This window comes from Cannabis sativa, chromosome X (assembly GCF_029168945.1).
Source record: "Cannabis sativa cultivar Pink pepper isolate KNU-18-1 chromosome X, ASM2916894v1, whole genome shotgun sequence".
In the NCBI taxonomy this organism is placed as follows: Eukaryota; Viridiplantae; Streptophyta; class Magnoliopsida; order Rosales; family Cannabaceae; genus Cannabis; species Cannabis sativa.
Genome location: NC_083610.1, coordinates 10,503,885 through 10,615,295, shown reverse-complemented (window position 1 = coordinate 10,615,295; position 111,411 = coordinate 10,503,885). Strand labels below are relative to the sequence as shown.

Below are 111,411 nucleotides of genomic sequence, written 5' to 3'. Positions count from 1 at the left end.
AAATATGAGATCTTTCCAATCAAATAGAAATATGATCATGATCATTTTGCTCTATTTATTAGTTTGCCATCTTTCTCACTAATTGTTTTGTTTTAAAAACTTAATTTAGCTATTTTAAGGTTAATGAATAATATTCATTGTGAACCATATAAGGACAAAAATATATATAGATATATATGTATATTTATTGTGTTAAATTTCGTGCAATATAAATCAAAATTACTGAATGTGAAAAGGTCATAAAAGTGTTAAGATAATATGGGATTGAAACACGTTGGACGGTGAAGGAGAAAATGAAGTATTTTCAAGTGACAAAAGCCAATGGATTTTCACTCATAGTCCAATAAGTACTACTCTCATCATGTCGGTCACTCACCAACAGCAGTTTATTTTGTCTCTTCCTAATTCATGCATTTTTAATAATATTTTTAAAGAAATTTATAAAAATACTGATTTTTTTTCTCTATTTTTACAATAATACTGCTACATGGTAGAAATTTTTTTTTTTTATTGTCTAGGCCCGTTTTTTTTTTTTCTTTTATATTGTCCAGGCTCAATATGTTTACTTTTATACTGTGAACACCAACAAGACACAAACGACACCTCCTTCCTAGTTGGGGATGGACAAATCAACACCGAAATCGTAGAAACACCGGGAACAAACCATAAAATACGACGAAGAGAAAAAATTATTAAATCAACGACTAATCAAGAATGAACAACAACATTTATAGCAGATTCTTTCCCAACAACAGAGTTAAACACACCTAAACTCACAGTATTTTAATTTTTTAAAAACTAGAAAAAAAAAAAAAAAAAAACCACACCCAGATTTAGATCTGAACATTAAAAAAACTTAAAACAGCATAATCTGAGATTGTTTAATTATACATGGCATTTTAAAAAGAAAAATATTCATATAGACCATCCCTGAGAAACGATTAATAATGTACAATACAAAAATCAAGGTTGTTTTAAAGTTGTTTTTGCCTTATTAACACAAATTGATTATTAATTATAGGGATCAGCCCAATAATAAAAAAGAACACCAGAAAAACGATTTGTGTGCATTATTTTGTAGTGTTATTTACTGTTGTTTTAATATGAAAAAGGCCACGTAAATGAGATATTGTGAAAAATGACAGGTCATAAAATCTATATCAGTTCTCATAAAGAGCAATGGACAATGGGAAGAAGAACATAATCAAGTATGAGGCTAGTGGAGAACATAAGCCTATTTTTGGAGTGACAAGATGGTGACTCAAGACTACAGGGTTGAATTGACATGGCTAGAGATGTCGAAGAAGTGGCCAGATGACACTGCAAACTAGATGTTGATAAAGAATGAGACTCATCTCCAAGCATGTACAAGTCATTTTTACATTTCCCTTTCAGCGGTACCCTCCCAGATTTTTTGTCCTTCACAAAACAATAAGACTTATGAAACTCATGAAACACATCATTGACATCTGTTAACTTGGAAACACTAACAAGATTCTTAGTTATGGCAGGAACATTCAAAATAGAATTTAATTGTAAAGGAGGGTTAGAGGAAGCAGGATGAAGAACATGACCAATATGAGAAATTACTAATTACTTCCTACAGTAAGAGACTCAAAACCTGTATAGGGAGTGGAGTTATGAAGATGTTCCATAGTAAAGGCAACATGATTGGTCGCACCGGTGTCGGCATACCACATAAAGTCATCAGCAAAATATGGTATGGTTGAGGATGAATATACTTGGGATTCAGTAGCAGATTCAGTTTCAACAAGATATGCTCGAGGTTGATGAGAAGCTTTAGGGGTAATGAAAGCTTTATCAAATCGGTGATGACATATTGCAGCAGTGTGTCCCACTTTTAAGCAAACTTGACACAAGGACCTGGGTGATTGATTCTTGAAGACCCAATAGAATGATTGGCTGACATCTTAGAAGATAAATCAGAAACAATGTTATGACGTTCAAGATGACACTCATGAGCCATTAACAAAGCTCAAACTTCTTCCATAGATTTGGACTCAGTACTGGATGTTATACCCAAAACTACAGAGTCATATTTGGGCCCTAACCCATTAAGCAAATGAAGCTCAAGATCTACATCACTTACGACATAGCCAACTATGGCCAAACTATTACTCAATGATTTAACTTTGTCCATAAAATCTCAGATGGAAAGATTACCTTTTTGGATGTTACACAGCTGACCTTTGAGTTGTAAAAGACGAGCTTTTAACTGACTAGATAATCGTTGCTCGAGAGCTTTCCATAACGAATAAGAGGTGGTGTGGGAAGCCAGTGATGCCAAGACTGCTTTCGTCATTGAAGATCACAACCATGAAAGTAATATCTCATCTTTACGTTTCCATTGTTTGAAGATAGGGTTTGAGTCGCTGGTAATCAAGAATTGAGGAGGTTAATCATCGCGGAACAAATGATCATCAAGATCGTGGCCTTTAATGGTGGGAACTACTTGAGATTTCCATGATAGGAAATTCGATCGATCAAGCTTGATTGTTAATGACGAATTTAGGGAATTTAAGAAAGGGTTCCATGGTTGATTTAGAAAATCAGAGGTCACTGGAGTTGGGGCAGATTGTGTCATTGTAGGAGCATCGTTTACATTAATATCGAATTGAGGGTCATTTGAAGAATTGGCCATGGACCCGAGTCAGATGACTCTGATACCATGAAAGAGATTTTGCTACAAAGGAAAAAGAGAGAAGATTTTCAAAGAAGTGAAAATGGGAAAAACCTTAGCAATTGCTTAGGTGGTCATCTTATTTATATCTCAACAAAACAAAAGGGTTTATTACAACTTTACCTAAAGATGCCACCCTTTGAATCACGTAATGGAGGATGTGGTTTGGGAATGGTTGCCCGTGATTCCAACGGTGAAGTTTTGGCTTCTGTTGTTTGGCACATGTTGGGTAGTTTCTCTCCTAAAATGGTAGAAGCTTTAGCGCTTAAACATGCAACCATTCAATGCCACCTGTTGGGTTAATTTTCAAAAAGTGCAATTTGATTCTAATTGTTTGAATGTGGTTCTCAAGTTTAATAAAAAGGTTTCTTTAGTTTCTTCTTTGGGTTTAGTTTTATCAGCTTTGAGACGTAGTTTGTCTGTTTTTTATTATGCCAGTCTTTTTTTTTTTTTTTCTGCTCTAGATCTATCAATATTGTTGGCCATTCATTTAGCTAAATATGCCTTCTCAAAAGTTATTAGCAAGGTTTGGTGGTCTGATTGTCCTTCTTGTATTCACAATCTCATTGTTAGTTAGATAAATTAATTCAATTAGCTTCCCCTCCCCTTTCGTGATTGAAAGGTGGGTTTTGAAGTTTTTTTCTCAAAAAAATAAATAAATAAAAACCAATGAAATATTGAAAAAAATACAGATATTATGAGGTCGTTTGGTAACACATTTATTTTTTAATTTTATAATACAAAAATGAAAGTAAAATTTGTATTTTAATTTTTTTTTAAAATAAAAAATGTATTTTATAACCACTTTAATTTTTTTAATTTTAAAAATAGAAAATAAAAGTGTGTTCTATAGCTTTTATTTTTATTTTATATTTTAATGTTATTTAAGTCGGATCTAGGTTCGGATCTGGGGAGTCCAAGACTGGGATTAGGGGCGTAGTTCGAGTCCTAAGGTCCAAATTAAAATCGCAGTCCAAAATATGAATTAAGAAAAAAAACTGTTTAAAAAAATTTTAAAAGTGATTTTTTTTAAGTTTTAAAATTTTAATTCTTAGTTAAAAAATTAAAAAAGAAAAACAGTTTTATAAAATATATTATTTAAAAATATTTTTTATTTTTTTAATTAAAAAAATTAAATGCAGCTATATTTATCTAAAAACTATTTGTAAAACTAAATGAAAATTTGTTTCATTAATGCATTCATGATTCATCGCTTTTGTTTGATGAGTATCAAATCCAAAAGTAATTTAAATCTTTTTGCAGCCCATGAAGGAGGACATAAATTCATCTCTTTTTTATATCATCAATCTAATCCAAGTTAGATGTAGAGTAGAGTGCTTTGCCTTGCTTTCAATGCAAATCTTTTTGCAGCCCATAAAAACGACAACACAAATGTGTCGTTTCAGAGTGGGACAAAACAGCTGGAACAAGCTTTTTTTTTTTTTAAAAAAAAAAAGAAAGCCATGAAGAAAAATAGGCTTTTGAGTCAGAGTATCACCACCCCAAAAGTGATGTGACTGATTGTGGTGTTTAAAAGCACGTGGTCGTGACTCGTATATTACAGCTTGTGAGAGTTGACTACGTTCAGCCACTCAGAGACCACAACCGAGCCGCCTACTTTGACTAAGGCTTCTCCACCTGCCACATCATCATCAAAACACAAAATTGGGATTTGCTACGAAACTCTAGCTTATGTGAACACTCTGATTTCCTAAGTTTATTTATAATTATTGGCTCATTCTAGTGGTTTGATTTGTAGGAGATTTTTCTATGTTGATTATTTTGTAGTGGTAAATTACACTCAATACACTATTTTAAAAGTTAATTACATATGTTGCATAAAAAAAAAGTTAATTACATATTATATTTTTAAATTTGATTAATTTATATGACATTTTTTTATTTTTAAATAATTTTATATATTTAATGTTTTTATTTGTTTAGTATGAGAAACAGAGTATTGTAGAGATTTTGTATTTGTTTATCTTTATTGAATTGAAGTTGAAAATACAAGAGCAAGGTCTATTCATAGACTAGGTGAGTCGGTTAAGATTCTAACAGAAAAATAAACCAGCTAAATAGAAAAATATAACAACCTTCCTAACAGAAAATATCTAACTCTTAATAGCCCCCCTCAAGTTGGAGTGTAAATATTAAGGACACCCAACTTGGATACAATTTTATTGAATTGAGATGGAAGAAGAGCTTTGGTGAAGATGTCGGCTAGGTTGTTGTTGGAAGAAACATGTAGTAACTGGAGTAAACCTTGTTGGACCTTTTCTCGAATGAAGTGACAATCAATTTCCACATGTTTGGTGCGTTCATGGTAGACGGGATTCTCACTGATGTGGATAGCAGCAATGTTGTCACAATATAGCCTTGGAGGTGTAGAGTGATGAACACCAAAGTCTTTGAGAATGGCAAGGATCCAAGTGAGTTCGGATGTGGCATTTGCCATGGCACGATATTCAGATTCAACAGAAGAACGAGATAAGATTTGTTGTTTTTTTGATTTCCATGATATGAGAGACTTGCCAAGAAAGATGCAATATCCTGAAACGGATCTCCTTGTGTCTTGACAACTATCCCAATCAGCATCGGCAAAAAAGGAGAGTTGAACATTGCAGAAGAGAGGCTAGTTTCTGCAAATGCAGTGATGTTGGGGCATGAATTCGCAGGGAAAAAATGCCCTGTCCTGGTGTCTTTTTCAGATATTGTAAAATTCTATGAGCAGTTTGGAGGTGAGGAACTCAGGGACATGATAAGAACTGAATGAGGTAATTGACTGCATAAGTGATATCCGACCTAGTAATAGTTAGGTAGATTAATTTGCCAATGAGGCTTCTATAGGCAGTCAGGTCAGTGAGGATAGGTCCTTTGTCTTTGATGAGTTTTAAATTTGTCTCCATGGGTGTGGAAGCGGGTTTGGTTCCCATGTAACCTGTGTCATGGAGTAATTGAATGGTGAAGGGTCTTTGAGAAATTGAGATGCCTTCTTTGGTGGGACCAATTTCAAGGCCAAGGAAGAAACGAAGTTTACCAAGGTCTTTTATTTTGAATTTTTGGTCAAGGGAATTGGTAAAATGGATGATGTTAGTCGTGTTATTGCTGGCCACGATTATGTCATCCACATATATGAGAATGGCAACGAAATCTCACTGTGAGTGTTTGATGAACAAAGAGTTATCAGATTGGGATTGTTTGAAGCCATTTTTAGTGAGTATGGTGCTGAGTTTAGAGTACCATTGTCGAGAAGCTTGTTTTAGGCCATATATACTCTTGTTTAATTTACAAACAGAGTTTGGGGGGGGGGCTTGTATCCCGAGGGAATTTGCATGTAAACTTCTTCATGGAGATCCCCATGAAGGAAAGCATTATTATGTCTAATTGGTGGATATGCCAATTGTGCATTGCTGCAAGGGCCAAAAATATTTTGAGGGTATTAAATTTGGCAACTGGAGCATAAGTTTGAGAAAAATCAATGCCTTGCCTTTGGTTGAAACCTTTGGCGACAAAGCGAGCTTTAAATCTGTCAACATCACCATGTTGGTTATATTTGACTTTATAGACCCATTTGCACCCAATGGCTTTTTTGCCAGGGGGAGTTTGGTGATAATCCAAGTTTTATTCTTTTCGAGAGCTTGGGTTTCATTATCCATAGCCTGAAGCCAGTGGTGAAAAAGTGATGTCTCAGCATACGTTTTTGGTTCAACGTGTGAGTATGCTGTTAAGACCGCAACACGAAACTGAGGATGTAACTTGATGTAGGATAGAAAGGGTTCAATAGTTCAGGGAGAATTTTTAACGGCCAAAAAAGTTCAGGGGGCATAATTTAGTATATGTCAAAGTTCGGGGGAAGGGGGGAAAATTGCTAATTAGCCTAAATTTTATAGTAAAGATTTCAATTTTTAGAAAGATTTGAAAAGACACTGAAATACACTGAATTGCATACATGATAAGTCCCTGATTAAGTGCATGCTTGACGTAGAAGGTCTATTACAAAATACACATGCAATGCATCTAATCAGTTCAACAATTATTATATTATGGGTAAATATTATTTTGGACCTTATGTTTTACAAAAGTTATTAATTGGACCTTCTGTTTTGTTAAATGATAAAATATACTCTGTATTTTCTAAAACTGTACAAATAGGACCCTGAACTGATTTTTTATCAAAATAAAACTTAATAATAATTCAATCTAGAGATAACGTGACAAAACTGATTATATTTTCTGTATTTGTTCGTGTTATAAATTGTCTGAAAGTTGATTTATATTAAAAAGTAAAATCGTTGAAAATTGAACAGTGTCCTATTTTTACTATTTTAAAAAATATAAAGTTTATTTTATTATTTAATAAGACAAAAATTTTAATTGATAACTTTTACAAAAATATAATATTTAAAATGATATTTACCCATATATTATTATAAATAATTGGTTAAAGTTCATAGGAATAATAAGTCAAATAAGAACCTAACCACGTAGCCCCACAGCCAAACAACAGTGCCATATATAATCTATGAGATTTAATTGGATAGATATTGAGATCGATATTGTTGTTCTTCTTCTTAATTAAGCATTATATATGAGGAAGAATTCGAATAAAGATCTAGGACTAGATATCTTTTGTTTAATTACACTGACATATTCCTACCAGCATATATATTATTTTCGACTGCTTTCCACTTCTATTTTAATAATTCAGTCTAATTTTCTAGAATGAACATCCAAGTCAAGCAAATCATAATCAAGAAAACAATATTTAAATAATGGTATACTAATTTCTCCTAAGCCTACACATAATATATAAGCCCTTTTAATAAACAAAGGGAGTTGGGTTTAATGTATTATTACATATGTCATTATCATTGCAATTTCTGATATTTTCACCAAAGAATTGAAGTGATATAATTCTTCCTAACTTCAATTTCAATTTCACCATTTTTTATAGGGGTTAGAATTATTATTGTGTACTTGTATAATTTTATAACCATAATTATTAATTATGTGTTTTATAATGTCAATAATGTTATAAAATAATATAAAATAATATAAAGTAGATGAGAAGAAAGAAGAAGAAGATGAAGAGAGAAAGAGAAAGTGAATGAGAATTTCTGAGTTGTTTATTCCAATGGGTGAACCCCTATTTATACAAATACAAGAGTGAGATATTAAGAAACTAAGAAAAAGGGAAACTAAGGAAAAGAGGAATGTTGATTACAATTCATGGTAATAAATAAAAGATTTGGACATCCACATAATCATTAATATTTATAACACTCCCCCTTGGATGTTCATAATATAACTGCCTTATTAAAAATCTTGCTGAAAAATTTGGTCAAAGGAAAAAGAGTATAGTGTAAACTAACTCCCTCCCCCTCATTTAGGCATTTGTGGAGATCTTCTAATCGACGAATTTCGATCTTGTCTGCCGTCTTCTCAAATGTTGATGTTGGTAATAACTTTGTGAATAAGTTTGTAAGATTGACACTTGATTGAATATGTTGAACACCAATATGCATTTTCTTGAAGCGTATAAAGAAGAATTTCGTGAAATATGTTCTAACTCTATCTCCTTCAATGTACCTCCTTTTAGTTGAACGATGCAAGTAGTATTATCCATAGAGAATTGCTTGGGTTGATACTTCTTTATTGAGTGCAATCCATATGTTTCCCGAATATGCTATGCCAATGATCTCACTCACACACATTCTCTACTTGCTTCATAAAATGCAAGTATGTTAACATGATTTATAGTTGCCTCGTTAAAAACCTTGCCAGAAAAACCCAGTGGGACAAAATCTGAGCTAGGGAAAAGAGTACAATATGTATTTCATATTCATAATTATTTGCAAGTTGTCTCGTTAAAAACCTTGCCAGGAAAACCCATTGGGACAAAACCTGAACTAAGGGAAAAAGAGTGCAACATGAATATGTCTCCCCCTCATGCACATATGATCCATAATTCTTTTGGTGATAATATATCTCATAAGATTATTGTTATCACTTTTAAAATATCACCATATATAATCTTTGATCATATATTTTCTATAACTCTTCCAGAGTATGTATGGACTTCTAAATTATAGATGAGGGGTTCGTGGAACATTAGTCTTTATCCAACTAATTGTATCATTTATGTGTGTACACAACTTTGTTCATACGAAAATTTAAAATTTCAAGTAGATATGAACATAACACATTAATGGTACTATAAATTTTTATTTGTGACAATGATGGTACTCCAAGACCATATATTTATTCCATCTTGTTTTATGATCTTAATTTCCATATCAAATGATCATATATTTATAATTCTTGATACATATGAAGTACTTCAGGACTTCAATACTAATGAACAAACTTTATACATTAATATTTCTCGAAATACAAAAGAAATAAAAGTTTGTTCTTCAATTAATCAAAAACTCTTCAGGAGTCTATCACAACGTATAATTTACGTATTTATATTGCATAGACAACCATAGGTATTTTTCAAATAATAATTTACTTACATGTCTTTATTTCATACAAAGATCTTTGTCATATAGTGCGCGCGACTTTGAATTTATATCACTTAAGACATGTATTAAATTCTTCTAGAATTTTTAGATAAGGCTTTTTTCAAATTCTCACTATATTAGGAGCTCCAAATAAATAACTTTTTGTTGCAACATTTATGTGACGCTTATAAATCCTCATAAAATATATTCCAGGCTATAATCAAATCATGATTATATTTTCTCAATATTTAAGCCTTACTTCAATCAATCTCATGTCTATGCAAACTTTGTACAACAATTCATTATGTACAAATACATATATGCAAATTTCTCATTAGAAATATTTATTTGCACACCCTACATGTCTTACTTCACTTTATGTGAGTAAATTTGCCTGGATTGCGTCATAATATTTTGGCCAAAAATCAAAATGTATGTCGATGATTCTCGACAAATCTAATACCATGATCCTTGCTATCTCATGTTAATTTATTGCATATGCAAACATTCAATATTTATTGTCGACAAAAATTTCAATAAATAATAATTTCCTCCCATATTGACATAACTTATAGAGATCTCTTTAAATTACATATTTTTCAAATATGTTTATCATTTATAGGTACCTATATAGAATCACTTCAGGGATTCAATTATGATCAAATGTGTTATGTCTAACTTCTTTTGGGAGTCTCTTCAAGTACCGTTTTCATCACGGTTATCATTTTAATACTTTATAACATTAAGGTATCTCCATGAGTAACTCTAGATTTAACAACTTCAGGGCAAATCAAATGAACATTTATTAATAATTTCTACATTGTTCATTTACGCTTCAAAGTGCGTTTTCAACTCATTCTATCTCAACTTTGAGTAATATTGATTTGCAGTTGGTATATATCATTTTGAACTATATTGTTCTTATATACTTTGTGCAAGGATCATTTTTCAAAAATTATCATCGATCCCAACTGCTTCTCTCCCCCTGATCGAGAGAATTTTTAAAAATTGTGATATCTAATAATATTAATATACCTGTAGGGATTTCAGTATATCACAATGAATCAATATTTGTTTAAACTCATATATACTATATGACATTGAACTTCAGGTTCAATAAACTTCAGTTTCAAGTTCAATCCTTATGAACTTAATTCATTTCTAAGAATGAGTCATACGTGTATAATTAGAAATACATAAATTTACACATTTTGTAAATGCATGATTATATAATCTTATCACATCGATAAGAAACTATGCAATAAAAATCTAACAATGGCTCAAGATTGTTAAGAAAATATAATTTAAATATTTTCTATGTGCAAATATATGCACATTCTTCTTTTGAGCCTTATAAATAACAATGAGAAGAATCTTTTGGTTCTTCAACAAAATTTAGTCAAATTCTTTGACAATTTATTGCATATGATTGATCATGTCAAAATAATTCAATTCATGAACTTCAGGTTCACTATAATTTGTATTTCAATGAAACTTTCAAAATGTAATGTAAATTCATTACAACATAATCATTACAAGTTTCATTTTTATATACACGAATAATATAATTATATTATTCTCCAAAACATATACACTCTTCAGGAATCACTATCATCAATTCAATGATGTGTATAATTTAAAAGATACATGACAACTTCATCATGTTATTGTAATGGTCAAATATATATAACCATAACATATCATTTATTTTTCCTGATATCTTTTTAACAAGTCGTCTAATTTATTAATAGACTATTCATCAGTCTAATTATCATGACTTGATATATTATATATTTAAATGTACAACAAGTACATATAATAAGTTATTTATTATCACTTTCATAACTAGATAAAAGTTACACATCTAGGTACATACAAAGACATTTTACTACTCAAAGTAGCAATTGTATGTAAGGCTTCTTCAGGAAGCTTTTCAACTAATCATTTTGTGATTCTTTATCACTTTGATTATATTGGATCACTAACAAATATTAGTAAATTATATATCCACTTTTGGGAATTTGCAAACTGAATTATATGGTAACTATATATTTACATATCATGTACCAACAATAGTTTGAAACTATTGATTTCAAGAAATAATAAAATATGTATATATTAATTTGCTTCTGGCATTACCAATATATGTGAAATCTATATTCTTTGAAATAGAATTTCATGCCTATTCATTCTCTTTAGGTAATGATATTTAAATATTCTAAATGTACAATAAGTTTGTACAATTCACATTCTATTAAATAATCAAGTATACTTTTATCTTGATTATAAGTGTGTCCGTACTACAGGTACGCGACCACTATTATTCAATTCCACACATGATATATAGATTTCATGCACTTTGATTGTGTGTGGTATCTCATCTTTTGGTTGTTTCCACTTTTTTTTGGAAATATTTGAGTAGTAAATAATGTCATTGATTATTTAAAATCATTACATTCACTTCGGGGAATGACGTTGAACAAGTAGAACATTATTATAAATTTCTTAAAAATTTATTACTTGTTCATCCATAAAAATATAAGAAATTATTCAACAATTTCTTTTACGATATTTTCAAAGAATATATGAATGAAATTTCTGCATAGTCTCCAAGATGTATGCAAAATTTAATCTTTAATATATGTCAGATTCAATAATTTCCAACATTGCAAGTAATAACAATGTATAATAACATGACTAATACGAGGAATCTTTAAAAGTAATTGACTTCAATTCGTATCATTCTCTGCAGGGAATGATGAACAATAAATACATGCATCATGTATTTAAATAACATTAGTCATGCTCATTGTTATTCTTATACTTTGATGTTTCAATGCAATTTTCTTAACATTCTTTTTGGGTATTCAAAACCCACTATAAAATTACATCAATAATAATCATTTTCAATGATTCTTTAGTTGTATTCACATAAATACAATCATTTTTTTTCTTCGATAAATATAAAACATTTACTTCAGGAAATGTTTGTCAAAATCTATATCGATATTAGATTACTTTTCATTGTCCTCAAAGAATACAAGAACATATATATAAATATGTATTCATCTCTTTCATTATATATCCATCAACTATATAATGAATATTACGTTTGCATAATCTTCAGGATATATGCAAGATTTTATTGAGGACGCATAATCATCAGGATATATGCAATATTTTATCGAGGATGCATAATCTTCAGGATATATGCAATATTTTATCGATGATGCATAATCTTCAGGATATATGCAATATTTTATCGATGATGCATAATCTTTAGGATATATGCAATATTTTATCGATAATACATAATCTTTTGGATATATGTATAATTTATATAGATTTTCTCTATCATATCATAGGCACACATATATTGTAAATATTATGAATGATAAGAACATAATATATATATATATGAAATCAATAATAAATATATAAAAACATATACATACATATATAATATATAGATATATAGATAAAAAGAAAAAAGAAACCAAATGATTCTTGAAATTGTTTCAGTCAGATGAGTATATATATAAATATATATTTAGTGTATCGTGACTTTGAAACAATTCAAGAACTTTAACAAAATACTTACATTGGGTCTTAGGCAGAGATTCATGCTTGAAGCTTGGGCAGAGACTCGTGCTGATAACGTGTTATAAAATAATATAAAATAATATAAAGTAGATGAGAAGAAAGAAGAAGAAGATGAAGAGAGAAAGAGAAAGTGAATGAGAATTTCTGAGTTGTTTATTCCAATGGGTGAACCCCTATTTATACAAATACAAGAGTGAGATATTAAGAAACTAAGAAAAAGGGAAATTAAGGAAAAGAGGAATGTTGATTACAATTCATGATAATAAATAAAAGATTTGGACATCCACATAATCATTAATATTTATAACAAATAACTATTAGTTACTAATTGTGTTAGAAGTATATGAGACCATCTTTATAACTATTATTAGCTCATTATAGTCCACCATTAGTTAAATTTTATTAGCCTAATAATACAATTTAAATCTTTAGAGACTATTTTTATAAAAAGAAAAACTAAAAGGTGTAAAAATACCTGCTTAATTTAAAATTAACATCGAAACAATTTTTTCAATAAGAACTATAGCTATATAATTTAAAACATACCATTTAGAGACGGTTTTAGGATTAGAATATATATCGCAAGAAATACCCTCTATAGGGTTGACTTTTATCAAAAAGCTGACGCCATATGATATGTTGACACGTGTTAGGTTTTTTTTTATCAAATAACCGACGCCATAGAAAATATTTATCAAACCCTTTTAGCAAACGACCTCACTTCGTCTTCTTTAGCACGATACCAACCAACTCACCATCACCAGAACCCAAAGCCCATGACGAAACTCTTGCCAACCACCTCTAAAAAAACCCCTATCTCCACTATTTTTTTCACCATTTTACCCTATATATATTTTTTTAAAAAAAAATCTTCTATTTTCGGTACCTAAATCTATACAGTAAAAAAGTTTTATTTTTTTTTCTCATATTTCATTGTAAATTGAGCCTATTGAAAAAAGTTGGTAGTTATAACTCCGACCATCAATTTTAGTGGAAAAAACGTTAAATCTCAACGCCTATTAAGGTATAAATATGATTTTATTCATTTTAGTAATGTACATTACTTTATTTTTGTTTTTGTAATTTTTTTCATTTGATTAATATTATGTTGTAGTGTAAGTGCATAGTGGCCGAATTTTTATTGGAATTGATCGTTGAATAGCGTTTATAAGGTAAAAATTTAAACCTTAATATATAGTATATATGTATGTATTGTTTATTTTATTGAATAAATGTGTATATATATTTTGTATTGTGTATTTATATTGTGTAATATTTAGACAATATATATTTTGTGTATTGGATAGATATTGTGTATTGTGTCTATATATACTTTGTATTTTGTGTATATATATTATGTAATGTTTAGACAATACATATTGTGTATATACATTGTGTGCATATATTGTGTATTGTGTGTATATATAATTTGTATTGTGTGTATATATATTTTGTATTTGGAGTTTTAATTAGTTTTTAGAAACGAAGTTTTTAAAATTTTGTTACTATTACATATGTATGTATATGTAAATTTTTTAAAAATTTATATATATAATTTTCTAAATAGTACTAGTTATTTTTTTTTTCATTCATATTCATATATTTTTATTACTAACTAGTTACTCGTTAGTAACTAGTTACTTATAAATAATGTAACTAGTAAGTGGTTAAATAATTAAAATTTTAATTTTGTTGTATTTCATTATATTATAGGTTATTATGAGATAATTTTGAAGGTTCCAAATAATTTAGAGTTGATCGAATTTTAGCTTACTACAGGTATATAAATTTACTAACTTTTTGTTATTAATTATTTATCAATGTTTAGTAGGGGTGTTCACGGATTGGTTTGGTCCGGATTTTCATAGTTTTTGAATCAAACCAGTATAACAGTTTTTTCAATATTAGAAACCAAACCAGACCAAAAAATTTCTCAAACCAAACCAAACCATTAAGAACGGTTTGGTTTGGTTCGAAACCACGGTTTATGTGGAATTGATAATTATTCATATTTTTTTAGTAATTGTACTATTTTTACTAAGTTTTTAATTTTATTTTTCAAAATATATATTTAACATGATAATAATAGATCTATAAGATATAAATAATGATATAAAAACATTCTCAAAAGTCAAACATAACATCAAAATCTAAAATTCATGCAATAAAAAACTTGACACACATATAGTCACATATAACAAAATATATAAATTAATTATTTATTATAAACGGTCCGGTCCGGTTTAATCGTTAATTATTTATTACGAACCGCAACCGAACCATTACGACGTAAACGGTCCGGATTGACCAAACCACAAAAAACGGTTTCCCCAGTTACGGTTTATAATGGTTCGGATTGTAGTGGTCCGAATTTAAACCGCGGTTTCTCGGTTTATATGAACAGCCCTAATGTTTACTGAAGTGTGAATATCTTAAATATTCATTCATATAGTGAAGTAGGTTCTGCAATATATTTACTAAATATACACACATGTATATATTAAAGAAAAAGCCTTATGCATAACACAAATAATTAGTTAATTACTAGCTAGTTGTAAGAAATTAGTTAGTTAATTACAACTTATATAACTAGTAACTATTTAGAATTAGTTACTAGTTATCATGCCAATATTTAAAATGAGTAATTTAATAACAAGAACTAAACTAAAATCAGTATTATAGTAATATATAAATATAAAATAATTGTGGGAATTCTAGTTAGTTTCATTATGTAAGTAGTAACTAGTTATACTTAATTACTAAATACTGAAATTTTTTTGTTAGGATTTTTGTTATGGACAAATCATGGATGCGTGAGGAGAGAGACACACTGTGATTTCAAGCAGAATTCAATGCATTTATATAGTTTTCCCTAAAGAATTGTAGAAATCCTGAATGTATTTATTGTCCATGTGCAGATTGTTATAATAGATCAAAAGAAATATTACAATGATTAAAGATTATGTGTATTTGAGAGGTTTTAATAGAAATTATACTATTTGGTATTGACATTGCGAACATTTAGCTAATGATCCATATCCATTAAGGAAGCATGAGGTAAATGTTATTGAGGGTAATGATTTCGACGATCATCCATTGGACTTGTTTGACGAAGCACAGGTGAAATTTCTTATTGATCCTAAAAAATTCGATAATTTTTTAAGTGATGCAGATAAACCCATGTTTGATGGTTGTAAAAAACTAAGATTACCAACAATAGTAAAATTTTACAACATCAAAACAGAAAATAGAGTGAGCGATAAATATTTTACTCAATTTTCAGCTTCTTTTAAAGATTCTTTCCATTTGACAATTGCTTCTCAAAATTTACATATGAAGTGAAAAAGACTTTAAATTCCATTAGATTAAAGTGTAAAAGATCCATGCATGTCCGAACGATTGTATTTTATATCGTAAGGAATATATAGACATGGACAATTTCCCAACATGTTGTTTATTTCGCTATAAAATAAACAAGAGTAAGGAGAATAGGAAACTTATCCTCTCAAAATTGATGTGGTGCATGCCTTTGATTCTACAACTTAAACGATTATATCGTAGTGCTAAACATTCTGAAAAATTTGATTTGGCACAAGACTAAGAGAGTGAAAGATGAAAAAATCAAACATCCTGCAAATTCTCAAGCTTGGAAAAAACTAAACTACATAAATCATGAATTCAAATCTAAACCAAGACATATTCGTCCTGGCCTGTCTACGGATGGAGTAAATCCACATAGATCTCTAAGTAGTCGTCATAGTTCATAGTCTGTCTTCCTTGTTATGTACAATCTTCCTCCCTGGTTAGTCATGAAAAGAAAATTTAATATGCTTTCTTTAATGATATCAAGCCTGCAATAACTTGGACATAATATCGATGTATATTTGAACCATTGATTGATGATTTAATAGAATTGTATGAGAATAGTGTTCAGGCATATGATGGTTTTAAAAAATAATTATTTAATCTAAAAGCAGTTTTATTATGGACTATTAATGATTTTTTAGCTTACATTAATTTATCAGGCTTAAGCACAAAAGGTTACAAAGGTTGTTTAATTTTTTGCACTAACACATTGCTCGTCACTTGGAAAATAGACACAAGATGTGTTATATGGGTCATAAATGGTACTTGCCTACAAATCATCCTGATAGATGGAAGAAGAAAGATTCAATGGTACTGAAGAAGGAGATATGACTCCTTTGCCACTGCCAGGGAAATAAATTCTCCAAGAAGTAGAACTAGTTGATTTTAAGTATGAAAAGACACACAAAAAATAAGAAGATAAATGGTTGTTTTCAAAGAAAGCAAATCTTCTTTTGTCGTCCATATTGGAAAAATTTACTGGTGCGACATTTCTTAGATGTCATGAATATTGAAAAAAAAAAATGTGTGTGAGAGTATTATTAGTACCCTACTTGATATTCCCGACAAAACTAAGGATGGTTTAAATAGTCATTTAAATCTTGTTGAAATGGGTATCTGACAATCTTTGGCATTTGAAAAGAAAGTTGAACGATTATATTTGCCTCCTTCTTGTTTCACTTTGTCCAAAAGGAAAAAATAAATGGATAAATTAGATGCATTACATGAAGATGTAGTCAAAACATTGTGTAGCCTCAGAAAAATTTTCGCCATCTTTTTTCGACATCATGATACATTTAATGGTTCATCTAGTGAGAGAAGCAAGATTGTGTGGGCCAATACGGGCAAGATGGATGTATCCATTTGAAAGAAATATGAAGGTACTTAAAAATTATGTGTAACGTCCCCGCTTCAAGCCTCCATTGGGCCCTTACACCCACGGAATGAATGGCTCTTATACACGAGTACGTCACTCTGGCTGCTTCCTGGATCGATGACTGACCCTACAGACCAACACGAGTGTTTCCAGCGTGCTTTGTCCTCACTCGCACGCTTCCTGGGAAAACTTCCCAGGAGGTCACCCATCCTGAAATTGCTCCCAGGTCAAGCACGCTTAACTGTGGAGTTCTTTCGTGATGGGCTACCAAAAAACAAGATGCACCTTGTTGACATAGGTAGTACCAATCAATCCATTTAAGCTCTCTTCAACTGTGTAGTCCCATACCCACACAGCCTCAGAATCATCCCACTTGACCTTCCCCAGGCGGTGTGGGATTGCACAGCTTACCCGGTGTTTCCCCCTACGGATCACGGGACTACTGACTGTCACAATTTTATCGGATGTCCCCGAAATTGTGACAGTCAGTAGTCCCGTGATCCGTAAGGGGAAATACCGGGTAAGCTGTACAATCCCACATCGCCTGGGGAAGGTCAAGTGAGATTATTCTAAGGCTGTGTGGGTATGGGACTACACAGCTGAAGAGAGCTTAAATGGATTGATTGGTACTACTTATATCAACAAGGTGCATCTTGTTTTTCGGTAGCCCATCACGAAAGAACTCCACAGTTAAGCGTGCTTGGCCTGGAGCAATTTCAGGATGGGTGACCTCCCGGGAAGTTTTCCCAGATGCGTGCGAGTGAGGACAAAGCACGCCGAAAACACTCGTGTTGGTCCGTAGGGTCACCATCAATCCGGAAGCAACGCAGTGACGTACTCGTGTATAAGAGCCATTTATTCCGTGGGTGTAAGGACCCAATGGAGGCTTGAAGCGGGGACGTTACAAATGGTATTGCAGCCTCGACCCGGCCGGAAGTGTGGTCGACGAGGACGCTCGGACCCCGTGGCGGGGGTGATCGTGACGGCCGCAGTCCCGTGATCCGTAGGGGGAAACACCGGGTAAGCTGTGCAATCCCACACCGCCTGGGGAAGGTCAAGTGGGATGATTCTGAGGCTGTGTGGGTATGGGACTACACAGTTGAAGAGAGCTTAAATGGATTGATTGGTACTACCTATATCAACAAGGTGCATCTTGTTTTTCGGTAGCCCATCACGAAAGAACTCCACAGTTAAGCGTGCTTGGCTTGGGAGCAATTTCAATGATGGGTGACCTCCTGGGAAGTTTTCCCAGGATGCGTGCGAGTGAGGACAAAGCACGCTGAAAACACTCGTGTTGGTCTGTAGGGTCAGTCATCAATCCGGGAAGCAGCCAGAGTGACGTACTCGTGTATAAGAGCCATTTATTCCGTGGGTGTAAGGACCCAATGGAGGCTTGAAGCGGGGACGTTACATTATGTGTGTAACCACTATCGACCAGAAGCCTCTATGGTTGAGTGCTACATATCTGAATAGGCTGCGGAATTTTATTCAGAGTACATGGTTGGAGTTGAGGGAATTAGAATTAGCAAACCAAGAACTGACCCAAATGAGATTGATAGAGCATTAAGTGGGAAAGGAACAATGGTGACGATGTCCTAGTTTGAACTAGATCAAGCTCAATTAAATATAATTTTCTTATTTAATTAAATTTCTTGAAAAATTTCTAATATTTAAGTGTCTTGAACTTAAATATTAATTTTTCTATTTAATTAAATATATCAAAATTAAAAACAAATAATTAAGTATATTGAATAAAATTAACTTAATTATTAATTCTAATTTAATATCTAAGAAAAATATTCTTAAGTTGATATAAATTAATTAAGATTAATTTTTAACTTAAATATATTTTTATAATTAATTAAACATTAAAAAATATAAATTAGTTACTAGAAATAAGAATATATATTTTATTAAACTAAGTGTGTTTTTCTAAATTAATTTTAAAATAATCTAATAAAAAACTAATTTTATTTATTTTAAAATTAATTATGTTGCTAATCACTTTTAATTAGGTTAAATTAATATAATTAGCCTAATACAATTATTTAAATAAAGTAAATGGATCTTCACAAGTAGGATGGTTCATGTGACGGATGACTGGGTTCAGTGTGTCAATGTACCTACTACTATGTGCAAGCAGTATTATCTCAACTAGTGTGGGAACCATGGGCCTATATAATCAAGCTTCTAATAAGTAGATCTAGAATTTACTAAGTAAATTCTCTAACTTATAAATTTCTCCTTGCGCCACTATAGATTTAGAATTACACTCTTAATTGTATAAAGCACTCTATGTATTCTAAGAATTAGATATGCTATGAATTATTAATTGCTCTAATCTAAATAATCAAAGATCTTCTATAGATGATTTACACCGAGTAGGGACAAATTTATCGTTCTACCCCTCAATATATTTTATCCTTAGAACACTTAGTTTTCTATAAATGATATTTCAGTATAATTACTGAAATAAGAGCTCTTCCATTTATCTCTATTAAGCCAAGCTCGAAGAAAATTATTATTTCACTTTTGTATTTAGACAGAAGCTATAGATTTCATATCTATGATTAACGCTCTCACTCAATTGTACTATCATGTTCCCAAGTTGTATGTGTTGCCCGAACCAATTGGTAAGCTTTAACGAAGAACTCTGAGAACATAAATAACACTCTTGAGATCGAACCTAACCATATCAAGATTAAGATCTTTTGATCTAAGATCAACCAGTGTTATTGACTTAGAAAGATACAACGGTAAGTTTATAATACTTTTACCAAGTTCAATACCAGTCCAGTCCAATGTATACTTCATACATCTGATACTGGCATACTTTACCAATGCCTTGGAAAGAACATAACACTTATCCAAGGTGTAAGTAAACTTTATCGCTGACTATCACATCAGTGTAAATCCAGTGCACTGATGAATCATGGGACATAAACTTTTAAAATATATAATCACAATTACCTTTCACTGTGTTGACATTACTATAATTGTGAGTAATTATATGTTCTGAATTTAACAGAAATTGTATATCAAACCTTAAGCATGAAAAATACATGTAAAGATAAATAACTTCAATTCTTTTATTGATAACAAATAAAATTATATTGAAATGAGTTTTATTTATGGCGTAAAATCCCAACATAAACCCCTTCACTTTCTCACAAAGGGGGATCAAAAAAATGACATAGCTGAAGCTTTGCTAAAATACTCTCTAAGCTTTCTTCATCTTCAAGAGAAACCTAAAGAACTAGAGTTAGAGTTTTCTCATAAACACCATTCGTAATACATTTTACAATCCTTTAAAGTCAATATACTAACTCGTGGATTAGAAATATTTAACGCCTAAACCACATAAAATCTATTGTATTTTATTTACTATTTTTAGTATTTCTTAAGCTCTTACTTAATTAGTTTGTAAAAATTTTGGTAAATACCTATCAAAAATAACTTACCATATGAATGTATTATGTGTATACAAATATCATTACTCATCTTAATATGCTTTATCTTCACCTTGGAATCCTAACTTAAAAGGAAGCTGTGACACCAAAGGATATACTAGGCGAGATGGTGCTGCTATTACATCCCAAATTTTCTCATTTGAATATAATCCCATGAATCCAGGTTCACATTTGTGTCACCACGTGTCTCCTCATGCAACATTTTGTGTGGTCGATAACAGAGGATCCAATCCAATCCATGATAACTTAGCAACTTAATAAAATCTAAGGGAAAAATATAAAATTTTGCCAAATAGATTGAGAAATTAGTAAGAGCCACAGCTGAGAATGAGATAGGATAAGAGTTTAGAAGAATGTTTAGTTTCCACAAAAAAAAATATAATAAAATAAAATAAATTGTTGAGAAAATTATTCCAACGGTTATGTCAACTTCTTGCCATCCAATCCTTAAATATAATATATGTATTTTTCTTTTCATTTATCTATTTATTTCCCCTCCCTAAATCACTTATTTATACTCTACATATAATTTTCTGATATCCTTTACTCAATCATCAATCTTCTTCATTGCAAGTAAAAACACTAGAAAATGGAACAGAAGACTAACCAACGCATTGCAAAGATCTCAGGTCATCTTTACCCTTCAAATTCCCAGGTAAGCTTATTTCCATGTATGTTTTGAAATGATATTTGCTATGTTTGTTATGCTTAGCATGAGATTTTATGGTGTAACTATAGATTATGGAAGATAGTTCTGAGGTGATGATGAGAGCTAACTGCCGAGCCAAAGGTGGAGCTCCGGGCTTCAAAGTGGCTATATTGGGTGCTGCTGGAGGCATAGGCCAACCTCTGGCAATGCTAATGAAAATGAATCCACTTGTTTCAGTTCTTCATCTCTATGATGTTGTTAACTCCCCTGGTGTCACAGCTGATATCAGTCACATGGACACTGGTGCTGTGGTAATAATGCCTTATTATGTTAATTTTCTTCTTTTGGCCCTTTTTCTCTTTTTAGCTCATAGTGTTTGGAAGTAGGTGTAAAATACTTTATTGTTTCTTATGGAATTTTAGGTGAGGGGTTTTCTGGGGCAACCACAGCTTGAGAGTGCTCTTACAGGAATGGACCTTGTAATCATTCCTGCTGGTGTGCCAAGAAAGCCAGGAATGACTAGGGATGATCTTTTTAAGATCAATGCTGGAATTGTTAAGACACTTTGTGAAGGAATTGCCAAGAGCTGCCCCAGAGCAATTGTTAACTTGATCAGTAACCCTGTTAATTCAACGGTTCCAATTGCGGCAGAGGTTTTCAAAAAGGCTGGAATATATGATCCGAAGAGACTTCTCGGGGTCACAATGCTTGATGTTGTCAGAGCAAACACTTTTGTTGTAAGAATCACTCAAAAGGGTTCATTAATCAGCTTTCTTCATAGTCTACTATGCTACTTAGTAACCATGATACTTGATAATGTTACACTTGACCACTGCTCTTAAAACCACTATTTAGACATGTTCATCGACTGTGTTCATGTTCGTTTAAATGATTTTATTGCAGGCAGAAGTTCTGGGACTTGATCCTAGGGAAGTTGATGTGCCTGTCGTTGGAGGTCATGCAGGAGTGACAATCTTGCCACTTCTGTCACAGGTAATTTAGAACCTTTTCTTTTGTTTTCCATCATTGTTTTAAACAATAATAACAGATACAATACATATCTCTCTGGGACAGGTGAAGCCTCCCTCTTCCTTCACCCAACAAGAAATAGAATACCTGACCGATCGCATTCAAAATGGTGGAACAGAAGTTGTCGAGGTAATCCCTTGAAAAACGACCAAGAATGATACTTGATATTGCAAACCAAAACTGGGATTTTGTTTAACATTACATTGATTTTTAACAGTTTTTTTATTCATTTGTTGCAGGCAAAAGCTGGGACTGGCTCCGCAACTTTGTCAATGGTTAGCCATAATTTACTCAAAACATCCAACATCATTACATGTTGACTTACCAACTTATTGTTGTAAGTAAAAGCTTATGTTTCTCACAAGTGAAAAACAAAACATTTATAGGCATATGCAGCTGTTAAATTTGCTGATGCATGTCTTAGAGGACTGAGAGGAGATGCTAATGTTGTGGAATGCTCTTTTGTATCTTCTCAGGTAAAGTTTGGTGTCACGAGCTTGAGATACATATTTTTTCTGATAACAACTTCTAAACTTGTAAAATGTTTTCAAATGACAGGTGACAGAACTTCCTTTCTTCGCAACCAAGGTTCGGCTAGGCCGTAGTGGAGCTGAAGAAGTTTTCCAACTTGGGCCACTAAATGAGTACGAGAGGTATAAATAAAACAGCTATTTTCTATTGTTTTTACATAACTAAATGATATAATCACAGTACAACTGAGTTAATTTACTCATCTCTAATCAGGATTGGATTGGAGAAAGCAAAAAAGGAGTTGGCAGAAAGCATTCAGAAGGGGGTATCATTCATCAAGAAATAAAATGAAGGCAGTCAGTGAAATTGTTCTTATGTAATTATAATGTATTATAACAAGTAGTTTGTATCTGGAACCACCTGATGGAAACGAATCTACTTTGTTATATGATTATAGCAGATTTCGGAACCAGACAATTTACAACTATCAGCTTGAGGCCATGAGTTAAGATCATGTTAAATAAAACATAAAAAAGTTCTTCTTTCTTAAATTCAACTCAAGATGTATCACTATGTTCAAGTCTCAAGCCTCTCAACCACTCACTCATCCGGGTTATGTACAATACAAACTTATACTTGGTTTTTAATATTATAGTAACCAACCTCGGGGAAGTATAAGTGAAAATGGCGACCTACATAGTGAAGTCCATATCTTTAACGGTATAATTCTATTCTAATAAACTTAAAATGGGGCAAAACACACTTTATCTTTACACTTAAACCCTGTGACCAGGAAATCACACCTTATGATGTACACCAATTTACAGTGTGAAGGGGTCAGGAGGAGGGTAAATAATAGGAGTCCTTGACATTGTCACGTTCCCAGTAAGTACATTAAGTGCCACAGTGTCTTCCACAACAACTGGTTTAATAGGTACTATTCTCTCAGGCACAACCTTGTCACCATCTACCTTAGCAAGTACCTCAAAATGCATCTTTACTGTCTCAGGCTTTGTTCTCCATTCAGGTAAACCTTCCCAGTAAGCATCATCTCCTTCTTTCAACTTCTTCTCTGCCGCAAAGCCAATCTTCAAATAGGTTTGAGATGAAACATCAGCCTTCAGCAACTTAAAGGAGCCTTTGTTGTTAGCATTAGGACCCAGAACAGAAGCGAGTAGCGTCTCAAAACCAACTACTTTTGAGTTGGACCCATTGATGGAAACAAGAGGCCACAAGGTGGTGAACTGGCTAGGACTTAAGAGGGAAGTGACCTCATTTGAGAGATCAACAGATGAAAGGGTCTCAATAGCTTTAGTTTTAGAGGGCGAGGACAGCTCCACAAGACCTGGCGCAAGTCGCTTAAGCTTAAGCCTGTTACTGGAAGAGGATGATGATGACGATGGGGATGTGATAGAAGTGGGGCCAACAATGCGAAGTGAGAGCAGTGGAGAGCCTTGAGTGCGGGAAGCATGGCGTAGCCATTCAGCCAGGGTAAGTAGACCAGAGGCAAAGCCATTGCCAGTTCGATTGAAAGGAAGAGGCAGATCAAGTGGGTGGCGCAAACTAACCGATCTGGCACCCTTGATCGTAACCACGGCACCATCTGCTAATATAATTTTCTTCAAAACACCAGCATCCACATCATGCTGCAAATTAGAGTTACATCGCAAAAGTCAGTGTCATTATAAACTTCATAACACAAATCGTATCCAGAATCTTATCATTCAATACAATGTATTTAATTTTAAAAGAAGCTAAGCGGCTCAAATCAAAATTTTGATTTCACTCTACAGTATAAGAATTTAAAAGTCAACCATTCAATTTTTCAAATAAAAAAGCAACAGTCTTTAAGATATTCTTGTGATATCTTCTATACCTTAGCAATCCAAATTCATCCAAGCAACATGGATTTTCAACAGAAGAATCCCCTAGTCATAGTACGTATTATAACTATCATCAGAAACTTAAAAAAAAAATGCTCAGAAATATATCTTCCTTGGAATTCTGAAATATCAACACACTATCTTCATGATTTCTTATGATCTTGTCCATGTATCAGGAATTGAAAATCATCTAGGCAACTTTGTTTCACAAGAAAATCATCTCATACTAGTATCATCAAATACCTTATCAACTATACCAATGATAAGGAAGAGAAATTTCAAACAATCCTTGAGATATACTTACAGGGAGGGAGATCCTCATATCCTTGGCGTCTTGAATCCAAAGCTCCATTGGGCCAGCGAGCTGAAACGGGGCCAAAACAGGAGGTAACCCACTTTCCAATTTACTCTTCTCAACTAGCCCATTCTCAACCCTAAAAATGGGCAAATCAACGTAGTCCCATTTGTCAATATCCTCCAAAAGCTTGAAAGGAAGGACCTTGTTATCAACCTCAACATCGAACTCGTACGCAACCGAATGTCCTACCCGCGCATCTCTCAAATCAAAACCAGATATCTTCAAGTCCTCAGCCTGAAGCCCCAACCATTTCACCGTAGCATCTCTCAAATCCTATAAATATATATAATTAAAAGCTAAAAATTCAAGAAAGAAAAACAGAATCGAAAAAATTCCACCAATTACTTACAGAAATAGCTTTTGGGTATGGGGTTGAGAAATCGGAAGACGAAACCAGAGCCGAAGAAGATAAAGGAGATAGCGAAACGACGAGAAGAAAGAACGCTGTGCGTAGGTTAAACGACCTGGGCGCCATTGTCGTTTAATAAGAGATTTTGGTTTGGCGGTGGATAATTTGAGAATGAAAAATGGAATAGAGTCGTTGAAAAGAAGTTGGGTTTTAGAGAGAGGAAATAGGCGAGAGAAGGAATGTTCTGGATATGTGGTGGGGAATCTAAGGAAGTAATGACGTGGATAATGGGACCAATGGGAAGAAAGTAAATGATGCGAAGGATTAAATTTATTGGTTGGGAGTTGTTGGAGGTTGATGACGTGGACGTTAGGAATAGGGAAAGGATGATCGCTAGTACTACTCCCTCGACGCGGTTTTAGGCGGGGAATGCGTAGAGGGTTGAGAATTGCTGATTTTATAAACGACGTCGTGTGATCCTCTTGCTGAATACGGGAAAAATATTAAAGAAAAAAATCTAAAACTTGAAAATCATGGCGTCGCCCGGGTTCGAACCGGAGACCTTCAGTGTGTTAGACTGACGTGATAACCAACTACACCACGACACCTTTGTTGTTACAATTTTAACTTTGATAAAATTTTACGTTTCTAATTTCTGCAAAAATATACATTTCTTTGCAAAATTACTGGGCTAAGGCCAAGCCACTATGTTTTCTAAGCTCATTTTTTCATTATTTTTAATAATAAAGTATTATTAAAATAAATAAATACCCTCTAAAGAAAAATAGAGGAAACCCATCCAAATTCCAAACTTTCTAATTCACTGTGTGGTACAGTGGTAGAAAATTTTTTACTAGCACCCTTTTTTGTTTGGGTAAGGATTTAAATTTCATCACAATATTTATTGTGAGAGAATTATGCTTGGTCCTTTCGAAAGCTAGCTTGTTGTGGAGTGTCATCTTTAGTGCAACTCCAATGCAGTTGCTAATGAGAGGTAGTTGTCAGAAAATGAGATTAAATGTCAAAAAAAATATATTAATTTTTCAACCTTAAATATAAGGTGCATAACTGTTGTTGAACACAGCTCACTTTTTTTTTTTTTCAATTGATTAGTTTATTAATATTCTAATTAAAAAATAATTAAATACAACCACTAAGTAGCTAGTATTGGAGCGGGCCTTAATAGAATGGGAACCATCATGATATATATGCATACTAATGACCTAATTAAAGTAAGATGTGGTATAAGACCCTTAACACATAATTCTTATAATTGTCAAAGCTAATTAAGTGTTAGGAAATGAATCTGCACCCTGAATAGGAAACTTAAAATATCAGAAAATAATAAACCAAAAATAGTACAAGAGAAGTTTTATTTTTAATATATCTAGTACATAACTATGTTTATGTTCTCCTTTCAATTATTATAGCAAATAATTGTAGTAATTAGTTTTTATTTCTATTTTCTTACTAGTAAAATATTTTATGGGCTATATTCTTCACAATTTTATATTTTAAAGAAAGTCTTGTCTATTGACATGTTGGTAAAGTTCTCTAAAGTTTTTTAAGGTTGTCTTCAAGATCTTGTCTTTTGGTCATCATGGCATCGAGCAGTCACGTGGATTTCGATTTGAATGAGCAGTACGCTCAGATTAGTTTGGAGGATGAGGAAGCAGGTGTTCTGATTGGGGGAGATGATGAGGGTGATGAAACGACTTTTGACGATCGGTGGTGTTTGGTGGGGAAGTTTCTGACGGGTCGACCGGTGGACTTTGATGCAATGCGCCACTTAATGGCTTCTCTTTGGCAGCCAGGTAAGGGTGTTTTTATCAAGGAGTTGGGTACGAATCGTTATCTTTTTCAGTTTTTCCATGAGTTGGATGTCCAAACCGTTATAGATGGTAGCCCTTGGACGTTCAATCGAAGCCCTCTTGTTTTTCATCGTCTGAATAAGGGAGAAGACCCTAAGGAAGTGGCGCTTCACAAGCTTGATTTCTGGGTTCAGATTCATGACTTGAAATCTGGATACATGTTGGAAAAGGTGGTTCGGAGTGCGGGAGCTTACATAGGTACGTATGTTAAATCGGATCCTAAGAATTTTAATGGTCTTTGGAGAGAATACTTGCGTGTTCGTACTACGGTGGATATCGAAAAGCCATTAAAGAGGAGGATGAAGCTTTGCAAGGAGAATGGGGATTGGATTTGGGCGAATTTTAAATATGAACATCTTCCTACCTTTTGCTTTGTTTGTGGAATCATTGGGCATGCGGATCGATTTTGTCCTAAACGCTTTGATCAACCATTGGATCAATTGGTCAAACCGTATGGTGCGGCGCTACGGGCGGATTTGAAGAAGAAAAACTACCTCGTTGGTGCTAAGTGGCTTCGGAGTGGGGCCGAGGAGGGTGGTGCGGCGGCTGGCCGTGGTGGTGAGGGGCGTGTGACTGAAGATCTTCATGGAGTTAAGGCTATCCCAAAGATCATGGATGTTGATTGTGTTGACCATATTGGTGATCATGATCCCATGACTTTAGGGAAGAGTAAAAAGAAAGGAATAATTAAGGAAAGTGGGAGGGAGATTATGCAATCGGCTATAGATGGAAATTCTGAATTTATGGAAAGTGATGATGATGCAAATATTGAGGAAGATTTGGTTGTGTTAATGGAAAGTAAGAGGAGGCGTACTGGGCGTGTGGGCCTTGAAGCTCACGTGGAGGGGGGGTCAACTAAAGCTATTGGTGGGGATGTTGGTGTTAATGGGTCAAAAAACGATTCACAGGTGGGCCATGGTGTACAGGCCCACCCATCATAATGAGTATTATTTCCTGGAATTGCCATGGGCTTGGGAACCTGTGGGCTCAACAATTCTTGAAGGATCTTGTGGTCCAAAAGAAGCCCAGTTACTTGTTTTTGTGTGAAACTCTTGCTAAAAAAGATATTGTTGAAAGAATTCGTGTGGCGATTGGTTTTGAAGGAGCCTTGGCGGTGGATTGTCAAGGGAGAAGTGGGGGTGTTGCGTTGTTGTGGAGAGAAGAGGAGGATGTTCAGGTGCTAGAGTATGGGTTGTCCTATATTGATGTAGTTGTTTGTGGTAGTGACCAAGGGCATTGGCGGTTGACGGGAATATATGGTGAGCCGAATAGATCATTACGAAAAAGAACATGGGACCTTATAAGGGAGCTAAAAAACAAGTCAAGTTTGCCTTGGTGTATCATAGGCGACCTTAATAATGTTACTTCTCAAGAGGACAAAAAAGGTGGTCATCCTTATCCACGGTGGTTAGTTGATGGGTTCAATGATGCATTGATGGATTGTGGTTTACATGATCTTGAGCTTTATGGTTATCCATACACTTGGGAGCGAAGTAGAGGTACTCCGGATTGGGTGGAGGTGCGCATTGATCGGGCGATGGTGACTCAATCATGGTTAGATTTTTTCCCTTTGGCTAAGCTCTTTAATTTAGAGGTGTCTACTTCGGATCACACTCCTTTACACTTAGATTTGATGAATGAAGTGGTGGTTGCTAAGAGACATGTTTTTCGATTTGAAAATTCATGGTTGAAAGAACCTTTGTTTTTTGAGATTGTTAAAAGTTGTTGGGATAATGGTGAGCCGAGGGGTGTTATGGAGAAGATCAAGTGTTGTGGTGATGTTTTATGGCATTGGGGAAAAGATTATTCGGGGAATTTTCCTAAGAGAATAAAAGATTGTAAGCTTGAGGTTCAAAAGTGGAAGCGGGGCCGTGATGGGGTGTCGGTTGAGAACTACAAGAATGCTTCAGCTAACTTGAATAGTGTGTTGTTGCAACGTGAGATTTTTTGGAAGCAGCGAAGCAAGCAACTTTGGTTGCGTGAAGGGGATAGTAACTCTAAGTATTTCCATGCCTCAGCTACTTCTAGAAGACGTCGAAACTCCATTCAAAAGCTTAAAGACTCAGATGGTGTTTGGGTGGATTGGAAAGGGCGTCTCCCTTTGGTCATGGTGGACTACTTCTCCACGTTGTTTACTGCCTCAGCTGTCTCGGGCCACGAGGTGCTTCAGTGTGTACCTTCGACGGTTACTAATGACCATAACAACCGGTAGTTAGAACCAATTTCTGATGAGGAGATTCGTCGAGCTCTCTTTCAAATGCATCCAGATAAATCTCCGGGTCCTGATGGCATGACGCCGGGTTTTTACCAAAAATGTTGGAGCACTGTAAGTAATGATATTATCACTCTTGTTAAGAATTTCTTTGTTGTTGGTTCTTTTCCAAGAGAGTTAAATCATACTAATATTGTGCTTATTCCTAAGAAAAAACATCCGGAGTCTATGACTGATTTGCGCCCTATATCTCTTTGTAATGTGCTTTATAAAATTATTTCGAAAGTGTTAGCCAACCGATTTAAGGAAGTTTTGCCTGTGGTGATCTCAAATCATCAAAGTGCTTTTCTTCCGGGTCGCTTGATTTCTGATAATATTATGGTTGCTTTTGAGATTATGCACTATTTGAAGAGGAAGAGAGTAGGGAAGGAGGGATTCATGGCTATTAAACTTGATATGAGTAAGGCATACGATCGGGTTGAGTGGAGTTTTATTGAGAACATGTTGCTTCGTATGGGTTTTGCTCAACATTGGGTTCAGTTGATCATGTTTTGTGTGACTACGGTTTGGTATAATGTTACTCATGGTGGCCATTCTATGGGGCCGATTATTCCGTCAAGAGGGTTGCGTCAAGGTGATCCATTGTCTCCTTACTTGTTTTTGATCTGTGCCGAGGGTCTTTCTTTGTTGTTGAAGCACTATGAGAGGCATCATTGGTTAACTGGTTTTCGTGTTGCTCGGGGTGCTCCTATGGTTTCTCACATGCTTTTTGCAGATGACAGCTATGTTTTTTGCAAGGCCAATGATAACGAAGCTCAAAGTGTGTTGCGACTTTTACACAGCTATGAGCTTGCTTCAGGTCAACAGGTAAATTTTGCTAAATCCTCTGTTTTCTTTAGCAAGAATGTTACCTCGCCTGTGCGTGATCACTTGTGTGGTTTGATGCGTTTAAATGCCGCCTCTGATGATAGCTTCTATTTGGGTCTTCCTTGTATTATGGGGAGAAACAAAAATGCTATTCTTGGCTTCTTGAAGGAAAAAATGAAAAAGAAGATATTTGGTTGGGAGACTAAATTTTTGTCTAAAGCTGGTAAAGAAGTGTTGATAAAGTCTGTGGCTCAAGCGCTTCCTAATTATGCAATGAGTGTTTTTCTCCTAACTCAAGAAATTTGCACAAGCCTTGAGGGGATGATGGCGAAGTTTTGGTGGAAATCCCAATCTAATTCAACTAGTAGAGGCGTGAGTTGGGCTAGTTGGAAGAAGCTTTCTCAACATAAACACTATGGTGGTCTTGGTTTTCGTGATCTTCGGGACTACAATCTCTCTTTTTTGGGAAAGCAAGGTTGGCGCCTGCTTACTATGGAAGACACTCTCGTGGCGAGAATCTATAAGGCTAGATATTACCCACAAGGTTCGTTTCTTAATGCTGAATTGGGTTCTAATCCAAGCTTTATTTGGAGAAGTATTTGGGCTGCTCAAGAGCTTGTAAGGGCTGGTGCAAGAAGGGCTATTGCAAGTGGTTCTTCGGTTAGTATCTTACTTGATCCTTGGCTTCCAAATGATTCTAATCCTTATGTCTTGACAAGTAATCCTAGTTTAGTTGATCAAAATGTTTCGAGTCTGATGGTTGTTGGGGAAAGAACTTGGGATATTGATCTTCTTAATGATATGTTTGAGGAGAGAGATATTCAGCTGATTCGAAGCATCCAATTATCTACTTCTCGGACTATAGATGGGTGGTTTTGGAGCATGAAGTCCTCGGGCTTCTATTCAGTTAAAAGTGCTTACAAGTTCCTTCAATCTTCAAGTGGGAATTGGTTATTTTTGCAAGATGAGAATTGTTGGAAGCATCTATGGCAGCTGCCCATTCCTCCCAAAGTTCATCACTTTCTTTGGCGTGCTTGCTCTGGTTGCCTCCCAACTAAGGTACAACTTCACTCTAAACATGTAAATGTAGATCTCTTGTGTCCTTTTTGCAATATACATATGGAGACTATTGTACATGTGTTGTTGGATTGCCCATTCTCTCAATCTTGTTGGGCTCTTTCGGCGGTGAACCAGTCGACTCCGGGTTCTAGCGCCGAATTTAGTAGCTAGTTTTTTGAGCTGCTAGCTGATGGCCGTGAGGAGGTTAGTGTAGAGGCTGCAATGGTGTGTTGGAGTATTTGGCATGCTCGCAACGAAGTGCAATGGAACCATAAGTCTCGGTCTGCTTTGGAAGTAGTGAAGTCGGCAAAACATGTCCTTGGCCAATGGAAAATTACTAAATTTGAATCACCTAATGCTTTATTTGCTATGGGGGATATCTCAAAAAGTAATTGTTGGCGTAAACCTGATGAGTATACGGTCAAGGTGAATGTCGATGGTGCGACTTTTGAAGCTCACCAAAAGTTTGGTTTTGGTTGTGTTGCTCAAGATCACCATGGTAAACTTATTGAAGCTATTTCTGAGAGTCGTTGGGGTTGTGTTTCTGCAGAAATAGCTGAGGTCATTGGCATCAAGGAGGCGCTTAGTTGGATAAAGCGTAAGGGCTGGGATAGGGTGGTTGTTGAGTCTGACGCTTTAGTTGTTGTTCAAGCAATTAATAGCTCAGTGCATATGCCATCCCAGTTTGGTTTGTTGGTTGAGGACTGTCGTACTATTGTTGCTAGTTTGAATAATGTCCTTATTTCTTATGTTAATCGATCTGCAAATAGGGCTGCCCATTGTGTTGCTAGGGGGTCTTATTTATTGTCAGGTTGTATTTTTAATGAGCTAAATGCTCCGCTTTCTTTGTGTGACATTGTTAAGGCTGATGCCTGTTAAATTTTCATGAAACTTCTTTATTCAAAAAAAAAAAATAGTACAAGAGAAATCATTCAATGCTAAATAAATAAAGACTTCAAAAACAAATGAAGACCAAGCAATGCATTAGAGATGCTCATTTAAATTAAAAAAAAATGTACACAAAGTATCTAAAATTGACTTATTTTTAACGCTTTTTAGATTATATACATAGGGGTGCACTCTTAAATATTATGAAAATTTGAGTTTTTATACTTAGTTTTTCTATCTAATTAAAAATCTCTCATTTTTATATTATATAAGTTGGAGTAGTTTCATCGATTGAAAAAAAAAAATAAACAAAAAAAGGCTTTCAACAAAAAAAGAAAAAGTTGAATTTGGCTTAAATATTTTGTATAAAAACATATTTTTGATATAGTGTAAAAAATGATATTTTTTTGTATTTTTTTTAATTAAGTAGTTAAATTAAGTATAAAAATTCAAATTTCTCTTTTATTATTTGCCATTAGATCAAAATCTAATAATTTAATATTTTTAAAATTAATATTTATAATTAAATTGTTTAGTAACCATCAATGGGTAATATACTAATACCCATTGAGAATTGTTTTATTTTATTTTGATTGAAAGCAAGTGAAAATTAAGGGAAAAAATAAAAAATTATAAAAGAGGTTGATTCTTATCCTTCTTTTTTCTTTCTTTTAATCACAGAATCTTTCTTTTAAACAGTGAATCTCTATCATAGTATTCCCAGTTGTAATAGGGTTAAATATGAGGTGAAACGTGAAAGTATTTAAGAAATGAAAAAAGGTGATTTGCATAAGAAATTATTTTCCTTAGTTTGGTAGAATAGTAGTCCACTAATATTTCTATTATTATTCTATTCATTTTTTTTTTCAATAGTTTCTATTAACCACAGTTATAGAAATGGTCCAAAAGTCGTTGGAATAAAGATAACAATCTTGAATTAGACAAGGACTTGGATATTACTTAATGCTTCAATCATTGAGCTTAAGCAAAATGAAACATCTATAATCTATTCAGATAAGATTTCTAATCAGAACAAGATTTAGATTTCGATTGTTTTGCAAAAAAAAATTATTATTATTTAGAAAAAACTTGTTTGAATGAGCTGGTGTCTCCAAATCTCATTGGTTCGAATTAACTAATGATTAAGTTGGTAGCAAAACTGTTAGCCTTGTGAATATGTCACCAACATATTTTTGAGATGAAGCCATCTGAATAGGACAAAATACTAATAGTAACAATTAATTATAGAACAATTAATAAGAGTAAACAAAAATTGTACCAATACTAAATTACTAAACACATACATAGTACAATACCAAAATTGACTTTGATAAAGTGAAAGTAACTGATGCTTAATATAACATTAAATAAGACAAGTCACTCTTTAAACAGTTCTTTATTTTCTTTTTTCCAACACATAAAAACATTATTACATCATAAGAAAAGAGGGAACAGATTAAGCTTTACTCTGAGGCCTCTAAAACACTGGACAAATTACAAACTATTGAAACAAAGGCTTAACTCTTTTTTACACCCAAAAGATAGAAAACAATCTTTTCTTTTTCTCCCTTGTCAAACACTTTTTAAGGTAAGGAAAAGTGATGGGAACAAAAGGTTTCAGCTGTATTTTACAACATTCCCTCAAAAAAGATCAGCCAAGCTGTGAGATTATTCTATAAGAGCAAGGTGTGAATAGAACATGGTTAAGATGTTGACCATGCAAAAAAGGGAAACTGAAAAAAAAGCTTGCAAAAATGAATAATCTCACAGGAAAACAAAAGCTTGAAATGAAATGGTTTTAACTTGGTGGTGGGAGCAATTGAGTTCAGGCCTTGAAAACACAGTTTGAAATAACATGGCAAGTTGTATATACATATATAAGGAATTATTCTTTAGTTATGGGTTTTCCTTCATGTTTGTGAAGTTAGAAACTTTTTCACATGAACAAGCTGAAAGCCAAGCGTAGATTCTTGACTAGATCCTTCATTGTAAGGGAGAACTCCATGTTCATCTGTCAAAAGGAATAATAATGATTATAGTTCAAAATTTCTATACAACTTTTAATTGTTTAAATAATATGCTGGTATATATATATGGCACACAATACCTGAGCTATAATGGTCAAATCAAGAGAAGAAGTTCCAAATGTCATGCAACTGGTGTTGATAATTGTTAGGTGATGCTTTTCAATCTCAACAATTGTTTTCTCCATAACCCCTTTCTTTTTCTCACAGTGAATTCTTATTAGTACATTCTTATCACAAACTCTTGCTTCAATTTCTGGTAGTGGCTCATCGAAGGAGGAATAATTCTCATCTGAAGAATAAGGTGGTGAATTGCTATCTTTATCTGCAATGAGCTTGAATTTCCTTACAAAGACTACTGCTTCCATGTTTCTCTTTCTCATCTCTTCCTCTAGTATTTTCACTCTCTCTTGTAACTGCTTCATGTACTTGATAGCATCCCCAAGAACAGAAGCCTTGTCCATCTGTATCAATAATATACAAGTTCACAACTTTATTAGATTTGAAAATACTCCAAATTCTCCGAGCTTGAAAAGATTAGACTCACAAGCTCAGTAATCCCCAACATATTTCATAAAAGAAAATCAGTGAAATCTTGTTATTGATATGTTGAGTCCTATGTTGACATATCAATAACATGAATTCATAGAATCACATTTATATAGAAACTGGTCGCTACTGAGCTTGAAACTTAGACTCCATCATCCAAAGTAGCTCAAGCTCAGTATTGACCGGCCAGTGTAGAAAGATTTGACCTCTTGATCTTTCATTAAATAAAGATGAAATCTTTCTCCAACATGTCTTAAGAGGAATCAGTGGAAGTTGATTTGATCATACCTTCTTTAGGCCAGGAACTATGGCAGATAAAGCTATGAATCTTTGGCTGAGCTTCTCCCTCCTTTTCCTTTCAGCTAGAATATGATCTTTTGTTTGAGAAAGTTTGGTGCTTGTGCTGTTGATGAGCCTCTTATTACAATTAGCACCTTGATGATTAGCAACCTTGACTACACAATCAGAAGGTAAAAAAGTACTAGTAGTGTTGTTGTTCTTCAAACCATCTAGTGCTTCCGCCTTAGGCTTGACATAACCCATTTCGTCTATAACATAGTCATAAGAACCAGCTGCAAAGGAATAAAGGTTATTGGGAGAAGAAGCAACTTGTTGTTGATGAGGTACTGGGTTATTAATCTCGTTTGAGCTCCAACCATTTGGTTTGTGATGTTTCATCGTCATCATGCTTCTATAGTCTATGCCCATGTGAGAATTGTTATCAAAAGAGGAAGCTTTGACATTGTTGAAGTTTAAGTGAGAGTGAGAGTGAGGATGAGGATGATGATGGAGATTCTCACCAAGTGAGCTGAACTCATCAAGAGAGTTCATATGCCAATGGGGATTAATCAAATTGGGGTCATTCATTCCCTGAAATATGTCAAAAACCTTCATCTGTCATGAACTATATAATTGAGCATCTTTTTATGAAACTGATTCAAATAATTAAACAAACAGTTCCCAATCAAAACTATGAAATTTCTATGTTAAATATCTTACCTTTTCAGATAAACTTTTGACAGAAGAAATATCCATTGAAAAGACTGAGGGCTACAGATATAGTTGATGAGATTCTTTTTCTAGATTCAGATCAATAAAACTTGAGAAAAATTTCCTTTAAATCTGCATGCAAATGCAAACAAGTATGTACTTTATATTAACTGCACGAGAGAAATAACCTTTTTTAATTTCATTCATTTTCATATATATATGATATGCTAGAAATATATCCAATTAGATAATACTTGAAAAATCATTGAAGCACAGAGAAATATAGAGAGTTATATATTTCTTTGCTATAATAAGAGATCGAACTAACCTTTCAATAGTGACCAAACTTAGTTTGTTTCTTCTATAAGGTCCCACATATAGGTAATCAAATTTTTTAATTATGCCATATTCTTGGACTTTTTTTTATAGCTTTTTTCTGCTGAATTTAGCTGTTCCATTTTGAAATATTTTATCATATTCTTATTTGCCACTGATGTGAACCTGGCTATCTTCATCAATGTTTCTTTTCATATTGGTATAAAAATAATGATAAGACAAAAAAAAAAAAAAGAAGCCATTTTTTAATAGCTTAGTGGGTTGTTTTAAGATGGATGACAAAATATTCAGTCTAGAAAATCATTTTTGTTGTTTTGTGGACTTTTGAGGAGGAGCTTCAACAACTAGCCATTGAAAATTTTGATTCAAAATATTTTCAAATATATACTTTTTTTTTTTGTTTAGAAATGTGGTCCTTCATGGTTTCTATTGTATTAATCTGTTTTCTTAGTTCTGATGATTAATAAACAAATTAAGGCATAGAAAGAGTGAGCAAGTTACGTGAAGCTAAATTCATTGGCCGGATTGTAATGTGAAAGAGTTTAGACCATGAAAAATAGTTAAGACGTGTCACCACCAACAGATCATGATTTGTTGGAAAAATAATTAACAAAAGTACTTAACATAAAGTTACTAAGATTTCGTTTGGAAACTTCCTTTGATTTTTTCTGTTATTACAAAGAGTTAGTGACACGTGGGATGGCATGTCAAACCGACTCATAAATTGGTCGGTTATTATTATTATTATTATTATTATTATTATTATATGTAGCTTAATAATAATGTTTTGAAGGGGAATTACCCCGACGGTAAGTTACACTTTTTATTATTTTTTCATTTACGTTTTTATTTATTTTTTAACTTTGGTTGTTGTGTTGCCATGTGTATTGTGAATTAAATTGGGTGGCCATTTAAGTTATTGTATGATTATGCAAATAGAATTAGATTGGCTTTTGGGTTGTTCCATGAATTATGATTAAGACATTTATTGTAAAACATGATATATTTGTAATTTATATTAATTTTATCATATAAATAAAAAAAATATTTTAAAATGTATAAATAAACAAACTATTATTTTTAAGTTGCTGTAATATATATTTATAATTATATATATGGAAAATTTGTTGTGAAAGTTTTCAAAAAGATTAGTCCCCAACTTCAAAAATAGCTGCAATAGTCCTTAATGTTATGTTTTTTATTTGTCCGTTACTCTTAATTTTAATTGAATCGTTTACTTTTTAAAAATTACCACGTGTCGATGGTCCAAATTATTATTTTTTTTAAAAAAAAGATAAATAAATGTCTAAATATTTACAACAAAGGGCATACTCGTATTCCCCAAAGCACTAACTCTAAATTTTAGAGCATACTTGCCTAAATGAGAGCTACGAAATTGGCTTTTCTAACGACAAATCTAAACCCAGCAAAGCCACTACTTGGAATGATGTTCTTTATGGAGTAGCTCTAATATGGCTTCTTGAGATTATTCTATCACTAAACTATATATATGGTCACGATTCAAGAAGATTCATTCTACCGAATGTAGATCCTTTCCAAACTTTTTGTATTACATATTGTGTCTAGCCAATATAAATATGACATGTTATTAATTTTATTTTATTAGATTTGCACACTATTCATAAAATAATGTTTAAAGCATCATGTTATTCTTCATTTTGTAGTAGCTGATGAAAGCCTATTTTTCATACTTTTTTAAGCTATATATTACATATTGAGCTATTATATAGCTTTTGCTGTGTGAATACTCAAATGTTTACCAAAAAAAAAAAAAAAGACAGGTAATATACTAATATTGACATATTGTTGTTAACGTGTTAACTCTCACAAACGGCACCCTAGTTCTGGGGTGCAAACTTTATTAAAATAAAATTAACTAAAAATGATGTGTCACCATATTCGTTTCAAAATTTGTACTGGAGATCTCAAATAAAAATAAATCAAATCTAAAATTGAGACTAATCAAAAATTCAAACAATTTAGATCTAAATAATTTAAGTAGACTAGAGTGAGTAGTAGTAGTAGGTATCCAATTTTCCTGGAGATGAAAATATATATCAAAATGACTTACATGATAGTGTAGTTTTACCATTTTCGTTCTGGAATCAACTTTGACTTTAGCACAAAAGTAATTAAATGACTTTCACAAAAGGGAACAAATTACATGATAGTTTCTATTACCTATTGTAGAGTAATAATTGTGACAATATTAATGATCACTATTTAATTAGTTATTTTAATTTTTTTATTAATTACCAAATTATTCTAACAATAAATGTGAGAGAAAGTTTAATGGAATGTCTCAATTATATATTGATTTTTTTTTTACATAAATACCTAAATTTGATCAAATATTTCATTTATATTGCTACAATTAAATTTTTACATTTTTACTTTCTTAATTTTTTTATACTATTCAAACTTTAAAATATTACAAAAATATTATCTGCATTTTTTAACACCTCTCTTTCTCTCATCTCCTTCAACTTTTCTCTTTCATAGATCTTCACCTCCTCACATAGTGTTGACGCCAGCTCCTCTGTTGCTATCGCTGTTGCCAGCCTCCTCCGATCAGATTGTTGTCGTTGTCGTTTACCTTTGTCGTCGCCAGCCCCAATCTATCATAGACCTCTATTTCGAGTTCCTAAACAACCGTCCATCTATTATTCAAGTCATTTTAGTAGTGTTAATCCTCTTCTTTTACTATCATTGATATGTTTGTTTTAAGTTTGTAAGTTATTAATTCTTTTTTTTTTTCTTAGTTACATAAATGACATGTTTCGATCTAAATATATATAAATTAGGTAATATAACTGCTCTTTACACAGTTAATTTAATTTTTTTTAGTATTATAACAAAAAAATAACTATTTATTTATATAATAAATAGTTAGTTACAAAAATATAATAAATGTTATGAAATATTATTTACGGATGTCCAAATCAACAAATTGATTATCACCATTAATGTTTGGTTGTATTTTCGTTTATTACATTGATTTAGTTTTCCATTCTTTTAGTAATATTTTTGTATAAATAGAGGTTCACCCCATTAGAATAAACAACTGAAAAATTCTCATCCATTTTCTCTTTCTCTCTTCATCATCTTCTTTTTTTCTTATCTATTTTATATTATTTTATAAAAATAAAAATAAAATTATATTATTTAATTCTATATTATAATAAATAATTTTATTTATTAAAACATAAAACTTTATAAAACAAGAAAAAAAAATAAGTAAATTCACAATTTTATTAATTATTATTACTTTTAGTTATCTATTAAGAAGTTTAAAATTTGTTATAAATAATTTGTTAAAAAAAATCATTGTTATAAAAATGAATAAATAACGTAGAAAAAATTAAATCCATAATGCATTATTTTTATATCTCGATCATTCAAAATTATTGTCATCATTGTATATCACCCATATTGTCATCATTGTATCTCAACTATTATCATCATCGTATCTCACATATTGTCTCATCGTATCTCATCAATTGTCATCATAGTATCTTATTTTATATCTCATTTGTTGTCATCATCATATCTCATCTATTGTAATCATCATATGTCATCACTATAGCTTACCAACACAACATAAAATCAATGTTTGTGTTAGAAGTATAAAACTAATTTTTTTTCTATTATTCCATATTACTAATAAATTATACGATTCATTGTTCAACAATATATTTTAGGTCACTTACTCGTTAATTTGATAGTAGTATTAGTTTGTTTGGTACTTTTTTTTGAAAGAAAAAAAGTATTAGTTTGTTTGGTACTTGCTTCAAGAAGAAGAGAAAGAAACCAAAATTACAAAATACAAACCAAAATCGTTAGAGTATTTTATTTTTTAGATATGATTTAGAATTTATATATAAACAATTAATCAACTATTTTTGTGGGAATATATAACTAATTGGGCTAATTAATACAATTAAAATAATAAATTATATGTATTATACATAATATTATTATTTAAAATATGATTACAAAATTTAGAATGATTGATAGTAATATTTATTCAATCATTAAATTAAAAAATGTCTATGCATATATCAATAAAAAAATTTGCACAAAAATAGTCCTTAAGCCAGTGATAATTAAACAAAAAAAATCTAATAAATATAAATAATATATGTATACATATTTTTTTAATTATTTTCAAAATAATAATTTGTTGTAGTTTTGGCAAATTTTTGTCCTGTACAAAATATTTTAAAAAATAAAAGAGAAAAGAAAATAGATAAATAGGTTATAAAAAAAAAAAATAGATTACTACGTTACCACTTATATTGTATTCATTCTCAATTAGATTTGATGTTAAGTTTAATGCTACATATTGTTTATTATTCTTTTAACCACAAAGTATTTCGGCAAATGAAATACCTGCAAAATGAGATAAGAATCGATAACTTAATCTTTCCATTAAATACACCTAATATATTATAATTTGTGTGTGAGATAGATTCCATTCTATTAAAAAAAAAGTAAACCACATAAATTCAATTAAATTGCATACACTATTAAAATTTAAAAAATTAAATTTAAGAAAAATAAATATTTTTGAGACAGAAAGAGTCACAAATATGTGCCTGCAATACAAATAATATATGTGTTGGATTAAAATCCTCAATATGGGCTCATATGTATATTAGTGTATTGCTATTTGAAGTTTGGCCCAAAATAAAGTGATCATTTTAGTAATTGTGGGTCATTGGGTATTAAAGTGTCAGGGGCTAAATGTGTAGATACCCTAAGCGATATTTCTAATTTATTGAGGGGCTAAATTAGAAATACTTAAAATTAATAACTTAGCTATGAGGTTATAAATTGATAGTGGTCCCCAAGAAACAAGAGTGAATTTCTATTCTCATCTTCCCCCATCAAGAGAGAAAATTAGAAAACCCTAAGTCTTGTTTTCTTGGAAGATCATTACCCAAAATCACCACAAAGATCATCTCTACAAGATGGATTAAAATCATCACTATCTATGAATTAAGGTACGCTTCCGCCATTTGAATTCTTCTCTTTGAATCAACAAAGGTATTCTTTAGATCTATAGTTATACACTTATAATTATATGTAATATGTTTATCTATGGAATTGAATCTTGTTGTTGCATATTTTATGAGTGATATAGAAACTAACAAGTGGTATCAGAGCCACTTTTGATTGATTCTTTGAGAATTTAAGGTTTATGTTAAAGAAATTTGAGAAATTTAAAAATTAGGGTTATGGTCTTTCCACTTTTTGGCTTGAGATATAAATTTATATATGTTTATATCATGATGATTAAATAATGCTATTTTTTTAGGTTTAAATTTTATTTATTTGTTTTGGTTTCATAATATATCGTTCTCCTCTAATGTATTGATGTATTAATTTTTTATGACTACCGTATAAATATAACTTGATGTTTGATTGCCATTGAATCAATGGTTTAAGATAAGTTATGAATTACGGTAGCACACCCACGAGATTGCAACAATACTCATTCCAAATTATTACTACAGTTACCAATAAATTCAAAATACATGTTATATCTTTTATCTTATTATCAATTTCGTAGTATTTTTTTTTTTTTCATTAAGGGGATTAAGCTTTTGGATATACATATATGGGAATTAAGGATTTTGTAAGATATTATTTGGTATATATTTATTGTATTCATTATGTAAATATATATATGGGAATTAAGGATTTGGTAAGATATTATTTGGTATATATTTATTGTATTCATTATTTAAATATATATATGGAAATTAAGGATTTGGTAAAATGTTATTTAGTATATATTTATTGTATTTATTATTTTTTATTTGGGATTGATGTGTTATTAAATATTGAGATAAAGTCAAAACTCATTTGAATCAATTTTGTTCAAATTTGGCATACTAAAATTTTAAAGTTTGTCTCTCATTCTAAATGAGTTGATTGAAACATGATGTCGCCAAAGCAACCTCTCTTGTGTAGATTGCTCATGAGGAATGTTAGATGTTTGTGTGTGTGTTTCTCATGTAAGTATTGATCGGCCCAAAGGAAGGTTATACTTATTTTGAGGGCACACATACTTGTGGTGATAAATATGTGACAATTATAAGGTTTCCATGTGAACAATATGTACAGTCCAAAGATTGACAAATTGTTTGACAGGATTTATTGTCATTATTTGATTGCTACAACAAGAGTACCGCTTACAGTTAATATTACTGTCCAAAGACTTGATATTAATGGTGTGTTTGGTATCTTGAGATGGGATTTGCCATTATTTGAACTTATTTTGTTATGTTGATTCTTTTGTGAACCCTTGGTTATTTTGTTCTTTTTTTCTTGCTCATGCTTTAGTTATATCTACCAACATAAAGTTAATTCTCATGCCAGTGAGATAAATTTTTAAGTAAAGGAAAGATGCAAATATGCTTCTTTAGCTACCTTGTTTAAATAACGGATAAGGACAAAGATAAAATTCAGTATGTTGCATATGGAAAACTGTTAAAGAAAGTGCAAAAGATTTTAGATATGGAATTATCTATGACTTTTACAAAAGGAATTAAAATAAGGTTAAAGTGTTCCAAGTATGTCATTAGACATATCTAATGAAAATAAGTTTCTCACTATGGTTTGTTTTGTAAATGATTTAATTTATTGTACCTAAGTATACTTAATAAGTAATTTTTTATGAAATTTCTTATGTAAGTATACTATGGAAGGTTATTTATGAAACTAAAAGCCAAGTGATGATGAAAGATTCATCTTTAGGGGCAAAAGTGAAACATCTACATATGAGGCTATAAGGATATTCAAACTATGGTTAAAGACTAGTTATTTTTTGGATTTGGAAAAGACTTATACAGTATCATCACTTAGATGAGTTTTGGTTTTGAATTCTATTTTGAATAAATTAGGACATTCTTGTTCATTTAGAATTTAAAAGTCTTTTCCAATATTGGTTCTACTAGCTCTTTAATTTATGAATTTATTGGAATTTGCCTCATATAAAGAAACCTTATAATTTCTCTTATGGTACAAAATATAAATTGAATCATGAGAATTCTATTATACTTTGGTATAAGTATTAAGATTATATCTCCCAAAAGGAGAATAGAAGGACTTATTTTTAATAGAATTCTTGATCCCTTGATTTAATAAATTTTAGATTTTGTAAAGGGGTAACAAACAAACATAAAAAAAACAAGCGACAAAATAAAAGTTTCATTATCTAAGAATTTATGCTATATTTTGGTAGATCTTTCCTCATGGTTTCATAGAATGATCAATAATAGTATCTTGTCTTCAGACTAATGAAACTTGTTTTGTTCATAAGGCATTAATCTTTAGACGTTTCTTTTAAATTTTTAAACCATAGTTGACAAATCAACTAGGTAAGAAAATTAAAGTCGTTGAAACTAACTATGATGGTTAACATTACCATGGGAGGTATGACGAATCAAGTGAATAACGTCTAAGATTATTTTGCACAAATACTAAGGAAATGTAATTTCATCTTCCAATACAAAATGTTAGGCAAACCTAACATGAAGGGTATTTGAGAGATGTAATTAACATTTATCTAAGGACATGACTAGAAGTGTGATAATTCATTCTTCGTCATGAAACTCTTTTTTTTGGGGAGAAACACTTAAGAATGCAACATAAATTCTGAACTGTGTATCAAGTAAAGTATAAGTTAAAACTCTTTATAAACTAAGGTTGTGGTTAGACTCATAGTCTAACATATAGATATATTCTATTTGTGGATGTTCAATTAAGATGAGGTCTTATAAGCCTCATAAAAGGAATACGGACTCCAAAATAGTAAGGAACTATACTTTACTGTATACTCTAGTAATTAAAAAAGCTACAATTTTTGTGATCCCACATTATGGTTCAATTTTGAGACGAGAAACTTTAATAATTTTGAGGATGTTGAGTTTGGGAGAGAAATAAGATTATTATAGATATTGTTCTTGAGAAGGAATTGACGTTAAACTCAATTCCAACTATCACTTTTGACAATGTTTAGGTTTTCATGACTTTCATTGATCAATAAGTGAATCCAAAACCCTGATAAGACAATATCAAACAACTTCTCATTCAAGATATGGTAAATGTTTCAGATAATCAAACTCAACAACCTCAAAGGTCAGTGTCATTAAAGAAATCCATGAGAGAAAGGACATAAGGAAATAATGGAATGATAGACGATGATCCAATCAACTTTTATCATGCCATGAAGGTTCCAACTCTCGAAACTGGACTGATATCATAAATAAAGAGTACAAATTGATGTGAGACAATAAAGTTTTGGTATTTTTTCCTATTGCTATAAGGTGTAAAACTAATTGGTTATAAATAAATATTTATAATCAAGAGGGATGCAAATTGCAATGTAGAGAGAAGCACATTATGTCTTGCATGTAAGGAATTACTTATAAAGCATATATTTATTTTGAATAGACTTTCTTTGGTTTAATTGAAAGATTATTTCAAGACAAGCATGACACTGACTGCTCATTATGGTCTTGAGCTATATCAAATGGATTACTAATGTGTCATTTATCAATAATGATATTGATGACAAAAGTTATGTGTGCAACGAGAAAACTTTGTGTCCAAAGATCCAAAGAATATGGTTTGCAAATTAGGAAAATCCATGTATATACTCAAGTAAGCTTCTCGTGAATAATTACACAATTTTCATTAAAGTATTCTCATTTGGTTTTTGAGATAAAAGTTTTTGATGATTGTGTATATATCACAGGTTCAGTGGGAGTAAGAATATGATCCTTGTATTATATTGGTGAACAATTGCTTGCCATTAATGATATACTCATTTTGTATTAGGAACTCAATATATGTTGAGAATGTTCTTGAAATATTCTTGAATTATAACAAAAGAGATATATCAATAAAGTATTCAAAAATTTTGGCATGAAAGATACTATACCAGGTGATAAGCTTGTAACTAAAGAAAATAAGTTGTCTAAATTAATGTCCTAAAAGCAACCTTAGAATTCAAGAAATATAGAAGATTCTTAATTTACATTGGAATCTAATATATGCTCAAGCATGTATGTATTTGTACTTATACATATTAAGAATGTTGGATAGATATTTAAGTAACCATATAAGGAACTTTCGGTATGCAGCCAAATAAGCTATAAGGAATTTAAGGAGAACAAAATACTATATGTTCACTTATCAGAAATCAGAAAACAGAAAATGTTTGGAGATCATTAAGATTTCTGATTCTGATCTTATAAAGCTTTTAGTTGTGAGATTTTTTGTCACATATGGCTGCAAAATTAAGAATGGTATTGAAAGCTATTAAAGATATATTTTGTGACAATAAATCAATCAGGTTGCATTTTAGTAACAACATGAACTCTATAAGGTCAAAGGCACATTGACTTTGAGCTAATTGTTATTAAAATAAAGTTCAGAGTAATAAGGTGTCTATAAAACATAATAAGGACAAACTCCATATTTTGTGTGATCTGGATCATTAAGAATATACCACTTAAGGCTTTTCAAGAGCTTATTGCTCATATATGGATATAGTATATTTAAGATTGTGCTGGTTTAGTGGGAGTTTGTATTTGAGATGTTCTATCAAGCTGATACATATTTATGGTTTGATTCTGCAGATAAAGTATGGATTTAAGTTTTGAGTACTCTGAATGTATTCTTTCTATTGAGATTTAAGTATAAGGTTAGAAAGAATTAATAAAGAATTGATCTCAATTAAGGAGGACCAGTTGGAAATAGATATGCTAAGATCACATTTGCATGTAATTTCCATGCTACGCATCCATGATTGATCTATGTCATTTGGTTATATTGATATACGTGACCATTGATGGGTTTAGCTACGATAAATGTTGCGAAGGCCGCTTTGATCCTATGTTAGTATAATTAATGGACGAGATTGTTTTGAAATACCTATAATTATGATAGCAAAAGTTAAGCACTTATAAGGTTACACACTATCAGAAAACATATGTAGCCCAAGTAGGAGATTGTTGGATTAAAATCCTCAATATGGGCTCATATGTATATTAGTGTATTGCTATTTGAAGTTTGGCCCAAAATAAAGTGATCATTTTAGTAATTGTGGGTCATTGGGTATTAAAGTGTCATGGGCTAAATGTGTAGATACCCTAAGCGATATTTCTAATTTATTGAGGGGCTAAATTAGAAATACTTAAAATTAATAACTTAGCTATGAGGTTATAAATTGATAGTGGTCCCCAAGAAACAAGAGTGAATTTCTATTCTCATCTTCCCCCATCAAGAGAGAAAATTAGAAAACCCTAAGTCTTGTTTTCTTGGAAGATCATTACCCAAAATCACCACAAAGATCATCTCTACAAGATGGATTAAGATCATCACTATCTATGAATTAAGGTACGCTTCCGCCATTTGAATTCTTCTCTTTGAATCAACAAAGGTATTCTTTAGATCTATAGTTATACACTTATAATTATATGTAATATGTTTATCTATGGAATTGAATCTTGTTGTTGCATATTTTATGAGTGATATAGAAACTAACAATATGATGTTGTCAATCTAAACTATTAAAATAATACATAAACATTTAATTAAATGGAGTTCTTAATATTGTGTATGGTAAGCAATAGAAATAATATGGTTAAATTAAGAGTAGAAAGAGGAAACACCTTTAATATAATGGGTTGAGATCTGAAGTAAAAAAGAACAAATACCAAAATATATATGGTGAGAAAAAATTGATGGAGGCTGAGGAAAAAAACTCAAAAAAAAAAAAAAAGAAATCTAAAAATATATAAGTGATTCAAGTGTATAAGTGTATGTAGTTTAGGAGAGAAAGACGATGGAGTACTCATTCATAGTGAGAAAGACGGTGGATAATCAAACCCGAAGGAGAGAAAGAGATCCAAACTCAAATCTTGGTAATACTTTGCGACAGAAAGGAATAAGGGTTAGAGATTTGAGCGGAAGGATTCATTATATTCCGCTGCAACCAATGTAAGATTTTCTAAATTCTTATGTGTTTAATTTCATTGTTTTAGAGATATTCATATTTAGGATGTTAATCAACATACTTGTTAGTAAATGTAGATCCTGATAAAATATTCTCAACACTTACTTACACGGGAACTTAATATGCTCCTATATATCAATATGCTAAAATACTTCCTATCGTGTTTTTCTAATCATGTATAATAATTAAAATTACTAAAACACGTAAAAGTTTACTGAACCATGAGTCGAGCTTAACTTTAATATTGATAATCTTCGGAGAACAACTTGGTAGCTCTAACACCAAATTGTAATGCCCTACTAGTTTAGGCACGCTACAACGTTTTCCTAACTACTGTGCACTCTTTTACTAATCAAAGGGTTTATTGAAAAATATATTTAATTATATTTTCTTAAATAAACTTAACCTTTAATAATTAAACATAATTTATATAATTTGGAGATCCCATTAAAAGCTTACAATTATTTTCAAAGTATGCTTTATAGAAAATTTGTTGCCCAACTACTAACAAAATGTTAGCCTAAATTGTCCCAAAGACTCTAACACTCCAGGTATAACAGTTTTGATTTGTACAATCTTCATGCAGCTCTAAACTCATTTTCAGTTCAGTTCTGACTCTTACCAGCACATGCAAGGCGGACGTCTCCCCTATAAAGACGTGTCCATATCTCTGACAGATGATTGGATATTGTCCATTATGTCAGATCATGGTAGTGAATGCACTACATGTACCCATTTTGTCCAACAACTCCTCTAACACCTTTGTCTACTAGGCGTAATCTCCGTGACATGCCCTGCACCAAACTGTCTCCTCATCAGTACGAAATCGTCATCCCCCACGAGCTAAATATCTTTAGTGGGTCTCATAGTCATGTGTTTATGTAATTTACCTTAATAGTGGGCTTATTTTTACAAATAAAACTCGAATGGGCCACAGGTATGCCCGGACCCAAACTCTAGCCTATATAAATCTCACTATCCCTTCATGCAAATGGGATGGAACTTAGGCTAAACCTCTGCTAGCTTTTATTCTAAGATCTCTTCTTCTATAAAAAAGACCTAAAGAAACTACCTTATAGCAAGGTTTAGAGTTTCACATTGCAAAACTCATTTGTAATACATTTCAAAGCTTAACAAGTCAATACACTGACTCCTGGACTAGGGATATTTAACGGTCGAACCACGTAAAAATTCCCCTTCTCTTTTACTTAATCACTATTTAATTTCTTAACCTCTTACTTAATTTTACTGTCGAAAATCTCGGTAAACAAAAGTAATTGAAATTATAAAAAACACAAATAGTTTAGTATTTAAGTCATTAATTGTAATAAAAATGTAAAAATGTGAAGCACGAATTCGAGCTATACAAGAAAATATATTAGCTCAAGTATAACAGGACATGAAAATACTAGGCTACGAATCGTATCAAACCTATCCTATAAAATTATTTGCACAATATGACATGTGCCATATCTTTTCATGACTCAGTATAGCACGACTCATATTTTTCAGGTTTCAAAATACGAGTTAGACTAATACGGTATGCACATATTTAGAGATCTGGATCTTAGTTATGCGCGAAGTCTATAAAACAACAATAATAATAAAAAGACATTTCTTGTGTGAGAGAGAATGAAGTTTGTTTAGATGGTATTTTTTATTAATATGCTAAACTTTAGATTGGTGGAACAACTGTTTGGACAAAGAATTTAGCTTCAAGCATTAAATGAGTCAACCTTGTAATAATTATGAGTGGACAAGATCTAAATCAATCTAATCCTATTATAAAAAATGATATTCAATTACAATTAGATTGCTGGATTCTAATTAAATTGAATGAGTTATTAGATTATACATTTAAAATTAATTAAAAATTGATCTAACTACATATAATTATATAAAAATATATATTATATTATTTATATATAATAAATTAATTTTTATATTTAATTTTTATTAGTTGTTTATTAATTTTTTTGGTCTTTTTTATTTATATTTGGAGAATTACCCCATATACTATATATATATATATATATATTTTTTTTCAAATTTACGGTTTGGGTTTGTAAAATGGATGCAGCGCTAGTTGCAATAGGGTTTCTATACGATTTTATGTTGCAATTTAAGTTGTAGCGCTAGTTGCAATAGGGATTTCTATACGATTTTTTGTTGCAATTTAAGTTGCAACGCTAGTTACAATAAGGGTTTCTATGTAAAATTCTGTAAAATTACAAAAAAAAACTGGTTTGAAGTGTAAAAATGAAAAAGACCCTTTATACTTTCATACTTGATTTTTTATTCATTTATAAAAATAGAAATATCATAACCTCAAAATGAAAACAACTTTTTTAAAATAGAAACAAAATAATCTCAAAATAAAAACAGCTTAACCTCAAAATAGAAATAGTTTTTATAAAAATAAAAAAAAATTAAAAAAGACGTAAAAATGGAGAGAAAAAATTAAAAAATGCAGTATACATAGTAATTCCCTTTAATTTTTGAGGGATTCTATTATGCCTTATTAATTTATGTGTTTTTTTTTAATTAAAAGGGATATTGGTGGTTAAATCACTTGAACTTTACGGTTTGTAACACTTAACCACAAAAACTAAATTTTTGGCGGCTAAACTACCTAAATTCTGGTTCCGTTTTGCTCTGCACACCTCCATCTAAAAATTACAGTTAAGTGCCACGGTGAACTGTCCACGTATACACACTTGTACACGTGGCAAATTTTTAGTGGTTCACGTAATATTAGTTTTATAAAATAATTATAAATATTTAAAAAAAATTAAAAAATCAGATTTTTTTTTACTTTTTTAATTTAAAAAAATTAAAAAATTAACTTTTTTTTTTCTTTTCTTCTTCTTCTTCTTCTTCTTCTTCTTCTTTTTCTGCAGAAACCCTCCCACCCTCTCTCTCTCTCTCTCTCTCTCTCTCTCTCTCTCTCTCTCTCTCTCTCTCTCTCTCTCTCTCTCTCTCTCTCTCTCGTATCACCCTCTTTCTCTCTCTTGTCTCACCACCGGATCCCGAACCCTCCTAGCCCTCTTTCTCTCTCTCGTCTCACCACCGGATCCCGAATGGGGCTAGTTGTTGTGTTTCCGTAGAGAGGGAGGTGGTGACGATGGGTGGAATGGGAGATGGAGCTTTGTGGAGATGGTGGTTCGTGACTAGCGTGCGTGGAAATGGTGCTGATGGCAAGACTTTGCGAATGGATGGTGATTTATGGTTGGTGTTTCGACTATTGGGCGGTGAAGGTGGATGGAGGTAATTTTTGGTTGTGCGTGGAGCCTGGTGTTGAAGCTTCAGATGTTGAACGGTGATGGTGGGACTGAGCTGTTGTGGTTGGAGTAGAGGTGGGAATGGTTGTAGAGAATGGTGATGGTGAATGGTGGGGGCGGCTAGGGTTAAGTTGTTGAGGGTAATGGTTGATTTGGGGGTCTTCTTTTAGATAGGGGAGGGGGGTGTTGGAATTAATTTTACCAGGATCTTAGATCTACTCACAAGTATGTTGATTTAACAACCTAAATATGAACTTCTAAAACGATAAATAAAAACACATAAAAGTTAAGAAACCTTACAGTGATGACAGCGGAATTAAGTGTCTCCTTCCACTCAGATCTCTAACCCTTGATTCCTGTCTGTAGCAGAGTATAATCAAGATCTGAGCCCGAATGTCCTTCAGTTGGATGTGATCCTTCACAGTCTTCCAATCTATGATTGAGGTACTGTATGCTGTGTGTGGGCACTTCTCTCTCACAAGGAATTCGAAATTCACTCTCTTTTTCTCTCTTGATTTCGTGTGATACAATTGCATGAATTACAAGACATACAACGAGAAGAGAGGGGGCGACAATATATAGGGAAAAGGGAGAGCTCAACTTTCCAAATAAACAGTTTCCTCTTTTACTGTGTAATTGATTAACTGCCTTATTTAGTGTGATCCACTATTTTCCTATTATTGCTAGGTTTTGGTTAGCAATTACTTGGCAATTAAAATTGAAAATAATAATTGGGAAACACACAAAGAGGTGGCCGACCATAGGTGTAACTTGGGCCTCACTTGGATTTTGCAGTTTCCTTAATTTTATTTCTATTTCTCCAAAAATGCTACTTTTCCAATTCTAACTATTTAAATGCCAAAACTAATTATTTAATAACTAAAATATAGATTATTAAATAATATTATCATTTAAAATAATTATTAATTAGACATACAAAGTCTCTCAATTAATAATTAAACCTAGAAACCCTTTTATTTACAATTTCACCCTTAAACAGTGAGAATTCTTAAATTAGACATAGTCTAACTTTTAGAATTATAATTGATTAATCATAAATCAATTATAGAGTCTTACAAACAGTATGGTCTCAACTAGAATGGGGACCATGGATCTATAATGCTGAGCTTCCAATAAGTTGAACCGAATTTACCAAGTAAATCCCTAACTTATTAATTCCTTGTTGAATCCACTCTTAGAACTTGGAATTGCACTCTCAGACTTATATAGAGCATACTATATTTTTCACGATATACATATGCTATCTCATTTAACCATTGTTATAATCTTAATGTGATTAAAAAATCCTCTGTATAGATGATTTACATCGAGATGGGATAAATTTACCGTTTCCACCCCTCAATGTATTTTGCCCCTTAAAACACTTAGTTACCTGTAAATGATGTTTTAGTGATCTAATATATAGTCACTGAAACAAGAGCTCATCCATTTACTTCTATTTAACTAAGCTCGAAGGGAATCATCACTTTCTATACACCAGTAAAAGCTATAGATTCCATATTTATGTTCAGCACTCCCACTCAGTTATGCTATCATGTTCCCAAAATATACGTATCAACCTGACCCAAAAGTAGGCTTAACTAATAAATCAAAGAACACGAATAACAATCCTGAGATTGAGCCTAAGCATATCAGGATTTAGATTCTTTTAATCTAAGATCAACTTCTGATATTGACTTAGAAAGATACAACGGTAAGTTTATAATATCTTATCTAAGGTCAATATCGGTCCAGTTCAATGTATACTCCATACATTCGAAACTAGTATACTTTACCAATGTCCTAGAAAGAACATAACACTTACTCCAAGTGTAAGTATACTTCATCGCTGATTATCATATCAGTGTAAATCCAAAACACTGATGAACTGGGACTAAGTCTTTTGAATCATATAATCACAATCACATTCCACTGTATTGACAATACTGTAATTGTGAATGAATATATATTCTGGATTCAACTGATTTTGTGCATATATTAAATATGTATATTAAATCATAAACATGTAAAATACATGTAAACATAAATCACTTCAAATTCTAAATTGATATAATGGGTTTTATTTAGGGCACAAAACCCAACAGGGGGTTCTGTCAAGAAGAAAGAGAAAGAAAAAAAAAAGAAGAAAAAAAGAAAAAGAAAAAGGGAAAAGGAAAAAAAAGAAAAAAATTTAATTTTTTTAATTTGATTTTTTAAATATTTATAATTATTTTTTAAAACTAATATTACGTGAAAGACTAAAAATTTATCATGTACAAGTGTGTACACGTGGACAGTATACAGTGATACTTAACTGTGATTTTTGGACGGAGGTGTGCAGAGCAAAACGGAACCAGGGTTTAGGTAGTTTAGCCGCCAAGAATTCGATTTTTGTGGTTAAGTGTTACAAACCGTAAAGTTTAGTTGGTTTAACCGCCAATATCCCTAATTAAAATTTCAAATTATGTTCATTGAAATCCAATTGAAAACTAGATAATCTAATTACTAACTAGATCAGAGTGAATTTTGAAAGGTAATTAGATTGAATACTTTTTTTTAAGGTAATTAGATTGGATCTTATAGTCATTTTTTTTAATCTAATTACTAATTTGATTAGATGATATAATAAAAATATATATTAGATTGGATCTGGTACCTAAGTTAATGTCTTTCTTAAGAGAAAATCCATAAAAATAAATAAATAAATAACGAGTGTCTGACATTGTACCGTACCAACTCCTTTATTCTTTGAGTTCCTCTGATCAGTCGAACTTTCCCGGAAAATTCTCGAGACTTTTGATTTTGATTTTGAGTTTTGTGCTGAAACAATGGCTTCTTCACTAGGCAAAGTTGAGCTTAGAACCCTAGGCAACACTGGCCTCAAGCTCAGCTGCGTTGGATTTGGTGCTTCTCCTCTCGGCAATGTCTTCGGTCCAGTCTCTGAAGACGACGCTATCGCCTCTGTTCGTCTAGCTTTTAGTCTCGGCATCAATTTCTTCGACACCTCTCCGTATGTACTACTCTAAGCTTGTTTAAGAAATGTAAAGTTGAAGGTATTCATTGCCTTTGGGATTAGGAATCAATAGAAACTTGGTACTCAAAAGATTCTCTTTCCTTAAATTTCACTATTTTCTTTTTCCTTTTCCTGTTTTTCTTTCTTTTCAGGTACTATGGAGGGACTTTGTCAGAGAAGGTACTTGGGAAGACACTGAAAGCACTTAATGTCCCTAGAAATGAGTATATTGTTTCCACCAAGTGTGGAAGGTATGCTGAGGGTTTTGATTTTAGTGCTGAGAGAGTGACTAAAAGCATTGATGAGAGCTTGGCAAGATTGCAGCTAGATTATGTTGATATACTTCAATGTCATGACATTGAGTTTGGCAATCTAGATCAGGTGCTTATATGTTTCTATGAATTTTTAGATTTGTACATGTGGGATGTGGATTTTTTTTTTTAGTATGTCACTTTATATCAACTTGGGTTGTTTGGTGTTTGTTATTCAATATCTATTTCTCAGAATGTTATGAAATGTGATATAAGGTTATTATTAAGCTCAGATCTTTGGTTTTCTATTGTTGATAGATTGTCAATGAGACAATTCCTGCCCTTCAAAAGCTGAAGGAAGCTGGGAAAATCCGCTTCATTGGCATTACTGGGCTTCCATTAGAAGTTTTTACATATGTTCTTGATCGGGTACCACCAGGAACAGTTGATGTGATTCTTTCATACTGCCACTATAGTGTTAATGATTCAACCTTGGATGATTTAATACCATACTTGAAGAGCAAAGGTGTCGGCGTAATCAGTGCTTCTCCGCTTGCAATGGGACTTCTTACTGAGGCTGGTCCTCCAGAATGGCACCCAGCTTCATCTGAGCTCAAGGTACATTTCTCTTGTTTCATTGCTTTAGCTAGTGCATTGGTGATTAATCTTCATAAATTCCTGGTCATAGAAATAGAAATAGCGAGATGTTCAAGTCGAATCCCTCTCCTCTAATGTCCAATGAAAAAAAACACTACTAATCTGCATAAATTTCAATTTTAAAAGTTGGAAAATAAATATGCCTACTTGATCTGTCTTTTCAGACCAGAGTAGTTATCTAGGAAGAGAATCATTTTTGTCTTTTTAATTTATCAACAGCTATTCTTGTGATGTATAACTAGGTTCGAAGATGGGTTAATCTATTCAGAAGTGGGATATTGTTTGATTGTTGATTATATATAAGTAACAACTTAACTGTTGTCTTTTAATACTTTTTATATCCACAGTCTGCGAGCCAAGCTGCTGCTGCCTTTTGTCAAAAGAAGGGGAAGAATATTTCAAAGTTAGCCATGCAATACAGCTTGTCAAACAAAGATATATCATCGGTGCTGGTTGGGATGAACTCTGTCAAGCAGGTCCTGTTTGTCACTAGCTTTTGTTTTGAAGTTTGTTGTATGCTCATTCAAAACACATGCCAGATCTTTATCCTGGCTTTTAGCGCAATTGTTCTAGTTTTGAACTGCCCTAAATTCATTTGAACACAGAGTATTTTCTCATTCACTTTAGTTAAACATGAATGAAATTTTTGTTAATAGGTTGAAGAGAATGTTGCTGCTGCAATAGAACTTGCAAATAATGGGAAGGATGAGGAAACTTTATCAGAACTTGAGGCTATTTTTAAACCAGTGAAAAACCAAACATGGCCTAGTGGAATCCAGCAGAGTTGACATCTTTGCTTATGTTCTCAAGCTTCATGCACTGGTCCTGTGGTAACAATTTCATTCAAAGAGAAGCCTAAATTTATTTAATGGATCTATTTTATGCCAGACCGAAACAGAAATGGAAAAAATAATGTGCAATTGAATGCTGGTGATCATTATGTTTATGTTATAGCTATTGGGAATAATGCTAGCAGGTACAATAAATCTCATTTCTGATTCAAGAATGTAAGCATTGGATCAATTAAATAATGGTAGCACCCTTTCTGTTTTTTATTAAAGTATTTTTCATTCAGTTAAGAAGTATATATTGTTGTGGAATGTTATTCTTTAGCATTGTACATTGTGCAAACTAATCTATTTAATGTTAATGAATAAAGCTGTTATGTTGAAATTGTTTAATACTAGCAATTATTCATAGTTATTGTTTGTTCATTGTACCTAACTTTACATATTTCCACTTAGCTAGACAAGCTCTTGTGAATGGTGTTTCCTATCTTTGTGCAAGATGCCTTAGTGAATCCAGGAGAGAAATGATGGACACTTTTGCTTGGCAAAGGCCGTACTGTTTAATGAACAGAATATTTTTTTGGGACCCACTTTTATAGTACTAAGAGTGCCCCAATTTTAAAATTTGCTAATTCAAGGTAGAAATTGACACACCAATGAGAAGGATAAAGAGGGCATTGATAGAAAATATGTAGGAGAGGGGTTTATTGGTAATTATATTGATAGGGTATATAGATGGATTGAAAATATAGTATATTATATATGTGTGTGGGATCATGAGAATCCTATTGTAATTGAGCCTTGGCTCTTGGGAGAGTTGAGTTCTCTCCAATATTCATTGTTACACTTTGTTCATTCGATATCAAATCCCAACTGTGCCTAGTTATTGTTATTGCCAATTCTATCTATCATTTTGCCTATTATTTCTCTTATTCATTGAAGATCCTTGTAGGGGCAATTCAGAATCATAAGATATGAACTCAAGATAACTGTTATAGAGGAAAGACATTAAGATGTAAAATTTGTGTACGAGGGACCTTGTTTTTGAAGTATAACACACAAAAAAAAAAGCAAGCTTTTATAGCATGAATGAACATATATATATATATACATATGTTTATATGTATATATATTCTACTACTAGTAAACAACTGTTCATCAAATCTATATCCACTGTCTAGTTCTTTATCTTTTTATTCCTCACCATTTTAAACTTCTGTTCTAAGCAAGCTCCAATTCAATGCCAGCCTTTGGTAGCCGTGAATTGATCTTTCTTGATTAGAAGACTTATTTTTAACAATTCTTTGTAACAAATAGAATAAATAATACTGCTTTCAATGTTTTCTTTTCATTCATTTATGCAAATATGATTGATGAATGTATTAGACCGGCCATCTATTGGCTGGTTGTATACAAATTCAAAAGCCTCGTCTTAGTTTTCTGTAAGATAAACTAGTTGTTGTAGACAGTTAGAAACTTAGAAGTGCACTTAAATGGTACCTAGACCATAGCCTCCCTTAGGGATATTTACAGTGGTCAAAGAAGTCCTTAGGAAATTTCTTAACTTGGCTAACACCAAGCAGACAAACACCAATTTTTTCACTTGTGTACCTCTGTTAGAAGGTAAACAAAAACATGAGAAAGTAGGGTAGGTAATCGAGACTCTGTTACTGTTTTTGCTTTTGTATGTATAAATATGGCAATGTGGCATGGTAGGAAGAAAGTTTTTTTATCAACATGTAAAAGTGAGGTGGGCCTATTTGACACATGAGCTAGTGAGGAATCACATGGAATTGTCTTCTTATTCATCATTGTAGTGATAGAACTTAGACAGAAAACATATTATTTTGTGGGGTAAATAGAGCCAACACAGACCTCCACTTTGCATTAGATAAAAGATTTTGGGTTAGAGAAAAATGGATTAAAGATAAGACATGATTGAGACATATTAAGGTATTAATAGAATAAAAATAAATTAATAAATGAATGAATGAATGACTAGATAGACTTTCTGCATACTGCGCACGGTTGAGAAATGTTTCAGCTAAAAGTGTTATCCCAATCCTAAATCTGTGGCAGCTATAGGAATCAATAAAGAGCCATTTAGAGAATTAATCTCAAATGGAGTGGTTGGTATAAAGACAATAGAAAATGGTGTTTTCTTTAGAAAATATGTCTAGAGTAATCACATGGAATTGTCACCCCCCACTTATGATAATATTTGATATATCAGACTAGTTTGCTAATTTGTTTTTGTGTGAGAAAATTATCATGGCCCTCAGGCCTACCATGTATGAAAACAGTGTACGGTATTGAAAGTTAGCTATAACCAATGCACTTACACTGTTTGTTGATCAACATTATACAGACCATTTGGACTAAAAACAATAATTTGAGACTACTAGACTTCTTGATACTTGTTCAGCAGACACATTGGTATTCAGAATTTATGTTTTATTATTATCATATTAACTTGTAATTAGCCATTATCTAGCAATGTTTTCTGACAAGAAGCAAGTCAGATGTTGATAGTTAATGAGTTTGTGCCTGAAATCAAAGCACACATAACAAGCTAGTTTAGTGGATTGACCAGCTTGACCTCTAATATTCTCTTCCTTCCATTCAATATTTCCAAACACTTGACAGAAACCTCAGCTAAAACCTATTCTGATTTGATAGTGATCTTCAAAGTAGTGTCTTGGGGATTCATCTTGGTTTAATCTGTCCCACAACACATGATTACTTGGTTTTTAGGCATGGGTTTTAGCAATGTTATAAACAAATTTAGATTTTTTTTTATAATTCAACCTTTTTTCCCTTAAATTTATATATTATTAAAATTATCAAAGATTGTTCCTTTATATTGGATATGCAGATTTGATCCAACTATCAAACATTTTTCCAGCTGGCTTCAGTCTTGAAGTAGACCCCAAGCTACCATTATTTGGTCAAAGAACCTTTTTATCAGTACCTGAACATAGAAAAAGAGAAAATGCTATGATATGATAAGAAAATGAAATATTCTTGTGCTGTTGTGCATAGAAAATGGCTCTTGAAAGATACTGGTTTAACTAAAATATGCCCATGTGAGGTATTCTAGAGGGACCCAATACAATGATATATAGCTAGAGCAGGAAACTATAGTGAAAACAGACCAGGGTTTGGATAATTGCTAGGCCTACCAATCAGCTAAAAGGCTTACTGATTGGTCCTCACTTGAAACTTAAAAAGCCACTAAATAGTCCAAGACCAAGTTCAATGCTTTGATGAATGAGTAAGTGAATCATAATTACTTCTTTATTGATACTGCCCTTTATGTGTCAAGGACATGCCTAACACCTAAAAGGGCAGTCCTTATTAGCTAAAAGCAATCATTACATAAACAATGTATATAAATATATATTAATTTCAAGTTGCTCCTTTTTTTTGGCTTCAGGTTTGATGGTAGGGAAAGATGTCTTGGAACTCATTAGGACAAGACCATGTGAATCTTCAGCTTGGCTTTCACTTGATATGTTTCTAAACATTCTTTCGTTGATCTCTCTCATCACTTACCAGTCCTACTTATTTTTAAGGTTAGTAGTCTCTCACTCAGTGTATATATATATATATTACATATGTAGCCACTGATAAATGCCAACTCAATTCAAAGTCTTGACTCAATCACCACCTACAACTTCTCCATCACTGTATACCAACCTTAAATTGGACTCAGTTTTCTCAAGATGGGCATTGGACTGAAAGGAATATCTCAAGCCAAGCATAAACTTCAGAGAACTCTTTCAGCAAGATATGGGGCTATTTCAGCCAATGCTACTAATGATGTTCCAAAAGGTCATTTAGCTGTTTATGTTGGAGAATCACAAAAGAAGAGGTTTGTCATTCCAATATCTTACTTGAACCATCCTTTGTTCCAAAATTTGTTAAACCGAGCTGAGGAGGAATTCGGATTTGACCATCCAACAGGCGGCCTCACAATCCCCTGCAGTGAAGACTACTTCATCAGTCTAACTTCAGCTCTAAGTTGACAATATTTTGGTCTAATGAAGCCTATTTAACTTGTATCTTCCTCTTGCTTGGTTAAACAGAAAAAAAAAAAAAAAGAAGCCAATTGAGACTGATTAAAAGCCAGAAAAGTATCCTCAATTCATCCTATATGTGATGTTTTTGTAATCTTAATAAGCTAAATTCTTTTACCATTACATCATATCACGGTGTGTTCTCCAATATTGTACACATTTTAGATATGTAGCCTTTTCTGTTCCATATATTAAATGAACAATGTTAACAACTCAATGAATATTTGTTATAGTAAAGTGGTGATATGCTGTAAATATTAATGACCCATTAGTCCAAACAGAAAGAAAAGTTATAAGGGAATACTAGAAAGTACAAACTGATGTTACATTTTTTTTAACTGCAGACAGTTACCTTATATTCAGCAGTAAAACTTCAGCATTGAATAGGCTAATTAATTAAATAAATTCATTTCTCAAAATTATTCTAGCACAGTAGCAGTTACTTAACAATTTTTACAGTTTTTGGTAGTGAAATATAAGGTTAGTTGGGGTACTTAAATAGCAATTGTTATGGAAGCTTAGTTTGAATATGAAAAAGCAGAAGCAGGCTGTATGTGTTGTTTGTAGATCAAGTTTTGGAGAAGTTTATTGTTAATGAGTTTAATGAAACAGGTTCCCAATGTAACTGATCTTTACTGACTATACTCAGCACATCAAAATGGACAATACATATGATAACAATCAATCAAGAATGATATATTATTGATTTGATATTCCTCATTCACTCCTTAAAACAGTCTCATCAACGGTTCTGATTGAAGGCCGTTATTAATAATGTTGTGGCACTGCTGCTCTTTTTCTTCTGAGTACGTATTGTGTTAAATCTTTTTCTTTTATAGGAACGTATATTATATTAGTTATTGCTATATTAATATAATGACCATTTATATGGTGGGGGCGTACCTTTTGTCCATACTGATAGTAGGAGTGATCTATTTTGAAACTTGAAATTAATATATAAATATATATATGGATGACTATTTAATGGTTACATTTTTCTTTGACCTGTAATAGCAGGTTACTAATAGGTAGATTTTCCTTTTTTAGAATTAATTAATTATAATTAATTATTTTCTTAAAATAATTAATTATAATTAACTATTTTCTTAAAATAATTAATTAAATAGTAGACATTCCTTTTTTAGAATTAATTAATTATAATTAACTATTTTCTTAAAATAATTAATTAAATATTCAACAAGATCTCTTTTAGCAATTAATATTTATATTTAAATAATCCTTACTTGAATTATTTTAATAATTAAGCCATAATTATAACATTTACAATAAAATTTATTTTTTTTACAAAAATTTAACTTCTTTTGATACAAATTAAAATTCTCTTCTTATAATAAATTTTTAAATAATTAATTATTTTTAAATGATATTTAATTATTTTGTTACAATTATATGAACTAAGTATGATGCTTCAAGCTAATCAATCGATAACAAGTGCAACCATTTTTTTTCTAAAAAATCCTTCAACTTATTTCGTTTTTTACTTTTTAAATATTTAAATAAAAAAATTAAATAATTAAGTGTAATAATTTAAAATTAAGATTACAAGTATAATAAAATTTAAATTATGAAATTATATGTGTATAATTTTAAATTATAAAAAGTTTTGCTATAAAATTTTAAATAATTTAAGTATAAAAAAATAAATTGCTAAAAGATCCTTATATAGTAATAAATTGCAAAAAATTAATTAATAATTATAATTAATTTAATTTTAAAATATAATTAATTTTAATTAAAGTTTTATAAGGAAATAAATGATTAGGTTACTTTCAGGTTACAAGTTATTTATTATTTATTTTTATTTAATTTCCAAATTAATCACAACCATTTAATAGTAATCCAATGGTTTAAAAAAATGTAACCATGATGGTTACAATAAAAATGTAACCATTAAAACCTCTTCCATATATATATGCGCACTCTTAATGGGTATTACCATAAATGGGTAAAATTAAAAAATTTTGAGTTTTTATGCTTAATTTTTCTATCTAATTAAAAAAATCTCACATTTTTATATCATATGGGTTGAGATTGTTCCATCGGTAAAAAAAAAATTTAGCAAGAAAAATAAGAAAAGAAAAAGTTGAGTTTGAATTAAATATTTTTATATGAACATATTTTTGATATGATGTAAAAAGAGATATTTTTTTGATATTTTTTTTTAATTAAGTAGTTAAATTAAGCATAGAAATTCAAATTTGTGATTTCATTATTCGTTATTAGATCAAAATTCTATGGTTTGATATTTTAAAATTAATATTTATAGTTAAATTGATTTAGTAACTATTCATGGGTAATACCCATTAAGAAGTGTTCCAAATATATATATATATATATGGGTGACTATTCAATGGTTACATTTTTATTGTAACCATATGGTTACATTTTTTTTTGACCTGCAATAGCAGGTTACCAATAGGTAAAAATTCCATTTTTAGAATTAATTAATTATAATTAACTATTTTTTAAGTAATTAAATAAATATTTAACAAAGACCTATTTTAGCAATTAAAATTTTTAAATAATTTTTTTTATTTATATATAAATCCCTTGATTTAATTATTTTAACCATTAACCTATTTAATTATAATATTTACACTTTTTTTTTTTCAAAAATTTTAATTTATCGGAAGAGAAAAGCCCAAAGCCTTGGTCACCTCAATTTCCATCCTCCCATACTCTTGTTTCTCCCAGTTTCTGAAATATTAACTGGAGACCATAGCAGATTCGGAGCACGAACACGCCATTAATGGACTCGGGCCATTCAATGAAGCCGTGAGGGAAGCTCGGGGAGCCAGGAGTGTGTACGGAATGAGGACCGCCGGATAGGATGACGACTCGAGGCTTGTAGTCAGCAATGGTCTTGAGAGAGCTGGTTCCGGAAAGGCAAAGGGAGAAAACATCGAGAAATCGGATACGGCGAGTGATGAGATGGGTATACTGGGAACCGTAGTCGAGTATCAAAACCATGTCTGATTCCACACTTTTGGGGTCGATGGCCATGGCTGGAGGCTAAAGAAATTCGACTGTGGACCCAATGTAATCAATCATCTTGTTGACGGTGCTGTGAAGGTTTTTCCTAATTTGATTATTCTTGCTCTTGATATTATCATACTACTCTGAAAAGTTCATTCCTTTATGATTGAAAAAATAAATACTCAGCATATCATCCTTGTCGCTTATTATTAGTTTGTGATTTTCATACATGTGATGAGAATGAGTGTAATTAACTAACATGCTACATTCAACATCCATGGAACAAGAATCCAAACAATATAATATATAGTCTCTCTGTTTGCTTTATGTAGATTTCTCGGTTGTTGGAACTTTTCCGTGCTTATGAGGAGGATTCTAATGTCAAATTCGTGGTTGTCAAGGTAATTTGCTTCTGATGCATAAATCATTGTATCTTATCTTTAAGTTTCCTTGAGGCAAGAATAGAGGAATACTATCAATAGGTCAAATTGAAAATTGAGATTTCCTCCCTATGTTTTAAGGGGAAAGGAAGAGCCTTTTGTGCTGGTGGAGATGTTGCTGCTGTGGTTCGTGATCTTAATGAAGGTATACATTCCACTTTTCCTATATGTTTTGCTGATTTTGAATCCCCATTATTGATGTTTAATTCTGGACAACTTGAGGTGTCTTTTACTTTCATACCTTAAAGCAAAAAGGTAGCCTAGGTTGATTAGGTTACTTTTCTTATTTAAGCTATTTTTCGCTCGGAAGATGTTAGTTGTTTCATTAGTCGCAACCAATGTGATTAGTACTAAACTGATCCCTTTGTTGAGTGAATGGAACGCTAAAAAATTCCTAAACCTTTTACTTTGGTCTTAAAATAATCTGCAACTGACATTCTGTTGTTTCCTCTTGTACAATATAGGTAAGTGGAAATTAGGTGCAGAATTTTTTCGAAAGGAGTTTACCTTAAATTACTTGATAGCAACGTACAGTAAACCACAGGTTAGTGAGTTTTCAGTTGAAGTAGAATCTTATCATAAGCCTATAGCCATTATTTCCTTTGTAAATATATTTGATCAAGTTATTTCCTTACCATTTAAATTTAAGGTTTCAATTCTCAATGGAATTGTCATGGGAGGTGGAGCTGGAGCTTCAATACATGGTAGATTTCGAGTTGCAACTGAAACTTCGGTATGTCTCAGTCTGACACACTTATTTGTTCTGCATCCTATCCTTTCCTGTATGTCATCTAGCTGGAATTTTCTTAGACACCATGTAAAATTTTTAAATGATAATGTAGATATAAATATCTTCAAAGTGAGGGATCTAAATTTGGTGAATAATATGAGAACTTTTTGCGTGGTGGGAAGCTGATGCCTTTATTTTAATACTATTTCTAAGCTTTTTGGCTTGTAGGTTTAAAGAAACACATTGAGCTATATGATTCTTTGAAACAACTTTTCAAACAGTCTTTGCTTTTTTTTTTATTTGTTATTGGGATTTGCTTTTCCATTTTCACAACATAATTAATAAGTGAAGGGAAGAAAAGAAACAGTTGTATTCAGAAATTCAAAGGTTTATGAGTATTTTAGTGTCGACTTCACACACTTCAGAACTTACCCTTGTAGGTATTTGCTATGCCAGAAACAGCTTTGGGACTCTTTCCAGACGTGGGTGCCTCTTACTTCTTGTCAAGACTTCCTGGATTCCTTGGTAATGGCAGATATCCTTGATTTACATAAATTTTGCTCGATATCTTTTAGCTAATCATTTTCCTTCTGTAATGATTTCTTTTATGTGGTACAGTAAATGTGAACCCAAGGCCTTCAAGTATGTTAAGGGAATATTGTATTTGTTGATTTATACATGGAAGAAAATGCATTATTATGATTTATACATGGGTTCTCTTGATAAGTGTAACGAGGTATGATAATATAATTCTTTATTTAATTTTTTTCTTCAATAATTACAAAGTAACATGGAAATTTTTTAGATTTTCATTCCACTCTTATTCTCGAAACATTATATTCTCGCACGACTATTGGTGTCTCTGAAAAAAGTTGAAGTTTGGGACTCACTTGCTGACAAAGATAGTCCAATAGTATATTCATCTAAGATTAAGGAAATAGTAAGTAAGTCTTTCAAATAATATTATGGTTTTTTTAATTTGAAATAATATTATGTTTTTTTTTAAAAAAAAAAATAAAACTTTTTTTTTTTAAATTTCAAAAATTTATACATTTTAATTATCTTATTATGTTGTCTTTATGTATATGTGTGGAATTATAGCTCCGAAATCTTGATTTGGGTCTCGAGAGTCAAATTAAAAACAAGCCAGCTAATTTTAGCTTCGCTAGCTTTATTATTGTGCGTGCTGATTATGTCCCCAAACAACCTAATTTGTTTGACTGCGGGGTATTTACTATATTATTTATGATTACGGCTTGTAAAGTTGATGTGCGATCCTTTCAGGTTAGACATTTTTAAGCTCTTTTGTTTTTTATTTTTATTTATAACATTAGTTTTTTCAATCTTGTGTGATTAATTTTGTATTTCTTTTGTGTTTCTGTTATCCAGTTTGATTCCAATGAAGAAAGATGTTTCATAGCTTGTTGGTTGGCATATTCAAATTACAACTTAAATAGAGAGAAACTTGTGAAGGATGTGACAGACTTCTACTTGAGTAGAAAATCATAAAATGTCATTTAATGATAGACTAAACTCAAATGTTATCATAGAATGTCATTTACCTTATTTATCCTTGCATTTTCATATAGCTAAATTGTTCTTACACAGTAAGATGGTTATATGTCAATAATGGCATATAACTTCACTTATATCATGACTGAATATTTATATATAAAGTTTCAGTTGTTTCCTTATTGATGAAAAAATATAATGAGAAAGTAAATGCTTCTCAAACATAATGTGATATTGTAGGCAATTCAACATATTCGTTACTGGACTTACCATTAACTTATTTTTTTTTTTTTTGCGCAAAGTCTATTTAATAAAACAACAAATTTTACCTGTCCTACAGAATAAGTAAAACGATTGAAGGCTTAAAAAGAAAAATACATTTGATCCTAAAAGATCAAGAACTCGAGGTGTAAAAAGAATTAGAACCAAGTAGAAAAAAAATGCCTACAACAAACACATATATGAGCCACCAACTACAAATAATCAGCCAAAATAAAACAAGAACAAAAAAGAAAGAGGCCATTAAGAAGATTGTAATAACTGTCACTACTCAATTTTATCTGCATTTGGGCTGGCGTTATCGGCAGCATCTGGCGTTATCTGCATTTGGGCTGGCGTTATATGACCCACGAAGTCTCTCAATAGTCAACACATTACATTTACGCTTGATATATGACCTTTGTCACAATAGTCAAACAAGTACTAGTAGCACCAAGCGGATCAAATATTGTTACATTACACCAATTAATTAATACAGACTTTACAGTTGTACATGCATCAAAACGACGTCGTACGTACTAATTAATCCGAGAACTGAAGTACACTTAATTTTCCATCGACTTATAGTTGAAGTCATCCCCTTGCAAATTTCAACGAATCCAATTAATCCGATAACTAATTAAAGATACGGCCTGCAAGTGTGAAAAAAAAAATTGTTATTAAATTATTGAATTATATTACGAAAATTGGATGTAGTGTGTGATTGTGTGAAGATCACAACAAACAATGAGCCAAATAAAATGCATATATACTCACGTATTTGTTATGTTGGTAACTAATGATGATGTTGTTCATGGTTCAAACAGCTATGTCACAACGAATATGCCGAAGCAAGACGGGGATGACTATGTCTGGGGAGCTGAGCTGGGGCAAGTGACCTTCTGTTGACATGACCTCGACGATGGAGTCGGACCCCAGGTTCTGGTGTAGGTACTCGGACACAACTACAGGAACAGCCAGGTCCTTCATACTTTGGATTATGTGGCATGGAACAGTGACCAAGCCCAGAATCTGCCTCAAGTCGCTTTGGAATATAGTCTGGCCCACGCTCAACGCTATATCGGGCCTCATATTGAAAAGGGTCCGACTAAACTCTTGAACCGCAACCGAGTCCATATCCCCACCAACCGCCAATGGTGCGAACCCAGAACACCACGCTTTGTAATTCCCCCTCATCGCTTCAAAAAGTTGGTCCAAATCTTCCTGCTCGAACCCTCCATAGTAATCCACATCATTCAAATACCTATAATCAATAACATAATAGATTTTCTTTTAAAAAAATTAATTAAAAATGAAAAAAGAATTTTTGTTAATTATTATAATTGAACTGTACCTTGGAGAGGAGGCGATCATGAGGATTTTGGAGAAAAGGTCAGGGCGAGTTATTGATGTAATCATTTTATGTTTTCAAAAAAAAAAAAATGTAATCATTTTAAATTAAAATATTATAAGTATAATAAAATTTTAATTATGAAGTTATATGTGTATAATTTTAAATTATTAAGAGTTTTGTTGTAAAAATTAAAATAATTTAAGTGTAAAAAAAATAAATTGCTAAAAGATCCTTATTTAATAATAAATTGCAACAAATTAATTAATAATAATACTTAATTCAATTTTAAAATATAATTAATTTTAATTAAAGTTTTAAAAGGAAATAAATTAACAGGTTAATATCAGGTTACAGGTCATTTTTTTTTTTTTTTAATTTAATTTCCAAATTAATCACAACCATTTAATACTGATCCAATGGCTAAAAAAAATGTAACCATGATGGTTACAATAAAAATGTAACCATTAGAACCTTCTCCATATATATATATATATATATAAAGAATACTTCTTAATGGATATTATCCATTAATGGGTACTAAACAAATTTAACTATAAATATTAATTTTAAAAATGTTAAACCATTAATTTTTGGTCCAATAACGAATAATAAAAGAGAAATTTGAATTTCTATATTTAATTTAGTTACTTAATTAAAGAAAATATAAAAAAAAATACATCTTTTTATACTATATCAAAAATATATTTATATGAAAAATATTTAATTTTTGGTCCACTAAAGAGACGCATGAGACTTTGTAACTCCGATGGGGTGGAGTTTTGGACAAATTTCAAATATGAAAATCTTCCAATATTTTTTTTTCATATGTGGAATTATGGGACACTCTGACAAATTCTATCCATGTAGATTTGAAGCTCCAGTTGGGACGTTGGTGAAACCGTATGGTGATTGGATGAGAGTTCAACCAAGGCGTACTAGTCACATGATTGGAAAAAAATGGCCGAAAGCTTCGCCGTATTGGCAACATGTATGATCGTGAGATGCATGAGAACCAACCAAACTCCGATCATGTTACCAGGGCAAATCCGATGAGGCAATCAATGCCATCAGCTACTCTCAATCAACCAGCTGTGATCAAGGAGAAATTAGGGGGTCAAGGTTTATGTAATAAAGAGGGTGATATTGGGAGGATTGACAAAGCTAAGAGTGTGGAAATAGAATGGTTGAATGATGCTGAAAATGCTAATGTTCAAGTCATTAATGAAGAAGGTGATTGTTTGTTGGTTGCTGATTTGAAGAGGCGTAGAACAGAGTTGGGCCTTAGTGTGGGGTCCAAAGTAAAGGTGGGAGAGAGGAGTCCAGCCCAAGTTCAATTGGATCTAAAAAATGTGGATATGGTGGGTGCTGGTTTCCAGGCCCACCAATCATTATGAGTCTTTTGTCTTAGAATTGCCATGGGCTTGGGAACCCATGGACTTTACAATTCCTTAAGGACTTGGTGATCCAAAAGAAGCCCAATTTTGTGTTTCTTTGTGAGACACTTTGTAAGCGTGATCAAGTGGAGAAGGCTAGAATTTTTCTGGGTTTCGACAGTATGTTTGTCATGGATGTGAAGGGTAGAAATGGAGGCATAGCTCTTTTATGGAGACATGAAGAAGAAGCTTCGAAACTGGGGTTTGCCGATAATTATATAGATATGGAAGTGACTGTGGAGGGGCAGCCGAAGTGGAGATTCACTAGCCTTTATGGGGAACCAAACCGTAGTAGAAGAAGAGCTACTTGGGACTTAATTCGTACATTGGCTGTCAAATATAACCTTCCTTGGTGTGTTATATATGGGGGATTTAAACAATGTAGTTTCTCATGATGATAAGCAGGGTGGTAATTGGTACCCGGATTTTTTAATACAAGGCTTCCAACAAGCTCTTATTGATAGTGGTTTACAAGACATGGATTTATGTGGTTATCATTTCACTTGGGAAAGGGGGAGGGGAACTGATAGCTGGATTGAAGTAAGACTTGATAGAGGCTTGGTGAACCAATCTTGGTTGGATATTTTTAATTTAGCAAAGCTCTACAACCTGAAAACTACTATATCTGGTCATTATCTCATCTTCATGGATTTGTTAACTGACTTAAACTCACAAACGGTACGTCGTTTTAGGTTTGAGAATGCATGGATTCGTGAACCTTATGTTTTCATATTGTTAAAGAGAGTTGGGAGGAGTGTCGAGGGAGTGATTTACAAAGTAAGGTGGCAGTTTTTTCAAGCCATTTGCAGCGCTGGGGGAAGGAATATACTGGGAATTTTAAGGAAAGGATTGGGAAGTGGAAGAAAGAGATGAATAGATGGAAGCTTGGTTGTGATGAGATGTCTATTAAGAATTTTAAACAGGCTAAACAATACTTGGTGGAAACGTATGCTCAAAGGGAAGTTTTTTTGCGTCAACGATCCAAACAAATGTGGCTCCAAGATGGTGATAATAACAACAAGTTTTTTCATGCCTCAGCTTCGGCAAGACGGCGTACTAATTCCATTCAGAAGCTTAAAAATTTAGCAGGTCATTTGGTTGATTGGAACACTGGTTTACCAGATGTTATGAAGGATTATTTCACTGCTCTTTTTGCTTCTGCTCAAACTGATTGGTGTGAGGTTACGACTTTAGTGCAATCTCGTGTTACGACTATCCAAAATGAAGATCTCTTGAGAACTGTTACTCATGATGAGGTCCGCAAGGCTCTTTTCCAAATGCATCCGGATAAGTCTTCGGGGCCCGACGAAATGACTCTTGGTTTCTTTCAAAGGTGTTGTTCTGTGGTGGGTAATGATATTTTCAATCTTATTCTTTCATTCTTTGAAACTGGTTATTTTTCTCCAAGTTTAAATGCTACCAACCTTGTCTTGATTCCTAAGAAGAAGCATCCTTTAGATATGGGGGATTTTAGGCCGATTGCTCTTTGTAATGTTATTTACAAAATCATTTCAAAGGTCATTGCAAATAGGCTTAAAGCTATCCTTCCTTCTATTATTTTGGAAACCCAAAGTGCCTTCTTGCAAGGGAGATTGATTTCTAATAATATTATGATCTCCTGCGAGATTATGCACTATCTTAAGAGGAAAATAAGAGGGAGAGATGGGTTCATGGTTCTACAACTTGATATGAGCAAAGCTTACGACAGATTGGAATGGGGGTATCTTAGAGCTATGCTTGAAAGAATGGGCTTTGATGGAAGATGGATAAACTTAGTCATGTGGTGTGTTAGTTTTGTCTCTTTTTCTATTGTTCATGGAGGTCATGAAATGGGTCCTATTGAAGCCTCTCGTTGGATAAGACAAGGAGATCCGTTATCGCCATATCTTTTTATTCTTTGTGCGGAAGGATTTTCATGCCTCTTACAAAGCTATGAACAAAGTGGGCTCTTAACGGGTTGTAAGATATCTCGACAAGCTCCAACTATTTCTTACATATTGTTTGCGGATGATAGTTATATTTCTTGTAAAGCAACAGAAGATGAAGTTTTTAATATCAAAAGTTGCTGCTTACGTTTGAAATGGCTTCAAGCCAGAATATTAATTACAAAAAGTCTTCAGTTTTTTACAGCTGAAATACTAGTGCTGGTGTGCATGATGCTATTTGTGATTTACTTGGTATTTTTGAAGTTGATGAAAATGGTTCTTTTTTGGGGTTATCGTACTCGATTGGGAAAAATAAGAACGCTATTCTTGGCTTCCTAAAAGATAAAGTGAGGAAAAAAAATCAATGGTTGGGAGGGGCCGCTGCTGTCAAGGGCTGGCAAAGAAGTGCTCCTTAAATCAGTTGCTCAAGCACTTTCAAATTATGCTATGAGTGTTTTCTTGTTACCAATTGATACATGTAAGGAGCTTGAACGACTCATGGCAAAAAGTTTTGGTGGAGCACGGATTCTAATCAAAATAAAGGTACTAGTTGGATGCATGAGTTGGAGTCGTATGTGTCGTCACAAAGATGTTGGAGGTTTGGGATTCAGAGATTTAAGAGATTTTAACTTGGCTCTTCTTAGAAAACAGGGTTGGAGGTTATGGACTCATGATTCTTCTTTGGTAGGGCGTGTGTACAGAGCAAGGTACTATCCTAACAATTCATTTTTAAAGGCTGAGTTTGGTGACAATCCTAGTGTAACGCCCTGTCCAACAGGGACGCCACGTGTGTGTAATTTATTAAAATATTGATAATTATATAATATGTAATTATACTAAAAGTGTGGGTAATTAAATTTTGATAATTAAAATTTAACTTTTAATCTGTTTAACAAAAGATAAGTAATATGGACTACGGGGTCCCCCTGTTTTTCAAATATTTACAAACTGGTTTCAAAGTATTTTACAGCATAAACTTTATATTTCCCAAAATACAATCAAAATAGAGCATCCGGTTTGCGGGAAATTTGTGCCACTCGCCGGTGGTATGTACATTCTTCTTTGCGACCACAAACTCATGGTTGCTCGACTTTAGCCTTCCCTTTACCTGCACCATAAAGCACCCGTGAGTCACAGAGACTCAGCAAGAAAGTGATCAAAACAATAATTGAAAGAAAATGATTATCAACTTAATCTCATGCCATTATGTTTACTCACTATTCGATATAATAAGCATTCCTTTAAACATCACACATTCCTGGTACTTAATAAAGTACCACTTTTTACCACTCGTCACATACGAGCTGAATATGTCACTAACGTTGCCCGATAAAGCAAACGATAAGTAAGAAACCTAACCGCGATTTCAAGAGTAATTACTCATAACGGTAATAACCGTTTCCAACCCTAGGTCATAACCTAGGCTTAATAAACATTTAATCAACATCATGATACTAATTAAGGCCACTTCCATTCATCCATTAATCTTTAACCACATACGGTGCTTACCACTTTTCTTACCTTAATTCAGAAGTCAAGAGTATGGCCGACCTGAGTGGAAGAACAAGCTAGGCAATCCCGGTCCTATGTCACGACAATTGAAACACAATAAATACCTTAACTCAAAATTCTGGATTAAAACCCTAGTTTAGAAATCAAACATAACCTAACTCCCAACAACCCCAAATTAGGTCAAGCATCCCATATTTAATTTAAAACAGATAGTACACAACTCCCCGAGTCAAAACTGAACATAAAGCAAACCCGAACAATTTCCCCTGCAAGCAACCGGTCGACCAGTTTTGGTACACCAGAACCAATCCGGTCGACCGGTTCTAGCAGACCAGGAACAAAAGTTCCTCTTCACCAAATTCGAACCAAAACTCCTCAAAACCTAACCAAACTTTCTAGAACAGTATAATAACATAAATATGGCATAACCCAAGCTGCAAAACACAGTAGTTCAATCTCTAGCTTAAAATCATACACTCAAGTGAAGAAAACTAAATTCTTTTAGCTTCCTCACTCACAAACCAATTCCAACAGCCATGAATTCAATTTAAACATACACCAACAGACCTAATTCAACTAAGATAACATACCTAAACCTCATCTAAACCTACAGCCCTGAAAACTTCCAAAAAGAATAACAAAACCTAGCTTAGAAACCTAAAAATGCACCAAAACATAAGGAAGAACTTACCTTAAGGTTCAAGGTTGGCTTGAAGTTAGAGTTTAGCTCTGAAAATAGGAGATGGCTGAAGAAAATAATCCCCCTAATGGCTGGTTGCAGCTGCTCGAAGGAAGAGGAGGAAGGAAAGTTTGAAAATTTGATTCTTTCTTGCCTTGGAAGAAAGCTTTTAAATAGGGTTTTGTTTTGTTTGTTTTTTTTTAAAAATATAGGCAGCTACAAAAAGAAAAATCCAGCACCTAAATTACTAATCTACCCCTCTTTAATAATTAATTCTTAAAAAAAACCCTAGGGGCATTTTGGTAATTTTACTAATTCCCCAATCCGACATTCTAATAAAATTCTAACTTAATCCGGGATATTCTCAAAATAATTCTTTCATTTAATGTCGTGACATTGCTAACCACATAGCTAAATTTCCACAATTTCCGGGCCCAAAAATAACGTATTTCATTAAATAATTTTTCAACAATTTACCTAAGTAAGATCATAATCCTACTTCATGTCCCAAGTAATTACATATTTAATAAAATATGTCCATTTAAATATTATTTATTTTCTGGGATATTACACCTAGTTTTGTGTGGCAAAGCATATTTGAGGCAAAAGAGTTATTGAATTCTGGTGTATGTCGTTCAATAGGTTTGGGTTTTTCAATCTCTATTCTTAATGATCCCTGGCTTTCTGATGGTAATCCTTTTGTAATGTCTGATCATCTAGCGTTGTTCAACCAATCTGTTAGCAACCTCCTTAAAACTGATTCAAAAACTTGGGATGAAGATGTTATCAAGGACTTATTCGACACTAGAGATCAAAATCTCATCCTTTCTATTTTGCTAAGTGACAATACTATGGATGATAACTGGTGTTGGAAGTTCGAGAATCATGGGAGATACACTGTTAGTAGTGCGTATAAACATATACAAGTGTTGAAGGGAGCTTGGCCTGCTATTCAACCCTCCAGTTTATGGCGCACAATCTGGAAGTTAAAATACCTCTGAAAGTCTGCAATTTTTTGTGGAGGGCTGCCTCGGGTGTTTTGCCAACTTGCTATCAGCTGCAGAAGAGACATGTGTCTTTGAACATTGTTTGCCCTGTTTGTAATTTGGAAGATGAGACTATCTATAATGTTCTAGTTGATTGTTCTTTTACTAGATCATGTTGGAATAGGTCTGTGGTGGATATTGGTAATACAATGGTTGCTGATTTTTTCAGTTGGCTTCAGGAGATTGAAAGTCGTGGGAAGATAGAAGAAATGGAAGAGTTGGCTATGGTGGCTTGGGCGATTTGGAGGGCTAGAAATGAAGTCGTCTGGCAGCAGAAGAGTTCGAATGCTGCTAGCATTGTAGCATCTGCTAGATCTTTCCTGGATCAATATAAGACCGCTCAAGAAAGGAGAGGAAACTCTCTTTCTCATTTGTTTGAAGATGGGTATAAAGCTGAGCATTGGTTGAATAGTAGAAATAAGATCAAGGTTAACGTGGATGGAGCATTGTTCGCTAATGAAGGACGTTTTGGTATGGGCTGCCTAGCCAGGGAGTCAGGGACTATGAAGGTCGTATGGTTGAAGCTTTCTCCTTGGGAAAGCTTGCTCTGGTTCAACCTGAAGTGATGGAGATTATTGGTATAAAGGAGGCTTTGAGTTGGATCAAACGTCATGATCGGCAAAATGTTGTCATTGAGACTGACAATTTATTACGTTTCCAGGCTATTCAAAGTAACATTCCTATGGCCATCTCAATTTAATTTATTGGTGCTTGATGTTCGTAATTTATTATTGTCTTTGAATTATGTGGATTTATGTTTTGTGAAATGATCTGCAAACAAAGAATCAATAGTTGTTTAAATCTTATTTTTTTAGTAAATAAGTAATTTTATTGCTCATGTCAGTCTATACAAATTTGCCAACTTTTTTCAACTATTATATACTCCCACACAAGTTTGTCAACCAATCTATGTCCTCTTTCCCAATTTTTACTATACTCATACTATTAAGTCTATCTCGAGTCACTTTTTTTCACACTCATAACAAAACTCTTCATAGTTTGTACACTATTTTCCCACAAAGCTCTATTCCTAGATTTTCAAATTATATGCACCAAGCATTAAAAATAAAAATGCATATTCCCCTTTTGACACTACTCATCATGGCCCTCCTAATCTAATTCAAATTCCTTTGAATCTGTGTTGATTTGTTCCATATACAGCCCATTGCAACACTTGATTCACACACCTCTTACTGAATTCACACCTGAAGAATATGTGATTATGTATCTCAGGCTCCAAACTACATAAAACACAATTATTCTCTTCCAGAATCTCCTGCCTAAATAATCTGCTCGTCGTTTTCTCTCCCAAACTGCCATCCATGTGATGAACCTATGTTTTGGCACACTGTACCTTGGCCAAAATTTGTTAGCAAACCAGATCTTCATACCAGGTTCTACAAAAAGTTTATTACATATACCTCTTTGATGAAATAAGAGACTGATTCTTGCTAGTTTTTGGAGTAGTGATCTTCTAATTTATCCTTCACTTGCATTACTTTTTCCCAATACCACCCACTATCTTGGTGTCCAACCAAAAAAATAAAAAATAAAAAACTCACTATCTTGGTGGATCTTGTAATCCTACCAATTTTCATCTTTCATATAAACTTCATGTACCCACTTCATATCCAAAGGTTGTCTTTCTTTTAAGCTAAAAATCAAAATGGCCCCAATATTTCACTCTTTTATATTTCAAAAATCCAACCCACTTATTTTGTTTTTTAGTTTACACACATTTTTCCAAGCAATTAACCTTGACTTATCATGATCAGCTACACCAGACCAAAGAAAGGTTTGACAAATTCTGTCTATGGCCTTGAGAACCTTTTTTTTCTGAAAGAATCATAACTTGTGCCTAATAAGTGTGTATTGCTACTAGAATTGAGTTCACCAGAACAATCCATCGATCATACGTATAACAAGTTTCTATAACTCCATATGTGAAGTCTTGCTACCATTTTCTTTGTAGCACCTTACAGTCTGCACGTGAAATTCTTTTTAAGCAGATTGGAACTCTTAGATAAGTGAAAGGGAGTTTACTTTGCTTCAAACCAGAAGCATCTAATATCTGCTGGACATCTGATCATTCATCCTTGTACAATATATAGATGTCTTGTTTGTATTTTCCTACAGCCCAGAGGTTAAACCTTTTATAACTTCTTAGTAACAGCAGAATAGATTTCACATCGCCATGACATAATAGGAGTAGGTTATTCGCAAAGCACAAGTGTGTTAAACTCAAGCCTTCACACGTGATAAAACTTGAAATCTCTCCTAAAAGCAATATGAACATGTATTCTAGATAGGTATTCCATTCATAGCACAAATAAAAGAGAGGGCATGGGGTCTCCTTGTCAAGACCTCTTTGAGAAGGGAAAAAAACTATGAAGAGTGCCATTAAAGAAGAGGTAAAACATAAGAGTCTGAATGCATACCTCAACAAGCTTAATAAATCGATCGAGGAAGCAAAGAACCGTCATCATTTCTGTTAAGAAGCTCTAATCAATAGTGACGTATGCTTTTTTGAGATCCATCTTGATCATACAATAAGGTTTATAGCTTTTCCCCATAATGCTTAATAATATCCTCACAAACTATTATATTGTGAGAAATACATATTTTTCCGTGAACAAAGCCACTTTAATTTTGTAAAATTAGATTAGGAAGGACCTATTTCAATCTTGAACACACTAACTTAGTAGCAGCTTTATAGAGCATATTATAGCATGCTATTGGCCTAAAATCAGCCATAGATTCTGGACATTTAACCTTTGGGACAAGCAATAGAGTTAATCTCCTTCAAGATTTCTCCAGAGTAGAGAAATGAGAGGACTACTAAAGTAACATCTTTACGAACAATCTCTCATGTTGCTTTCAAAAACTTGTTATTAAAATCATTCGAACCTAGAGCTTTTGAGTCTGGAATTGATAAAATAGCTTGTTTCACTCCCTCTTTCGAATACGGTTGAAGCAGCAATCTCCTTTGGGTTTTATTAAGAACATGCCCTTCCTGAACAATCTTGTAATTAACTCATCCCCTTCTCATCCCTTTCAATTTATCCTCCAGTGATCTTTTTGTTTAAATCTTGTTTTACATGTACATGTAAAATTGATTGTTTTGAAATCTTTTTTTAGCATCTTAAATTATTTAAAATTTAGACTTACAAAAAGTTTATAATACTATAAATTAGGAGTTCCAAATGATGTATGCTTATTCATAAAAAAAAAAAAAAAAAAAAAAAAAATATTATTTAAAATTTTACAAAAAAATACATAAAATTTCCTAAATAATTATATTTGTATATATATTGTCACATAAAAATTTTGAATTATAACTATAGTATCAAAACCAGATATGCTCATGCACCTTGTTTTTCAAAATATATATAAAATTATATATATGTATATGTACTATAATGATATATGCACATAAATTATATACATAACTATAACACACATTGATGTGATAAGTGAATTTAACTATTTTTATTAAAAATATTATTTACTCATGTGTGCGTCATTTCCTTATTATGGGATTATACTGCATGAGCAAGGTAGCAATCTGTGAATTGAAGTCTATATGCATAAATTTATATTTATTTGTATGATTGTATAAAAGTTTCTTTTAGGCATGTGAGTTTAATCTCTCTGTTTGCGGCTTCTGCGGCTAAAGTGTAATATATATGTATACAATATAATATAGTGATGATATATAGTCCATTACAAAAGAAAAGTAGTCACATGAAATAATGATGAAAGGGTTAGACTTAGCAGTACAATTGAAACAAGTTCTAGGCTTTTTGGTTTTCCCAATGCTTAAGAGGATAAGAAAGAGAAGAGATCCAAGAGCAATTTAATCTATATAACTATATATCCAGTCCCAGTTGACTAGTTAAGACTTGAGAGAGAGTGAAGCAAGTGGAATATTATTTTACTACTACAAAACCATGCATATCTATTTTAAGCCAATCGGATGCTATACATGTTATATATTATTTAATTATGACATCAAAAGTGAGAGACATGTCTAATTCCAAAAAATACTACTACTCATCTGACACAATATTACCAAATGTGATTATATATTATAGTATGTGTGTTTGTGAGTTACTACAAGGCATCTTTCATTTTTGTTCAACACCCACAAAATATATTTTAATTAAATACTTATATATATGAAATATGATATTAAATTATTGTGTAATTGTATATATATGCAATTCATTTAAAAATTCTCTATTAGCACGTTATTATGTATTCATGTACTAATATCACACTAAAATTAAATTTAATCAGACTGAATGAAAATATATAAGAATAAAATAAGAATAAAAATGAAATAAATTTTGAAACGTATAAAAAATTACTAAAACTTTTCTTATTTTATATTAAAATGATCATTTATTTCATTTTAAATCCAAAATAATAAAAAAAATCATTATATTAGAATGATATTTTCAATTAATACTTTATAATACAATCAAATAAAAAAATAAATTAATAAAAACATATTTTCTTTTCATTCCATTCCACTTCATTAGTACTTCTAAGCAAACACAAATATTATCAATTTTATGTAAAACCCATGCGTCAATATAGTATAACCCCAAAATATCATTATACATCATTTGATATCTAAGAAAGTTTTCCAATCTATTTTAGATCACATATAAAACTTTTAAAAAATTTAAATAAAATTCATAATACTAAAAATAAAGTCTAAAATATTTAAATTTTTATTTTGAACACTATAATATTTGAAATTTTTTAAGTAACTACAATCTACATGTACAGGAGTTAAAATAAATTACACTAAAAAATTCTGTACTAAATGTAAAAAAAAAAATAAAAAACAATTATATCAAAACTTCCTTATTTAAGGATAAATCACAAAATCCAAATCCAAGAAACTTTTCTTTTTTCTTTTTATCATTATTTAACACTTTTAAATGTACAACACACAATGACGTAATATGTGCTCAAAAACCATGGGCGAAGTTTCGTTTCGTTCATGTAATAAAAGTTTGTTGAGCAATACCCACAACTCTCTAAGCTGCGACAAATTCATATACACTTTGAGAAATATCAAATTCGACCTTCCCAATTTCTTATTCTACACTTACATCCACACAAAACAAAATATATAAATAAATAAATTAAAGTTTCAGTTGTTACATTAGAGAAGTAGATGACTTAATTACACATATATATAGTTTGCCTTTTCTCAAGTACACTATGTAGAGTCCTTTACATGATAATAATGTATATATAGACTCTGTATATGTATAATATATTCTCTGACCAAATATCGATCTAAAGGAAAATAAAACAGAAAGCACATACATAGATATATACATATATAACAGAAAACTGATTATCAGATCAGCACATATACTACATAATTAATATAATGATATTATTGATAAATGACATCATCAATTCTATCTCAAATTAATTCATTAGACTTTAATTATTGATGTAAATATTATTAGCTACAATTAATTAAGAAAGAATTAATATTATATGTGCATGGGAAAAACGATATTGGCCGCTATTTAAGCCAATAATAGATAATCTGCATGGACCAATGATTAGGGATCGAACCACATGTTTTGACTTATAGTGACACTTATATAATTGTCATATTCCTCAAGTACGTACTCTGAGCCACACTCTTATATAATAATAAAATTGATTTTTTTTATATATATAATTATGATTTTTTGTAGATAATTATTTATTATTTTGTATCAGTGTCAGATTCACATGCAAACATTGGTAGTGCCATGTGCACTATAAGCCAACAAAATATTCAGGTGGTTTGAGAAGGTATGGGGGGCATTAAAATAAACAAGGAGAGCCAATTGAACCATGTTCTACTTTTATATATTATATTATATATAGTAAGATAAGGGGAAATAATATAATAAATATAATCATTATAATATTAATAGTATTGTATGATCTATTCCATATTATATATAATTATATATATCATCATGAATAATAATAGATGTGTGTAATATGTTATATGGAAATATTAATTAATATTTGTGTAATGTAACCGATCGTCGGACTAAACAATGGATCTTCATGACAATATATGATCTTCTACATATAAATATAAATATGAATAATTCGACAATATTAATTATACCTCTTAAAATATATAATTAGTTAAAAAATTTCTCTCAACTTTTACATTTATAGATTTTTAATTTTTTTATCAAAATTTATCTAATTATTCTGTTTAAATGCTAACGAACCTAAACTTTGACAATTATCAAATCGTATACTCAAAAATATATCTAAAAAAAAATCAATATTTTTTAAGTAAATTTTAAAATATTAATTTAGATCTTTAAAAAATTATTTTGAACAATTAAGAAAATTAAAAAGAGATTAAAATTTAAAAATTAATTAAGTAGTTTAAAAAATAATTTTTTTTATTAAAAAATTCATTTACATATAAAAAATATATTAAAAATTCGATTTATATGTAAAAACTAAATTTTATGGGAACGAGTTTGAGTTTATTTTTTTTTTCTCTAAAAATATATAAATTTATTTAAGTAAACATAATATTTTTTTAATTTAATTTATAATTTTTTAATAATTTTATATTTTTATTGAATTTTTAATTATTTTTTTTTAATTTTTTAAGATAAGAGTTTATAAATATATAAATAAACTTGATTTTTTCTCCAAAAAATTTAAGTTTTTTTAAAATTATTTAGGGGATTTCCAATAATTTTGGTTTGATTTTTTAAGTTACTTGTTTACAAATAAAATAAAGTTTGAAAATATTTTTGTTTAAGAATAATTTAGATTTTTAAAGTAAATTTAATATTTTTATCAGGTTTTTATAGTGATTTTTATTAATTTTTTTAAGAATTAATAGAACAATATAATTTTTAAAATTAATTTTTTTAATAAAAGGGAAAAAAAATTGTATTGGTCAAAGTTTAAAGGGTAAAAATACTAATTTTTAACGGTAAAATAAATAGAACCTAATAGAAGAGACATAATTATGTAACTGTTATATTTTAGAGAGAATTTTTAACAAGCCGTATATTTTAAGGAGTAGAATCAGGTAATGTCAAAATTTTAAGACCAAAAATACTAATCATCTATATTTATATATATATATATATGCAATAATTCAAAGTATTTAATTTAATTTAGATACCATTAGATAACACTTCTATTTTTTAAATTTGTAAATCATATACGAGTGATAGTAAAATTTTTATTTTTGTTTTTATTTTTAAAAAATAAAAATATGTTGTGTCTACTTTTGTTTTTTGTTTTCTTTTTTTTTTTTAAGTGTATTTCATAATTATTTTTATTTTTTAATTTTAAAAACAAAAAGTAAAAATATATTTTATAACTTTATTTTCTAAAATTTTTAAAACAAAAATAAATAGGGCTCAGGGTTGGGGTTGGGGCTTGTCTTAGTCTCGGGCCTATTCTTAATCCAAGACAGGGTTCAGGTTAGGTCTTTGGGCCGGGAGTTCGGGTTCGGGCTTTGGCAGGATTCAAGTCCGAATCCAAACAAGGGCTAAGGTCTAGGTCGAGTCTGGGTTAGGGGGCAGGTCGAGGTCGGAATTGGAGTCAATGTCTAAAATATTATTAATGGAAGAAAATACAAATAGATTATAGTTATCAAAAAGAAATTAAGTTAAATAATTTTTTTAATCAAATCTGTTTAAATAAATTTTGAAAGTATTTTTTTTTTGTTTTAAAAATATTGATTTTTTAAAAATTAGAAAGTGAAAATAATTTTGTAGAACATATTTTTTTTTTTTTTTCAAATATTATCACTTTTAAAAAAATTAATTCAAAAAGTATTATCTAACACCTCTTTAGAGCATCTTCATAGACGGCTATAAAGTGGTGTACATTTTAGCTCGTGTTTTTCCAAAAAAGAAAAATAGTGGTGTACATTTTAGCTCGTGTTTTTTCAAAAAAGAAAAATATGAAGCTCCAATATATATTAATAGTGTAAAATGTGTGTCCAATTTAACACATATGCTAAAAATTGAACAAAATTTTACACAAAATATAGTATAATTAAGCTAAATTTATACTAAAATAAATCTACTTATTTATTTATTTATTTACCATTAATTAATGATTTTTATTAATTAATTAAAACTTTTTAACATTTTATTTATTCATTTAAATAATTTTTTTTTATATAATTTGAATAAAATTATTGACTTTGGAATTTAATTTGTATCTTATATATATATATATAGATCTATATATATATATATATTACAGTACAACTACATAATTTAGACCAAATATAACACTTAGTCATTTTTTGAGCTAAATTTGTATAAAATTTACAGCAGAGAATGGTCTTATAATATTTATTGTTAAACGAATATAATTGAGGTGCATCAATTTTCATATTAATCTTAGTGTCAGTAAAAACTGTACGTAATCTTAGTGTCAATTTTAAATATGAATTATTTATACAATATTTTTATAATAAAATTTAAAGGTTTTTTTATTTATATTTTATAATATTCACTTTTTATTCATTTATATACAAATACAAAAATTATTTATACAAATATAAATAAGGCAATTTAATATATAATTACAACTTTTTTTTAACGTATATATATAATTATTACTTGAAATTTAGTTAATTAAAAACACGTTATATGTTTAAATATATATAATAATTAAACAATTATTTCAAAACTCGTACAATTTATACATAACTTATTTCATCATTGAAAACCAAATGTGAGTATATATAAATATATTTGAGATAATTCCAGTAATTTATGGTATAAATATTTAAATTTAACGTCTAGTTACAAATAAATACTTAAGTTTAATTTTTTACGGTAATAATACCTAAGTTATATTTTGAAACATTACAAGAAATGTCACTTTTGCCAGCACATTTGTGATGACAAAAGTTTAATATTATGCTGGTAAAATAGAATTTACTTCTGATGTGTTGGCAAAAGGAATTGACAAATCAACGTTGATATTAGAACTTTTGCTAGCACAAAATGAAAAGCGCTGGCAAAAATAACTTTTTCCAGCGCGTAAATGTGCTAGTGAAAGTTAGATTTTAGCCACTGCAAATGTGCGCTGGTAAAACTTTGACCTTTTTGCCAGCGCAGTTTGCGAAATGCGCTGGTAAAAGTTACTTTTACCAGCGCAGTAGCGAACTGTGCTGGTAAAAGTGATATTTCTTGTAGTGAAAACTTTTATAAGTATTTGACTGTTAAGTATTAAGTAAATTGTCACGTGGCAATGATGGATTAGTCCACGTTTTTTTAAAAGAAAAATTAGTTTAAATATACCAATAATAAAATGACACGTGGATAATAATTTGACATTTAACGGCGAGGTACCTACGAAGTTCTAGAAATATAACTTAAGTATTCTTACCGCCAAAAATTAAATTTAGGTATTTATGCCATAAACTACTTTTTTTTCAAATATATTTATGAAAAATTCTACCATAAATCCTTTTAAAAATGTGCATTGATGCACCCCTATTCGTTTCAACATTCAAAAAAAAAAAAATATAGTCAAATTTTTTTTATGGTCTATGTTATAACTATATCACATTCTGTAAAATTTTAAGAAATTCTGAAAAATTTAATTAACACATTGAAAACAAGGTTCAATCTGTCTATTTCATACGCATATAAAATGAAAGAATCACGCGTGAAATAAATTGTTTGAATCCTATTTTTGTATACTAATTTTTTTTAAATATCTTAAATAACTACAACATAAATACCTATTTAAAAATATTAACTAAAAAAATTTTCTGCATACCAAAAAACAAAAGTGCATCGATGAATCTGTTTTAGTGGTGCATTGTAAAAGCAGCCTATATATATACATATTAATTATATTAATATTTGAGATGGTTCCGGTACATATAACAACTCGATCTAAATTGAAATATGATGATGAAGTATATTATATAAGTATAATTATTAACTAAGGTCGTTTCCTTACCAATTAAGTTATTACAAGTTTGGGCAAGTAGTAAACAAGTATACCACAAACAAACAAATTAGATTAAATTAAATTAATTTCCAGCAACAAACTTTTATTTTATCCTTTTATAGTAAAAGCAATATATATTATTTGCCCCTATATATAAGCTAGAGTAAGAGCCCAGCTTATAGCAAAACATATATCCAATCTTAGATTTAAACACAAACAACAAACCACACCACAAGACATAACAATGGGAATTCATCATCAACTTCTTCATGCTACTCAAATTATTCGACGGCGATCATCAGCTTCTTCGAAACACCGATCATTTGTGACCGTTGATGATCATGGTCATCATCATCAGGGGGTTCCAAAAGGACATTTTGCAGTGTATGTTGGTAAAGAGAGTGAAGTAATGAAGAATAAGAGGTTTGTGGTACCAATCTCATATTTGAAGCATCCTTTGTTCCAAGATTTGTTGATTAAAGCTGCTCAAGAGTTTGGTTTTGATCATCATCCAAAGGGTCCCATTACTATCCCTTGTGCTGAACAAGATTTTATTAATCTTATTTCTTCTTTATTTACCTCAATACCTAACTACAATTAATAATTAATAATTAGATATTGTACGACTCTCATCATATAGGCTGTAAATATATAATTATTATTTCTTATATATTTATTTAACTACTTCGATCTTCATCATTTTGTACTATAATTACCAACTAACAAAATTAGATATAAATTTATTTTATATATATGTGCAGAGCATTAATTTATTCACAATAATTATTCAACCAAAAAAAAATGTAATCAAAATATATCATTGCCGCAAAAAAGGAAAAGTTACAATATTATAGTAGCTAGCCTGTAGCCATATAATTATAATTGATATTTACATAAAAAAAAAAAATATAATGGATATAAATGCATAAATTGGTAAATCTATATAATATAATAGAGTACTTTTTTTCGTTTAACTTATTTTGTCTTATATGAATCACTGTACTGACTTAAAAAAGATGGAGAATAATAGCTCTTTTTTTTATAACTAAATCTAAAATATTCTATATTTATATATATTATCTACTAGGAATAAGTGGCATCTGCGTTGCATATGTAATTCAGAATAATAATGAGATTTAACATGTATCACACAATAATTATGTAATTAGTGAGGGGTCTCAATTACACCATTCAAATTTTATGACTTCACTGCCATATGGGTGGATCAAGAAGAGGTTGTTACATGCTACAAAAAAAAAAAAAAAAAAAAAAAAAAAGAAGAGGTTGTTACTGAAGCTTTATTTTGTTTTTATAAAAATTTTATAGGCTAATAAAATGGAGTAGAGGAGGTTTATTTTGCAGGGTGTCATTAACCAAGGCCCTGTAGTTTCTGAGGAGCATTGCAGAATTATTTTGACAGCGTATACAGAGCAGGATGTGAAGAAAATAATTTTTGAAATTGTGGGGGAAGAGGTGAGTAAGGATGTTCTTAATTTTCTCCACACAGGGCATCTTTTGAAGGACATTAATACAACAATGCTCACTCTTGTGCCTAAAACCAAATGTTTAGATTCGGTTAGTGACTTTCAGCCGATTTTCCTCTACAAGGCGGCCACAAAAATTGCTTTGTTCAAGATTGAGGGTGGTACTTCCTACTCTTATTGTTCAAAATCAAGGCGGATTTATCCAAGATCGTCATATCATGATATGCCAGGACTAAGAAAAATACTCGTGCAAACTGCATAATTAAATTGGACTTGAGGAAGGCTTATGATACCGTTTAGTGAACTTTCATTGAGGAAATGTTAAGAGGCTCCAATTGCCAGAAGCAATTATTCGACTTATAATATTTTGTATCTTAACCCCGCGCTTTATACCTTAATGTTTAATGGTTCAATGCATGATTATTTTGAGGCTAAAAGATGTTTAAGATAAGCTGTTCCATTATCGTCTCTTCTTTTTGTTTTGGGGATAGAGTACTTAGCCCGTGTGATGAAAAAAGTTAGGCGAAAATTGAATTTTAAGTTTCATGATAGATGCACTAGCTTTGCATTGAATCATTCGAGTTTCGCGGATGATGTTTTGCTATTTTGTTAAGGGAACTTTAGATCCATATACTACATGCTTCAAAGGTTAAAGCTTTTTTTGCAAACCACTCGTCTCTTCTCAAATGAGTCTAAATTAGCAGTGTACTGCTATGGTATGGAAAATCATGAGTCTTAACCTAAAAACTGAACCCGATGACGTGGACATCAACATTTGACACATGGAAAGAAAAAAAAAATCTTGAGTTGAGAAGTCCTGAGTCAAAGAGTCGACCTAGGAAGAGTCCCTAGCCCTACACTAAGTTGACTTCGGGAACTCTGGAATGGGTGCTTGGATCCCCTAAGTTATTTTCAACTCACCATCTTTCAGTATTCTATACCATGAAAATATGAAGCATCCAAGTCCAAGGCCCGAGAACTGAAAACACACGAAACAATACCTCGAAAGTCAACCTAGGCGCCTAGAGTTTCTAGAGCCATCTTAGTGTAAATATGCAACATCCTACTCAGAGAAACGCCACATATCGTGATTACCACTACAAGAAATATTCTATTACTGGCGGAACTATTAGGGGCATATACATTTGCCGATAATAGTAGGATTTTTTCAAAAACAAAAGTAATAATATTGAAGGAATTGCTTTTTGCAGGAATTTTCCCAGTATTATATTTTAAATTTATTAGTAGCGGAATATTACCAGCGGAAGTCCGCCGCTAATAACGTTAAATAATATTTAAAATATTATACTTTTAATTATTATCGGCGAACCTTTGCCTCTAATAATTTTATATTTATATATATCAGAACTCTTCTTTATCTCTCTCTTTGTCTCCCACTTCATCCCTAATATTTTTGACCACAAACATTCAATATCTCTCCCTCTTCCTCCTCAATATCAAAACTTTTACTCACCTCCTCTTGTTCATCGTGGACTAGCCCACCATTCCGACCACACAACGATAAGTCCACCACCTCCACCGTTGTCGACATTCTCACCGCTTTCATCGGACTCATCTTCATCATTGTTCAGGTATATATGTATAGTAAGGATTAGTTAATTTTTTTTTTCTTTTCTTTTATCTCACCTTTTTCCTTAATTATTTACAGCTCATAAAATTAAAAATTACCTCAATATTAGATCAGTACAAGGTATAAATATTTCTATATTTATATATATATATGTGTTATTCTAATATGTGTGTGTTATAATTAAGACACGTTATGGATTTTGGGACTGCCACATCACCAACTTCTCTAATTGAGTTTGTTAGCTTCTTAACAACCTAAACTTGCACCTATAAATAGCAAGACCTGCTCTGGTTTATGGTTGAGACATTCAGATTGATTTTAGTGTAAGATCACCTAGAATTAAGCCTAGCTTTTGTGTGAATGGAGGGATGTAAAAGGGGATTGCCTATTCTTGAAATAGCTTCCCACATGTGAGATCAATTTGTAATTACATTGTACTATTTGCAAGGCTTGATTGTAATCGATTCTGGTTGTAATCTTATCATTGGATTCATCAATAAAGTTTTCCAATTATTCAGCTAAGTTCTTGTGTTACTAATTTTATCTTGCTTGGTTCAATTCTCCTAAACTTTCTTCCTGTCTTTCTTTAATGTCATGTTCATTAAGATTTCTCATTGAATTTGTGTCTCAGCATTCTTTCTCTGGTTTTATTGCTGGTTTAATATTGGTTCTTGCACAATAAATGGTATCAGAGCCAAGGTTGGCTTAGAAAGATCAAGAACTGCTCGATCAAATTACAGAGAAATCAAGAATGTCAATGGCCAAGCTCGAGATGGACAAATTCACAGGGGAAAATGATTTTGGACTGTGGAGACTCAAGATGAAAGCCATGCTTGTTCACTAGGGTCTCCATGAAACTTTGGATATAGTTTCTCTAGCTGCTATGGAAGATCATAAGAAGAAGAACGAAATTCAAATCAAGGCTCACAGTGCAATTTTACTCAGCCTTGGTGATGAAGTTTTTAAGGAGGTCTCTGAAGAAGAGACAGCTGATGGTTTATGGGAAAAATTAGCTGGAACTTACCTGAAAAAATCATTAGCTAACAAACTATATCTTAAGAAGAAGCTACATTGAAGATGGATGAAAACAAAGAACTAAGGAAGCATCTTGATGAATTCAACAAGATCATCTTGGAACTGAACAATATTGGGGTCAAGATTGATGAAGAAGACCAAGGTATTATCCTCCTATCCTCTTAACCTAAATCATTTGAACATTTTGTGGATACTATTTTGTATGGAAAAGAATCACTAACAATGACAGATGTAAAGTCTGCCCTCAACTCTAAAGAAATTCAAAAGAAAAGTGATGAAATAGGGGATAGTAATGGAGAAGGTCTATTAACCAAAGGGGGATCTAGTAAAAAAGGTTTCAAGAACCATTACAATAAGTCCAAGTCTAGTAATCAATCTAAGTCTCAGTTCATGTCAGGGAAAAAATGCTACAACTGTCAAAAAGAAGGACATTTTAGAGATGAGTGTAGGGCTTTGAAAGCCAAACTTGCCAGAGAACAAGGCAAGAATAAGGGAGAAGCTGACATTGCTTCACAAGACTACACATCTGTTGATGTTTTGGTAGTCTCTAGTAAGGCCTGTGAAGATGAATGAATTATGGACTCAGGTTCTTCATTCCATGTGTCCCAAAATTGAGATGTTCAGTGACTCAAGAAAGTCGCAGGGGGTACTGTTCTATTGGGAAACAATAAGGTCTGTAGTGTACTTGGAATTGGCTCAGTTGTCATCACCATGTTTGATGGCATTCCAAGAACACTAAAAAATGTTAGATATGTTCCTGACTTGAGAAGAAACTTATGGTCCATTGGAATGTTGGACAGTATTGGTTGCATCATCAAGGTGGAAGGTGGAGTTTTGAAAATTTTAAAGAACTCCACATTGGTGATGAAAGGGGAATTAAAGAATGGTTTGTATTCTTTAATTGGAAAAAATGTTATGGGTACCTGCTATAACAGTTCAAGGAATTGACCAAACCAGGCTATGGCACCTGAAGCTAGGGCATGTGAGGGGTCTTTAAGAGCTTGAAAAACAAGGATTGTTAAAGGGCAAGCTTGAAGGAAGACTAGGTTTCTGTGAAGATTGTGTCTATGGGAAATGTTGCAAAGCAAAGTTCACAACTGGTATGCACACCAGCAAAGAGCCACTGAATTACATCCATTCAGACTTGTGGAGGCCATCAAAGATCAAAACATTGGGAGGTGTCAACTACTTTCTACGCATCATTGATTATTTTTCAATGAAAGTTTGGGTTTTCTTACTCAAATCCAAGGATCAAGCTTTCAATACCTTTGTCACTTGGAGAAAGCTTGTTGAAAACCAAACTGGAAAAACAGTCAAGAAACTTAGGACTGACAATGGTCTTGAGTTTTGTTCTAACCAATTCAGTGAATTTGGCAGAAAATAAGGCATTGGCAGACACAAAATAGTCCCCAAGAATCCTCAATAAAATGGATTGGCTGAAAGAATGATCAGGACACTTACTGAGAGGGTTAGATGTATGATGCACAGTGCTCGTCTTGAGAGACCATTCTAGGGAGAAGCAGTCAAGACAGCAAGTTATCTCATAAATAGATTTCCATCTGCTGCAATAGGCTTCAAAATTCCACAAGAAAAATGGACAGGGCATCCACCTAGCTACGATCACCTCAGGGTGTTTGGATGCACTGCATATGCCCACATTAAGCAAGACAAACTCCAATTAAGGGCACTGAAATGTCTATTCCTTGGATATCCTGAAGGAGTGAAAGGTTACAAGCTATGGTTCTTAGAACCAAGATACAAGAAATGCCTATTGAGTAGAGATGTTGTTTTCAGAGAAGATGAAATGGCTATGAAGTCTAAGGGTGAGACAAAACCAGAAGAAAGCTCTAGTGACAAACCAGTTGAGGTTGAGGTGGAGCCTGCCATTGCAGATCAGATAGAAAATGGCACTGATCAGACTCAAGTTGAAGAGATTACAGTTGCAGAAGCAAGTATTGAAGCTGATGATTATCAGCTTACTAGAGATAGAGGAAAAAGAGTGCACAAGGCACCTGTCAGATTTGGTTTTGCTGACTTCACAGCATTTGCTCTTGCTGTTGCAGAGCAGTTAGACAACTCTTAACCAGAGACATTTTAGGAGGCAATTACTTGCAAAGACAGCAAGAAATGGAACAAGGCCATTGATGAAGAAATGCTATCACTCAAGAAGAATAGAACATGGATTGTGGTTAACAAACCTGAGGGTCAAAAGCTTGTAGCGTGCAAATGGTTGTTTAGACACAAAGAAGATGAAACTAGTACTGGTAAAGTCATGTATAAAGCTAGACTTGTTACCAAAAAATAAACACAAAAGGAAGGCACTAATTTTACTGAAATATTTGCACCTGTTGTTAAACAAACATCCATGAGGGTCACGATAGCAAAGGCAGCAAAGTATGATCTTGAAAGATGCTAAATATTAGCTTCATTAGATGAGATAAAATTTTTATTTTATTTGAGCTAAAATTTTTATTTTATTTGAGCTAAAATTTTTTGTACATTTAGTTAGATGAATAGTAGTTTTTTAAAAGTTTTTTAACATTCACTTTTCTAACCGCATTACACACACATTTTACATAGATATAATATTTTATTTATTAATATATTATTTAAATGAAATAGAGAAAAAAAAATTATTATATGATATAATATAAAAGTTTAAAGTAAAATAAAAAAAAAAGAAATTACTGTGAGTGCTCTAAGAGTTAGAGCTGATTATATATAACATTTGCCAAGGAATAGGGCTGATGTATAATATCTTACCACTATAAAGCCTCTGTTGAAGTAGATTTTTGGGACCAATTCTGTATATTTTACAGAAGCTATTTGGACTTGCTTAGGGACTTCAGCTTCACTGTACTCTACACAGTCAGTGTCTCTTTTATTTAGAGGACCTTCTTTTGTTTGGTTAACTTTAATGTGATCATATCATTGCTACAAAGCTACATACTTCCACGCTTCGTATTTCCTTTCTTTCTATATATTTATTCATCTATACATACCAATTATAAAACTATATTAAAATTGCATAATTGGTTGGTTGTTTGGTTATGTGCATTTCTATTTTCCAGTGTACGGCCTCCTGTTTTTTCAATGCATTAAAAGCAGTGACATGAAGGACCTGCATGTGAAATCTTTTACAATTGGATCACAACTCTCCTGTCTCTCTCTCCCAATAGTATCTTCTTTTTTGATTTTGATATGGGAGTGGAGAAAATTGAGTCATTGAGCTTAGATGGATGACCAAAGCCATGTGAAATCTCTTCATGAAATGGGGTCCTCTAAAGCTTACCTGGATGTCAGACTTTCTGACCTCACATCCACCTGTACTATCATTCCTTCCCTATAAATACACAACACTCCATAATTCCTTCTCATTCCAACATTTACTCATAACAAAAAATATATTAAATATAAATATTATCCATCATCAAACTACAGAGAAAGTCTAAGCTAAAGCCATCAGAATCAAGTTTTAGAGTTTCCCACTTGGAATACTTGAAGTTTACTCAAATGGGTATTATTAGATTGCCATCAACTATTCAGAATCTTAAGCAAGCTCTTAAGCTTCACTCATCAACTGCTGGAGCTAAGCATCACCACCACCATCATTCTGGTGTCCCAAAGGGCCATATTGCAGTTTATATTGTGGGAGAAATTCAAGAGAAGAAAAGGTTTGTCGTTCCTATAGCTTATTTGAACCACCCAAAATTCAAGGAGTTGCTAAAGAAAGCAGAGGAAGAGTTTGGTTTTGACCACCCAATGGGTGGTTTGACCATTCCATGCAGAGAAGACACTTTTGTCCATATCACTGCTCAATTAAATGTTGCTTCATGTTGAAGGCTGATATTGAGAGTAACTCCACATTTTTTTGGGTAGTAGTAGAGGCTGTAGAGATTTTTATTACATGTAATTATGCTATTAGACAAGGATATTAGGTGGTTTTAATTGATAACCATCTAAAATCCATTGAGAAATGAAATCATTTCCTATTAAATCCTCTAAGTATTTGACTCTTAATTTACAGTTCTTTTACATATATATACATTCTGTGATGATTTTGCTTCATATTGCACCAAAATTACAACTTTAAACTGTTATAACACAGATGGGATTTTAGGGGAAACGCTTCTTTGTTTAAAAAATAGATATTGCATCAGTAATAGGAAAGTATTCATCTCCAATCCACACTAAAACATTATCTAAGCAGAAAGCATGTTTAGCCAAATTGTTGTGGGCTTAAATCAATGCCAGGGATAAGAGATAATGAATTACTAATATGGATTGGCTATAAAACAAATGGTTTCATTCCTTAAGTTGTAATTTCAATGACCATAACTTTAGAAGCATATTCATGTGCTTAATTTTTCTTCACACTGAGATAAACTTATGATGTAGATTCTGTCAAACACTATTTTAATGTGAATATGTTAATTTATTTTTGGGAAATCTAACAAGGTTTTTTTTAGTTGCTTATTAAACGATACCAATATGAGTTAGACATTCTTCTCATGGCTAGGAAGAGTGAAAATAAAATCTGTTATCAACTCTTTCTCCTTATAGCAGTTCTTGTTCAGATTAACATATCTTAACTTAGTGTAAAAATTAACAAAAGCAAACAGTTCAGTACATTGGCAATAAATGAACATAGACACAACTAAAAGGCAGACAAAGTTGCTAATATCTTCAGGGTTTTGATAATAGACAGCTGTCTTCAGTCATTTCATTTATTATCATAATTTCAATAATTCAAAAAAGAATAAATACTAGTCCAGACTTTAGGTTGAACAGCTTTAGTTTTGCTCTGTCAGAGCCTCTCTGCTCAGTAGTCTCTCAATTTTGATGGCAATATTATTGGTGGCAGCTCGCAAATACCTTTATATTTTGTGCTAAGTTTTTCTATTTCAACTCATCAACAACATCGTCACATGGATTGGTTTGCTTCTCTCTTAGTTATGTGATTTGATTTATGGCTTAAACAGCCTCAGATTGGTCGGCTTGATGGAAGTTGTGGGTACTCATTAGTGTCGTACAAATGAACTCTGTTTCTATCAAATGAGACATTGGTATCATTTGTGTCTTATATATAGTTTAAGTACATTCATTAATCAAAATTCAATCACAACCATTCTTAAGGGACTTATACATGTGAATTGTATTCTTATAAATAGAAACATACATTGAGTTAGAATATTTGGCAACAGAGATGTTTTGCTTTTCTTTTTTCTCTTTAGATAACTACAACATTTAATATACCCTATAATTATTTATCTTACAAGATAAAAATGGAATATATCCTTATGCCGCTCCATGGATCTCTCCTCTATGCATAAATTGGCTTTGAGATCCAAACGTTTTCTATTCACTTTGTTATGTCTTTGGCTAACATTGGCCACAAGCTAATAAGAAAGCTATAAATTCTAAGAATGGGGTGGTAGCCAATTAAGGCTCGTGGCAGAAACCGGCAAGAAAGATCATTGATGAAACTTTTAATAGAGCATCAACTGAACTTAGGAAACATATGTAGACGTAGACGCTTCCAGGATGTCTGCCGTGCAACATCACCTCCTTCAGTCCAATGACAAGTTGCCGGTTCTAATGTCACGCTGCTGATGAGCGATTCCTTTTCCTAGTCGGAACTGGGATAGGTTCATCTCATCTGGTTTACCACTGAAAAGAGGAGCAAGCTTAGGTTGAAACCATCTTTTAAGTGTTATTCCGCTAATTCTGATTTTTCCATGTGATTCATTTCCCTGGTAATGTAATCCAATCCTTCTCAGTAAAGACGCAACTGCTTGACCAACCCTGTTCACAATAAGATATTTTAGTTTAGTAAGCGGAGAAAACGAGTGAATTATCAGAGAAATCAGTTGTTTAACTATAGAGCAGGACAAACATCGAGGGAGACAGATATATCACATTAACCATTTCAATTTGAATAATTTTCAACATGATACTCCGTCCGTAATCTGCAAATTTTGAGTATATTACTTGTGTGTGTTCATGTTTATTTAGCCCTATTCTTTGATTAATGATTATAGATTGTTGTTGTTTGCCTCTACCAAATTTGACCAATCAAATATGCTGTTGTTCAACTTCAGAGACACCAAATATAGAAGCTCAATCAAACTTTATGTTGTAATTTTTCAGAAGCCAGTCTTTTACCTCCCTGCAACGTTGACTGTCTTCTCCTCGCCATTTGGAGATGTCATTTGGGCTTTCTCAACCGGGAGTAAAATGGTTATGCCAGGTAGCCTCGCACCTGCATAATGTGTCAGGGGCCACCAGAAAAGCAAAGATGTAAGTATTAAAAAAGAAATGTTCCTCTAGATCATTTATGCTTGATACAAAATTCAGTGTACATTTCAGACTGAACAAATTTGACCACCTAATTATAATTAATCTTCTACGATATACTCACTAAAAACTTCAATCACAACTCAAATATTTAAAATGACAACAAAAAGGAGAAGAAGAAGAAAAATACCAGCAGCAAGACGATGTTTGAGACCTTTCAAAACAGTTAAAAGGTACACCTGCGAAGTACCATATTAGATTTTAATTAATCTGAATGCTTGAGCTTTTGTAGCATGCACCATTGTAGATAAGTGACCATGACTTTCAGAAGAGAACTCACCTGAGCAGTATGATTCTGCAACTTCCTTGTATCAACGATAACAGGATTTTGTTTAAAGGATACTAAAGGAACAATCCCATGAGAAGCAGCTTCCTATTTTAACACGGCAATGTTACACGATTTCCAGTAAGTTTCTATTTCAAAGTATGAACCAAAATTGTTAAAAATTCAACACTACTGACCTCAAGTAATGAAAAAACACGAGGGTCATATTCACCAAACCCGTCTATCAGTGAACTAAGGTTTGAGGGTTTTGTTGTGTCCGCAGTTACACCTAGATTCTCAATAAGCCTATTTTTCAATGATGCATCATATGGGAGCTGCAAGCATCCTAATACTTGAGATAACACATCAACCGTAGGGACAATACCAGGTGAAATGGAGTCACGGTAGACCATTAAGGCTGATGATGTCCTGTAAACATAGCACAATAAATTGCTCAGAAGCTTATACTAAACTCCTTACTCATTAATGATACATAATCAACTTTCTAAATCATTTAACAGAAGTGAATGTATGTAAACTAATTCAATCAAGGGGATTACGTTAGTGTTCTGTCCGATACATTCTATTACTAAACACAACAGGAAATGTTATAAAATGAAGAAATATGTTTCTGCCCTGAGTACAATTCAAGATAATTTTTCAAATATTATAATTTTATGTTATTTTTATAGGTGTACTATAGATTTTTGGGCGAAGAAAAAACGCAACTTAACGAAATTCATTTTATGGACCTAAACGAAATGCAAAAGAGGCAATTTATGCATTCACTTTGTGCATGCTTGAACATATTTTTGTAGCTTTCTACTGCCTAATAGATCATTAAACAAAATATATGTAGAAAATGAATACTAAAATACCATTTATTGGAAACCTCTGGGCGGCCTGAATTGAATGAAACAACAGGGTCACCAAACATACTAGCGCTCTCATATCTTCTTAAGCACATGGCTGCAAAAAGAAAAGGTTTGAAGAAAAGTCATAAAAGAAAACAAAAACAAAGAAATATTCCAATGTCCTAAATACTAATTAAAAATAAAAGAATGACAAATAGAAATTGGTAGGAAAAAATAGGAAGAATTGTTGGTTAACTTACCAATTATGCATCTTGACATAACAATATTTGGAGTAATTCCATCCTTTTTGGCTTGAGAATAAAGCTCGAGGCCTACATTTAGATCATCTTTTCTACATACAATATGCACAGAGCATACAATAAGATCTTTGAAGTTGAACAAAACTATGGGTTTTCTTCTAGATAATCATTAAGGATTTATATAATAATCAAAACAATCTTCAGAGTAACTCACTTTTCGCTAGCCACAAGTAGAATGGAGTATGTTATACTATTTGGAGACAATCCTATGGTTTTCATTTCCGATAGAATTTCCACAGCTTTATCTAGTTGATCACCATCACCTGCAGTGAAGTTAAATGACTTAATAACACATTAAAGTTTGTAAGTAACTAAAATGTAATAATATCCCACATTATGGATATAAATTTCCAAACTGCCATTTCTAAATAATTAAAAAAAAATACAAAGAAGAGAAAATAACTAAACAGTTTAATAAAGCCACGGGACTCACACAGTGCAGTGATCAAGGCATTGACAGTGGAAACAGTTTGCTTCACCTTCATTGACTTCAGATCCTCATATAGCTCTAGTGCTTTCTGCCAGTCTTTAGCCTGAAAAAAAAAAAGAATGTGAATGCTATTACAGTAGGTTTAGCAGCACAATGAAGCTTGCATTTAAGCATCATATAAAATGATAAAGAAAAAATTAATTACTCAGCAATTTCTATACATGACATGATTTATTTTGTTTTGTTATGTGGCTAGCTGAGTAAAGATCAAAAGACTTAAGTGGAATTTCCTAAACCAATAATTTACTAGTTTCGTGACAAAGGCTTCAGAAATTACACTTGTTTTGGTCCAAGTTGCAAATACATTACAGAAAGATTTTACAAATGGCTAATATAATTTAGGCAGAATTGTTTTAGCACGTGAGATGTAAGATTGCCTAGCTGAGACATACATTGCTACAGGCTCCCATCAATGAACTGTATGATACAATGCCAACTTTTACTCCTTGGTTCTTGGCTTCACGTAAAATTTCGAAGGCATCTTCTAGCTTCCCAGCATGCCCTGCAGCAGCTATTAATGAACTGAGAAACATCTGCAAGAAAGACCACAAAAGAAAAACTAAGCAATCTCCGCACAAGAAAAAAAGAAAACTGAATGCAGAGATGGAAAGAATGACAGGGACATAAATATCAAATCATCTCCCTTCTGCACACTTTAGTTCGTTGTAAAAGATTAAATTCTTGACAAATGAACCTTGTCTCAGTAACATCCTGCTACAACTATATCTGTGCAAAATGCAGCAAAAAACTTCACCAATTCTTTTAATGTTGATAACATTACCTGATCAGGGATCACGCCTTTGCTAGTCATTTCTTCATACACATTGTGCGCAAACTCCCAGTTACCTGTTTGGCAACAAGAATTAATAGCAATGGTGTAAACCTCTGGCGTGCCCTTAATGTTGTATTGCTGAATCATCTTATATACTTCACGTGCCCGATCAACCTGTAATAAATGTTGAGTTAACTATGTAGGAATTTCAATGGAAAAAGAAAACGAATAATAATACCCAACAGCATTTGTAAGGAATGGAAAACTTACCTGGCCAGCATTTCCGCATGCCTTCATCAATGCACCAATTGTGACATGATCAGGATCTATAGGATGTATCTCTGCAGACATTTCTGCCAATACATCAAAAGCACGATCAACAGCTCCTGATTGACCACAGGCTGTAATAAGTGCATTGAATACAACTCGATCTGGCTTCACGTTCTACTGCATGTTATCAGACGAACACTTAATTCGAAATCATTGCACAGAAGAAACAAGAAAATTAGAAAACACATTTATGCTAGAACACTGATAAAAAGTAGCATATGCATTATGCAACTATAACTATTTAAATTTATAGGTCTCCCACAATAATCATACCTTGGACCTCAGTATACCATAAGCGCCAAATGCCTTCGCAACTTGACCAGCTCTAGCACAACCATCAATAAGTGCCCCGTAAGTGTGAAGATTTGGTTCCACTCCAGCATTAACCATTTTATGGAACACCTTAGGAGGCAACATCATATAGTAGTCAACATGGGGGCTCATCATCATTCATCATAAATTCAATGGTTACTCCAACAAGACATAACAAAGGATAACAATTTATCATGTGGCTCCTCTAACATTAGACAAGTTAGCAAAAATGTCTCTTAAAAAGCATTAATCAGGAGCCAGACAGTGAGAGAATTAATGGAATATAACAGTAGCTGAGAAGCAATTAAAGCCAACTACACCAACAGTGAATAACAACAAGTATTCCATAATTTTAGAGAAGTTTCCAGCTTCAAGTGTCCCAACTAGGAACAATTTTTATTTTTTTATAAATAATATGCCAGAGGGAATCAACACCAGCATCATAAGAATTGGTATAGTAGGCCTAGGAAAGGCATCAATTATTACTTAAAAAAATGCTTCAAAAATAAGTGAAAAATTCCAAGGGAATATCAATTTTGAAACAAAAGGAAAATACTTACTTCGAACATTGAATCAACTTTGCCACTCTTAGCACACGTAGATATCAGAGTAGTGTAAAGTTTACAATCTGCTTTCAATCCGGACTCATGGACAAGTCGCAGAACCTGAAAGGCTCCTAAAGAACAGAACACAAACATCATTACGTTATTCTATTACCAAAAAAACAATTATGGGGCAGGGAATTCATCATTTACAAACAGAAGTCTGATGAACTACCCTCCGAATCTTGTGAAGTCGCACAGACAGACATAAGCATGTTATATGCACTCAATGTTGGGGTAGGGATCAGTTTGAGGAAACGAAAAGCTTCTTTAACAGCCTTTTTGAATTTGCAGGTTTTAAAGAACCTTGCATGGTAGACCTGAAAGCAGGGGATCCAATAAATTTGGGTATTCTACATAAAGGAAAGATAATTAACAGCTATAATGCCTCACCTTGTTCATGTCCAACAAACCCCTTTTTTCCATATCTTCAAGCATTTCTAAGGCATTGGATAACCTAAGAAACCCACAACAATTAAATTTTTTTGTTCTTACTTAAAAAAAAAAAAAAAAAAAAAAAAAAAAGCCAAACAAACTCATTTCTACCCAATGCAACCATGTAACGTCTGAGGAACTAAAACATGTGCATGTACTGTAGCAACATACCTCCCATCCTTTAGCAAACGATGGTATGCACTGAGCTGCTCTGAAGTATTATTTTTGCTGTCAACGTCCATGCCATTTAGGTGAGGCACAACTTGGAAGTTATTCTGAGCCAAATGTCCTTTTCTTATAATCCTTGTATCTCCTCTACCTTTTCCCAAGACTTTCTTACTATAAAGAGATCCTTCTTTGTAATTTGCAAAAGGAATTTTTCCTTCATCATTACCTGTATAAAGAAAACCCTTTATAAAGTCAGAAAAATGGGAAAACCAAACTTATGACACCACCCCACAAAGAATCTCCACGGCATTACCTGTTGTAATATGGGGAACCTCCATAGATTTTTCAGTACCCTCTGTTCTAGAAATTGTAGAAAATGCATTGCTTTCCAGAGCAGAAGCATGTGAAGACAACGTTTTGTGACCATTAACGTTCACTTTAAATTTTCCGTCTAATTTGCTTTCATTGTAAAACATGTGAAGCTCTTCTCTTACGGAATCAACAAGGAAACTAGTGAAATTAATTGTTTCTCCCTCTACACTAGGTTCTTTCTTTTCCAGTTCAGGTTCATAAACTTCTACAAGTGAATCCTTTTCTTGAACAGAATCATTTCTAAACTCAGACTCTATTTCCTCTTGTAACTTCTCTATTTGCAAGCCATTCAACTTCTCTGCAAAGCTAATATGTTCTAGCATAGCTGATTCCGAAAGCAGAGGTGAAAGAGACTGATCCACCACTTTAGATTCGTTTATAAATGTTGAATTATTAGAGCCCGAAACAAGGACATTGGAAGTAGGCGACTGCAATGCGTTAGTGATAACAGTCTCTTTGTTCATCATAGCAGCTTGGTGAAACTGCAGGGGAGCCTCATTACGAATGGAAGCGTGACTATTCTCTATGTTCTCATCCTTCAACAATTGCTTAACTTCCATTTCACGAAATTCACCTAAATCCATCATCTCATTCTCAATGACATGATTTATGCCATGTCCTCCCAACTGATGTAACGCGAAATTTGCAGGCCTCTGAACCTATTTTCAATTTCGAGTTGAAATTTTGTCAAGAAAGAAAAAACTACATAAGGATAAAATTCCATCATCTTAAAGCTTACTATTTCTAATAACTCAACCACTAATTTCCTCAAAAAAAAAAAAAATACAGATAAGAATCAAATGATGACCAATTTTCACCTCCGAACTTGCCCATGCTCAATTAACGCACAATTTCTCAATTTAACAATATCTTCTACTAAAATGACTTAAATATATGTACAATCTACACAGGACGCATATATCTTACATAATATTATTCAAATTGAGTACAAACCTCTCTGGAATTCTTCTTAGGCCTAAAGAGATTCCAGTAAACAAAAGAAGCAGCAGAGACAGTAACGACGGCGACTACAACGAGGACGGAGTGTGAGCCAAGAGCAGCTCTGAAAAAGAACCGGGAGGAGTGAGAGTGAGACCATGACTTTCTATGGCGTCTACGATAGCGAAGACCACCTGGAGGCCTAAGATTATGGGCACAGCCAAGGAATTCTCTTCGGATGGATCGAGAGCGAGGTGAGGAAGAGGAATAAGAAGAAGAAGATAGAGGTGTGCATGAGATAAGAGTGAGAATTTGAGGCTTTGGTGAGAAGCTCACATCCATGGAAGAGGAAGAAGAAGAAGAAGAAGAGAAGAGATGTTGGGTTTGAGGCTTTGAGCGGTTAAGGATAGGGAAGAGAAGAAAGGAAGGAAGGAAGAAGAGGTTGTTGAGTGAGTGACTGAGGAATGAGTAGAGCAAAATAACGTTCTTCCTTTTAATTGCTTTTTGTTTGGTTCTTATGCTTTTCTATTCTCTGCTCATCCATTTCTCTGCTTACGTGGCATCATTCTTCTGTTTTCGACTTTCGATGAGCTATTGTCACCTTTCTTTCTTTCTTTGTCCTTTTCCATTCAGGTTGGCCCCCATAGTAACTCAAACGGCGCCGTTTTAATTTCATTTGTCTTAATGTATTCATTTTTAACTGTAGAAATTACACCATGTATAGAAAAAATTTAAAAGTTAATTTTTTATGGCATAATTAAAATAAATAATACTTTCGGATTATGATTTTTTTTTTTTTACATTTTTTTTGTGTGTATTTTTATACAATATTTTTGTAATGAAGGTTAAGAATACCATATTTTAAATTTTTGCATTATTTTCTTTTATATCATAATAATAAATTTATAAAATATATATAAAAAGGGTTAGGATTTTTCCAATGGGATACTAAAATCTCAAAAATAGTATAGTTTAGACACAAAATTACTCTAATAGAACTCTAAACGTCATCCTATATATGTGGGAATCTATAGTATCATACTAAAAATAGTAAGACGGGATAGACTACACTTAATTTTTTTCTTAGTTTTTAATATTAAAATAACATGTTTATAATTAATTTTTTATATTTATATAAATATTATAGTGTGAGATATTTTATTAAAATAATATAATAATAAAGAATATTTTTTAGTGTAAATTTTAGTATTGTAGTTTGTTGACCGAGGTTTTCGGCAACTAATAAAATATGAATATAATAATGAGCTGTAAGAAAGCGAGATGAAGACTTTTTACGTGGTTGGGGCGTTAATGAGCCTTAGTCCACGAGCCACTGATATTTATGGATATCTTTAATACAGATTCTACACTTGGGAGAATGTTTCTCTCTTTAATACAAAGAATGTTCTTGGTGAGTTTTTTCTCTGTTTGCTCTTAAGCAGCCAAGATTCTCCGACCCCATTAAATGAGCTTTGAGGGGGTATTTATAGTGTTTTGGTGTGGTAATCCCTAGAATTGTACTTACACATGTGTCTGTAAGTATCCATAAAGTTGGGCATTTCCGATGAATATACCATGGGTGATGCATGGTCAAATCCCTAGGTGCTGTAGGGTTTTTATGGAGAATGTCCTTTTTGTCTTATGATTGACGTGACTCTTCGCAGAGTAGCCGTCGCTAGACTTAAATGATCATTACTGTAGCGCTGCTGTTTGGGGGATGTGCCGTCAGACTTTATTGCGTGTTACAGTCCCAACACGCTTCCTCCCATGCAGCATTAAATGCGACTTGATGTCTCGGGAGAGACCTGACACATCCCGGAGTGCCTTTAAGCTATGCTCGCTTCCGGGAGTACCTTGTACTCCGGGTGCATCATCCGGGACCCATGCGAATAACGCTTCCTGGTGTCATACAAAGACTTAGCAGTTCTTCTCAAGTAATTTGATCCACGTGTCCCTTCCTGATTGGTCCACGTACATTGGGCGATTTTAGGAGCAACATAGTTGGAATAGAAAAAATTTAGTGCTAAAATTATATTTTTTGGTTGCTGTTTTGACACTATATTTAAGTTTGAGCATTGAAGTTACCGTTGTTATATTATTTATAATAATATAATATATAGATTAAGGGTGACTATTCAATGGTTACATTTTTATTGTAACCATATGGTTACATTTTTCTTTAACCTGTAATAGCAGGTTACTAATAGGTGGACTTTCCTTTTTTAGATTTAATTAATTATAATTAACTATTTTCTTAAAATAATTAATTAAATAGACATTCCTTTTTTAAAATTATTTAATTATAATTAACTATTTTCTTAAAATAATTAATTAAATATTTAACAAGACATCTTTTAGTAATTAATATTTATATTTAAATCCTTACTTGAATTATTTTAATAATTAAACCATTTAATTATAATATTTACAAAAAAATTTATTTTTTTTACAAAAATTAAACTTCTTCTGACACAAATTAAAATTCTCTTCTTATAATAAATTTTCAAATAATTAATTATTTTTAAATAATATTTAATTATTTTGTTACAATTATATGAACTAAGTATGAGGCCTCAAGCTAATCAATCGATAACAAGTGCAGCCATTTTTTTTAAAAAAAAATCCTTCAACTTATTTCATTTTTTACTTTTTAAATATCTAAATAAAAAAAATTAAATAATTATGCGTAATAATTTAAAATTAAGATTACAAGTATAATAAAATTTAAATTATGAAATTATATGTGTATAATTTTAAATTATAAAAAACTTTGCTATAAAATTTTAAATAATTTAAGTATAAAAAAATAAATTGCTAAAAGATCCTTATATAGTAATAAATTGCAAAAAATTAATTAATAATTACAATTAATTTAATTTTAAAATATAATTGATCTTAATTAAAGTTTTATAAGGAAATAAATGATTAGATTACTTTCAGGTTACAAGTTAACTTTTATTTATTTTTATTTAATTTCTAAATTAATCACAACCATTAAATAGTAATCCAATGGCTTAAAAAAATGTAACCATGATGGTTACAATAAAAATGTAACCATTGAAACCTCTTCCATAGATTAAATATGTGTAATAAACTAATAATATGTAACATATGACTATATTAGTTGTCATCTTACTTTATGAGATAATAAAAGATGGTTTTTGAGAAGTTACATCTTTTATTGGGTTATAAGAGATAATCATCTCATATTTGAGATAAGGAAAAATAGACTATGAGAGTTACACTTTTATTGGACTTGCATTGTCATAAGCAAGAACAAATGGATTAAAAGTGAATCCAAACTTGTGAAATGAGCCATAAATTGGAAGAGCAATTTTGGACTCAAAAGTAAATGAATCAATGTGGATTCAAAAATAGTGAAAAGATAACAAAATTGGAGAAGCAATTTTGAATCTTAAATGATCAAAGTTGTGAACAAAATTGATGAGAATTTTGTTAACTTTGGTATAATTTTGGGCTAATCTCAATAAGGAGATAAGCTTAAAATTATGGTAAAAATAATCACATTATTTGATGAGTAGTAATGTGAGTTTGACATTTTAGTTTTGTTGAGAAAACTAAAAATGTCAAATGATATTTTTTAAGGTGACTTTAAAAAGTCATTTCAAGAGAAAAATACACAAAAGTGATATTTTATATACACTTTATGGTAAAAATGTGGGGGTGAGCCACAAATTTAATCAAAATGTATTGAGACATTGTTGATTAATTTATTTGATTTTGAATTCAAATTCAAAATCTAATTTGGCTATGTGTATATGTAAAATTTTGACATATTTTGGTGTCAAAGTTAAGTGAAAATAATTTCAAGAAGGAAATTAATTAAAAGAGTTATAGAGACAAAGTGGTCTTCTATATTTTAAAATCAAGATATTGTCTTGATAATGAAATGTGAAAGTGTGGGGGTGTATACTCTAATATGAGAAAGTTTAGACATACTTGGTGTCTAAAAATAAAATATGAGAATTTAGACATGTTTGGTGTCTAAATTGGTGTATTTTTGATATGTTTGGTATCAAAATTATTGAGAATTTGAGTTGCGTGAAAATTAATCTTTTATGATTGAATTTTCAAAGCTTAAGTACTTAAGGAGAAAAGTGGTCACAAAGTGAACACTATTTTTCGGCATGCATGATTCACATGGAATCAATAGTGAGAGGTTATAACAAATCGCTTAATCTACGTACAAGATTAAAGCATGAATTTTCGAGGGATGGGACCTAAACTCCCTTAGTGTTTCTCTCATTGATGGTAACCTATCTTAACACTAGTAAACATCTAGTCTTAAGTTCAATAGGTAATAACAAGTCAATAGAGTGAATATGGTACTCAATTGTCCCATCTATGAATGAGTACATGTTGTGAAAATGGAGGGATAAAATCGAAAGGTTTTTCAATGGAGCTTAAGCTTAAGAAAACTCACTTAAGCTTAAGAAGTGTCTAAAGAGTGGTGAGACACTAAAACTCCACCTATATGGGCTAGAGGTGGTGCCGCCTCTTATGAGAATTGGGAGTACTTTCTCTAGAGAGTCCATGAATTGGAATTTTGCACATGGCCATTAGCGGTGCAAGAGCGAGACATGCGGTCTCAAGTGAGCATTAGCGAGGGTGTGTGTGTTATCACCGGTTTGTATTAAAGGAATAATGGTTCAATGCTACGGCAACCAAAATTTCATCAAACTTTGTGGTAACTACACTAAGGTAAAATTCAAGTCGAAAGATATTTTACCTAATGCACCTAAGCAAGATTTCTTTAGAAGTGTGTAGTTAATCAATCAAAGTGGGGGAATGTTATATTTTGATATAATATTTTTGATTGATTAAATAAATGTTACAAGTTTGTTACTAAAGAGATAATATTTAATCTAGTGGGGGATTGTTATATTATTTATAATAATATAATATATAGATTAAATATGTGTAATAAACTAATAATATGTAACATATGACTATATTAGTTGTCATCTTTTTGTAACATTTGGGGAGTTGTTACTATGAGTAACCTCCACCATTATCACCAACATTAAGAGTGTAAAAGATGTTACACACCTTTATTTGAAATTCTTAATGCTATAGGAGTTATGGTGTATGTAAGAGTTACATTTGAGTCCATAACATCTATAGGGGTTATGAGTTTGAATTTCAAATGGTGATATCCTAAACACTATATAAAGAGGTCTAAGGTGCTCATTTTGGAGATGAAGTTTTCTATCAAAAAAAGCACATTGCTAGAAAACCCTAAGGCTTGATAATTCCTAAAGCTATTTCCTAGAGAGTTCCCTTAGTGCTTAGAGATAAGGGGAAATAAGCTTTTGGACAAAGGTGTAATACCTTGTTCAAGTCATGGTGATCCCCACTAATCTACACTCAAGGGAGTGAGTGAGTGTTTATATATATATATTATTCTCTTATTATATATATACATATTTTATATTGCATGTGTTCTTATCTTCTTCTACATTTCTTATATATGATATATATAGTGTATATATATTGTATATTATGTTGTTGTAACATTTATTTAATCTCTTTGTTAGTCCTTGTATTGTATTACAATAGAGTTGTAATATTTTGATTTTCTTCCATTGTAATAATATCTCTAACAACCGTAAGGAAAACGATTCTAAATACCAAACCCGTCGAAACTCCAAAATTGGAGCCAGCGAAGATTTTCTCAGAAATCTTTAGATATCAACCTCGAGGAATCTCTTTCAGATCGAAGTAGAACAGCTTGTGTCCACTTGCAAAGTATCTCAACGTCATTTTTTTCGTCGCCACCACCTCCACCTAGGCACCGGAGCAGCCCAGGGCCAGAACAGACAAATATAATTTTAAATCCCTCTGAGTTTTCTCTCTTTTTCACATTGTTTGGAGAAAAAAAGAAATTTTATTTTTCATTTGCTTATTCCCATGTATTTATATTAGGCTAATTAGGATTTTTGCCCCCTGAACTTTGACATAAACCAAATCATGCCCCCTGAACTTTTAAGATCGTTAAAAATGCCCCCTGAACTATTGAGATTGTTGGATTTAAGAATTTTTGTCTAATTTCATTCAATTTTAATATTTCAGTGATTAATTATGTACTAAACCATGCTCCCTAGACTTTAATATCTATCAAATCATGCCTCTCAAACTTTGACATGTACTAAATTATGCCCCCTGAACTTTCATCCATGTTAGACTTTTTTACTAAAATTGAAAAAAAGTTCTTAAATCCAACAATCTCAATAGTTCAGGGGGCATTTTTAACGACTTTAAAAGTTCAGAGGCATGATTTGGTACATGTCAAAATTCAGGGACAAAAATTATAATTAGCCTTTATATTATGCAGGGCCAAGAATAAAATAGATATGGAGGAAAAGTCATGCACAGGAAAATGGGATCTGCAATTCTTGATTAATTAGCTAAAATTAATGTTATTTTATGTCTTGCCTTTTTTTTTTTTTTCCTTTTGATGATGTGTGTCTAATGTCTTTATACAGAGAGGAGACCAAACCATCTCTAAGATTTTTATTGCTCTCCAAACCCAATCTTGGCTTTGGTTGATCTGTATATTCAAATAAGATACATCCTTCAATATATATCTTAAAACATTTTCTTTTCAAATCTTTGGGAGCCTTGGCAAAAAAATTTACAATTGGGTCTCTTTCTAAGATACTTATTCTACTTCTTGTTTTGTTTTGATACAAAAATAAGTATTCAAATTCAATAATTATTGTCTTGTACACACGGGAAAGTCATTGTGTGTCAAACTTATTTTACAATGAAAAAGAAAAAATGAATATAATTATGTTCAAACTTAAAAATTTATTTTAGTATGATTTCCAAATTTGCTACAGCTAATTGTGACTTGCCATTTGCTTTTCGATTTATGGCATTGATAAAAAAAATTGGAAATTTTGAAAATTTACATAGCAAAATAATGAAGGGAATTGAGTTCTTTTTTTTTTTCAATTAATGAAAAGTAGCTGAAGTGGGGAGGCATCTCATTTGCTCTTTCAAGATATGATTTTCAAATTTCTAATATAGTTATCTTTTTCCCAAATATCCATATCTAGTTCAGCATTCAAAAAAACCTTTTAATTTATTTTTGTGTTTCATGATTGTATATGTTGTAGCTATTTAAAGTTGTTTATAATTTATTTTGGTCTCTCGTGAGGAAAGGAAAGTAGTTTGCTTAGTGTACTTTTCGTGCTCAACTAATCATGATGAAAAAAAATAATACATTTATATCATTCATTCCTTTAGTGGCTCATGTTGTGTAATTGAGTAATAATTCTTAGAGTGTTATTGGAGTGACAAAATTGTGATGAATGTGTCTTTTTCAATTTGTGTGCATAGTTTAACCAACATAATATATATTATATATTTTTTTAATTAGAACCGGTTTTGATTTATTGTGTGTTAGTTATTTTTAGTCATTTTGTTGTGGAACCGGTTCTATTTAATTTGACAAAGTATTGTTCGAATTGATTCCCTCTTTTTTTTAATTAGAACAGATTTTTGAGTTATTGTGTGTTATTTATTTTTACTCATTTTGTTGTGGAACCGGTTTTGTTTTAATTTATGTATCGGTATTTTTGAAATTATTTATCTCTCTTTTTTTTAAATTAGTAACTTATTTCTGAGTTATTGTGTGTTATTTGTTTTTACTAATTTTGTTGTGGAACCGTTTCTGGTTTAACTTATGTATCAATGTTTTCATAACTGTTTTACTCCCTTTTTTTTCAATTAGAATCAATTTTTGAGTTATTGTGTGTTATTTATTTTTAGTCATTTTGTTGTGGAACTAGTTCTATTTTAATTTATGTCCCAGTTAATTTTTGATTTAGTCATTTCAAAAAATAGTTCTTAAATTATTTATTTCAAAAACTGGTTTTTGATTTAATTAATTTAAGGAATCGGTTTTCAATTTAGTTATTTTGGAAATCGACTTTTGATTTTGTTAATTCAAGAAAAACTGACTTTTGATTTATTCATTTATTTAACTGGTATTTGTGTGTAAGTTTTTATTTTAGTTTCTTTACAGAACCAGTTTTTTATCACATATTTTTAACTAATTGATAAATATAACATGGTTCTTTATCTTATATTTTGAGTTACTGTGTATTATTTGTTTTTACTTATTTTGTTATGGAACCGCATATGTTTAGATTTATGCCTCTGTATTTTTGAAATTGATTCCCACCTTTTTTTTCCAATTATAACCGATTTCTTATGTATTATGTGCTATATTCGCTTTTACTCAATTTGTTGTTAAACTAGTTTGGTTTTTAATTTATGTAATAGTGTTTTAGGAACTGATTTTCTCTCTATTTTTTTAATTATAATCAGTGTGAGTTATTTTGTGTTATTTGTTTGTATTCATTATGTTATAGAACTGGTTCTATTTTAATTATAATCGGTCTGAGTTATTTCGTGTTATTTATTTTTATTCATTATTACACTGTTATAGAACCAGTTCTATTTTAATTATAACTTGTTTAAGTTATTTTGTGTTATTTGTGGTTCTACTGTAATTATAACTGTTTGAGTTATTATATATTATTTGTTTTTATTTATTTTGGGTAAATACCATTTTGGACCCTATGTTTTGCAAAAATTATAAATTGGACCCTCTGTTTTATTAAATGACAAAATGGACCATGTATTTTCTAAAATTGTACAAATAGAACCCTGAAATGTTCATTTGTCAAAATAAAACTTAATAATAATCTAATCTAGAGATGTTATGATAAAACTAGTTACAATTTTTGTATCTGTTCGTGTTAGGAATTGTCTTAAAGTTGGTTATATTAAAAAATAAAATTGTTAAAAATTGAGCTCAGGGTCCTATTTTTACCATTTTGGAAAATATAGGGTCCATTTTGTCATTTAACAAAACAGAGGGTCTAATTGGTAACTTTTGCAAAACACAGGGTCCAAAATGGTATTTACCCATTTATTTTTATAGAATCGATTATATTTTAATTTATATCCTGGATATCTAATTCTGGTAATTTTTCTGACGACGATGATAACTTCGGTAACTTTTCTGGTGTATTTTTCGGTGACAATGACTTTTCTGGCAACAACAATTTCCCCAGTGACTTTTCGACGATACTTATTATTAAAAGTTTTATCAAATTTATTTATAGTCTTAAAATAAAAATCATCCATAAAAATTAATCAAAAGTAAAATCTCTGGAAAAAAAAAAGAATTAAACATAAACTATAGTAGAAACACTCTTGAAAACAAAAAAGAGAAAAAGTAGCTAGAGAGTGTATGTAATAAGAAAACTAAACTAAATTTGTATAAAAGGAATGGAAAAAAAGAAGCCAATTTTCACTCCAGGGCTTCCCAATACTTCAACTTCAATTAGGACCGACTAGAATTTGGATCTACTAGTACATAAATAAAATATAGGGTTGGTGAACAACTTGAAATTGTCGAGGTGATGTCATTAGCAAAACTTAACTTTGTTAATTGGTACAATGCTCAAAAACAAAATTTAGCTACCAATAGTGAACCAAATATGGTATGTGTAGAGCATTGGACCCTCTGAGATTTTTCTACAATAAAAGTTAATGTTAATGGAGCACTTCTCTCTAATGAGAGACAGTTTGGTATTGGTTTGGTGGCATGTCCAGCCGTTGGTATGGTTCCACAAGCTAAAACTTTGAAATGGATAGGATTGTTAATATAAAAAAATAACACATTTGAAAAACAAAACTTAAGAAATTAGAAAAGATCAAATGAAAAAATGCTCCAAGAAAGACGAACAAAAATGAAATTTATGTTGAGAACGTATACTAACACATATGTAAACTAAAAATAAAATTGTAATAAATACGTAAATCTACTTTTTTTGAAAAAAAAAAAAACTATAAAGTATTAGACACTATATAAAGAGGTTTAAGGTGCTCATATTGTGACAACCAAGAATCTACCAACAAAATACTTTACTAGAAACCCTAAAAGGCTTGATAATTCTCAAAGTTATTTCTATGAGAGTTCATTTAGTGCTTAGAGATGGGAGAAAATAAGTTTTTGGATAAAGGTGTAATACCTTGTTTAAGTCATGGTGATTCTCACAAATCTACACTCAAGGTTGTGAGTGAGTTTATATATATTTTCTTCTTCATATTATATTATATATGTTGTATATTACATGTAATTCATCTCTTCTAAATTTCTTATAATATTTATATATTGTATATATGTCTTGTAATATTTATATAATTAATCTCTTATTTTAATCATTGTATTATTTTTACAATTCAGTTGTAATTTATCTTAATTTCTTCCAAATGAGCACTTTATAGTAGTCATTCTTTTAGTTTTAAAATTAGTGAAAATTCTATAAAAAGGACACTGATACGTACAAAAATATAATGGTGAAATCATCACCATTTTTGGAAGCATATTTGGAAATCTACAAAAATTAAAATTATCATGTTTTGAAAAATAATTAATTTATCAATTATGTAAAAAAAAAATAAAACAAAAAGCAAAAAAGAATGACTAAAATTCACTTCATCAATCAAGAAAATCAACATCATTAACGAGATATCATCATCCGGATTTCTATGTGAAAGCTAACAAAACACAAATCGAATTAAGGTAGTTTTGTGAAATTATATTATATATTATAATGTGTAAAAATTATAGTATAAAAGATTGTATTTTTTGATATTGTTAATATAAAAAAAAATAACACATTTGAAAAACAAAACTTAGGAACGTAGTAAAGATCAAATGAAAAAATGCTCGAAGAAAGAAGAACAAAAATAAAATTTATGTTGAGAATGTATGAACACTAACACATATATAAACTTAAAATAAAATTGTAATAAATATGTAAATTTACTTTTTAAAAAAAAAACTATAAAGTATTAGACACTATATAAAGAGGTTTAAGGTGCTTATATTGTGATAGTTTTCACCAACAAAATACTTTACTAGTTTCCCTAAAAGGCTTGATAATTCTCAAAGTTATTTCTATGAAAGTTCCTTTAGTGCTTAGAGATGGGAGGAATTAAGTTTTTGGATAAAGGTGTAATACCTTATTTAAGTCATGGTGATTCTCACAAATCTACACTCAAGGTTGTGAGTGAGTTTATATATATCTTCTTCTTCATATTTTATTATATATGTTGTATATTACATGTAATTAATCTCTTATTTTAATTCTAGTATTATTTTTACAATTCAGTTGTAATTTATCTTAATTTCTTTCATTAAGATATACGACATTCCACACAGTAATTTTTGAAATTACAGTAGTGTCGTTTCTCCTTTTGGTGTTTAAAAATCTCAATATCAGGGTACATTTTACTTTTGCGTCCAAATGAGCACGTTATAGTAGTCATTCTTTTAGTTTTAAAATTAGTGAAAATTCTATAAAAATGACCACTGATACGTACAAAAATATAATGGTGAAATCATCACCATTTTAAAATTATCATGTTTTGAAAAATAATTAATTTATCAATTATGTAAAAAAAAATTAAAC

General features: G+C 31.7%; 11 protein-coding genes, 1 long non-coding RNA gene and 1 other non-coding gene across 17 annotated transcripts; 8 read left to right on the top strand and 5 right to left on the bottom strand.

Annotated features, from left to right (window-relative positions):
• The first annotated feature begins 21,128 nt into the window (after positions 1-21,128).
• On the top strand, positions 21,129-23,729 carry LOC133031648 (malate dehydrogenase, glyoxysomal). The gene is made up of 9 exons (XM_061105133.1): positions 21,129-21,679; positions 21,763-21,984; positions 22,096-22,410; positions 22,577-22,666; positions 22,748-22,831; positions 22,942-22,977; positions 23,089-23,178; positions 23,261-23,355; positions 23,447-23,729. The coding sequence occupies exons 1-9, from the start codon at positions 21,614-21,616 to the stop codon at positions 23,517-23,519; spliced, it is 1,071 nt and encodes a 356-aa protein (XP_060961116.1). The 5' UTR covers positions 21,129-21,613; the 3' UTR covers positions 23,520-23,729.
• On the bottom strand, positions 23,695-25,996 carry LOC115704217 (protein TUNICAMYCIN INDUCED 1). The gene is made up of 3 exons (XM_030631435.2): positions 25,764-25,996; positions 25,361-25,687; positions 23,695-24,819 (listed from the first exon to the last, which is right to left on the bottom strand). Exons 1-3 carry the CDS (start codon positions 25,887-25,889, stop codon positions 23,995-23,997), a joined length of 1,278 nt encoding a protein of 425 aa, XP_030487295.2. The 5' UTR covers positions 25,890-25,996; the 3' UTR covers positions 23,695-23,994.
• A 301-nt stretch (positions 25,997-26,297) lies between these two features.
• TRNAV-AAC (transfer RNA valine (anticodon AAC)) lies at positions 26,298-26,371 on the bottom strand. The gene has a single exon. It is a non-coding gene; the product is annotated as a tRNA-Val (tRNA).
• A 5,623-nt stretch (positions 26,372-31,994) lies between these two features.
• Positions 31,995-32,651, top strand: LOC133032012 (uncharacterized). Its single transcript, XM_061105819.1, has one exon. It carries the CDS (start codon positions 31,995-31,997, stop codon positions 32,649-32,651), a length of 657 nt encoding a protein of 218 aa, XP_060961802.1.
• A 1,392-nt stretch (positions 32,652-34,043) lies between these two features.
• On the bottom strand, positions 34,044-36,560 carry LOC133032517 (transcription factor bHLH18-like). The gene is made up of 4 exons (XM_061106489.1): positions 36,233-36,560; positions 35,522-36,103; positions 34,768-35,148; positions 34,044-34,671 (listed from the first exon to the last, which is right to left on the bottom strand). The coding sequence occupies exons 1-4, from the start codon at positions 36,266-36,268 to the stop codon at positions 34,597-34,599; spliced, it is 1,074 nt and encodes a 357-aa protein (XP_060962472.1). The 5' UTR covers positions 36,269-36,560; the 3' UTR covers positions 34,044-34,596.
• A 16,960-nt stretch (positions 36,561-53,520) lies between these two features.
• Positions 53,521-55,995, top strand: LOC115704241 (L-galactose dehydrogenase). The gene is made up of 5 exons (XM_030631458.2): positions 53,521-53,903; positions 54,059-54,287; positions 54,476-54,775; positions 55,162-55,290; positions 55,471-55,995. The coding sequence occupies exons 1-5, from the start codon at positions 53,722-53,724 to the stop codon at positions 55,600-55,602; spliced, it is 972 nt and encodes a 323-aa protein (XP_030487318.2). The 5' UTR covers positions 53,521-53,721; the 3' UTR covers positions 55,603-55,995.
• Positions 55,996-56,787: 792 nt separating this feature from the next.
• Positions 56,788-59,809, top strand: LOC115707456 (auxin-responsive protein SAUR21). 2 transcript variants are annotated; one of them, XM_061106692.1, is made up of 3 exons: positions 56,788-58,876; positions 59,039-59,177; positions 59,318-59,809. In XM_061106692.1, the coding sequence occupies exons 1-3, from the start codon at positions 58,873-58,875 to the stop codon at positions 59,628-59,630; spliced, it is 456 nt and encodes a 151-aa protein (XP_060962675.1). In that variant the 5' UTR covers positions 56,788-58,872; the 3' UTR covers positions 59,631-59,809. The 2 variants fall into 2 exon arrangements, with proteins under 2 accessions (XP_060962675.1, XP_060962676.1); XM_061106693.1 differs by lacking the exon at positions 56,788-58,876 and having other exon boundaries at positions 59,045-59,177; positions 59,255-59,809.
• A 2,519-nt stretch (positions 59,810-62,328) lies between these two features.
• Positions 62,329-65,252, top strand: LOC115700086 (uncharacterized). Of its 3 annotated transcripts, none has more exons than XR_009684851.1 (7): positions 62,329-62,774; positions 63,011-63,079; positions 63,200-63,263; positions 63,583-63,662; positions 63,768-63,851; positions 64,289-65,132; positions 65,238-65,252. It is a non-coding gene; the product is annotated as an uncharacterized LOC115700086 (long non-coding RNA). The 3 variants fall into 3 exon arrangements; XR_009684850.1 differs by lacking the exon at positions 65,238-65,252 and having other exon boundaries at positions 62,335-62,774; positions 64,289-64,788; positions 64,950-64,964; XR_009684852.1 differs by lacking the exon at positions 65,238-65,252 and having other exon boundaries at positions 62,348-62,774; positions 64,289-64,373; positions 64,467-64,485.
• A 467-nt stretch (positions 65,253-65,719) lies between these two features.
• LOC115698702 (probable esterase D14L) lies at positions 65,720-67,100 on the bottom strand. 2 transcript variants are annotated; one of them, XM_061105444.1, is made up of 3 exons: positions 66,973-67,100; positions 66,392-66,882; positions 65,720-66,271 (listed from the first exon to the last, which is right to left on the bottom strand). In XM_061105444.1, exons 1-2 carry the CDS (start codon positions 67,035-67,037, stop codon positions 66,438-66,440), a joined length of 510 nt encoding a protein of 169 aa, XP_060961427.1. In that variant the 5' UTR covers positions 67,038-67,100; the 3' UTR covers positions 65,720-66,271; positions 66,392-66,437. The 2 variants fall into 2 exon arrangements, with proteins under 2 accessions (XP_060961427.1, XP_030481706.1); XM_030625846.2 differs by having other exon boundaries at positions 66,396-66,882.
• Positions 67,101-68,536: 1,436 nt separating this feature from the next.
• LOC133032011 (uncharacterized) lies at positions 68,537-74,133 on the top strand. Its single transcript, XM_061105818.1, has 6 exons — positions 68,537-68,726; positions 68,791-69,083; positions 69,215-70,552; positions 70,814-71,075; positions 73,164-73,420; positions 73,579-74,133. Exons 1-6 carry the CDS (start codon positions 68,537-68,539, stop codon positions 74,131-74,133), a joined length of 2,895 nt encoding a protein of 964 aa, XP_060961801.1.
• A 9,617-nt stretch (positions 74,134-83,750) lies between these two features.
• LOC115707600 (auxin-responsive protein SAUR15-like) lies at positions 83,751-84,262 on the top strand. Its single transcript, XM_030635616.2, has one exon. The coding sequence runs from the start codon at positions 83,811-83,813 to the stop codon at positions 84,165-84,167; it is 357 nt and encodes a 118-aa protein (XP_030491476.1). The 5' UTR covers positions 83,751-83,810; the 3' UTR covers positions 84,168-84,262.
• Positions 84,263-91,189: 6,927 nt separating this feature from the next.
• Positions 91,190-91,516, top strand: LOC133032010 (auxin-responsive protein SAUR24-like). Its single transcript, XM_061105817.1, has one exon. The coding sequence runs from the start codon at positions 91,190-91,192 to the stop codon at positions 91,514-91,516; it is 327 nt and encodes a 108-aa protein (XP_060961800.1).
• A 1,305-nt stretch (positions 91,517-92,821) lies between these two features.
• On the bottom strand, positions 92,822-100,386 carry LOC115704249 (pentatricopeptide repeat-containing protein MRL1, chloroplastic). Its single transcript, XM_030631465.2, has 19 exons — positions 99,908-100,386; positions 98,895-99,612; positions 98,585-98,807; positions 98,372-98,435; positions 98,154-98,298; positions 97,937-98,052; positions 97,338-97,466; positions 97,005-97,178; positions 96,744-96,908; positions 96,355-96,495; positions 95,906-96,005; positions 95,627-95,735; positions 95,413-95,504; positions 95,177-95,267; positions 94,496-94,727; positions 94,314-94,406; positions 94,164-94,212; positions 93,842-93,938; positions 92,822-93,481 (listed from the first exon to the last, which is right to left on the bottom strand). The coding sequence occupies exons 1-19, from the start codon at positions 100,232-100,234 to the stop codon at positions 93,247-93,249; spliced, it is 3,300 nt and encodes a 1,099-aa protein (XP_030487325.2). The 5' UTR covers positions 100,235-100,386; the 3' UTR covers positions 92,822-93,246.
• Positions 100,387-111,411: the final 11,025 nt, after the last annotated feature.

Coding starts and splice junctions, on each gene's coding strand:
- LOC133031648 (XM_061105133.1), top strand. CDS start 21,614: ATGGAACAGAAGACTAACCAACGCATTGCAAAGATCTCAGGTCATCTT. Junction 21,680..21,762: donor TTTACCCTTCAAATTCCCAG/GTAAGCTTATTT, acceptor GTGTAACTATAG/ATTATGGAAGATAGTTCTGA. Junction 23,179..23,260: donor GCTCTTTTGTATCTTCTCAG/GTAAAGTTTGGT, acceptor TTCAAATGACAG/GTGACAGAACTTCCTTTCTT.
- LOC115704217 (XM_030631435.2), bottom strand. CDS start 25,889: ATGGCGCCCAGGTCGTTTAACCTACGCACAGCGTTCTTTCTTCTCGTC. Junction 25,688..25,763: donor CATACCCAAAAGCTATTTCT/GTAAGTAATTGG, acceptor ATATATTTATAG/GATTTGAGAGATGCTACGGT. Junction 24,820..25,360: donor ATATGAGGATCTCCCTCCCT/GTAAGTATATCT, acceptor TCTAATTTGCAG/CATGATGTGGATGCTGGTGT.
- LOC133032012 (XM_061105819.1), top strand. CDS start 31,995: ATGGTGTGTTGGAGTATTTGGCATGCTCGCAACGAAGTGCAATGGAAC.
- LOC133032517 (XM_061106489.1), bottom strand. CDS start 36,268: ATGGATATTTCTTCTGTCAAAAGTTTATCTGAAAAG. Junction 35,149..35,521: donor TAGTTCCTGGCCTAAAGAAG/GTATGATCAAAT, acceptor TTATTGATACAG/ATGGACAAGGCTTCTGTTCT. Junction 34,672..34,767: donor ATTTGACCATTATAGCTCAG/GTATTGTGTGCC, acceptor TCCTTTTGACAG/ATGAACATGGAGTTCTCCCT.
- LOC115704241 (XM_030631458.2), top strand. CDS start 53,722: ATGGCTTCTTCACTAGGCAAAGTTGAGCTTAGAACCCTAGGCAACACT. Junction 54,288..54,475: donor AGTTTGGCAATCTAGATCAG/GTGCTTATATGT, acceptor TATTGTTGATAG/ATTGTCAATGAGACAATTCC. Junction 55,291..55,470: donor GGATGAACTCTGTCAAGCAG/GTCCTGTTTGTC, acceptor TTTTGTTAATAG/GTTGAAGAGAATGTTGCTGC.
- LOC115707456 (XM_061106692.1), top strand. Junction 59,178..59,317: donor CAGTCCTACTTATTTTTAAG/GTTAGTAGTCTC, acceptor AATTGGACTCAG/TTTTCTCAAGATGGGCATTG.
- LOC115698702 (XM_061105444.1), bottom strand. CDS start 67,037: ATGATTACATCAATAACTCGCCCTGACCTTTTCTCCAAAATCCTCATG. Junction 66,883..66,972: donor ATGATCGCCTCCTCTCCAAG/GTACAGTTCAAT, acceptor TATTGATTATAG/GTATTTGAATGATGTGGATT.
- LOC133032011 (XM_061105818.1), top strand. CDS start 68,537: ATGGATGTGAAGGGTAGAAATGGAGGCATAGCTCTTTTATGGAGACAT. Junction 69,084..69,214: donor CTGACTTAAACTCACAAACG/GTACGTCGTTTT, acceptor AGCCATTTGCAG/CGCTGGGGGAAGGAATATAC. Junction 71,076..73,163: donor ATTTTTAAAGGCTGAGTTTG/GTGACAATCCTA, acceptor GTCGTTCAATAG/GTTTGGGTTTTTCAATCTCT.
- LOC115707600 (XM_030635616.2), top strand. CDS start 83,811: ATGGGAATTCATCATCAACTTCTTCATGCTACTCAAATTATTCGACGG.
- LOC133032010 (XM_061105817.1), top strand. CDS start 91,190: ATGGGTATTATTAGATTGCCATCAACTATTCAGAATCTTAAGCAAGCT.
- LOC115704249 (XM_030631465.2), bottom strand. CDS start 100,234: ATGGATGTGAGCTTCTCACCAAAGCCTCAAATTCTCACTCTTATCTCA. Junction 98,808..98,894: donor GGTTCCCCATATTACAACAG/GTAATGCCGTGG, acceptor TTCTTTATACAG/GTAATGATGAAGGAAAAATT. Junction 94,213..94,313: donor TGCAGAATCATACTGCTCAG/GTGAGTTCTCTT, acceptor GGTACTTCGCAG/GTGTACCTTTTAACTGTTTT.